The 144,179-nt window shown below is 40.3% G+C and overlaps 2 protein-coding genes across 11 annotated transcripts; one reads left to right on the top strand and one right to left on the bottom strand.

Annotated features, from left to right (window-relative positions):
• Positions 1 to 21,122: 21,122 nt before the first annotated feature.
• On the top strand, positions 21,123 to 37,668 carry SMNDC1 (survival motor neuron domain containing 1). Of its 7 annotated transcripts, XR_009212708.1 has the most exons (8): positions 21,126 to 21,414; positions 22,566 to 22,685; positions 27,222 to 27,364; positions 28,276 to 28,437; positions 30,603 to 30,756; positions 31,696 to 31,904; positions 35,644 to 35,715; positions 36,348 to 37,668. XR_009212708.1 is itself a non-coding variant. In XM_058436031.1 (6 exons), exons 2-6 carry the CDS (start codon positions 22,566 to 22,568, stop codon positions 35,650 to 35,652), a joined length of 588 nt encoding a protein of 195 aa, XP_058292014.1. In that variant the 5' UTR covers positions 21,123 to 21,414; the 3' UTR covers positions 35,653 to 37,668. The 7 variants fall into 7 exon arrangements, 4 of the variants coding, with proteins under 4 accessions (XP_058292014.1, XP_032033958.1, XP_032033966.1 ...); XR_009212709.1 differs by lacking the exon at positions 31,696 to 31,904 and having other exon boundaries at positions 21,123 to 21,414; XR_009212707.1 differs by having other exon boundaries at positions 35,644 to 37,668.
• A 2,221-nt stretch (positions 37,669 to 39,889) lies between these two features.
• Positions 39,890 to 118,479, bottom strand: MXI1 (MAX interactor 1, dimerization protein). 4 transcript variants are annotated; one of them, XM_032178094.2, is made up of 6 exons: positions 117,578 to 118,479; positions 97,414 to 97,546; positions 81,728 to 81,757; positions 47,532 to 47,646; positions 46,742 to 46,913; positions 39,890 to 41,690 (listed from the first exon to the last, which is right to left on the bottom strand). In XM_032178094.2, the coding sequence occupies exons 1-6, from the start codon at positions 117,849 to 117,851 to the stop codon at positions 41,527 to 41,529; spliced, it is 888 nt and encodes a 295-aa protein (XP_032033985.1). In that variant the 5' UTR covers positions 117,852 to 118,479; the 3' UTR covers positions 39,890 to 41,526. The 4 variants fall into 4 exon arrangements, with proteins under 4 accessions (XP_032033985.1, XP_032033993.1, XP_058292012.1 ...); XM_032178102.2 differs by lacking the exon at positions 117,578 to 118,479 and adding an exon at positions 99,032 to 99,754; XM_058436029.1 differs by lacking the exon at positions 117,578 to 118,479 and adding an exon at positions 98,350 to 98,398.
• Positions 118,480 to 144,179: the final 25,700 nt, after the last annotated feature.

Below are 144,179 nucleotides of genomic sequence, written 5' to 3' on the forward strand. Positions count from 1 at the left end.
TTCCCTGAAGCGACGGGGCTGTGTGGAGGAGTGACCCTCTGAACAGAACCTTTGAGAAAGGGAGGAAGAGTTAGAGGGGTTAGATGGGGTGGAGGGCAACTGTAGCATTCACTACGAATCATAACTAGCATTTGTCATGAAAGTCTACAGTTTAAAAAATATCTGTCTATATGTTAACTCGTTTAATCCTTCCAATGATGGTAAGCCAGTGGTTCTCATTTCAGCAGCAAGTCAGAGTCACCTATGGAGTGATTTTGATTCAGAAGGTCCGGAGTGGGGCCTGGACATTTGTAATTTATTTGTTGTTGTTGTTGTTGTTGCTGTTGCTGTTTGTGTTGGGGTCTGCTGTGTCACCCAGGCTGGAGTGCAGTGGTGTGAACACGGCTCACTGTAGCCTCAAACTCCTGGGCTCAAGCAATCCTCCCACCTCAGACTCCCGAGTAGCTGGGACCACAGGTGCATGCCACCATGCCTGGCTAATTTTTTTAATTTTTTATTTTATAGAGATGGGGTCTCACTATGTTGTCTAGGCTGGTTTTGAATTCCTGGGCTCAAGCAATCCTCCCACCTTGGCCTCCACTGGGATTACAGTGTGAGCCACTGCACCCAACCTAGACATTTGTAGTTCTTAAAAGCTATATGGGTAGTTCTGATGCCCAGCCTGCATTGCACACCCGGGCTGTGAGCTAAGCAGCTTATCCCACAGGTGTGCAAATAAGAATTCAGTAGAGTCCCTGCCTTGGAAAGTCTATACTGTATGTGTATGTTAAGAGATTTTTACATACAAGCCAGAGTTGTATGTAAAAGAGCTCCCCACAGGCCAGAATGTTGGTGAAGGTTACTGGGCAAGAGTGAGAATGAAGAAGACTTTTGTGTAGAGAAGCAAGGGCAATGATGTAGCCAGAAGGGTACAGCATGAGCTGGGGTAAAAACAGATGGAACACTCGTCAAATTCATGTGTCATCTTTATCAGAGGACAGGCTGATCTCTGTTTTTTGTCATATTAGTTTGTGGGAAGGGAAGTTTTCTTATCATGAGCCAATGACTGGAGAAACTGAGGTTTGTTTCCAGAACTCGGTGAATCAATGCTATCTGATATTCCTGATACTTTGCCGAAACTGTTCACAAAACTTCCTCTTTGAGCACAAAGGGGATTTTAAGAGGCAACATTGGGGCTTTCACATATTTATGTTTTTAAAATCAAATACACCGAGTGGAAAAACCCTATGAGATCACCTCTGTGCTCTAACCAAACTGTGCAAGGGCTATACAATCATCTTCTTAGAGAAGGAGGCATTTCAATTCCTTCTCAAAGCAAACAAAGATAAACATGATCAAATCCAACCAGGCTGCAAAAGTGATTAGGAGGAAGGCTGGAAACAACCTGGAGAATACAGAGGAAGTTTGTGAATTGGCTGGCAATTGGATTACATTTAAAAATTCAATTACTGACAGATTCAGAATAGCGTTTCCTTCGGTGAGTTTGTTAGCTACCAGGCAGATGCTTGGTTGTTTGCTGATAGCATAGAAAGTGAGTCATTCAGTGTTGGGCTGAGACAAATGTCACCCACTCACTTTGATGGATACACCCCAGGCATAGAAATATGTGGTCAATGGGAGTTCGAGACCAGCCTGACCAACATGGAGAAACCCTGTCTCTACTAAAAATACAAAATTAGCTGGGCATGGTGGCGCATGCCTGTAATCCCAGCTACCAGAAGGTTGAGGCAGGAGAATCACCTTAACCAGGGAGGCGGAGGTTGCAGTGAGCCGAGATCACGCCATTGCACTCCAGCCTGGGCAACCAGAGTGAAACTCCATCTCAAAAAAAAAAAAAAAGAAATATGTGGTCTGATTTTTTTGAGCTCTATCATTGCTCACGGTTCTTGACAACTTATTTTCCTTCTTTGACTTACCTTTGTTGATGCTACTTCTGCTACTTCTAAATCGCTTTTTAGTGAACCATGAAGGGGTCTCCCTCATGTGAAAGGAGTTTCTTGGGGGGTACAAAGAGAGTTGGCAACAGATGTTCAGTATATGGCTTGGGCTGGACATTGGAGGAATATTGCCTCTCCCAGGTCTCAGGACTCCCACCTATGTTATCTATTAAGTGGACTCAGGATAAGAATTCTGGGATAGTCAAGAGATAGCTACAGAAAGCACTAGTGTGGTAATTAGCTCCAGCAATGAAAATAAACAAAATATGTACAAATCTTTCAAGTATGGTCATAATATAATCTTTATAAGAGAAATGTTATCATCTGGGAGGATGATAGAAAAGAAAGAAAGGATGGAAAGAAAAGCAGCAGGTCACAGAGGAGGGGACTGGCATAGTGAACTGACTCACTAGGTCCCCAGGCCTATGCTCAACCAGCTCCAGAAGACAAGAGGCAAGAGCAGGAATGTGAGGGAGGGCAGGTGATGTGGCAGTGACGCAGCGGCAGAGAGGCCTCCTGACAGAGCTAAACCTGACTCATGCCCATTTGTCTGGGACAGCTATATCTTTCTGCAGGTCCCATGTTTCCTGGTTTAAGCTGGTCTGTAAGTTGAGTGAGAATCATTTTCCTGGGTGTCAACTCTGTGGCCTTCCCTTCAGAGTGGACATAAAATCAATAATGCTGATGAGCTGAAAATGATTGCAAACAAAAGACAATATTTTGGAGAAATTTGGGCTTTGTTTTGGCAAATGAGTTGCTTAACAGTTAGAAGGAAGAATCCTAGGGACATGAGTGATGGACATGAGTACTAGTCTACAAAAAGTGGTATAAAAAGCAAAGAAGGGTAGTCTCTCACCTACAGCAGAAAAGAGTCCAAAACAGTTTCATTGAAAAAGATCACTCTCCTAGTTTAAGCTTATTGCTGGTCTACTCATGTGCTAGTGACCAAAGTTACATGTGAATTGCTTAGCCTGATGCATCTCCTTGGTGGAAAAATAAGCCCAGTTACCTCACTGTCCCTTACCTAAGCATGTGTACAAAGTTCCTCTCCTTGGGCCTTTGTCTCAGGTTCTTTGCTGGTTTTCTCACCTGGATAATCTTATTTGGGGAGGTTTATCATGGCAAAAGAAGAACTTACTGCCTGAAAAACAGATAGGCTCCATATAGGGAATCAATTCAAACTCTGTTTCACTCAGCCATTTGCTCATTCAACAAACATTGAGCCCTAGCTATTTGCCATGTTCTGGAGATCTACAGATGAATAAGACCTGATGCTAAAGGAAAATCAATGGCAAGAGTACAATGGAACACCAGATATAATAGAGGTAAAGGAGCACAGATACCACAGCACTACGCAGGATGAGCAGGGGGCATCCAGTTCCACCTAGGGAAAGGGGTCAGGGACGTTTTCCAAGAGAAGATGACCCTTGAGTTGATGATTGAAGGATGAGTGCAGATTAGCCTGAGAAACAAGAGAATAAACTTCCACTAAAAAAGATCAACATTGGCAAACCACAGAGGTGTGACACTGTGGCTCATTTGGAGACCTCCAAGTGATTTGGCATAACTAAGGCTAGAGATGACATCGGGACCCAGATCTTGAAGCAATATGCTACGGTATAGAAATTCTGTTTCCAAAGGGTTGGAAAATTACTGGAAGATTTTAAACTGGAAAGTGACAAGGTCAAAATTAGGGCTTAAAATAACCATTCTGGCAGCAGAAAGAGAAGAGATCAGGATGACAATTTAGGAGGCTCCCAGGCTATAAATATGGAACTGTACTAAGACAGCAGCTGTGAGAAAGGAAAGAGGCTTGAGCTATGTAATGACATAGCAGATGGAGTTGGTGTCCCACTGAAGTAGAAAAGAAAGGAGAAGAACGAGTTCAGAGGGACTCCAGGGTTCTCTCTTGTAGAATGCAGCAGGTAGCATCATTTCCTGAAAAAGTAAATATAAGAAGAGGAGCAACTTCGGAGGGAAGAGGATAAATTCCATTTTGGACATGTGTGCAAAATGTCTGTGGCTTCTTTCACTTTTAGCAGTTTGAGTAAAATGTGCCAAAGTATGCTTTTCTTTGTATTTATCCTGCTTGGGGTTTACTAAGATTCTTGGATATGTAACTTTATGTCTTTCACCAAATTTGGAAAAACTTCAGCCGCTACTTTCTTATTTTTTCTTTTTTGACACAGTCTTGCTCTGTCATTCAGGCTGGAGTGTGATGGTGCAATCTCAGCTCACTGCAACCTCTGCCTCCCAGGTTCAAACGAATCTCTGGCCTCAGCCTCCTAAATAGCTGGGACTACTGGTGCATGCCATCACACCCAGCTAAATGTTGAATTTTTAATAGAGACGAGAGTTTTGCCATGTTGGCCAGACTGGTCTCAAACTCCTGGCCCCAAGTGATCCACACATCTCAGCCTTCCAAAGTGCTGAGATTACAGGCACGAGCCACCATACCTGGCCTATTTTCTTTTTTTGCTTGTTTGTTTGTTTTTTGAGAAAGGATCTTACTCTGTTGCCCATGCTGGAGTGCAGTGGCGTGATCATAACTCACTGTAGCCTCAACCTCCTGCTCAAGCGATCCTCTTGCCTCAGCCTCCTGAGTAGCTTAGACTACGGGTGTGCACCACCACAATTGGCTAACTTTTTAATTTTTATTTAATAGAGATGAGGTCTCTCTATGTTTACCAGGCTGGTTTTGAACTCCTGGGTTCAAGCAATCCTCCTGCCTTAGACTCCCAAAGTGTTGGGATTACAGGCATGAGCCACTGCACCCAATCTCAGCCACTATTTTCTAATACATTTTCTGTATTATTTTCTCTTCATTAAAGATTACAAGTGTGCCTATGTTAGAATTTTCTGTGTTGACCCAGAGGTCACTGAAGCTCTTAATTTTCCTTCAATCTTTTTTTTCTCTTTTATCTTCTCTTCTGATAATGTCTGTTGGTCTATCTTCAAGCTCACTGATTTTGAACTGCCATTTCTAATCTTCTGTCAAGTTCAGTGAGTGAATTTTTAATTTTAGATGTTGTATTTTTTACTTCTAGAATCTCATATTAGTTCATTTTTGTAGTTTCTGTCCCTCTGCTGAGGTTTCCTCTCTGTTCATTCATTATGAGCATATATTTGTTTATGTCCTTGAGCAGAGTTAAAATAGTTTACAATAGTTAAAATAATTGTATCCTCATTCAAACTTTTACATCATCTTAGATTCAATCTCTGTTGATTGCCTTTTCTTTTGAATATAGGCCACGTTTTTCTGTTTTCTTTGATTGTCCAGTAATTTTGGATTGTGACCTGTGCATGGTAAATTATACATTATAGAGACCATGGTTTCTGTTATGTTCCTCTGGAAAGCTTTTAATTTTTTGTTTTACAAAACAGCTAACTTGGCTGTACTAAAACTTCAAACTCTTTCTCTTGTACAATGGGCAAGAGTTAAAATGTCTGTTCAGTTCTTTTGTCATTAGCTAGGCTATTTGAGGTCTGCCTTTTATGTGTATAATTTGGAGGACAGTCAGAGATTTGGGGAAAGTTTATACACAGAATTTTGGCTTCTCTTCTGTGGCTCTCTCCTTTTTAGGATACCCACTACCACAACAATTTCCCAGTTGTTGAAATAGCTGTGATAACCTCAAAGTCTGACTTCTAATTCCTCAAAATTGTATATTTGTATCCAAATTCTAACTATCCCATCACAGAGCTGACTGAGGCCTGTCCTCAGGCAAAAATTCATTAGGGAAAAAAAAAAGCAAACTCATCTAGCACCCTTTCCTTCTTCCAATTGTAAATTATCCTCTGGTTTCTAGTTTGATCACTCTGTAATGACTTTAGGTCAATTTTTTTCCTCCAGAGTTTATAATTGTTATTTGCAGAAGGGCTGATCCAATATGAACTACCTGCTATTAACAGAGACGGAATTCCAGGTGTTTAAAAAATATTTATTGAATAGATTCAAGTACCCACTTTATAGCTACATGTTGATCACTGATAGACACCATATGCTTCATCTAGTACAAATTAACTAAACTCCTGATTCTCTCTCTCATTCCTACCTCCCGCCAACCTGATCCTCCCCAAGTCTGAATATATTTCCAACTGCCTTGACATTTCCACTTGAATAAATAATAGGCCTTTCAAATTCAGCATATTCAAAACGGGAACATGCCCACCTCAGGGTCTTTCCACTTGCTGTTCCCCCTGCATGGAATGATCTTCCACCATGTATCCACATGGTTCACAATTCTCACTCCCTTCAGGTCTCAGCCCCAAAGTCAACTTTTCAATGAGGCTTTCCTGACCATTTGCTATAAAACAAATACAACTCCTTCCCTTCTTTGCACTACCTATCTCCTTGCTCTCCTTTGCTTTTCCCCATAGCACTTATCTTCACGTAACTAGTATCTGCTTTTTAAATTGTTGCTGTCTGTCTCCCCTCACTACCATATAAGGTCCGCAAGAGCAGGGCTTTTTCACTGCTTTCTCCCAAACACTGAGCAAAGAGCATGGTATAGAGTAGGTGTTCAATAAATAGTTGTTAAATGAATGTTGAAACTACTTGAATCAAAGTGAGATGAAAACCTGGGTAAGGAAGAAACACTAATATTTACAAGCTATGTGGTAGAACAAGAGCCTACAAAGACAAAGAGTTCCATCAGCCAAAGCGTGAAAATCCAGGAGAGAATAATGTCACAGAAGCCACAAGAGGAGTTTTCTTTCCGCCCCCCGGCTTTTGTTGTTGTTGTTGTTGAGATAGAGTCTTGCTCTGTCGCCCAGGCTGAAGTGCAGAGGCGCAATCTCGGCTCACTGCAAGCTCCGCCTCCCAGGTTCATGCCAGCTCAGCCTCTGGAGTAGCTGGGACTACAGGTGCCTGCTACCACGCCCTGCTAATTTTTTGTATTTTTTTTAGTAGAGACGGGGTCTCACCGTGTTAGCCAGGATGGTCTCGATCTCCTGACCTCGCGATCCACCCGCCTCAGCTTCCCAAAGTACTGGGATTACAGGCGTGAGCCACCGCGCCTGGCCTCACAAGAGGAGTTTTCATAAGGAAGGTGTCAAATATTGCAAAGATCAAGTGAATGGCAGAGTGGCTCTCTGAGAGTTAGGAGGGCTTTGATGACTTTGTGTATGACAGTCATTTCAGTGATAGAGTAGAAGACTACAATGGGCTATGAAGTGGCAGCAAATAGAAACATAGGGTCAAAGGCTAGGAAAAGGGGCTAGAAGGGAAGCAAGGCTGAAGCTGCAGGAATGAGGGAATAATGAAAGGAAAGTTGGGGAGAGATAAGCTTAGCCCAGCTGGAGCTGTTTGCCTTGGACAAGAGCAAGGAGACTTCTCCCTTTGACTCTGAGATGCAAGAAAGGAGGGGAAGAAGGGTTTCTTTGATATAGAGTCAGGGCTGCTACATATGGTTATATTGGTCATGTCCTGTATGTGGATTCCTGGCTGAGAGGAGCATTCTGCTCTCCAACCTATAAGCCCTGATATGGAGCTGTGTCTACCTAAAGGAAGAGGCATCCTTACTCACGTAATATCTAAACATGTCTCTGTGGCATCACATTTGCTGAAGGGAGGGGGTACTTTTGAAATAAGAGGAGTTTTCCCTTATCCCCTTCGCAAGGCATGTGACAGGGCTGTGGCTTGCTTTTTTGGTGTCCTGCTGCTCAAATCGCTAGTGGGAACATGCAAACAGGCAGGTCATGGGGAGTGCTTTTGGGCTCCGACCCCATGGCAGCATCTAGGGTTAAGTGTGTACAGCTCCCAAAGCCCCAGTGGGCGTGTGTTACAGTGCACTCTTTCAGTTTTGCTATCTGCAGGTGGCTTGTGTTAATCAGCTCAATTAGACCCTCTGCCTTGTTGCAAAGTCAGAGGATTTCTGTATCCCGGGTTCTTGCCTTAGTGTATCAGAAAAATTGGGTCACATGTGGGCTTGGAGGATGGATGCAAGGTTTTTTATTGAGTGGTGGAAGTAGCACTCAGCGAGATGGATGGGGAGGCCAGGGGGCAGATGGTGTGGGAAAGCTGTTTTCCCCTGTCCCCTGTCTTCCGGTTGGCCAGACTCTTCCAACCGTCCCCGCCCAATGAATTCCACATTGTCCTGTCATCGATGGCCTGCCAGCGTCTGCTGGTGTCTGTTGGTGTGCTCCTCTTCTCCTCTGATCCTCTTGGCATCCAGCCGCTTGTGTGTGGGCCCGCTAGGATCTTCGGGTTTTTGTGGGCACATGATGCGGGGTGTGGCAGGCCAGGGTGGGCTTGGAAAATGCAACATTTGGGCAGGAAACCAGGAGTGCTTTTCCTCACTTAGCTCCTTGGGCTCAGGCCCGAGGGTGGAGCCCTCACCAGGGACCTCACCCTTCTCTACCCAGCACTTCCCTGCCCCCCTCTCAAATTGCCTTTTTCTAAGATTTACAAAAGTGGTGTTGTATTGAACTTATATATTTTTAAATAAATATGCCATGAGGACTCTTATGAAATCTTGATTTCTCTGCTTTGTAAACATACGACACATCATATATCGAAGAAATAAAATATTACAGACATAGTGAAAAGCTTTCTGTAGTACCCCAATGCCCCTCCTTCTTCCCCGGAGACAACCACTATCCTGAAGCTGGTATTTTTCATTTTCATGCATGGTCTTATACTCTGCTACCGATGTGTTCCCATAAACAATAGGAAGTATTTTTCCATGACTTTAAAATTTGTATAAATGGTCTCCAACTATACATATTATACTGAAATTTTCTTTCCTTTTTTTGTTGCTTAACATTTTTTTGAGATTTATCCATGTTGATATTTGTACCTCTAGTTCATTTGTCTTTTTTCATTTCATAAAATATTTATTCAATACTCCATTGAATAAATATACCACACTTTTCTCAGCATTTTCCTGTTGATGGGCATTCAGGTTTTGTTTTAAAGTTTTCATTTTTAAAATTAAAGCTGTAATCAGTTTTATGTGTCTCCTTATTACATATCCAAGAGCTTCTCTAAGAACAGAATTGCTGGCTACAGGAGTACCCACCTTACCCTTACTAGATAATGCCAAATTGGCCTCCACAGTGGGTATGACAATATGTAGTTCCACTAGTCGTGTATGAGTGTTACCATTTGCTGAGTGTTTTCTTTTCAGACTTTAACATTTTCTCCTACCTGAGGGGCTATAGTTTTTGTGGATATATCCCTGATTATTCATAAGTTTGAGTATTTTTCATATGTTATCAGCCATTTGGGGTTCTTTCTTTTGTAAATTGTTTGTTTAGATAACCTCCTACTTTCCTTCTTTCTTCTGCTTTTCATTTTTCCATTGGGTTATTTATCTATTTTCTAAATGATACATAGGGTTTTAAAAATTATTATTGTTATGGCTACTAATTCTTTATCACAAATAACTTCTCATGGTCTGCGGCTTTCTTTAACTTTTTAAGAATGTCTTTGCATACGTGATTTACATTTTAATATAGTCATATTTTTTCAATATTTTCAAGGATGAATAAAACCTAAAGGTGTATGTGCTGGAGGGGGAAGGTATCTTAGGAAATTCTTGCCAAATGATCTTTCTTTTCTCTGTAAAATGAAAGGGGAGGACAACTCTTAGATATAGCTGTAGAGTTCCTGAGATCCCACCCTCCATCGCCTTGCATTAACTGAGTCCACACCAAATGCCTAGACCTGGGAGTTGGCTGGGGTTGAAGGGAGGGGGATGAGGTAGGATTTCATACATGGAACCCTGCCTAACTAGAACTTACCATCAGAGGACTAATAAGCATTAGACTGTGTAGCTCTGAAATACTGCAGTAGAAACTTGAGGAAGGAGAGATTGGGATAGGATTGAGTAATTGTCTATGGACTGGATTCATCAGGGCAGACTGTATGTCAAATTTTATGACTTCCTGTACACTTAGGAATCACAGAGTCTTAGGCTGCAAAGAAATATAAGTAAGAGTATTCATGGATAATATCTTAGTTAATGAAAGGAGAAAAAGTATATTAAAGTATAATATATAAAATTATATTGAAATTATGCCTACAAAAGTTATCTTTACATTTATATTTTAAACCATTGTATTATGTATAGTATATATTATATTTATAATTATATATTTATATTTTATATTTAAAACCATTAAAATTTTTTAAATTGTGGGAAGTTTCATTAAAGAAAATTAATAGATAACTGGTGGTCAATTGACCATGGAAGGAAAATCTTCATCTATATCTTTCATATAAATATTTTATAAGCAGATTTAGATATAGTAGTTATAAAAGTAGTAACAATTTTGCATTTTGATTAAATATGTCTTAGGTTGAATTCATTAAATATTAACAGTATCAGAAGTGACTAATTCCATAAAACTAGGTATTTAACTTTATGAATGTGATGTGCACACAAACTAATTTGTCTAAGTGACCTTATTATGTAAAAGAATATGACATATGTCCAGGAAAAACTTGCTAACAACTGTTTTTAATTCCTACTGTTGGTTAAATGTCTTCATTTTTAAAAGTTTAAAACTACATTTAATAAAGTCTGAAATTATTTTTTAAAGATAATAAAGAAATGCATACAGTTAAAACATCTATCTCTTTATCTGTATTACATTTAAGTGTTATACCAATAAAAAATGTTTATGAGGTGATATCCTACATAAGGCAATGAGGTAAAGTAGGTTGGGAATAACTATTCTTGTAATTTTAGGTAAAATAAAAACAAATTTTAAATGTGGGGGGAAAATAAATATAAGTAAGGAAATGGAGGCCCACTGAAATTAAGGTCTCCCTGCAGAAGGTCTCACAGCTAGTGAGAGGCAGAATCCATACTAGAACTACAGATTCCCATCCAGGGTGCTGTCTCACCTGCTCATTAAGAATGTTGACACGGGGCTGAGCGCGGCGGCTCATGCCTGTAATCTCAGCAATTTGGGAGGCTGAATTGGGTGAATTGTTTGAGCTCAGGAGTCTCAAGACCAGCCTGGGCAACATGGCAAAACCCCATCTCCACCAAAAATACAAAAAATTAGCCAGGCACGATGGCACGCACCTGTGGTCCCAGCTACTCGGGAGGCTGAGGTGGGAGGATTGCTTGAGCCCTGGAGATGGAAGTTGCACTGAGCCATGATTGTGCCAATGCATTCCAGCCTGGGCAACAGAGTGAGACCTCATCTCAAAAAAAAAAAAAAAAGAGGGCTGGGCACGGTGGTTGACACCTGTAATGCCAGCACTTTGGGGGCCAAGGCGGGCAAATCACCTGCTGTCAGGGGTTCGAGACCAGCCTGACCAACATGGAGAAACCCCATCTCTACTAAAAATACAAAATTAGCCGGGCGTGGTGGCGCATGCCTGTAATCCCAGCTACCCAGGAGGCTAAGGCAGGAGAATTGCTTGAACCCAGGAGGCAGAGGTTGCGGTAAGCTGAGATTATGCCATTGCACTCCAGCCTGGGCAACAAGAGCAAAACGCTGTCTCAAAAAAAAAAAAAAAAAAAGAATGTTGACATATTTTCCTTTGATGGTAAAATAGTTTTGAGAGCGATGTGAAGAAAAAACTAGTCAAAACAGAACATCAACACCCCAAAAAGCCCATGACCATTAAAAGTGGCACAGAAACTGTTAGAAACAGCTATTATATTCACATCCATTTGTTTGTCTTATGAGGATATAGGGAAATATGTTATCTTCATTTTTTTTCCAGATAAGACACAAAGAACACGTTCAATACTTTCATAAGCCACAGGATCAATGGCCACATGTATCTATACATCATAGCTACTTTCTTGTCTCAGTTACATGAATATTGTTCTTCTACTGAAAGCCAGGTTAATTGGTTCTACTTCATGTTGCCTGTAGAGAAAGCATCAAACTTGGGCAGCCAGTAATGCTGAAAAAAATAGGCCAGAGCTATGTGATTAAATTGCTCATAACCAAGCTGCTATTACAGCTCTCATTTTTCATATCTATATCCTTACCAGCACACATGAATGTAAAAATCACTTTCAATTGCCTGTAAAAAACATGCTATCATTAGGATTAATCAAAAGTTCTTTCCATAATGAAAATGCCTAAAACATTCACTCCTTACTTTTTACTATAGTAATAAACGTATGAAGAAATTGATATCATGTGTCCAAATGTTAGAGAAATATTATAACACCAATTACAAGAAATCTTTAGAATATTTGCCAAAGTCAAATACAGTGTTCACTGATACCAAAAATATACTTTCTCTGTGTTATCGAGGAGATCAAATGTAGTCCAACTAAACAGTCATGTTATCAAGGAGGCTCATCGCGCCAGGTGTTGAAGATGCAAAGAACAGGATGTGACTACCCCCTACCCCCTTGGATATAATGTCTCAAGGCTCCCAGTTCTAAACCCAGTAGTCCAGGGTTCTCTTAACAAATATAAAAAGACTAAGGGAGCAGAAAAGAGAAGCAAGGAGCTCTACTCATGAAAGCTGGTGAGTTGTCACCAATGCCCATTAGAATTGGGTCTTTTGGTGGGGCGTGGTGGCTCATGCCCGTAATCCCAGCACTTTGGGAGGCTGAGGTCAGGAGTTTGAGACCAGCTTGGACAACATGGCGAAACGCCATCTCTACTAAAAACACACAAAAAAATATTAGCCAGACATGGTGGCGGGCACCTGTAGTCCCAGCTACTCAGGAAGCTGAGGCGGGAGAATCACTTGAACCCAGGAGGTGGAGATTTGGAGATTGCAGTGAGTTGAGATCCGGCCACTGCACTCCAGCCTGGGTGACAGAGTGAGACTCTGTACCAAAAACAAACAAAACAAAACAAAACAAAAACAAAAAAACTGGGTCTTTAAAGGCATTCTTCCAGGCAGAGAAGTGGGGAAAGGCATGTGAGGTAAAGCGGACACTTGGAGCAAAGGCAGTAATGCCTGAAAAGGCAGGGCAGGTTTACATATGGAGTGTGTGCCAGCGCTAAGGCTGTGACAGCATCACCAATGGCCTTATATGGTGGGCTAATAAAGGATTTCAATGAGTAGGTGTGGGCATGCTAAGATTGGTGTTTCCAGAAGATCAATCTGATAACCAAGAGTGGAGGATGCGTCTCAGGAATTCATTCATTCTTAGGCTATTGCATTAGATGAAGTGAGAAATGATGGCAGCCTGGTTTGCAACACAGGGGATAAAGGAAAGGGAATACATCCAAAAGACTTTCAGAGGGTCTTTAAAACTAGTTAAACGACCATAAGGGAGGAAAGTGATTTTTTCAGCTAAAACTAGAAAAAAAAATTAAGAAGAGCATCAGTGTCACAAAATACAATAAAAGCCAAGGTCAGGCAAAAATATCAATTTAAAATCTCCTTTCTAGCCAATCATACATTTACTACCTGCAAATAGGCTATTTTCAGAAAATATCATTTATTCTTCCTTTTCTTTCTCTTTTTATAAAACTCACTCTAATGACTTTTTGATGAAATGGAGTAAATCATCACCAATTGTGCAAAAATATTTTGGAGTATTCTGCAACAGAGGAAATGCTTAATCTTTGTACCTGAGATGCTTCTGCATAAGCAAACTCTCCTACAGCATAAAATATATATATATCAGAAATCAATTTGAAACAAACATATCATCTGCAGGAAGTGCTGAGGCATTTCTCCATTAGTTTTAATCCAAGGAAAACAAGATGAGAAGGTATGTTTCATGATCTCTAATATGGGTAGCTTTTGCAAGAGAAACAACGTCAGAGATACCAAAAATAGGGGTGATACTCAGAAAGTATGCCTTTTCCCTCTGTGTAGCAGATGTTATGGTATGCTTCCCAGATTCGCTCTTTAGGACTGAGGTACTCATCTTCCTAGCAGTTGGGAGTGCTAGTAGCTGACAGCTCTTAGCTGAATTGCTCTTAGCCCCTTTCACAGGGACAGCCCCCATCTATTGGCTGGTCAATTGATGATGGGTGAACATAAAGCCCTGGCCCCTTGACTTAAGGGACAGGGGTATCTCAGATACAGAAGGGCCATCCCAGTTCCAGAGCTTCTATAGGACTGATTAAGGTCCCTATTGCAAGCGCATAACAGTTCATCTTCTTCCTCTGTCCAGTCCTGCCCATCAGCCCTCACAGGTGATGTTCCCAAGGGCACTCTCCAAAACTTTACCTCTTGCACAGAAATCTTAGAGTCCTTTACCCATGAAACCCAATGTACAAAGCCAACCAGGACCACCAGGAGCCTTTCATGAGCAATAATTACAGACGATGAGGGTGTCACTACAAAAGTCCCTTGAACTTTTACAGGTCTTTAACAAAATGAGCCACACTTCCTACTTATGCTCTAAGACTAATAACACAGAGATGTAAACAGCATTACAAGTGGTCTATAAAGGGCTTTAGATATAGAAGAATTTATAAAGGAAGGAATCACAGCAAGGCCAAAGAAAAACATATATGTTAGAACCAAAATGGAAGTTGAGCACAGAAAACTTGCTGTTCTTCATCATTTGGATACTGTGAGCCATAGTTTTTTGGGGGTGTTTGTTTTTCCCTAACTCCTCTCTCCCCACCACGCTACCTGGCAATATTCCTTCGCTAAGGCTGGAGGAGGTGGGGGAGGGGGCGGAGAAATCAGACATCAAAAGATTCCTGTATCCTGACCGCCACCTAATGGAATCTTTGAGCATTAAGGTCTCCATTGCGTAGTTTTTTGGAGTTTTTCAACTGCTGACATATCAACAAAATGGCTAAATGTGACCATGTCAAATTACGCCCACTAGTTTTCATGGGGCAAAACTCTGGGATTCATTTTGGTTTTTGGAAAAAGTCAAGTTAACTGCCTTATTTTTTCCTGTCTACATTTGGGAATGTACATCCCCTGCCACTCATGGTTGTTCAGTTTAAGCGAACTTCATTAAAAGATTGCTCTATTATCCACTGTGCAATACAAATAATGTGGACTATTTCACCCCATTCCTCTTTTTTCTAAGATAAATGATCTGTAAGTGACATGAATATGGGGTGGGGAATATCCAGATGAGAAGGGCACTTTCAGGGGCTGTGATGCAAACGAATCCAATTAATTCCGAGTTTAAAAGACTGTCTTAAGACTGCTGCTGGAGCTGCTATACAAGAAAGTTAAACAGGGCCAAAATATGAAAAAAAAATTCCTATCACAACATCAGAGGGCAAGACCCACTGGACTCTCCTGCATGTGGGGAAGTCAAAGTAATTCTTTCACATTAATCATGCTTTCCTTCCTGCCCTTCAAAGAGCTCCTGGTGACTGCTACAGCCTCCACTGCCCACATCTTTCCTGCTAAACATTGACCCATCTGGCTTTCTATTGTCTTTTGTTTCTGACAATGCTTTTGTAATCCCCTGTATTACTTCTGAGCTTGTTAAGCTATTGCTAATGCCCAGAGTTCCCTGCAACTATCTTCTGCTCTTCCCCATCATCCCCAAACACACACATGTACACACCTCCCAAAACTATTCTAAAAGGCGTTTTAGCCAGTCTATCTATACTTTTCATTTTGAAAAATTTGAAACAATCACTTCTATAGGACACTTCTATAGTCAGTACAGGACATTCTCCTGAGAAGCCATAAAATACTTTCTACGTCTAATAAAATTAGCAATAGTTTAATATAATCTAATATTGAGTCCATATTTAAATTTTCCAGTGGTCCCTAAATATTTTTACAGCTTTATTTTTCGAAACCAAGATCAATCAAGATTTATGCATTGCACTTGTAACATCTGTTTACCTCTTAATCTAGAACAGTTGCCACCTTTTCAATGTCACTGACCTTTGGAAGAATTTAGGTGTTTTCTTATAGAATGTCCCATATTCTGGATGTAATTCTTTCCTCATGCTCAATTTACTTGTTCCTTTATGCCCCTATTTCTTGTATACTGGAAGTTGCGTCAATAAACTTGATTGTATTCAGGTTAAGCATTTTTGGCAACCTTCCTTCACAGGTAATGCTATTAGTGCTTCATGTTGCATCAAATCAAGAGGCATGTAAAATCAGGTTGTTCCACAATTAGCGGTGCTAAACTTGATCTCCGGGTTAAGTTGGTGACAGCTGAATTTCATCATAGTAAGGTATATTTCCCCTGGGTAATTATTGGATAGTCTGTGGGGATACTTTGTATGTATGTGTGATACTTTGACATTATGCCAACATCCTCCTTTTCCCCACCTCCTTTCACCAGATGGGTTTTAGCTTCTCTTGATGGTACTTGCCTGAATGATTGGGAATTGCAAATGGTGATTTTTCTGATTCTGTCATTTTATTTATATGAATTAGCTGGCATTCTTCTTTAAAGAGAAACTCCCTTCCCAAACTCTTTGAGTATCACTCTGGACTTAATAGATTTTTAAAATGTATTGAAGGCTTTGATGATCTATTAATTATTATTATTTTAGTGGCCAAATTGACTTATATTTGGCTAGTGGAGCCCACTTGAGCTGGGCTCTGTGGGCTTTTAACTTGACCTTATTCATTTTGGGGCACTTCCATGATTTCTGGTAAGGTATTTCAGGCTTAACTTTCTTTTTTTGTACTTTATGTGCCTAAAACCGTTAATTAGCCATTTCTCTAAGAAACATTGCTTCCTTTTAGTGGGGACTGGTATTTAGATATCAAGCTGTGGGCATTCTCTAGGGGGGTGACATTGCTTCTAAGAAATATACATATGAAAAATTATAATTCAATTTAACATTAGAGGTTTTAACATCAGTTTTTCCCACTATAAAAGGAAAGAAGTACAAATATAAAAGAGGGTGGATCTTCTTTTAAAAATACAAAAAGGATATTTGTATTTCTTTCCTCTTAGAGTTTCTACTAATAAATGTCTTGTTTGTTTTATAGTAGGCCTGAGTTTCAAAGTTACATTACCAGTACCACTACTGGCAATAAATCTGTGGTGTTTGAGGGCTTTTGCTTCTTTTCATTCTTTTTGCTCTCAGAATATAAACCACTGAGAATGTATGGTTGGAGTACTATTAAGCACCACTTCTAAATAAGTAGTAAAGAACTGCCATTTCAGAGCCAGGCGCAGTGGCTCACGCCTGTAATCCCAGCACTTTAGGAGGCCAAGGCAGGTGGATCAGAGGTCAGGAGTTTGAGACCAGCCTGGCTAGCATGGTGAAACCCTGTCTCTACTAAAAATACAAAACAAAATTAGCCGGGCATGGTGGCACATGCCTGTAGTCCCAGCTACTTGGGAGGCTGAGGCAGGAGAATTGTTTGAACCTGGCAGGCAGAGGTTGCAGTGAGCCAAGATTGCACCACTGCACTCCAGCCTGGGCGACAGAGCAAGACTCGTCTCAAAAAAAAAAAAAAAAAAGAACTGCCATTTCTGGCCAGGCACAGTGGCTCATGCCTGCAATCCTAGCACTTTGGGAGGCCAAAGGCCGGGGGGCGGTGGATCACCTGAGGTCAGGAGTTCGAGACCAGCCTGGCCAACATGGTGAAACTCCGTCTCTACTAAAAGTATAAAAATTAGCCAGGCATGGTGGCAAACGCCTGTAATCCCAGCTACTCAAGAGGCTGAGACAGGAGAATCACTTGAACCCAGGAGGTGGAGGTTGTAGTGAGCCAAGATTGTGCCACTGCATTCCAGCCTGGGCAACAGAGTGAGACTCCATCTCAAAAAAAAAAAAAAAAAAAAAAAAAAAAAAAGCCTGACATTTCTTACCCTGTAAAGCCTTAGACTATAATCTTTTTCAACCTGAAGAAATTCTTGTTTTCTGTTTTTAGTGGCGTATTTTTGTTTTTTAGTGGTACAGTCTTCTGTTCCTCAATGGTACGTGTAAAACACAGAATAATTGAAAACGCACATCCTAAGGCTAGCAGTGCAATACAAATTTAAGCAAACAATTCAGGATTTCTATGACTGATGAACATCTGAAGACTTGCGCTGACCAACACCCTTTTCAGGTTGTTTTCCATCAACTTTAAATGGATGATGCCACCTAAGCTTCATCCCAGGATATATGTGTTCCATGCACTGTATCCAAAAAACACTCAATAAGCACAAAAAGGCAAGTAGCTTGTCCTGCAGCAAATTATGCAAAGATTCAAATCACTTATTATGACTAAAAAAGAGAGCATAAAACAATTACTATGATTATGTACACAACTCTAATTCACCACCTTTGGCATTTTGTCAAGATAGAAAAAAACGTGGCCAAATCTGGGGCTACTTTTAGTCAGGAAGTGATACAATAAAAGCTGAGATAAAGAATGCAGTCTCTGACCCAGGGAGGTGGCTCACCCTGTAATCCCAGCACTTTTGGAGGACAAGGTGGGCAGATCACTTGAGCCCAGGAGTTTGAGACCAACCTGGGCAACATAGCGAAACTCTGTCTCTAGCAAAAAACAAATAATACAAAAATTAGCCGGGCATGGTGGCGTGTTCCTGTAGTCCCAGCTACTAGGGAGGTTGAGGCGGGAGGTTTGCTTGAGTCTGGGAGGCAGAGGTTGCGGTAAGCCGAGATTATACCACTACACTCCAGCCTGGGCAACAGAGTAAGACCCAGTCTCAAAAAAAAAAAAACAACCCACTTGACTAACATGTATTACTTTATTGCATATTCTTCTGCTCTACAGTGGGCTGGCACATTTCCAAAGAGCTATACTTAAAATTTTTTTTTTTTTAAATTTAGGCCAGGTGCTGTGGCTCAAGCCTGTAATCTCAGCACTTTGGGAGGCCGAGGCGGGCGGATTGCCTGAGGTCAGGAGTTCGAGACCAGTCTGGCCAACATGGTGAAACCCCATTTCTACTAAAAATACAAAAAAATTAGCCAGCCGTGGTGGCGCACATCTGTAATCCCAGCTACTTGGGAGGCTGAGGCAGGGGAATTGCTTGAACCGGGGAGGTGGAGGTTGCAGTGAGTTAAGATCACACCACTACACTCCACCCTGGGTGACAGAGCGAGAATCCATCTAAAAAAATTAATTTTTAAAAATTTGTGACAAGATCTCACTATGTTGCCCAGGCTGGAGTGCAGTGGCTATTCACAGGCACAGTCAGTGTGTGCTGCAGCCTCAAACTTCTGGACTCCCATCTCAGCCTTCCAAGTAGCTGGGTGCCATGGTGCCATACTTTAATTTTCTTTAGTAGAAAGTAAATAGCTGTATATTCTGATGACAATTTGGAGCCTTTAAATTTTATTTGCTGTCTTTCAATAAAATAAATACCACGTTTCAAAACTAAAGGTTTAAGATACTGCTCTTTTTTTGAATAAACATGACTAAGTTTGAACGCAAATGTTTTAAGAAAAATCAGACACTGAAAGTAAATTTTGACATTTCAAAGGAAATAGTAATTCAGAAAGCCTATTTGAAGTATTGCTCTTAGTTTTGTCTGCTCCAGTTTTGTCTGGAGCAACACCGCATACAGTTGTGAAAATTAAATGAACATGTGCAAAGTGCTTAGAATGGTCTCTGGCACATACAAACTGTTATTTCTTTGTGAAAATTAAAATTCAATATAGCTTTTCTTTATAAATGAATGTTGCATAGATAAAAACAATCCTGAAAACAAAATTATTAAGATGGTGTAGAAGTCTATAATGGAACTTATAATGAATATTTCCCTATTTCTGATCTATGCGGTTCAGGAAAAGTTCTCATTTAAGAGATTTTTACACAATAAGGTTGACTTTATATTCAAGGAAGTTCCACCTCGCATCGGTTCTTAAAACACACAATTACAATAACAGTAGTTCTCTAAAAGTACATTTTATTTTAAACGAATCTCTTCTTTATTTAAAAGCACATGCTTTCTGTTGTCTTCCCTCTTTAATTCTAGCTACACACTGCTGCCCTCTGCTGCAATTTCAATGTTTACAAGTTGACTGCCATCGCAATCACACTCACAAACCTGACCTAGTTTCCATCTATACAGGTTATCTGACTCACCATAAGGGTTATGTGTGTGTGTATGTAGAGAACAAAACGACAGGCTCCTTGAAAAGAAAAATAGGAACTAAAGATGTTGGCACAGCTCAAAAGCGCCCATCTGAGAAGTGGGCCTTTTTTTTTTTTTGAGACGGAGTTTCACTCTTGCTGCCCAGGCTGGAGGGCAATGGCGTGATCTCGGCTCACTGCAACCTCCGCCCCCCAGGTTCAAGCGATTCTCCTGCCTCAGCCACCCAAGCAGCTGGGATTACAGGCATGTGCCAACACGCCCGGCAATTTTTTTTTTTTTTTGTATTTTTAGTAGAGACGGGGTTTCTCCATGTGGTCAGGCTGGTCTCGAACTCCTGACCTCAGGTGATCCGCGAGAAGTGGGCCTTTTTATGGGTCCAGCAACAAACTCCCAGCCTCCCAGGAAAGGTCGCTTCCTGGCATCTATATAAAACTTTATGTCTCAGGCCCGTATTTTTAATTGAAATAAAATTATATAAATATGGTTTAAAAAAAAAAAGAAGAAAAGGAAAAAGGGTCAACAGCGAAGAGGGTAATCAATAAAACATTTGGCTTCCACTCCAAACCTCTGAACAGGTTTGTGTATCCGTCCAGAAAGCGTATATATTATTACAAACATACACAAGGGGCATTTCTTTTTGAACACAAATGTCAGTATTCCTACCACTCTTTACCATTCTAGACTAACTTGGACGTTGTTCCCTATCAGGCGAGATTAACCCAACTAACTTAATTAAAACCAAGTAGGTTTTAACAAAATAAATTTTAAAGAAATCAATCTCTTCTCCAATAGGTTATTTCTGTAACGATTTAATTAGCTTTCTGTTGCTACTAAGGCTTGTATCATATAAAGAAGTGGTTCTCAGGCTGGGCGCGGTGGCTCACGCCTGTAATCCTAGCATTTTGGGACGCCGATGCGGGAGGATAGTTTGAGCCCAGGAGTTGGAGACCAACCAGGGCAACATAAGGAGAGCCCCAGCGAACAGCCCCCCCCCCCCCCCCCCCCCCTCCCCCCCCCCCCCCCCCCACCGCCGCCGCCGCCGCCGCCGCCGCCGCCGCCGCCGCCCCCGAAAAGCAGTGGTTCTCAAACGTCAGCGGACATTGGTATCATCTGGTGGGCTTATTAAAACCGAGTCTCTAGATTCAGGAGGTCTGGGGTGGGGCTTGAGAATTTGCATTTCCAATAAATTCCAAGCCGGAACTCCAGAAAGATAACCTACATTACGCGCCGGGCGAAGCCCAGCTACGCCATTTCCTTCCTAAGCCCCGCCTACTTCGCGTCCCTAACAGCCAGGGACAGACTAGAGGGCGTGTGGAGTCACGTGAGTCGAGTGACCTCGCGCGAGAGTTTATATTTCTCGCGAGACTTCACCGTCTCTGTCTTTTCCTCCTTCTAGTGCCCGGCTTTCCTCCCCTCCCCCTCGCCGCCGACCGAGTTCTTCGTTTTCAGACCGAGTCGCCTTGTTGTCGTCGCGGTGATTTTCCTGCTACTGCTACTGCTGCTGCTGCCGCCGCCACTACCACTGGGCTCATTTGCCCCGACCCCTTCCCGCCGCCCCGCCCCCAGCCCCACACAAGGTAACAACCCCCCTGAGGGAGAAAGTGAGGCCTGGCCGGGCCCGGGTCCCTCCCGAGGTGAAGCGGAGGCCCAAGGCCGAGGAGCCCGCCTCGCTGGAGACGCCCAGGCGCTGGCCCTGGAGCCCGGAGCCACGGCCGTCTCAGCCAGAGCTGAGCTTCGGCGGTCCGGCCGGCGCTGGCCTCCGTGCGGCGGCGGCAAACACGGCCCGTAGGGAACCGGGTCGGGTGGGGCTGGGCGCCGCGCGGCTCCGTGTGGAGCCTGCCTGTTGGAGCGCGGCGGGGCTCCGGCGGCGGTCCTGGAGGTGGCGTGTGGATTTCCAGGTCCGAATGATCGAGTTGTGGCGGGCTTTGAGGTGCTGCGTGGCGGGGAGAGCAGCCTGGGTCGCTGTAACTCTTGGGGGGCCTTTCCAGGCTCCCACCCTTTGGTTGGACGGGAATTTTACGAAAGAAAAGGGTCCTCGGAAACCTCGTACATTTGCTTATAAACCATCAAAAAGGGTTAATTGGCATCTTATTTTCAGGAAAATGAGTGAGCTGTATCTGGCGAAAGGCGCATTCCTTAGAATGCCTAAATGGGAGAGTACCTGTGCTGTTGTTTTTGATGAAGATAATGCACCGATAAATAAGCGACTGGGCGAAAGATTTTTGTTCTGGAGAAGCAATTTTAAATACACTCTTAATTGAATAGTTCAAGTAAAGATAGTAGTTTGTGTAGTTAATTTAAAAACGCACTTGTTTGGCTTTGGAAGCATACTTTAGTGCTTAAAAATAAGTATTTGGATTGTTTTTGAAAGTTTCGACTTTTCCAACAGAATAGTGCTTTTTAAAAAGATAACATTGATTATTGAGCCGAACTCAGCACCTACCCTGTGGATGGGAGTTAAAAGAAAATGAGAAATTTTTTTGTATCTGTATGCTTTTTTAAAGTATGGAATGTATCTCAAGTTTATAATCCTCAGAATCTGTTGCTTTTAAGTTTGTGGTTTAGCTGAAGTCTAAACCGAGAGTAAAGGTAGTGGTGGTAAATTAAGCTGCAGTGTTAGAAGGAGGTGGAGGCAAAAACTGGTAATTCAGGCAGACAGGGAAGTTAGTTTTTTATGCCTTGATTTTTGGTTTTGTTTTCATGGTCTAACCCTTTTTATTTTTCCCAGATGTCAGAGGATTTAGCAAAGCAGCTAGCAAGCTACAAAGCTCAGCTCCAGCAAGTTGAAGCTGCATTATCTGGAAATGGAGAAAATGAAGATTTGCTAAAATTGAAGAAAGATTTACAAGTAAGTATGGGTAGACAATTGTAGTTTTTCTGTTTTTCAAATTATTGCTTGAATCTCTAAGTACCCAAAGTGCCTTTTGAGAGGTTACACCCCACCCTATGTATATATGTAAATTCTGAAGGTACTGTGGCTTATAGAAGTAGGGTTGCTTCCCCAGTTCTCAGGTTTCTATACATCAGAGTGAATGAAATATTGTTCTTTGTTATATAAATCTTGTGTGCTTACATAATTTTTAAAAACTAAAGTTGATAGAAATTTCCAAGTCTGTCAAATTTTCAAGACGAGAGGTACATGTAACTTCACAATGAAAAACGCTTTTAGTTTTTAAGACCTGACAAATGAAATTTAGTTCAAAAAGTAACAAAGATTGAAGGAGAAAAATAGAACCTTAAGATTCTTTTTAATACCACAAGATTCTTTGAAAATGCGTGCCTTTTTTTTTTCCCCAAAGCCTGGTGGGTTACATTTTGTTTTGAAAACACACCACAAAAATGCCTAAAGAGAGACAAGTGTTCTGTATAATTGTTACACAGATGTTCAGACTTAAGGCTAGGTTTTACGGTAAAGTTGTTGACACTTGTGGAAATTGAACTATGTGGTGAAAAGGAGATCTTTGTCATGGGAGAGTAATACTTTTGTTTCTCAGGACACCAGACTGATTCAGAAAAATGCCATATATAATTTGCAAATACATGGCTTTTAAGAGCTTCCTTTAAATTCTGAACCTGATTTTTAAAAAGTTTCAAGGGTGTTTTGATTAGAGATTGCTTTACCGATTGAGTACTAAACTCAAATCTGTATCCTGTCTAAAAATTCATTCCCTCCCTTTATTATCCCACTGCCCGTTAAAACTATTACTGTTTTAGGGATATCAAAACTGCAAACAAACTTAACTGAAGTAGGGTCCAGATTTGGGATTCTGGAACTGCTTATCTGGGCGTAATTAAGATGAGTTGAATACTTTCAAGTTCTAGATTTAGAATAAAATTGCAGTAGTATGTTATTTTTAAACACACACAAACTATCTGGGATAATTTCAATATGAACAAGACCCCTCTTCGATACGTAGGAGCCAGGCCTGTGGGCTTCAGGGTGCCAATCAATACGAAAAAGATGTTTTGGGTGCAATTTCTCCCACTCTCAGGCCCTTAAGTGAAAAATAACCCAATGGTTTGCCACCTGTCCATTTGATTTGCTCACATGTTGTGAGTATACATTTGAAGATGAGGCAACAGAGCCACACTGACCTCTTCTTACACTCTGTAAAGTGCTTTCTGTTTGCCCCAAAGAGAGATGCCTCGACTACCTTTACCAACTTAAGCAGTCCTTTTTTAGGAAAAGAAAACATTGAGTGCCAATGTTTTGTATATTGCTTCTTGGGCAGTGGGAGGAGGGGTATTTGTTAAACTGGTTGGGTTGGGGAAGTTGGGAGTGGAGTTAGAAATAGCATTATCATCAGGTCTTTTTAATATTTCTAGAATAATTCATCATTAGAGCCTGGGCAGAACTGCCTTACCCTGTCATGATCATCGTAGTAGAAAGTACTGTAGGGGGAAACCATTGTGATAAACATTGTAGTAAGCCCCTAAAAGGCTTGCCTGCGGGGGTTCAGTTAATAATGACCTGGAAATCATTTTTCTGTAAAGTATCCTCTTTTCTATAACCATTTAAGACAGCACTGTCCAGTAGAACTTTCTGTGATGATGGAAATGTTCTATATCTGCTATTCAGTACCATAGCCGCTAGCCACATTTGGTTGGATATTTGAAATACAGCTAGGTTTACTTAGGAGCTGAGTTTTTAATATAATTTAATTAGCCACACATGACTACCATATTGGATGGCAAGGATTTAGAAGTGCAAGTTCTAATACTTCAGATAGTAATAACAATGTTTTTCCTGACCAGTCTTGATCAGAGTTTCTTCCCATTTTATTCTATCATTAGAAATTTCATTTTGGTCACTAGATAAGGTCTGTTTTGAATTGAAAACTACTCAGAAATGGAAACCATCTTTTAAGATGAGGTAATACTCTGAAAAGTATTTGGCTATATGCTGCCACCCAATAATTGTTGTCTCCATTGAGACTACACTTACAGCTTCTATTCTGCTGTGGGGTTCCCCCCCTTATTCCCCTCTTTTTTCCTTCTCTGCCTTCTGGAATGTATCTCGCGCTATGGGTATTTAATTCAGCCTGTTATATTTGGTGAGAAGTCTGTTCAGACTGATTTTGTGGCTTCCTCATATTAATATTTTTTGACCATCATATGGTTTCTAATTTCTTGTCTTCCTCTATAGAATTAGATCCTTATCCTGGTTATTAATTTGTTTGTCCTTTGATTTATGACAAAATGCTTTTTCTGCATCTTTTCAATGACTTCATTTTGCCAGTAAGGTTTCCATGTTTATCTCTTTCATGTACTGTCTTTCATAGAGACTGAAGTTATTCAGCAGGCAGCAAAATAATCTGCTAAAGTCCTGCCTTTCTTTTTTCACTTGAAAAAGTGGGTGTAATAAAATCCAGGCTAGCTAGCTGACTAGCTCCCCGGGCAGTCTATGATAATCACAGATAGTCAATTTATCAGGCTGTTTTGCTGAATAAGCTGGTTCTAAAGGAGGCAGGGGTCAAGTCACTTGTCTCATATATTACAGTGGCTCTCTGCATCCCCGAAACGCCTTCCTTCAGTAAGCAGAGTGCTTGAGTGCACCCCATTTGACCTGCTGATATGTAGATCACAACACCTGATGCTTCCTGGAATTGCCGATTACTGTAACTGCTGCCCATCTGTCGATGAAGGAGCAGTTTCAGAACTCAGACTTGAGGGAGGAAAAGTAATTAATGGTATGTACCTTCAAGAACCCCCTCATACATAAAATAGTTTTTCTAATACTTTGGTCCATACGCACATGTGAAGAATAGAAATTTAGAAGGTTCTTCATAGTTCGTTGGGAGGGTTATGTAAAACCATGGCAAAGTTAAAGGACATTAGGAGTAAATGCTCTGGATTTTTTCTAAAAAAGGGTCATTTCAGCACAGGCCTCTGAATTCACTAATATGCACAGCTTTTCAGGACCCTTTTCTTTGATGAAATATGTTTCTTTAACAAAATATATTTGGAAAATAGCTCTGTCCTAAAGGAAATAGAGTTCTAAATTTGAAACCTACAAGTGCAGAATTCATGTCTGTGCTTAAGTTAAATGATCCCTAGGTGGATCTGGAAGTATTTAATGATAGAGATTTGTGTGGGCTCTTGAGTCAGGCTTACTGGATTACATTCCTTCCCCTAAAAGTGATTAAAAATAAGCCCAGATAATTTACTCTTCTTTAGTGTACTACTTGATCTAGTTATTTGGAAGGTTCTTTGCTTTATTTGCAAAGGACTGTCTAATTAAAAAGATCTAATTAATGGCTAGTTGGCAACCAATAAAACTTAGAGATATTATTCCTACTAAATTTTTAACTCAAACCTAAGTGTTCTATTTATTTATTTATAAAACCTTTCTTCAAGAGATTTAAGACTCAAATATTAGTTTTTTCGGAAATAGCCAGGAAGATTTAGAATCTCTAGGAGAGAGGTAATATTTAACTTTCTTGGCTACTGGAATCAAAATTACTATTATGAAACGTCAGTGGGAACTAGAAGAAACTCAGTACATAGTTTAACTTTGTTAGTTTTTCTCCCCAAGCATACAGTATGATGTTTTAAATGCCACAATGGGTGAACAGCTATGCAAGTTCTTAGATCAGATAAGATGCATAGTGTGGACCTTCATTAGAGTAAAAATACAGTAGACAGGTAGCAGAATCTGTCAGCTTGTACTATTCTCAATTTTTTAGCCATCCCGACACCAAACATCTTTGAATGAAGCCAATAAATGTAAGCCTGAATTAGAAAAAAATATTTGCCACACAGAAAGGCATTGCCTATGTGTATTACCTTTTTTCCCCCTTTTAAATGAAGCTGTGCTAATGTGCTTAACATTAAGGTATGGAACATTTAAAATCTAACCTGGTAATTTGCTTACCCAGATGGGGTGAGTTTTACAATAATTGAATAGGAAGACCACTGGTTTCTTTTACATTGCCTGTAGTATTTTAGTCGAGATATGTATAAGTAGGAACATTTTTGTTACTAATAAAGCTGCTTAAAGTGTTTTGGGATTGCTTGGCAATAAGAGTATCTAATTCAGTCCCTCATACTTGACTTTCTCATCTTTAGAGAGATCTATTCAGCTAAAATAGGCACTTAGAAATAATGCATGGTATAAGCTCAGGTCTTATATTTTCATTAGTATTTGTGGTTAAGTTGAAAGGCAACTATATGGGCTTAAGTCACAGCTCTACCACTTAACTCGCAGAAAATACTGTATCAGTTTCTACATGGGGATAATCACAGTGCTTGCTTAATAGTGTTATGAACTGCAAATGAAATATATGTAGAGTACTTAATGTACAGTATGAAAGCTGTCATCAAAAACAAAGTTGACAATGAGAATTATAAAAATAATATTGTAGTTTTTGTTTTTCTTTTTTAGGAAGTTATAGAACTAACCAAAGACCTTCTGTCAACTCAACCTTCTGAGACGCTTGCAAGTTCAGACAGTTTTGCTTCTACTCAACCTACTCATTCATGGAAAGTAGGAGACAAGTGTATGGCAATCTGGAGTGAAGATGGACAGTAAGTGTAGAAAAACTCTAACTATAACATGAAATAATAAAATACAATGGTAAGAAGTTTTTATTCAGTTTTAACTACCCTATTTTAATCTTGACTTCTATTAGGCAGTATGATTTATAGAGCCAATTTGATTCCTGGGTGGTTGCCATTAATACAGTTTAGTTTTAGTTTTAGATTAAGTTTCGGGGAGAAAAATGGCTGGGATTCTAGAGGAAAGAAAAACAGGACAATGAATGGGTGTTTTCTAAAATAATCTAAATTATTTTCTCAAATTGAAAATCGAGTGAATGGTTGGTTTTTCTGAGAATTCTATGAAGAGCATACACTGACATCATTCCTATAAGAAATATGTTTTCGCTGGGTGTGGTGGCTCATGCCTGTAATCTCAGCACTTTGGGAGGCTGAGGCGGGCAGATCGCTTGAGGTCAGGAGTTGGAGAGCAGCCTGACCAACATGGTGAAACCCTATCTCTACTAAAAATAGAAAAATCAGTCAGGTATGGTGGCGTGTGCCTGTAATCCCAGCTACTTGGGAGACTGAGGCATGAGAATTGTTTGAACCTGGGAGGCGGAGGTTGAAGTGAGCCGAGATTGCACTACTGCACTCCAGCCTGGGCAACAGTGAGACTGTCGCAAAAAAGAGAAGAAAAGAAACCTCTGTTCTCAAAGACATTAAAGCACGTTGAGTAGGTACATGTAAGAGACTTTACCAGCAATATTTTGATTAGGATGTCCTTTTTCGATAGCAGATAACTAACTTCAACCACTCTTGTATTCTCTTTGCTAGAACAACCATTTGATTATAGAAGTTTCATTATAGACACATGTAATAATTTTATCACTACAGTATAAGACTTGTAGGCTGAGTACTAAATCTTTACTCACCTGCTTACAGCCATGATATCTTTACAGGTGTTATGAAGCGGAGATTGAGGAGATAGATGAAGAAAATGGCACCGCTGCAATCACCTTTGCTGGTTATGGCAATGCTGAAGTGACTCCACTGTTGAACCTCAAGCCTGTAGAAGAAGGAAGGAAGGCAAAGGAGGACAGTGGCAACAAACCCATGTCAAAGTAAGTGACTTTGACTTTTCCATTTTAGGTGCAATCTTCTCCATTTGGATACTTGAAGTAGTCTGCAGAGAGAATCTATGCATAAGAAAGTTATAATACTGTTTTACTGTTGTTCTGAAGATTAGCAACAAAGGGTCAACATTATCTGTGTAAGTGTGCCTAAGTAAAGTGAAGATAATTTTGATTCCCATTTAGGCATTCAGTAAAAAGAAGATAACTATATACAATGAACATCTTCCCAGCATATTTTATAAGCCAGGTACTGGGGCTATACCACAGGAGACCACCTCAGGCCTTGTCCCAACTGAGTTTATATTTAGAGAAGAAAACTCGTCATTAATGGAGTGCTTTAACAATAGAGTGTAAACATTACAAAGGAGCTATAACAGGTACTGTAAGGGAACAAGAGGTACTCAGCCTCCACTTTTATTATTAGGGCAGATTTCTTTGAGAAAATGACATCTAAACTGAGATTTGAAAAGAATAAGAGCCAAGTACAAAGCTACAAGGCGGTATGATGTTGATCTGGGCTTGAATTCTTTGTTATTAATGAGCATTATGACCTTGGAGAAGCTATTTAACTCTGTTTCCTCATCTGTAAGATAGGGGCAGTATATTATTGGGTTGTGAGGATTCAAGTGATGTGTTAGTAAAGCTTATAATAGTTCTTTACATGTAGTAGGAGCTTAGTAAATTTTTTTTAAAGGGAGTGAGCACATAAAAGTAACAAATCCCTGTGGTAAAAACTTGGGGCTTGGAAGGTGGGTGGTCTGAGAAGATTAGAGAGGTAAAGTCCAGAACATAAAGAGCTTGTAAGCCACTGATAACATTTTAAGTAGAGGGGATATGATGTGATCACATTTGAGCTTTAGAATGATCACTGTCAGTAGGGAGAGGCAACTACTGCTGTGATCCAGGTATAAGATGATGGCCTGAACCCAGGGAGTAGCAATGGGAATGGGGAACTATGCTGTTTTGAAAAGTAAGAGGCAGAATTAACAATATTTTGGTGAACTTCTGCATATTTGCCACAACTTAGTCTTTTGATTTGTCAAAGAGTTTTCGAAATTTAAGTTGCTACATATTTATATTTGAATATGCAAAAATTATATATTAATGTAAGCATCCCAATAAAATAAAATTCTAGAACAGTGTATTTTTTTTTTATGTCTTTGTCATCTGTGTAAAAAGCCATAGCTTCATGGTGGTAATATGGTACCAGGGAGTCTAGATATTGCCCCTCTTAAAGATCTTTTTTTCATCCTTTTGGTGAGAAGTCAGTGTTAACTGATCAGAAATTATTGGGGGTTTTAGGCTCTGATCCTATTTAGAATCTTATTTAGAATGTTTTTGAAACCCGCAGGTGTTTTGTTTTGGTGAGAATTGTTAGCTATGATTTCCGTTTGTGCTGCTGCATTCTTCCAATGTAGGTAAAATATTTTATCTGCATTGAATCTCTTCATACATTTTTTCTAAATGCTGCACTTGTTAACTATGTCTATTTGGAAGTAGATGAAGGCTTAGATACCCATTAATACTGAAACTCAACTTATTCCTAAAACAACTGGCAACAGCTATACAAAAGTAAAATAGAAAGTCATAGTTGAGGCTGGGCATAGTGGCTCATGCCTGTAATCCCAACACTTTGGGAGGCCAAGGCAGGCATATCACTTGAGGCCAGGAGTTCAAGACCATTCTGGCCAACATGGCGAAACCCCGTCTCTACTAAAAATACAAAAGTTAGCTAGGCACGGTGGCACGTGCTTGTAGTCCCAGCTACTCAGGAGGGTGAGGCACAAGAATCTCTTGAACCCAGGAGGTGGAGGTTGCAGTGAGCCAAGATCGTGCCACTGTACTCCAACTCCAGTCTGGGCGACAGAAACAAGACTTTGTTGCAAAAAAAAAAAAAAAAGTCGAAATATTTACCCTATATGGGTAAATAGATTACAGTTATGTTTAAAAGCTTCGAAGGATGCTATTTTTTAAAAAAACATTTCTTAGTAATTCTGGGTGATTGGTACTGATTTTAATGAGTTAGTACTTTTTATTCATAGACCATTGTATATGTTTGGTTTTTTTTTTTTTTTTGCACTGCCGGTGTCTTCAAGGAAGTCATTCTTGTATAGTAAGTCTTAACAGTTGACATTTAACTTTTTTTCATGCAGAAAAGAAATGATTGCCCAGCAGCGTGAATATAAAAAGAAGAAAGCTTTGAAAAAAGCTCAGAGAATAAAAGAACTTGAGCAGGAAAGAGAGGACCAGAAAGTGAAATGGCAGCAATTCAACAACAGAGCCTATTCTAAAAACAAAAAAGGCCAGGTTGGTAGATCTTTTTATGACACTTTGTAAATTTGAGAAATGCAGCTGTCATTAAAATAACTTTAAAATGAAAAGAGATGTAGTTTTTTTGTAAAGTATGATTAACTCAGATTTAGTATTCAGAATCCTTGTTGATGCTCAATTTAACTTATCAAAAAATATTAGCCATTGTCTCTGCAATAAAAATATTACAAATGAGAGAATTTATATCAGGAATTATAAAAGGTCTATGTTCTTTTCCTTCTATAAACTAATATTTGAAAAAATAGTTGCTACTTAGAGGCAGTGTGCTTAACTCTACCTGCTTTGTTAACATGCCTTCATGCTGGGCATCACCAGTAGATTTTATTTAAAAGTGCATTCAGTTTCCCTTGATACACTTAGAAAGATAAGTGTGTGTTGGGTAGAAAATAACTGTAGCATTCATATAGGAAGTTGAGAATGAGGATAACCTGACTTTCACCCATGTATTACTCTTCACTGCCATCAAGGTAGCCCTTCCATTGATGGACATGGCTTCTGGAAAGAAGCACTTCCTTTCATAAAGATGTTTATTTTGTGACAAAGGCCAAGGGACTTCACAATTTAGCTATCATAACAGGCCCTGCAGTAAACTGCAATACAGCTAGAGCTTTAATCATGCTAAAATGGCTACTCACAGCTGAAGTTAGGATTTGAGTTTACAAAACTAAAATTTTGAGGTATCAGAAGGCAAGTGTTACGAGTATTAATAAATGTAGTGATATTTTCCACAACTTAGAGTAAATGGCTTCCAGCATGGGACCTCTTCTGTACCCATTTTTTAACACTAAACAAAGGCAATATGTTTTTCTTCTTTTAAACATTGAAACCAGAATATATTTTAACATTACTTAAAATTTGAAATTTTTTATTTTTTCCAACACTAATCAGGAATGATTTCTGTTTTCTTTCCCTTAGGTAAAGAGGAGTATTTTTGCTTCACCTGAGAGTGTGACTGGCAAAGTTGGAGTAGGAACTTGTGGAATTGCTGATAAACCTATGACACAATATCAAGATACCTCTAAATACAATGTCAGGCATTTGATGCCTCAATAATCAGAAAAACTGTTGGATTTCATCTCTGCAGGGCTTTACATTTACCTTTTTATCCTTATATTTTTCTAAAGGTAAATTATTTGTTAGATGAGTAAGCAAGATACCATTGTCGTCATTGGTTGACTTCAGTAGGATGAAACATGAAGAAATTGCATTTGATAACTGCTATTCGTTTAACTTTTCTCATTATCAGTACCACGGTTCCCTCAAAGTTTGTTGAATAAAGCAACTTTTGTAGATGCTGTTTCATACAGCGCTTAGATGAATTATTGATCTTCCTAATATCAGGCGCCTACTTAACCTATGGTATGTACTTTTTGTAAGTTGTAACTTGAAATTTGCAGATGCTTTGAACTTGACACATACTCTAGCAATTCATTGGAACACCAAGGCAAAAACACCAACCTGCTAAGAGATCTTTCCATCTTTATTTTCAACTTTAAAACTTAGCTGTTGTTCAGTTAAGCTTAAAGATAGGTTAATTTGTAAATGACAAAGTTTGTTTTGAGGTTTTTCCTCAATAACTTGTTTCCCAGGCCTATTAGGCCATCTCTGAAATTGATCTAGCTGTTTTATTTTTATGTACTCTTAGTTTTATGTAAGAAACCTTAGGATGAGCTCCCTTTTCTAAGGTGTTTTTGTTTTTTGTATGTTTGGTTTTTTCCTGGTTTTTGTTTTTTTTCCATTTACGGCAGTGGTACCATGTTTTGGATGTGTAATGTTTATATGGGAGAACAAAAAGCTGATGTATAGCCCTGTATACAGTGTAGATACTATTTTTGTAAAAACACAAGGCTAAATTAATGAACAAGAATACTGAATATTTCATCATTAAAAATTTCTTGTATTTCTTGTGCATTAATCTGACCATAATTTCCCTGTATATTATGTTCATTTAGCTGTTTGTAATTTTCATTAATTAGATCAAGTTGTCTGCATTTGTTGGTGTAAGTGAACATCACAGTTATCCTGAGTTGAGTTTAAGTCAAATACATGCATAGAAAAGGGTCTTCCTATTAATGGAAGAAGGTAATTTTTAGGATGTGTATTATTTCAGTTTTGTATGTTTAACTTTTATTAAATAAAGTGTTTTTAAAATCTCCAGGGTGTGTTAACAAAAGGTAAAGTCTTTAGCTGTCAGCACTTCAGAGTGATTAAAACTCCGGCCGGGCGCGGTGGCTCACGCCTGTAATTCCAGCACTTTGGGAGGCCAAGGCGGGCGGATCACAAGGTCAGGAGATCGAAACCATCCTGGCTAACACGGTGAAACCCTGCCTCTAGTAAAAACAAAAAATTAGCCGGGCGTGGTGGCGAGCGCCTGTAGTCCCAGCAACTCGGGAGGCTGAGGCAGGAGAATGGCGTGAACCCGGGAGGCAGAGCTTGCAGTGAGCCGAGATCGCGCCACTGCACTCCAGCCTGGGCGACAGAGCAAGACTCCGTCTCAAAAAAAAAAAAAAAAAAAAACCCTCTAAGTACTCGCACACAGCATTCATAGAAGAGAATATTGAGTGTGTGAGAGGTTTCAGTAAATCCTTAAGTATTCCTTCCATTAGAAGAAATTGGATCTTAAAGGGCAAACCAGGCATGTGTTTATAGGATGTCCTCATTTTAATGGGTGTTTGTAGATTTTTGGTGGAAGGGGAAAATAAGTTTTTATTTCATGAATTTCAATTTTTTTTTATAAATTGAAACTTAGGACAGTGGTAGGTAGAATTCTTCATCTCTCTCTTCCACACCCACCCCTCTCAACCCAGGAGGGTCACTGTTTTTCTTCATATAATTCGTGGCCACAGGGTAGGACACAAAGGACAGAAAGGCACAAACTGCAGTAGAAAAAGGTTTGTTGAAGCCTGTAAACTTCTAAATAAAATAAACCTCGTTATTGTAACATCTTAAGAGCTTATCAATAATCAAGAGTAGCCTTGATGGATTGCAAGAGAATCCTTTGAATTAAAAAGCACTGGGAAGAAATTTGGTGTCATTGTGTGACCCCAGAAAATGGTTGTTGAGATTACCTTGGTGGTGTTAGAATAGTAATTCACCTGATGTTTTTGTAGGCAGTCTTGTCCCTCTCTTGACCCTGGGGGCCTTAGTTTTCCCAGTGGACTTTGCAGTAGGAGAGAGAAAAAGAAAAGTGACCTTATTAAAAAAAATAATAAGTTTTGAAAATAGACCTTTAGAATGAAATCAGCAACCTTTGTGTCAGAGATCTAGATGTGGCCGTTTGGAAAAATCTTAGTGTCAGGATGATGTTTGTGTCTCTGAACTAAGAGGCAGGACTCTTAGGGAGACTACTTGTCACAGTGTGATACTGAATTTGAGAAGATGCTCAGTGAGAAGCATGATACCCACAGTATTTTACAGTTGAAGGTGGTTAAGCTCTCTATATTCTGAAACAAAACAAAATAAAAACCTTGACCTTAAAAAGCTTTGTTAGAAAATTTAATGTAGAGTTTTCCCCATTAAGAAAGGAGACTTGAAGCTTTGAAACTGACAGACTGAAATGTTAAATACTGAGTTATGGGCCTCTAAGTAGAAATGGTTGCGTGTAACTTACCAAAGCTTGACATTTGACTGTTGTTACCATTTCAAGGAAAGAACAGTCCTAACCTCCCGAAAATAAAATGTTCAGTTTTAGTAGTAATCACAGTTTACAAGTGCTATTTTAATTAACATGTAGGGAGGCCACAGAGCATACTGGAAAACAGCAAGGACTCTAGAACCAGACTAGTGTTTGTTTATTACCATTTATTACCTGTGTATTCCTCTGATTCATTTTTCTCAGCTGTAGAATGGAAAAATCTGTTTCAGTTTTAAGGATTGAATTCAAATGTGTAAATAGCTTAAGAGTATCCGGCATAAGCACTATAGAAGTGTCTGCTATTACTCTGCAGAGTGGCAGTGGTGAATTATCTGATATTTTTTCCTTAACTTGAATAGCAATCCACATTACAATGGATAACAATACCCATTGTTTATGATTTGAGGCATCCAATTATAACTGTATTATTGAAGTGTTACCACATTACCAAGGTTGTAGGGTATATTTAGTATTCCTAGTTAAAGGTTTGAACTAATTTGTATAGTAGGGCATGTTAATGGGAAGGGGGTGAAGGTTATAATAAAAGTCACCCCTAATGCTTGTTTAAAATTAAAGAGGAGTCTATGGGTCTGGGACCAACCTTAGACTTATCCAGGCCAAGGTATGTTGTTTGACGAACACCGCAGGTGATCCTGTTGTGCATCCCCGTCTAAGAACTGTTTTGTTAACTATAAAAGTTTGACTTTTGAAATGAAGAAAAATTACCTTTTAGCCTAATCATGAAGACTAGGCGTCAAACCAAAACAAGATGATTCAGTTATTGTAGCAACACATTTTTTTAAAAAAATTGCTTGTTGTCACAATGAAGGGTGTGTATCTGTTTCCAGTATGCAATTCTAATGCCGAATGTCTGCCTTAAAAATAGCAAAGGAGACCATCAGGTTAACATAAAGGAAAATTGTAGTTTTGTGACTCATGTGTCTGTAGATTTTAATTTTATAATTACAATTTTTATAAGATAAAAACTACCAGTTGTAAATTCAACCAAAAAAAAATATTTAAAGCTTTGATTTAGCTTTTTGCTTTAACTTGGGTAGTAATTGAAATATAAAGGAAGAAAATCTATTAAAACCAATGAGGTTTTATATTTGTTAAAATCTTGATTCAATAAATATCAGCTGAATTAAGTATGGTACTACGAAGCAATCAATTAGTATAAATGGCAATTTACAAATTCAACAGTAAGTGTAAACATTCTTTGTATCTAGGATTTTTGAGTTGCAAGTTAAACTGAATTTTTACTGCAGTGGAGAGGAGGAGCATAGCAGGCAAAATAACAGGTAATACTGTATTTTAAACAAACAGAAAAACCCAAGTAATTGGCACCCTTTATCTGATCATCTTTTAAAAGGCCTATATATGTGTATAGTTATGTTCTTAAGAAACCTCTTAAGAGGTTCAGAAATCAATTTTATAGATGGAACATTTTAATAATTTGTTTTGGCCTAGCCAAAAGTAAGTAAAATAAAACAAAATGGTGTTAGATTATGTATGTATATAAAGGTTGTTCTTTTGTGGCCTTGATTGGGGTAAAGCAGAACTGAGAATAATAGGGGTTTGTGGTAGTCGACAGCTGAACTAGCTAAAAATACGAAGTTTTGGATATTTAATTAATCTTTCAGTTCCCAGGCAATAAAAACTGGAAACTTAGTTCCACCACACACCTTACCAGTTCATTTAAAACCAGTATAGTCACTGGAATTATTTAAACTGTAATTTGTTTCTCCACTTAGTCTTTTTTAAGAATACAGCTGAAAGAGCCATGGTGATAATTATTAGGAGAGAAGGTTGGCATTTTGTTTGAAGAGCTACTTTCTCAACTTGGGGCTGAAAGTTATCGTTGTTATTTTGCTGGCTCAGGATTTCCCTTTCTTGGTAAAACTGATGTGCTTTTGTTTTTTCCCCTTTCAAGCCCTGTACTTACTTTAGCAAGATGCAGTGAATTTCTGACCAGAGAAACAAAGAATTCAGGCTTGGAGGAAACACTTGACTCCATATCCTGGGAAACTAGAGTTGAAGCCTGAGATCTGAAGCTAGGCTAGTAATCACTTTAATAGATGGTAACTGTCCAAATGTTCATTGCTCAGAAGTAGCAGGAAGGAGTAAGTATCCCTTTAATTCTTTTGCCTGGAGTTTTTCCCTCCAAAATCACCCTCAGGTTTAGTTGACCTAGCTTTCTTTCTAAGTGTGATGAAGCTACTAACTTAGAAATGACTGATCTTAAATGTATACTCTTCTTGTGATTTTAGAGGTACTTTTATAGGTTTTGTTATATTTTTACAGTGCTATTCTGTGCCCTGGTATGAGCATCTGAAATAAATATCTCAATTATTACCCTACCAGTAAAGATTTTTAAAGCATTCCCCAAGGCAAAGGAGCTATGAGCTTGAGGATATGGAAGAAATGCCAAAACTACAGTAAGTTAGTTGGCAGTATCTTAAAAGAACTTCATTTAAAGCCATTTTCTCTAATTTATGACTGTATAGAAAGGTAAAACAGAACAGGAAGTGAAGTTTTCAGCCAGTACATTTATTTTGAACTATGCTGCCTATTTAAAACAATCTGACATATTCCACAAGAAAACCAGTTTCCTATTAGATCTGATACATAGGAAAGGAGATAGCTGCTGATTCTCTTTTCTTGGCACAGTCAGCACTAAATACTAACCTAGGGCATGTTATTATCAGTGTATAATATGTTCAACTTGAGATTAGTCCTTTTTCTTTTTTTTAGAAAGACCAGATAATCACTAAAACTGATGCTACATTAATCTTATAAAGCCTTTATTTAAGAAATTCTATAGGAGGCTGGGTGTGGTGGCTCACACCTGTAATCTCAGCACTTTGGGAGGCCAAGGTGGGCAGATCACATAAGGCCAGGAGTTCGAGACCAGCCTGGCCAACATGGTCAAATGCCCTCTCTACTAAAAAATACAAAAATTAGCCAGGTGTGGTGGCACATGCCATAGTCCCAGCTACTCAGGAGGCTGAGGCAGGAGAATTGCTTGAACCCAAAAGGTGGAGGTTGCAGTGAGCCAAGGTCACACCACTGCACTATACAGCCTGGATGACAGAAATTCTATAGGAAATAAAAAATGACTTCTTTATTAAAGTATTACCAGCCATGGAATTTTGTTTAAGTGAACCAATATTTAGAAACAGTCTTTTTCTGTAAGATCTGGAGTCAAAGTGACTAAAATTCAGGATTAAGGATGCATTAGAAGGTTGCGTACATCAGAGAAACTAGAGAAACACACCCCTTTTAATTTCCTTAGTACTACATCTTCCTAGATGGCAGTCGGGGAGTGGGGTGGTAGTTTATATATATCTGCTTAAATCCTTATAACCCTTCAAGGTAGAGGTAGTACTTATAATAATAGCTTTTCAGGAGGAAAAGGGCTCCATGAAGAAATTAAGTAACTAGGGTCAGCAATGTTGGAACTCGGATTAAAGTGTAATTTTTTTTTTTTTTTTTTTGAGACGGAGTCTCGCTCTGTCGCCCAGGCTGGAGTGCAGTGGCGCAATCTCGGCTTACTGCAAGCTCCGCCTCCCGGGTTCACGCCATTCTCCTGCCTCAGCCTCTCCGACTAGCTGGGACTACAGGCACCTGCCGCCACGCCCAGCTAATTTTGTTTTTGTATTTTTAGTAGAGACGGGGTTTCACCGTGGTCTCAATCTCCTGACCTCGTGATCCGCCCGCCTCGGCCTCCCAAAGTGTTGGGATTACAAGCGTGAGCCACCACGCCCGGCCTAAAGTGTAATTAAAACACTTGCTTTTCCCACATTTTACTGTTCTGGGTTAACTGCTGGGAACCTGATTTTGGTCAGGAACTTTGCCTCAATAATCCTCCTCTTAAAATTCCTTCATAACGCTAAAAGCAGTCATTGTCGGGGAGATTAGAAAGGCATTTCTACAGGAGTTCTCATATCTATTCTAACCAGAAACTTGAGTTGCAGTGACTTCAGAATCCTTTAGTTATAATGCGCTACAGTAGGTTTTACCTGTACCTTTTTGAGACAGAGTCTCGCTCTGTTGCCCAGGCTGGAGTGCAGTGGCTCAATCTCAGCTCACTGCAGCCTCCGCCTCCCAGGTTCAAGATTCTCCTGCCTCAACCTCCTGAGTAGCTGGGACTACAGGTGCATGCCACCATGCCCAGCTAATTTTTCGTTTTTTTGTTTTTTCTTTTTTTTAGTGGATAACAGAATTTCATCATGTTGGCCAGGGTGGTTTCAAACCCCTGACCTCAAGTATCTGCCCACCTCTGCCTTCCAAAGTGCTGGGATTACAGGTGTGAGCCATTGCGCCTGGCCTACCTGTACCTTTTAATGTCACTCAGGTGTTTTATAAATAGGGTACCCTAAATAAGGTTAGTGGAACTTCCAGACTTGTTTGCAATTTGAATAATAGTGTAGCTAAAGGGATGCTCCCAAAAGTTATTTAGAGAACAGATCATGAGAATGGCTTTGTGTCCTACCTGAGGTAGTTAAGATTATTATTAATGTGGCACATTAAACCACATGCAGTTAGGTTATATGGAGTTACCAGTCAGGCTCCTATTTAAATTGCAGAACAGGAATGGTAATTACAATTCAAACTGCCATTTCATTTGGCATTGATACTGATTTGGTATCAACAGACATTTAGGAGATAGTTACCTCTTAAGGTGTGGATACCCATTCATGTTTTTGCCTTCATAAAGAAGGATGGTACAAAAAGGTATTCTTCGTTCAGTTTTTATTTATTTCTTCCAATTAACTTTTGTGTCTTCAAAATTGATTTGTCTTTTAAAAAATACTTCTTACTCATCATACAATCTACACCACCCCAAGGAAAACAAACCCAGGGAAGGGTAATTTAGGGGGCAGTTAAAATGTGCACTATAGGTTTATAACAAATGCTTTCCAGCCCATAATCCTATACATATACAACAAAATGGCGGCACCTCAAGTTCATCTGAATGACGGCCCAAATAATGCAAGCGAAGGCCGTGAGAATAACAAAACAGAAGCTTAGTCACTGGCTTCATTCACTTTCCATGGTAGCATAGTCTTCAAACTGTCTCACACTTGATCAAGAGTAAGCAAACATAGAGACAACATCTTGACTCAGCCAGTAGTAATTATAAATGAAACCAGAAATAATTTACCTGGGCCACAAAAATGAATTGTTTTGTCATGTTTTTCATTAAGTCCCTAGCACCTGAAACGTAGCAAGTTCTGATACTGGGCTTCTAAAGGCATGCAGTTTTTCACTCACATCTATTTCAAAGAATTTCTTCCAACTGAAACATAGCACAATCAAGGAAAAACTTCTGGAGGCAAAGGAAGAGCACAAGAACAAGTGTATGTTGAGGCGTAATGTATGACCAAGATGGTACACTATATATAGAAGCAGTGAATGCTGTTAAAAGTGTCACTCACAAAGGGATAGTCTAACATTAACACACAACTCAACTGCACTGCTAAATATGGTTGTCTTTATTTTCTTTTTCCTTGCCCAGCCCTATCTAAACATAAAATAAAACTACAGGACTGAAATTAACAATCCATTAAAATCAGCAATAAGTTATGAAAATCATAAAGCTTTTTTTTTTTTTTTAAAGTAATTAAGGGTAGTTAAATTATTTAAAGTATACAAAGTCCAAACAGCCAGGGGTAAGGTCTCCAAGAGGCCTTCCCAGGGTAAGGGAGAGGGCCACAGGGGAACCTTGGAGTTTGAAAGACAAAGGGAACACATGACATCAAAGTGCAGGCTAGAAATTTCACTTAGAAGAAAATAACATTACTGAAAATATTCGTAAGAGTAACAATAGCACCTGCACAGTGGGACTGTGAGGAAGAGAGAGACTGCCTGTAGGAAAATGGAAGCAAATCTTTACATTAAAATGAGACAAGTGCTGAACTTAACTATGTTAACTATGATAGTGTGTCTACTATAGATATCAGATGGTTAAAAGCTGGTAAAAGGTAATGATTCTAAGAACAAAAATAGCATTGACCCTTTTTCTACCTAGCCCAGACCTCATTCATTTTGTGCACTATAAAGAGTGAGGTGTGAGGTGTTTTATCATTATCAAATGCTGCATCAAAATAGATGATTTTTTTCCCCATGTGTTTTTCCACTATAAAAGACATCTATTTTTTTTTATGGATAAGCTTTAAAAAGATGTCATTTTGGTTTTCAACACATATAAACAGTTATCAAAATCTGAAATAAAAATGCTGCTGTGGCTCAGACCTTGGCCTGCTAATCTGCGTGCACAACTCTTCTGACCCACGCAGACGCAGAGGCACGTGGAGCTTTTTCCTTCTGGCCCCCCAATCCATACTCATAGGCCTTGTAGGATAGAGGCTGTCATGCATGGACTGCTCCCATGTGGCCTAAGGGCATCAGGATGGAGAGCTGGCAGTTGGGTGCCCTAGTGCTAACAATGCAGGATAAGGTTAGCTTGCTTAGCATGGAATCCAACAGAAAGCTGAGCTGCATGATGATCCCTTTCAAAAGGCTTCATGGGAGTCTCTCCTTTGCAGAGCATGAAATGAGCTTTTTTAAAAAAAATAATAATAAAGGATTGATCATCCACAGGCTTCATGATAAACTGTCCCAGGCTGAGTTTTAATAGCTCATTAGCTATCCAAGATTAATACCTGATTTTCTTGTCTTTTCATTTGAATAGTTTTTATTTTGCTTTTAGGACCATAAAGCTCAGGAAGGGTTCATAACCCCATCCTTAAATATGTCTACTAAATGTAGTATGAGCAAACTAGAAAAGAGAAAGAGGATGACATCTCCAATGTCCTCTTTTCAATCAACTCAAATCAAGAAAATTTTACACAAGTTTTCTGCTGCCATTAAAAATTGTGATTTTTCCAATATGAATATTCTGAGTATTTGTTCTCCTTGGGAGGCTCCGCCCCACTTTTTGCTAAGTATTTGCTTAAATACAGGTCCTCTGACCCTTTTGTTCAAGTATAGTTTTGTTTTGTTTAGTTTTAAAGAGGAGACTGCATCATGAACCCAATTTAAGAGATTGTTTGTATTGAATTGGCCCAGTGAATATTTTGCCCTGCACTGTTATGTCATGCTGGGTTCTATGAAGTGAATGAAAGTTTGACACTGGCACTGGAGTAACCCTCGTCACTCCCAATACTCGGCAGGCTGCTGTGGTCATCAATGTCACTGATGCTGGTGGTACTTATATTGTCCACTTCTCCATGGGAGAACTCTGTGCTTTCAACATCCACTTCAATCTCCTCTGCCAAAGGAAAAAAAAAAAAAAAAGAACATTAATTATCGAGTATAGCGCACGTTCAAAAACTAACAGCATGAGGAAAAGAGGTATAAGAAATGTTATACAACAAGCTTATTATCAGTGATTTCTGGAGAACAGAGGAACAAGGTGAAGAGACAGGAATATTTTTTGCCAAGGGGAATGTCTGATATACAGTGGTGGTCTTAATTTAGGCAGCAAATTTCCTAAATCCTTTGACGCCAGTCCGTCTGGACCTCCCTAAAGCACTTGGCGTATTTGGGAATTAGTACTTAATATTAAAAGGTCCCAACCCCCAAGTGGTTTAAAAACATCTGTTTTGCATTAAACCACAAACTAATTCTCAGTTCTGTTTATTAATCAGGGTCGCCTTAAAGGGTGGGCAGGAGCACAAATTTAATATAGGCAAACTAGAAAATTTACCCATCCAGGCCTTTGGTGGTGCCATTCTACAGATAGTTCAACAGACTTCTAGGATTCATCGTAAAGATCTTCAACTAGTCAGTCAAACAAGTCATCATAAAGTAGAGTTTGAGGTATATGTCTTAGATTTAATTTTCTTGCATCAAATATAGCTTGAAATAAGGGCCTGAGACTTAAAAGTCTTCAGATGATAGTGAGATCCATTTTGGTGGTAGTATACAGACTTAAAAGCCAAACATTTAAAAAAAAAACACAAATACATATTTGACTCAGCTATCAATAGATAATGTTGCTGGACGCAGTGGCTCATGTCTGTAATCCCAGCACTTTGGGAGGCTAAGGCAGGAAGATCACTTGAGCGCAGGAGTTTGAGACAAGCCTGGGTAACAAAGTGAAACTCCATTTCTACCCAGAAAAAAAAAAAAAAAAAAAAACCCACAAAAATTAGCTGGGTATAGTGGGTGATCCAGTAGTCCCAGCTACTCAGGAGGCCAAGGTTGGGAGGATCACTCTTGAGCCCAGGAGGTTGAGGCTGCAGTGTGCCAAGGTCTCACCACTGCACTTCAGCCTGTGTGACAGAGCGAGACCCTGTCTCTTAAAAATAAAAGAAAATCTTAATTGTTAAATAGTAGATATTCAATCATTAATAATATCCATAAAGCAATACACATGTTAAAAACAAAAAGGAGTTTAAAAGTTGTTTTCTCCCATCAGAACTAGAGTGAAACCCAGGATTTTTCAGTTACCTTAAAACGAATTCAAAGCCTTATGTTTCACATTTGGCACTGACTTTTTAAGGGTTCACACTAATCACAACTGCTTTAAAAAAGTGGATTCAGCCGGGTGCGGCCATTACTTTGGGAGGCTGAGGCAGGTGGATCACGAGGTCAGGAGTTCAAGACCAGCCTGACCAATATGGTGAAACCCCGTGTCTACTAAAAATACAAAAATTAGCTGGGCATGGTGGCGCGCGCCTATAGTCGCAGCTACTTGGGAGGCTGACGCAGCAGAAACACTTGAACTCAGGAGGCGGAGGCTGCAGCGAGCCAAGATCGCGCCACTGCACTCCAGCCTAGGTGACAGAGCGAGACACTCTCAAAAAAAAAAAAAAAAAAAAAAAAAAGGATTCTTGTGAGGCCAAAAGGACAGGGTGAAGCTATTTCCAGGAATATACTTTACGAAAAGGCTTGTTGCTTCAAAAGTTTTAGAGATTCTAGAGATGTTTTTAAAATGTAGGCAGCTGTCCAAATAATCTATGAATTCATATATTGGCTCTATATCCGTATTGCTTCAGAAGCCATTGTTTCCCAGCACCACTGAACACTCATCCAACCTACAACTAGAAGATAATAACAAGACACACTATCCAAAAGAGCATGCTGAACTCAGTCAAAACAAAGTAAAATGATGGCCAACACAGTGGCTCACACCTGTAATCCCAGCACTTTGGGACGCCAAGGCAGGGGGATTGCTTGAACCCAGGAGTTTGAGACCACTTGGGCAACAAGGCCCATCTCTATTTTAATAAAATTTAAAAATAGGTTTAAAAAAATTTTTTTAAAAACCCAAAAAAAACAAAGTAAAATGAGAAACTGCTTTAGCCAAGTGTACCACAGATGTTAACTAAAAGCCCCTATAACACTACAAAAAGGAGGTTGCCAGCTCAGGATAAGGATGGTACTTGGTAAGGTACCACTGAAGTAAGGTACACTGGGAACACTAAAAAAAAATGAGAGCTATAGTGATGAAAATACACCCTCCTCTCTGAAATCTGGAGGTAGTTGGGGTGGGTACAAGGAGGAGGTAACAGGAAGGACAGCTAAAACCTAAAGACCTAAGAAGAGGTTTCCACTAGTTAGCAACAGAGGAAAGACTGGGACACCAAGGTCTGGGTTATTTCTGCTATACCTAATTCAGGGTTATTTCTGCTATATTTCACTGTTACTGATAAATGTAGCATGTCCTTCAGGTTCTTGCTACTGCCTCTGGTAGACTTTTCTTGAAAAAGTGCCACACAAAAATAAACTTTTACATAGAAAAATAAGAAAACAGAAAAACAAGAACTCCTAGGGTTGTGTTAAAAAGGATGAAAAAACTATTTGAAAGGCTCCTACTCACCAAATCTGGGACAGTTTGGGCATTCAAAAGAATTTAAAAGGATGACTGCAATGGATTGGAACACATTCAGTACAGCAACACATGAGTTCATGATATAATCAAAAAACTAAAACCAAAACTTGTTACTTCTGGAAGCTGCTATGGTACCAACTCTGTTTGGGAAACTGATAAAGCAAAAAACAAGACCAAGCATTTATCCCACCTTCCCTGTATGAACTTTATTTCAGGATAACCGAAAAGTTGATGAGAAAATGTTTATAGGATAAAAACAGGCCGGGCGCGGTGGCTCACGCTTGTAATCCCAGCACTTTGGGAGGCCGAGGCAGGCGGATCACGAGGTCAGGAGATCGAGACCACGGTGAAACCCCGTCTCTACTAAAAATACAAAAAAATTAGCCGGGCGTGGTGGCGGGCGCCTGTAGTCCCAGCTACTCGGAGAGGCTGAGGCAGGAGAATGGCGTGAACCCGGGAGGCGGAGCTTGCAGTGAGCCGAGATCGCGCCACTGCACTCCAGCCTGGGCGACAGACGAGACTCCGTCTCAAAAAAAAAAAAAAAAAAAACAAAAAAAAAACAAAAAACAGTTAATAAATACAAGAGGAATGACACAATTAGAAAATCACTATTTTATGACACCCAGTGAAATAAGGGCAATAATTGCTAAAACTGTTGAGTTAAAGGCTGATAACATTTATATAAATGTATTAAAATGACCTTACCTGAACCTACTGATTAATATTAAAAGTGCGACAACAACTAGACAGAACACTGACATAACAGGAAGTACAAAGCACCACCTATGAAGTATTCTGCATCTACCAACCAGTTTACAGTCAATATAAAGGACATAACATGTTAAATGACACCATGAGGATTCAACCAGCCAAATCTAGGATGTGGGAAATTCTGCAAGAAAAATGACTCAGTCTCTTGATGTTTAAAAAAATACGTACATATATACATATACACACACAGATCTATACCTATATATTCCTTCATGTTTTCTCTGCCAAAGAAGTCTTTTTGAGATGTTATGTAGAAACCAGTTTTTGTTTCTACCAAAATGGTGTAGGAGGAAGAAAAAAGATTATTATAGATTAATATCTTAAAAGACACATCAAACAAATGCAATGTGGCCTTTGGATCCTGATTTAAACATACCAATGGTAAAATGCCATTTTTGAGACAACTGGAGAAAATGTATCACAGACTGGGTATTAGATGATATTAAATAAGATTATCTGATTTTATTAATTTTGTGGGGTATTATAATAGCATTATAATTACATTTTTTAAAATCCTATTTATTCAAGATACATACTAAAGTATTTAGGGGCAAAATGATGTTATGTGGGATTTGAGTTAAAGCATTCCAGAAAAAATATTGAGGGTGAGGGTAGTGAAGAGCAGATGAAACAAGTTGACTGCTATTCAAACTGAATGGTGGGTATACAGGAGTTCATTATTCTAAGTATGTTTGAAAATTTCCACTTAAAAAAGGCAAAAACAAAAAACAAAATCAGAGTCCTAAAAACAAACAAACAAACTCTGTCACTTGTCTCATGTTTTAGAATCCCAAAGAGCTCATGAGCAATTTTCTCCAAATGTAAGACTTCAAATCACCAGTGTTCACCTCTGGGATCTTTTAATGTGATATGAAGCCTGATGTGGTGGAAGCTTTGGGAAGAATGATCAGTAAAATTCAAACCATCCTTTTTTGGTTGACTTCTGTTCTTTAACTGTGTCAAAGACAAATATTCTAGGATAGATGGAAAGAGAAATAAAGGGTGTTGTACTTTAAAATCTACATATAAAAATTCACATCACCAGTAATAAAAACTTCGACATCATGTATCTTCCTGACACAATGGATTGAAAAGGGCACAACATCATTTCTTTCTTTTTTTTTTTTTTTTTTTGAGATGGAACCTCACTCTGTTGCCCAGGCTGGAGTGCAGTGGCATGATCTCAGCTTACTGCAAGCTCCACCTCCCGGGTTCACGCCATTCTCCTGCCTCAGCCTCCCGAATAGCTAGGACTACAGGCGCCCGCCACCACGCCCGTCTAAGTTTTTGTATTTTTGGTAGAGACGGGATTTTACCGTGTTAGCCAGGATGGCCTCGATCTCCTGACCTTGTGATCCGCCCGCCTCGGCCTACCAAAGTGCTGGGATTACAGGCGTGAGCCACCGGGCACAACATCATTTCTGTGATATTTCTTAACCCAACTGTATACCCTCAATCTAATCATTTGAAAACATCAGACAAACCTAAATTGAGGGACATTATATAATTTATAATATAAATATATATTTTTTTTTTCAAGAAAAAAAGTTTTATAGTCCACACTGGCACTGCTAGACAATATTACGATTGCATAAAACCTACAATGTTACACTGCTGGCTAGAAAGCAAATACGGTGCCTCCCAACTTACCCTCCCTAAATCCAGATACAGAGATGTTTAGTATTTCATTAGAGAAGAGGCAAGCTGCCTACCTCGCTCTGAATCAGAACGATCTGAAGAAATAGTTGATCCAATGCTGTCCATTCGTATTCGTTCCATCTCCTGAGGACCCTGCAGCTGTTCCAGTCGCCACTTTAAAAATCTCTGTTCTCGTTCCAAATTCTCGAGCTGGTGCTGGCTTTTTCTTTCAGCTTCTTCAAGTTTCTGAAATGATGAAATGATTTTTCCATTTGTGTATAGTCCAATACAAACAATAAAACTGATTCCTTCTTTAGCAGAGAAAACACGAATGAATATACATGTGTGAGTGTGTATAAAATATATAAATATATTTTTAAAGCCTCCAAAATGAGAATGCATATAAATACATATTTTTAAAAATAAAAAATAGTTTTGTTTTTACTTTTGTGTGTATGTAATGAATGCTATGTTACTTGAACAAGATGGACTTCTAAAAGTCTGTAATCTCCACGGAGAAACTTCCTCTAGTGTGGTATTTGATGGAAAAATACTGAAGGACACAGCCAAATGAAGTCATCTCCACCAGAGGGCACAACTGCCTTCCTTCTGAGTATGAAGAGGGTAATTGTTATTTTCCTAGTGTTCTCAGCTCTTCAAATGGCCACGCTGTCAAAACAATTTAGTTTAATCAGGTTATGTTGTTCCCATCAGATTAGCTGATAAGTTTTTAGAAAGACTTCTCTTGAGGTCAGTTCTTAAGGAGGGCATGGTGAACTAGCTGATGTATATGAATAGGAATCAGTGCCAATAATTAAACCAGAACCGAGTGAATTGTGCAAATCTGAAAGTAAAAATTCTCACCTTGATGTGTGCTTTGGCTTTGTTGAGCAAACCAAGTGTTGTGTGCCTGGTGCAGTCTGGTCCTAGTGGAATCAGAACTTTCAAGCGTTCTAAACAAAGGCGCAGATGAGCTCGTCTAAGAAAGACAAAAAGTCAAATCAGCACAGTCTGGATATTTCACTAGAAATATCATAAAACCTATTTTAAGATAAACAATAATTTGCATTTATTCAGCCTATAGGATAGATATTACACCCCTAATTCTCCGCTGTCAAAGAATGTAGGGGTGGCTGCATTTCAGTCTCTGCTATTTCTGTTGTACTCTTTAGACAACACTCACTTTAGATTATTATCCCCAATGGTAATCTCTGTCAAGATGGTTTATTTTTTAACTCACCCCATAAACTGTCTCAACCGTATTAATATGGAAGTGTGAAAACATACCAGGACAATTGTTTTTGATCTTGAATAACTAAAACCACAGGCGAGAGGAGAGGTTTTCAGCTGTGGTACCCCAAGGGAGTATAAAATGCTCACAAGTTTCTATTTCCCCCCTCCCACCTTTTACTCACTTGCACATGTGTGTGGCCCACACACACACACACACACCCTACCTCTACAACTGTAGCCATCCTACAGTGTGTTACATGTTGTTATATATTAGTTTGAACCATATGAAATTTCTGATATTCAACTGCTTTTCACTTATAATTTTGATTTCTTATACTCCAATACAACAGAAACAGCAAAATTCTGTGAACAGCTAGGGTAGGGTTAGACAAAATATATGCCCTGTGGTCAATTCTAGCCACAGAAATAACCCATAAAATAATTCCCTGCTTCCTATCTAAGTGTGCCAGCTCATTAGCTTAATTTTTATTTCTTTTTCTCTCTTCCTCTCTCTGTCTCTCTCACTACCTGCCTCCAATCCACAAGGACAACAGGTGACAAAAATCACTTACTGAAAGTCTTTGCATTCTCTAATCTACCCGTCCTGGGGGAAAGTCGAGGGAACTTTCTCCTAGAAATGCTAGCAGAGAACCTCATAGATTTACCTTCCCTGTGCCCTAAAAGAACTATGATCATGGTGATGAGAGAGTTCTGAGTATTTAACTTCATCCTAAAACAATACTGGTCCACATCTTTGGTCCTGTGTTTCATAAGGGGTAAGGTAATTCAGCAGTTAACAGCATATCTGAAAAGAAAATCCACAAATATGTTCACAGTTTACCCCTAGTCCTTAAAGACCTATAATTGAACTTTTGGTAACTGTCTTAACTGCGTCAAGAACAAAACACACACCCTCCATTCTCTTCTGAAAGAAGACTAAAATGGTTTTGCTAATTCACACACAAAACTATGCGCTTTCTCTTTCTTAATAGACACGAAATAATGTCAAGTGAAATTCTCAAAGGCTAGCAATTTGAAAAGAGAGGTAGGAGAAGGCAATAAGCAGCCAATTATGTCATGACAAGCAAGGATGATTAAGGGTAGTGAAGTCAGAGGTTTGGCTGATGAATTAAGATTCTTTTAGCACCTACTAACCTAACTATAGTTAAAGGTCTGACAGTATTTCCATTTCAAATTTCTTTATTGAGTTCAGTACCTCAAGTCTAATAATTGGGTCCAGGCTGAAACCTGACGTAACTGGTGTGGATAAAGGAATCCCTAAATTAAAGGTATATCAATGGATTCTCCTTAATGATATTTAACAACTTCAAAGTCACTTTCCTCCCCTGCTATACTACCCAAATGCATAGAACCTTTAACACAATTTTCATTTTTAACTGGAAAATTTCTTAGGTGAGGATTCTCATGTGACCACAGTGCTCTTGCTCAGCAGACCAAAAAAAAGCAAACAAACAGCAACAACAACAAAACACCAGAGTAAAAAGTGCCTTTAAACTCTTCATTAAGATTATTATGGCATATGATAACAACTGCACTCATATAATATGACTGGAGCGTGGAAACAAAGACTGGCAGCTATACTAATAGACATTCCTGCTTTAAATTAAGTCTTCTAAAAAACTCAACAAAGCAACTAGTAAAGTTAACAAGCACATTACCGCAAGAATACCTTGTCAATTTTGTTCAAATTAACTCCAAAACTTCAGTATATGTAAGAATTATCTTTTATTTTTTAGTTTTTAAGAAACTTAAAATGGGCTGGGCATGGTGGCGCATGCCTATAATCCCAGCACTTTGGGAGGCCAAGGTGGGCAGACTGTTTGAAGCCAAGAGTTCGAGACCAGCCTGGCCAACACAGCAAAACCTCATCTCTACTAAAAATATAAAAGTTAGCTGCGCATGGTGGTGCATGCCTGTAATCCCAGCTACTTGGGAGGCTGAGGCACAACAATAGTTTGAACCCAGCAGGTGGAGGTTGCAGTGAGCCGAGATGGCACCACTGCATTCTACCTGGGCCACAGAGTGAAACTCTGCCTCAGGAAGAAAAAAAAAAAAAAAAAGAAAGAAAGGAAAATCAAAATGATTCCGTAAACTTTCACATCAAGGAAAAGAAAGGTGGGTCTATTTTCCATTTTGTGATACTTGCTAAAACCTAGAATGAAAGTAACTAACATATTAAAATTCTTTCTCTCTTTAATCATTCCATGTATTACATGGATTTTACATATTCAGCACTGTTCCAGACACTTGCTTGAGAAGGAAAAGTAAAAAAAAAAAAAAAAAAAAATGTTAACTTTAAGAATTTACACTCAAGACTACAGAAACATACTGTTTTGTTTCATTTGGTCCATACTGAATGAGTCATACAGATATCAAGGACAACAGAATCTGAATAAATGGAGAGATTGTAATCAGAGGAGGTAGACTTGTAAAAGAGGTTGAAATCTGACTTTGGACTTGAAGAATATTGAATTTGTATATGAAAAAGTGAGGATTTGCTAGGTAATTTTAAAAGTAAACGACCTAAATTTATGGATTGGGACCAAGTTTAAACATAAAATCGAAAGAATCTGAATAAATGGAGAGATTGTAACTGGAGGAGGTAGACCTGTAAAAGAGGTTCAAATTTGACTTTGGACTTGAATAATATAGAATTTGTGTATGAAAAAGCGAGGATTTTCTAGGTAATTTAAAAAGTAAAGGACCTAAATTTATAGACTGGGACCAAGTTTAAACATAAAATTTTAAATGCCTTATTTTCTCTCCTTCAAGGGAAAACAACTGAGCTGGAATTCTATAAGGAAATAATCAGCTAGTTTCAGCTGTCTGAGGATCTGCAATGCACTGGCAAATCAGGAGGTACCCAGACCAAACTTTGAAAAATGCCTAAATGAACAGGGAAGGCAGAATGCTCTAAAAGATATTTTTTATTAGCCACTACTGAACACTTATTGTCAAATAATTATTCATCTGTTCTGAGATACAGCTTACACCAAGAAAATATACCCTGAGCTATCTCGCAAAGGCCAGTGATGCCATTCTTCATATTTTTTAAATACAGTCCTCCAAAATCGATATTAATATGAAAGATGAACAGTGAATTATTTCCTCTGCTCTTGTGGAGAGAGGTGTACCTGTGGAAGATAAATGTCATTTCCTTAAGTTTTTGTATTTAAATGAAACAGGCATTTGGAGAGTAGAATAACAAATGGTTAATGGCAGTTGAAGAACAGCAGCTGACCAAGAGGGAGAGTCCCATCCAAATAATGCACACAGGTACCACATGTCCTTAGATGCCACTTAGGTAAATGTACCCTTCCAAGAGCAATGGATGTCCTGTAACTGTAAACTGCAAAGAGTTAAATCAAAAAAATCCATTCTCCTCAATGTGTAAGTTTTTTTTCTCTCCTACAAATTCTTAGAACAGCAATTGTATGGCAAAATTATTCTTCCTTTTCAATGATGCTGCTCTCCACCCTTTCCCCCGTAAGTCTCCCTGTTGGTAACCAGATTGCAAGCTTAACCACCAGTGACCTAGAAAGGCATATCTTTTGATGCCATCTGGTCCCTTCTTTTCTTGCCTTCATTCTCATGTGACTGGTAGCTCAAGAGCCTCCTGTTTGAGGTTGCCAAATCATGGGTGCTGTAAGACTTCGGGGGAAGGAAAAAGGACAAGCAATAGAAGAAAAAAGCTTGGTTTGATTTGAAAATCTTTATTCACAGGCTGGGTGCGGTAGCTCATGCCTGTAATCCCAGCACTTTGGGAGGCCGAGGTGGGCGGATCTTCTGAGGTCAGGAGTTCCAGACCAGTCTGGCCAACATGGTGAAACCCTGTCTCTACTAAAAATACAAAACTTAGCCAGGCATGGTGGTCCATGCCTTTAATCCCAGCTACTCGGGAGGGTGAGGCAGGAGAATCGCTTGAACCCTGGAGGCAGAGGTTGCAGTGAGCTGAGATCACGCCATTGCACTCCAGCCTGGGTGACAGAGCGAGACTCCACCAAAAAAAAAAAAAAAAAATCCTTATTCACTGAGGAAAAAAACTGCAAGTATCATATGATGATGTTTTTCAAGTCTCCAAGGGAGAGAAGAGCTGACATAGAGAATAACGATTCATGAAAAGCATGGTCCTGCACCTCTAGTAAAAGAAGGGAAAGAAGGTTGGGGAAAGTTAAGGCTGCTGTTCTGAATATTATGATGAACACTAGACAAACAGCAAGTAGAAAAAACCTGGTACTGAAACATTTATAGAACTAGACTTAATGGAAACTGATTTTTAAAAATTTAGCTCCTTGGTGGACATTTACTTTACTTTTATTTAACACATACTTTTTTAAAAACACATGAACAGCTAATAAAAACTGTAGAGCTGAAACCTCTCCTATTTTAGCATGAGTTATAGTAAAACAAAGTTAGAATTAGGTACTGCAGCAGGAAGTGCCCTGTGAGAAAACTGGAGTTCCCTTGCTGAGAGGGACGGGGTTAGAGAATGAAGAGTTCCCAAAGTACTTTTATTTTTAAAGACACTTTGAGTTCTGTTTTAAAATGAGATTTTAAAGTGGGTTTTGCCCAGGGGAAAAGGTAATTCCCAGCCACTAACCTTGTTAGAGAGAAGAGTCCTATCAAAATTAACCACACCTTCAAAAAGGGCAAGCCCCTTGTGGGATAAAGAACAATTAGAGTCTGTTTGGCTTTTATTTTGGTAGATTGGAATCATTTTTCCCTGAAGGAACCAATGCTCCTTTTGATTTCAAACTCTGTAACCTCTACTGCCAAACTGATGTACCACAGAACATGAAGGGAAATGATTTTGGTATAAAATGGCCTCTACTAGTAGCTGTGCTATTTTAAAGCACAGGTATATCAACTATAATAGGAAGCGCACACTGTTGTGGGAAGAGAGAGGAAAGAATACCCTTTCAGAAACAAACTCCGAGTATCATTTGATGATGTTTTTCAAGTAGTCTTTCAAAACTCTAATGCCCCTGTCCAACAATAATAAATCTAACCCCCGCCTGGCCCCACAAACAATCCACTGGCTGATGCCTTTGGAGGCATGGTCCTTCACTGGAACCTGCTTGTCTTTCATTCTTCCACTATAGGATACCTAGACTTTACCAGGTAACTAAATCAAAATGGAAAGCAAGTCAAGTGATGGAGACAGTGCTTATATTTTCCTCTCTGCTGAATGTTACATAATGAACAATGAGTCCTCCCATGAGCCACATTCTTCAAAACTGCAGTGGCTTGTGGCCAGGTTTCTCAACTCCCGACACACACTCCTGCACGTGACAGCAGCTAGCTACTTTTCCTACACATTCTATATACCAAAGTGTCTCTAAAACTTAATGGGTTGAGAATCTTCTGAAAACCCAAATTTACCCCCCAAAAAACCCTGCCTGCCTGTTTTCCTAATGAAAAATGACATTAAAAATGGATCCTGATATATCAAAAGCATATTGCGGTTCATGAGTTTTATTTACTAAAACATGTATGATCATATTCTGCTGTTCAGCTTATTCGGTTCATGAAATAAGAAAGCTAAACAAAGGCCAGGCGCGGTGGCTCATGCCTGTAATCTCAGCACTTTGGGAGGTTGAGGCGGGCGGATCATGAGGTCAGGAGATTGAGACCATCCTGGCTAACACGGTGAAACCCCGTCTCTACTAAAAACACAAAAAATTAGCCGGGCGTGGTGGCACGCGCCTATAGTCCCAGCTACTTGGGAGGCTGAAGCAGGAGAGTCACTTGAACCTGGGAGGCGGAGGTTGCAGTGAACCAAGATCGCATCACTGCACTCGAGCCAGGGTTACAGAGAGACTCCATCTCACAAAAAAAAAAAAAAGCTAAACAAGCTATTTCTACAAAATGGCATTTGACAATCGTATGTTTCACCTACAACTCATATATTCTCTACTTCACAGAAAATAAACAGACTATTAACTCCCAGGTAGTAACGTGGCAAGTGGCAGGTCCCTAGTGTCAGATCTGATTGTGGTAGTCATGGGACTCAATGATGACAGAAATAAAAACTTAGGAAAATAGCTGGGACTCTCTTCTCATTTTTCAAAAAGAAGCAGCTTTCACTTAAATAGTCTTCTTAATTGGTATCTTATAAAATAATCAAATAGAAATATTACACGTGGTATAATAAAGTTACAAATTCTACAAATTACATATAATATATAATAATATAAATTATTCTGTCACATTGTCAGCCTCAGCATGAAAGGGCTTATCTGTATACAGATAAGAATTAAAATGGTTGAGATGCATGTTACTTATTCTTGGGAGACTTTTTAAAACCACTTTCTTTCAATAAAATATAAATAGTTCTTAGCATAGGCTATATATACCTCTAGAGGTATTCAATACTGAACCAGAGGATATTTGAAGCCACAGGGTTATACTATCCTTTCCAGAAGTCATAATTTTTTCAAAAATTTGGAAGAAAAACATTCTATATAAAAACAAACACAGATAATGCAAAATGTGTTTTTAAAAGAAGACTTCAAATTTCATATTATTTCAGACAGGTTGAGTATTCCTTATGTGAAATGCTTAGGACCAGAAGTGTTTTGGATTTCTCATTATTTCAGATTTTGGACTATTTGCATTATACTCAGCTGAGCATCCCAAATCCCAAAATCCTAAATCTGATATGTTCCAATGAGCATTTCTGTTGAGAGTCATGCTGATACTCAAAATGTTTCAGATTTTGGAGCATTTCAGATTTCTGGACTTGGGATGCTCAACCTGTACTACATCCCAGGACCTCCAGGAATCTATGTTCAAACTGCTAGAGCAAATCCCTACACATCACTATGGACTTTGGAACATCATTTTTGACTCATGGCTGGGATTATGTCTCTCAAAGGTTTGGAGAGGGAAAAAGAAGGGACAGGGGAGAAGGGAGAGAAGATATGGAAGAGAGAGGAAAGGGAGATGTAAATTAATGATGACAAAATAGTCACATATTCTTTCTCAAACTACAAAGATACCACATAGGCTGAAATGTTATTTAGTCTTTACAATTCAGAAATATGAAGAACATGAAGTGCCACTCAGTCAATGACAATTATCATCAGTAAACAATAGTGCCTTATTATACCACTGAGCTAAATGCTATAACAATTTTTCAAGTTGTCAGGAGTATAATCTTTACCTGTTTGAAGACTATAATTTAGTCCTCTGCCTACCACCTTTCCAGCCTCAATTCCCATAACTCATACCCTTGCAAACCTCTTCCATAATCAAATGTGCTTTTATACTTGCCAGTATCTCTACCTGGAATGCCATTCTCTCCAAATGTCCACCCGGTGGCCATCTAACTCATTTTCAGGCCATGGCCAAACAATTTCTTCCACAAGAGCATCCTTGCTGTACTCCTTCCTCAGATAATATTTGATTTCATACTAATCACACTGTATTTCAATTGAGACTGAATCCATACTTTTAGTCATTTCTGTTTTTCAAATAAACAGAATGACTGGCACACAGTGGGGAGGAGAGATGTAATACTTCTAGTGGATGTTTCTGGGACTCTCTAACTCACCAAAGTTGAGGTAACAATCAATACTAGGACCTCCAAACAGTATAATCAGATGCCAGGCCAGCATTTGTGAGACATCTACTTATGAATGCCAGAACTCTTAACCTTTTTTTTTTCTGGTGCAGCTGAAGTCACCAGCAAATGTTAATAAGGTGCATACCACCAAAGATGTCTACATGTAGAGTAACCAACAGTCTCCAACCTAACTCTTGATAAGAGTCAACACTTTTTTTTTTTTTTTTTTTTTTTTTTTGAGACGTAGTTTCACTCTGTTGCCCAAGCTAGAGTGCAGTGGCTTGATCTCGGCTCACTGCAACCTCCGCCTCCCAGGCTCAAGCAATTCTCCCGCCTCAGCCTCCTGAGTAGCTGGGATTACAGGCACGTGCCGCCAAGCCCAGCTAATTTTTTTTTTTATTTTACTAGAGACGGGGTTTCACCATATTGCCTAGGGTGGTTTCAGACTCCTGAGCTCAGGCAATCCGCCCACCTCGGCCTCCCAAAGTGCTAGGATTACAGGCATGAGCCACCACAACTGGCCAACACCTTTTTTAATAGTGAAGCGAAGGGTTTAAGAACTGCAGCTTTTACAACAGAATGACTTTATCAAAGTATTTACAGTGACAGGGGCCTAGGACTAGGAAAACAAAAGAAACAGCTAAGAAAACCAAGGTATGAGAAGGGAAAGTCTAAAAAGCAATATTCCACAATGCAAAGAAGAAAAAAATTAAATCAACAGTTCTTAATCCCATGTGATAAATGAGAAACTAGTGTATGCACAGGCTTACAAGATCCATGGACTGCTTGCTAAGTTGAAGACTATAGTGCAGAACATATAAACAACTATTTTTTTAAATTATCCTGCATTCATGACTAAGGAAGACTTCATTTTTGACAGCCTCATTTGAAAAAAAATAATAATAATTAAATCTTGTTCCAGAGGCATTTGTTCTTCACTGGAACTCCCACAAGGAACCCAATCTCCAAAGTGATTTAACAGAAATTGCTCACTTGACATCCATTCTGTGCTAAATTTAGTTTCTATGCATACTTCCCCTCTCTTATCTGTTTATAAGGATTTAGTTAAAAAGAAAAACTTGATCATTCATTCACCATATTTCTTCTTTGGTCACACAATAACTTTCTGTATTCCAAGTTTCAAAGTCTGGGAAATAGGGCTACATCACTGGAGAAAACAGTGGCAATTTGTTCTAAATACAAAATAGCTTATTTTCCTTTGGCAACTTTCCAGGGGTCTGGGTAGAGGGAAGGGATACTCCTCTCTAGAGAGATCAGGCTCTGAACCTGGACTACTGTCAAAACTTAGCCATCGATGGGAGAGAATATTTTTTTAATTATCTTTCACATCAATTGGAAACTGATTAAAGATTTTTGCCTTATTAACAGTTTTTCTACTCTTTGGCCTTTTGTTGGTGTTCATCTCTATTCTGGCAGCCCCCATTGGCTGATTTAATGGTACCAAGGGGCTGAGAAGTGTTGCTGTCCAAAAGAAAAAGCATTCTCTCACAGGGACTGGGAAGCCAATCTGCAATCACAACAGTAGCTACTTGTTAACTTTCTATTTGAAACACAGTGATGTCAATAGTATTGTACCCTGCCAGCCACCATGGGGTAAAGTACATTTTGAAACCAAAACAAACTTCCTACGTGCTGGCAAGTGAGATCTGAGACAGTGATAATGTTCTATAAGACACTGACCTAATTTTATATACGAAATCCAAGAATTAAGTCTACTCTTCTACAAAAGTTTAAGTCTAACTCTCACAGCTCTATTCCCACCCAGAGCCCAGTATAATTGCTTTATTATATCAAATTATTGTCCAGGATGGAAGAGGGAAATGACGAAATACTGTTACTGATCTCGAATTAAAATGGCGATCTCACATAGCACAAAACGGCACATTTAAAGAATGCTTTGTAATATTGCTGTTCATCTAGAAGCATAAAATGAAAATAGCAAAGCACCTTTAAAAGTGGCCCTACTAATAAGATGTGAGTTGTATAATGGCTCATTTTAAGGGGATATATTCATGTAGGAGGAAAGACATTTTATTAAATGGAACAGGAACAATCTGGCCCAAGAATTAATTCATCCCTGGAAGGCGAATATTCATAATTTGTACTGAATATGAGTAACCTGAAATAGAGAGCTAAACGATTAAAAGTGGTAACCATGCTTACTACTGGCAGATGGCAAATGGTTTGGCATTGCTGGACATCTGCCAATCCAGTCAGGCCAGCCAGGAATTATTTTTAAAGTCCCATTTTAGAACAATTTTCCCAAAATCAAAATGCAGTTTGTTTTTTGGTGAGGAGGAGATAAAATTTGTGGTAGAAAAAGGGTAACAAAGAGGAATTGTCGGCCAATGTGTATGTGTATGTGTTGTTGTTGTTGTTGTTAATAACTGAGGCATTTACAGGCCATTTGCAACCTCTGGAAAAATAAAATTCATAGAATTTAAAATATGCCATAGTCCCTGATAATAATAGAGAATCAATGTTTTGGTATGTCTTTTTATTTCTAAATTACTTAACTGTTTTGACCTCTCTTTCATTGTACTGTATCACTTTTTTTTTTTTTCCTGACCACAAAGGGCCCAACTGAAGAGCAGTTTTTGAGAGTAACTTTTGGAGGCAGCCTAGCATAACACAACACCTGGCACCAATCCTGGGCATGCTCTCCTCTGATAAGGCAGAAATTTTCTCAGTGTTATAGTAGGGCACTTACAGATTAGCACTTTTAGGCAGATAGAAAGTGAACATGCCTTAAGAACTACTTTATTTTTTAAAACCCTTCTGAAAAGGGAAAGGTGTTTGATAGATTAACAACAATTACAATTATCTCCTCTTTATCAAGTGAAAGACTGGGTTCAAGTTATATCTGGGTTGCAACATTACACTATGTGACTTGCTTCTATTTATATTTGTCTAAATCTTAGTTTGACTCTCCTCTAGAAAAGCCCAGGAAAAGATTAAATAAGAGAGGAATCAAAGCTCTAGTATTTATTTCATATGATTCTAGCCTCAGCTCAATACCAATACAGTTTTCTAAGGACTGCTACAAAAGTGTTATTACTTTCATTTCATCAATAGCTCAGGAAAACAGCCATGAAAAATCTATACAGTTCCAGGGATTTGAGAAAAGAAGGAAGAGACAGGCGGAGGGGAACATGTTTTATTTTATTACCATTGCCAGTCAATATTTTAGTTGCTCATCAGGCAGGTTGTGTGGCTCTCCTGCCTAAGAATATTCCAACAGCAAGAACATATTGACCACTACTCCAACTAAAGAAGCCAGTAGAGTATGGAGGTTAAATTTTCCAATCTTGGCTACATTTCCTTTCAGATACCGCAGGATGAAGGTTCTAAAACATCTTTCAGGATCACCAACAACTGTTATCTCACAGAACAAAAGGCACATGAAGGATACTTTGACATTTTGGAAAATAAGACCCAACATATATTCTGTATTGTCTTCTAAAAATATCAATATTTCTTGAACATTGCAAACCAGGAAACCCATGTTCCCTCATTCATCTGACCCAATATATCCTAGCAGTAAATTCCAATTGTTTTCAAGGAAGTTCTAAGGGCCCCTATCACCAAATTGCTTAAGAAAAATTCCTTTCCATTATAAAAATAGCAGTGTTGAAAAGTTAATCAGCTCTATCTAAACTGTGTTATGTTTACAAATGTTTTAACTGCAAAGATGGGATTTCTAATCAAAAAAAGAACCTTATTTAGAAAAGAGTGATTTTTTTCACAGCTTTGTCCAATACAAGCTGTTCTGTAAAGGAATAATTGTGAATCAGGCTGGAATAAAGTGAATCAAGATGGAAAAAGCCTACAAACATTACAATTCTAAAGAAAAATGACATAGTTGGTTGCATCAATGGTCCAAATTCCAAAGAGTTCACTTTTGACAATGACACCAACAGATGGCTCAGAAAAAACTATGATGGCTGTCCTCCATGACAGTAACCAATATATTACATAAACATACCCCTAACATCTCCTTACTAAAGCCCAATAGCAATATTTTATCAAAGAACTGATCTAAACTTGGCTTGATTTTATTTCTATTTTTTATTAGGGTAGTAAGTCCCCATATAGTTACCACATATTGTATTAAGACTGTCTTTTTTAATTTGAGAATTCCTCTTTTAAGATTCAAAGGGAATAGACACCCTCATTTTAGTCATTATAATTTTTGATGAAGAAATCTAAGTGTACCTTTTCCTAATTTCCAAGTTTCTCCCTTATCTTAATTGAGCCATTACACTTCAACATTAGAAAGCCTGTATCTTTCTCATTTGATTTTAGATTTTAAAGGGTCAGCTTTACTCTAGTTACTTCAGGATAAAAGTATCAGAAAATAAAGCGTTTTATGAAACATAGATTTTTCTGTAATGGCATAAAACCCCCTATCAACCTTAGTTTTTAGGGAAGCTCATAAGAGATAGGTTATAGGTTAAAATTTTTAAAAATCAATAATCACAGGTTGATGCACTAACGCAGGCAGGAAGTTTTAAAAGGCACAAGATTTCCCACGTAAATATCTTGCTTAGGGTTCTCTATTAAAGGATGAGAAGCACTCAGATAAAATATAATGTACAAGGTGAAATACATGATCTTAAAAGTTAGTAGGCTCTTCATCATATAGGGCCTACTAGAATAAAGTTGACATCTTCAGTAGTACTCCAAAACAGAATGACCTCTAAGAAATTATGGAGGGCTAAGGAATTGGATGTTCAGGTATCTTCATTTACTCAAAGGTAATGATAGATTGATCTGTCCCAGTTGAGGCTTTTGGTTGTTTTCACAAGACATTTGGGCATTCACCAACACTGCCACCACAAAAAGAGGGAGAACCATTGTAGCCACTCCTTCATAGAAAACACAGCCATTAAAAATGACACTGTATTAGGCCAGGCACAGTGGCTCACACCTGTAATCCCAGCACTTTGGGAGGCCGAGGTGGGCGGATCACGAGGTCAGGAGTTCGAGACCAGCCTGGCCAGCATGGTGAAACCCCATCTCTACTAAAAATACAAAAAAATTAGCTGGGCATGGTGGCACATGCCCTTAATCCCAGCTACTCAGGAGGCTGAAGCAGGAGAATTGCTTGAACCCGGGAGGCAGAAGTTGCAGTGAGCCAAGATCATGCCACTGCACTCCAGCCTGGGCAACAGAGCAAGACTCCATCTCAAAAAAAAAAAAAGACACTGTATTTTAGCTGTCATCAGAGACATACCAGGAAGGCGACCATAAATTAATAAGAAGGTTGTATCACATTCTCCAAATGTACTCTCAGGCCTATATCTATCTTATCCATGCTGAAAAGCTGCAAGTTCACTTTCACCCCAGAGTAAGTGACAACTATAATGATTAAAAGAGCAAAAGAGACTCAGATGTAGTATTTCTCCTGAAAGCCCTTTTAAACATACTGAAAACATGATAAAAACCAATTATGGCAAACTCCAAGAGAGAACCAAGCAGAGGAATAACCACTTGTGTCTAAGCAGTTCATATTAGCTTCAGCCCATGATAACCCCCTGCTATGAGTTTACCTCAACTCCCATCTCAAACACATAAAACTTAGCACTTAATTATATGCTGCTTATAGGAGCTTAGAATATCTTTTGTCTTCTACCTAGACTATAAGCCTCCAGATCAGGGCTCAGGACTTCTACTTCTTTTATCCTATTCCCATTACCTAGCACACAGTCAATGTCTAATAAGTGCTTGTCAGTTGATTTGTAATTATCTTTAGAAGTCCTCTGTCAGTGTCAGGAACTATACCACTTCAAATGAACTCCCATTTCCACCAAAAATTTCAAATCAGAAAACATCATCTTGGGGTATATAAGACTGTTAAGAGACATTAGCATAATTACCCATTACTTGCAAGTCACCCTAGATTGATAATCAAAGGAAGTTCAAAACAAATCCTAAATTTTTAAGATCAAGTAATCAAGGAAGTTTGAAACAAACCCTAAATCTAAAGTTTTAACGTATTTCCTTGTTATCTCATCTAAAAGTGCAAAGGGTGAGGAAGGGAAGAGAGTCAGAGAGAGGAGCCAAATTGTACTTTATTGAAAATAGTAAAACTGTTGCTAAAAGATAAACAATTCTTAACTATTATTTATGCCTAACCAATGTTGGGCCTGTACTAGCATCTAACTCCTCCATACTCAGAGCTCTACTAAAACCTTCACCTGTCAAGAAAGATGTGTCCATGTTGCAAATTGAAGGTGCCAAACTCAAACATATGTCTGAGCTCCAGCTTTTCCATATCTGAACTAAAAAATCCTAAATAGAAGTAGAATACAGTTCTGTATACCATTTCTAGAAAACATTTCTCCATCAAGGACCACCATTTGAAAAAAACAAATTTTTAACATAAAGCACTAACCAGCACTAGCCTCAAGCTAATGTTTAAAAATCAATTTTTTCTATTACATTCAACTAATACTAAACTAAAACATTGTTGACTACCATTTTAAATGAATGGAATTTTATTATGGCAAATTGTAAAGCCAGTTAAAATCTAGAAAATAATACGATAAAGTTAACAGGAATTTGCCTGAGTAAATTAATCTACATAAGAAATCTTCATCTGGATGAAATTTAAAACTTTATGATCTCAAGAATATTTAAAAATCAATTACTAGGACGGGCGTGGTGGCTCATCCCAGCACTTTGGGAGGCCGAGGCAGGCGGATCACGAGGTCAGGAGTTTGAGACCAGCCTGGCCAACATGGTGAAACCCCACCTCTATGAAAAATATAAAAATTAGCTGGGCATGGTGGCGGGTGCCTGTAATTCCAGCAACTCGGGAGGCTGAGGCAAGAGAATCATTTAAACCCAGGAGGCGGAAGTTGCAGTGAGCCAAGATCATGCCATTGCACTCCAGCCTGGTGACAGAGCGAGACTCCATCTCAAAAAAAAAAAAAAAAAAAAAAATCAATTACTACTATATTTCCTTCTAAGCACAGCAAATCAGAATGTGCTAAACAAAACTATTTTCAAAATTTCTAATACAATGCCCAATACAGCGGGAATAAGTTTTGGTATACCATATTTGAAACTCACTAAAATAGTTATAAATTACTTTCTTTTTAATAACCTCTTATCTCTAATTGCTTCAGCCTTCAAATGAATCAAACTCAGAACTCACATATATTTAACTCGTATACCTTTGTGGAAAAAAAGATGTGTATATGTATCTCTCTCATACACACACACACACACACACACACACTTTTAAATTACGGTAACAGAAAAATGGCTCCAGATGAACCCAATGGCCACTTCAATAATAATCTCTGTAGCTAGCAGTATGTATGGAAATTTAGAACATCCTGAGATATTTTCCTAAAGCTATTAATTCTAAACTAAGAGAGACATTGGCTTTCCAAAAAGGAATGGGTCTTCCTAAGGCTCTGTCCAAGATCACTGTTCCAGCAGATCATGGAAACTTCCATGAAAGATTCTATTTCTGTAAATAATTCTACAGACCTTACATGATGTCAAATTAAATAGTTGTGAAAAGAAACAAAAAATTCAGAAGGAAAACAGGATTAACACAACTGCAGATGAAAATCATAGAAAAGAGTATATCTCAAAAAGCAAGCTGAAATCTACAAAGATGCCATATCAAATTATAGAGCTATTTAGACAGAACAGGGTAACAACACCTCAAGGGCCAGATACTTGCATAAATTCCAAAAATTCTGAGGAAAGGTTTTCATAACAAAAAAGATCTGTCACAGCTTCTATGCTAATTATAGTAAACTTGAAGTCACAATGAAGTTTATTGGTCTGCTGTACCAATTCAAATACAGAAAAAAAAATGTACTTTCCTCTGTAAAACCATTGCACTCAAGAGGCATTTTCTCATGGTACAACTTTAGCAAAGAGGTCCCATTATGAAGCACAATCACCACATATTTCCTAAGTGGGTCATATTACCTAGAATATTATATGGGGACAAACTGTTCTCTTTGAAGCAGGAGTGGAGAACAAAACTATTTTCCTTGGAAAGGGAATGTATTTGCAGGGTAGCAAATATCTCACTATGTGCCTTCCTAAAATATTTTCTATCTTGACATGGCAGGTTTTACCAGCAAAGACAAAAACAAAAAAAAAACTCAGCTATTTATATGACTTGGCCAAAGTCAACTTTTTTCTCTTAATCTAACGAAAGGTGCAGAGCCTGCTACAGAAATGTTCCTTACTAATTCACCTTAAGTACTAAGTGCAAGGCACTGTATGAGATACAAAGACAAGCAAGTTACAGTTTCTGCCTTCATGGAATATATATGCTCTAGCAAGAATATAAATGATCTAGAAAGGGCGGAAATAACAGTATAAAGTAGTATGGGTTAAAATTCATACAAGTGACACAAACAGGGAATCTGAGATAGGAATTTAGAGAGATCAGTTTGGATAATCAGGAAACGCTTTGTGAAAAATTATGTATCTTGGCTGTGCACCTTGAAGGTAGTGTAAAAAACTCTGGTCTGCGAATCAGAAAACCTAGTTTCTCATCCTGACTTTGTCATTAACCAGACTGGTAGAGCATATTACTTAGAGGGACTTAGATTTTCAGTACTCTACTAGATGATCTTCTAAGGTCTCTCCCACCTTTATTATCTGTGGAAATGTATGAATCGAATACACCTATTGCCTTTTTTAAAATCTTACTTTAAAGTACTGTAAACTAAGTGGCTCAAAAAAAATCTTTTTTTAAGTTCACAAATTAATGCACTCTTACTACAGAAACTATGACAATAAAATCAACATGATCGTTTCCCCTTGAATCTCACTCCTTTCCCCAGAAGTAACGAAAGTGTATCCGTTTGACATCTCTTCTGAGGTGTGCCTTTTCGATGCATTTACATACACATACATGTACATAGAGAAATACAATCATCCCTCAGTATCAATGGGGGATACCAAAATCCCCAAATGCTGAAGTCCCTGATATAAAATGGTGTAATATTTGCATATGACCTATGTACATCCTCCTCTATACCTTAAATCATCTCTAGATTACTTATAATACTTACTACAATGTGAATACCATGTAAATAGTTGTTATATTGTATTGTTTAGGGAATAAGGACATAGGGAAAAAGTCTGTATATGTTTAGCATAGATGCAATTTTCCCCCCAAATATTTTCAATCCATAGTCGTTTGAATCCATGGATGTGGAGTTCACAAATACAAGAACCAACTGTATGTGATTTTGCTTTGTTATTTTTTAACATAAATGAGATCATATTGAAATGCTATTTTGCAATTTGCTTATTTTCATTTAATATGTCTTGGAAATCTCTCCACATACACATATACACATCTACATCATTCTTTTTACTTGCTACATGGTATGGATGTATCATCATTTATTTAGTCATTCCCCTGTTAACAGAAATTCATGTTACTTCTAATTTTTGTTATTATAAACACTTTTGTTATTCTTGTTCATGCCTATCTGTGCATGAGTAGAAGTTCAAAAGGCAGGGGAGTATATAGTCAATCTGAGCTGAAGTTATAAAGGTAGAAAATATAGGAGAAGATGAAAAAGCTCAGACCAGGCATCCATATTTTCAGCAAAGGGGAGAAATGAAGAGTCACAACAGTACACTGGAAATACCTTTAGACTAGGAGATGGGAGATATGGGTCCTAGCCATTGATTCAAAAACTAGATCTAAGAGTAAAAAGTGGGATTGGGTACTTGAAATAGCAGAAATTTTTAGTCTAGAAGAAATCTTAAAGATCATTCATCTCTATCACGTAATTTTAGAGGAACTAAACTACAATATGATTTGATGACCTCTAGAGCTTTGGCTTTTGCCTTGCACTCTCTTGGAGGGGCAAAAAAAAAAAAAAATGGTTTGAATAGTAATTATGATAAATGCTATAGAGGGACAATGAGAAGTGAAAATGGCCAATCCATAGAAGGCTGCAATTAAAACACAGCGTAACTATCTAGTGGACCCAGTCAGCACAGCTCTGATTTCCAACGCTTAGCAACTCTGCAAGCAAAAAAAATAAACAGTAGACATGTCCTAGAATTAGGAATGGGGCTTGGCAGATTATCAAAACAGTGAGGACATTATTTAAAAGCTACTTTTATTGTCTAAATGGTTAGGAAGAAAGATTCCAACATACTGACCTGTAGCTACTTTCTCTTCGGATTGTTTATAGACAAATATTTTAGATGAGCTAAGCTGTGCTCCTTGTTTTGTGTAAGAGCAGTGTGCTCTTTCCTCCTGGTATATGGCTCACTCCATCCAGTGATCACTGGAGCCTATTAAAGTGACTGATGAGATACAACAATATAATACAGTTACAACCACAAAACCAGATTTCTGGACCCTGAGCAAATATAAACTTGTCAGAGAATACAAAAAAGTGGCCAGAAGTTATAGCACAATAACGTTTACCAAATAACTATATTTCCTTAGAAGTCAGTGGTAAGTAGTTTTCCAAAAGGGACAGGGTCCTGAATGTTCCTGAGCATTTAAATTTCAGAATTTGTATCTGTATCTATCCATATGAGTGTGTGTATGTGTACATACAACTTTGAGGAATGTTTGTAGTATACACACAAATATATGTTTCTTAGGGCAAATTCTAGTCTTATATAAATATTTACTACTTATCAAAGTACTTCATTATAAATTAAAACCTTATTATAGCTACAGTACCATGTATTATAATAATCTTTAGATATTTACAAAGTACCAAATTTTAAATGAAGTGAGATTCTAAGCTGATTTTTCCTGCTGGTCTTTCATTTCATGTGTGTGTGTGTGTCTCAAGTGTTATATATATGTGTATATGTGTGGGCATATACACACACACACACACACACACAACCTGTATCAAGGAAAATGCTTCAGAAACAGCAGTGTAACAACTAAGTTTCTAATATGCCAATAATTACTTAACTCAAAAATTCACAAAACTGTACAAAACCTTACATGTAGGCAGGGATTTCAAAGATCATCTAGAGCTCCTCCTTTAATAGCCAAGAAACGCAAGACCCCAAGAAGTTGTTTAACTTATACAACATTCACAACCTATCAGTAGTAGAGATGAAAGGAAAAATTATGTCTTCTGACTTCTGGTATGATACTCATGTCAATGCATTACATATCTCCCAAGGGCCATCTGTGTTGGATTCTGGGTTTCATTTTTGACAATTTGGCTCCAAAATCATGTTTAGTATTAAAACCTATCTTTCTCCATTGGCTTTTCCCAACAAAACAAGGAAGTCATTTTCTTATGAGTTAAGTTCCAACTTTTCTTGATTTAGAAGATGTGAGTATAAGCAGTATGTCATGTGTTTGTCATAGCGCTGATTATTTTCCAAACGAAGTTGTCTTAAAGAACTGGTTAGCTAGTAATCAGATTAGGAAATTCTGTTGTCATTACTGAATCCTAGTTTAGACCTAAAGTTTTTCACTAGTAACACTTATGGGACTTTCAATGTCATGGCATTGACATTATTTACTAGAATAAGTAGGAAAAGATAAGCAAGCAGTAAAGAATTACCCTCTTCCTCAAAACAGCTAAAATATATCAAAAAATCTGAATCTCTTCATTTTTAGAATATAAATGCAACACACTAACAAAGTCTCTCATCCAATAAAAAGAGAGATTTCTTACTGATTTTCCTCTTGACATGCTTTAATTGCCAAAATTTGTACCAGAATAGAAATTATCTTTAAATGAAGAAGATTCTAGTTTAAGAAAAAGTATTTGAATTGTGCTTACTATTCAACTTTCAATATTTATCACAGCATTTACAATGGACAAATTCCTTTACAATATGCAGCAAAAGAATTTAGCAAAATAATATATTGCCTTAAAGTCTAGTAGGATTCTCCTGTGTAATTATTACAAGCATCAGTACTAAAGGTATAGTCAATTTATGAATCAAACACATTCCTCAAAGCTGCATATAAATGTTTATATTGCATCATCTAAAATATCTCAAGAAAATCTATTAATTAAACTCTTCCTGTTGTTTTTTTTAATTACAAATTCATAGTTTGAGAAGAATTTTTTTTTTTTTTTTTTTTTTTTTTTTTTTTTTTTTTTTTTTTTTGAGACGGAGTCTCGCTTATTGCCCAGGCTGGAGTGCAGTGGCACGATCTTGGCTCACTGCAAACTCCGCCTCCTGGGTTCACGCCATTCTCCTGCCTCAGCCTCCTGAGTAGCTGGGACTACAGGCACCCGCCACTGTGCCCAGCTAATTTTTTGTATTTTTAGTAGAGACGGGGTTTCACTGTGTTAGCCAGGATGGTCTCGATCTCCTGACCTCGTGATCCACCCGCCTCGGCCTCCCAAAGTGCTGGGATTACAGGCGTGAGCCACCGTGCCCAGCCCGAGAAGAACTGTTTTCTTAAACAAGTTACAGCTTAAGTTAGGCACTCTGCAATCACTTGCATAAAAAGCTACCACAACTTCGCTATAATACACCATGTCAATTATTCAATGTCTGACTTATTTATTTCTATATAAAATTTTAGAAGCTGAATTTCAAGTTATAATACTTCTGATTTTTTTTTAAGATCTCATGATCTCATTTCTTCCCACATTATCAGTTGTAGAATTGCTTTAAATTTTAATAATTGGATAGCTGAAGTACTAAGAACACTTGGTTCCTACAATTCAGTCTTTGTCTCCGAATGAGACTCTGTCACCTTGCTGTATATGTAACCTAGGTCAGGGAGAAGAAAGCTTAGTCTTAATGAACTATTTCTAACAAAGGTCGGTATAGAAACTGTGAATCTATCTAGACACAACTGCAATGACTTCATTGTATAGACTGCATTTTAGATGTGCAATTTTATCCTGGCTACATTTCCTCTATTTTATCTCTAAAACCTGCACATTACTTCATCTTTATCTCATATAGCATTCAATTCTACCTCTAACAGGTGCCTATCTCTGCCCTCTGACAACTATTTTTAGTTGGTCTACAGTTATCAGTATTCCTATCCCTATAGAAATGACAGTTAAAATATTTATTTACTTGCATACAAAAAGAAATACATGGATTATATATCTCTCTGATAAATGATACTATTCTTCATACTGTTTGATAATGTTAATTTACATATTTATCTGGTTCCTAAGAAAATTCAAGTAAATGAGTACCCCCTACTTTCTAAGAGTTTCATAAGAAAATTCAATGAAATGAGTGGCCCCTACTTTCCAAGACATAGTTACTTTTTAAGTGTTCTACAGTAACCCTCTATAATTCAGCCCTGCAACTGGACTCCTACTGTCTAAAAAAGTACAAAGAATTATCTTCTTCAGGACTTTTGCAATAATTAAAAGTATGGGTGTCAGTTTTCTACCTTTAGGCTAAAAAAGGGAAGTAACCACCATTTTTATTTGCCAGAAATAAAATCCAGAAAACTGGATCAGTAGCTACTTCCTGATCACTGGACAATGTTATTTTTCCTTTCCTCCACAACTATACTTCTTAATTTTGTTGTTCAAGGCATAACAAATATAATCGTTATATTCTGTTACATCTTAAATGAAATTTATAAAACTAGTAAATTCTTTCAATATCTAGTCTTAATTTTGTTAGATTTCATTGTTAATTAGAAATCCTTAAAACCTATACCTCCCCCTCATCTTTTTTTTTCCAGAGGGTTTGTTTTTGTTTGTTTTTTAAACACCTATTATGCCATGAATTCACAGGGAATAGGTTCCAGCAGCTCAGGCATCTTTCCACTGGTTCTTATAAAGTACGCTTCTCTGGATGGAGCAGGCTGGTGCTTCAGCTGAACCCAGAAACCTTTCTCTTTGGCTTATTTTTCTGATCATTTTCCTTCATGCATTTCATGAAGTTACCTCAGTTCTTAGAGTGCTTAAAAAATATGCTCAATACACATGTTAATTCTCTTGGCAAGAATCTTGCCCTTCGCAGTGGCTCATGCCTGTAATCCCAGCACTCTGGGAGGCCAAGGCAGGTGGATCACCTCAGGTCAGGAGTTTGAGACCAGTTTGGCCTACATGGCAAAATCTCATCTCTACTAAAAATAGAAAAAAATTGCCAGGTGTGGTGGTGGGTGCCTGTAATCCCAGCTACTTGGGAGGTTGAAGTAGGAGAATCACTTGAACCTGGGAGACGAAGGTTGCAGTGAGCCAAGATCGCGCCACTGCACTCCAGCCAGGGCAACAGAGCGAGACTCCGTCTCAAAAAAAAAAAAAAAAAAACTTGCCCTTAACTTGTTTGTGTACAACAATGCTAACAGCATGCTCGCAGTCTTCCAATTTTGCCATGGTAACATTTGTGGACATTTCTTTTTGAACAGTACCCATTCCTTTGATGTCTACAATATCACCTTTCTTGTAGAATCGCATGTCTGTGGCCAAAGGAACAATTCCATGTTTTCTAAGAAACCCAGAGAACATATATCAGGAGTCTTTCTTCTTTCCCTTTATGTTTGTTGTTTTGGTAAATTACTGGAAGATGGTAGTTCCAGCTGAAAGAAAGGTATTTTCTTTTCATATGCTAAATAGAGCCTAATCTTTCTCCATTATTAAATACTTATACCACATTACATACTGGCACCACATAATATATTGAAAACTTACCTGTGGTTAATTACATGTCTTAAGTAATTGCAAAGTGTTGAGCCATCTGTGCAGTGCCATCAGCTGATGATGACATTATCAGTTTTTAAGTGCCAAACTGCAAACTCAGTGGACTTTTCAAGACCTTTCTCCGATCAGTGGTAACTGGTATGAAGAATGGATGACTACAAGGTTGGTGAGCAACCCTAAATGGTCATCTTAGTAACTGTGAAGTGGTATCTTATAGTTTTGATTCACATTTCCCTAATGACTACTGATGTTAAGGATTTCACATGTATATTGGCCATTTTTTTTTTTTTTTTTTGAGACAGAGTCTCACTTTATTGCCCAGGTTGGAGTGCAGTGGCACAATGTCAGCTCACTGCAACCTCTGCTGCCCTGCTCCAAGTGATTCTCCTGTCTCAGCCTCCCGAGTAGCTGGGATTACAGGCATGTGCCACCACACCTGGCTAATTTTGTATTTTTAGTAGCGATGGGGTTTCTCCATGTTAGTCAGGCTGGTCTCAAACTCCCGACCTCAGGTGATCTGCCCACCTCAGCCTCCCAAAGTGCTGGGATTATAGGCATGAGCCACCACGCCTCAGCTCACTTTGATAAATTCTAATGTGTCTATTTTTTTCTTTTGTTGGTTGTGTTTTTGGTGTCATATGTAAGAAACCAATGCCTAATGCAACATCACAAAGATTTACACTTACGTTTTATTGTTTTAGCTCTTAAATTCAGGTCTATGATCCATTTTGAGTTTTGTGTATGGTGTGAGGTAGGGATCCAAACTCATTATTTTGTATGTAGGTATCCAGTTGTGTCAGCTCTATTTGTTGAAAATGCATTACATTGTCTTGTGATCCTTGTTAAAAATTAGTTGACCATAAATGTGAGAAAGTCTTTCTACACGCTCAACTCTATTCCACTAATCAGTAAGTCTATTCTTTGGTCAGTTCCATACTGCCTTGATTACTGTAGTTTTATAGTGAGATTTGAAATCAGGAAATGCAAGCTCTCCGACTTTATTCTTTTCAAGATTGTTTCAGTTATTCTGGGTACCTTGCATTTTCATATGAATTATATAATCAGCTGTCAATTTCTGCAAAAAAAAGGAAGCTGGAACTTTCATAGGGCTTGCACTGAATCTATAGATCAATTTGGAGAGTACGGCCATCTTAACAATATTAAGTCTTCCAATCCATGAGCACAGAATATCTTTTCATCTATTTAGGTCTTCCTTAATTTATTTCAAAAGTATTTTGTATTAATGGTTTTCGGTGTACAAAGCTTTCGTCTTCTTGGTTACATTTATTCCTAGGTATTTTATTCTCTTAGATGCCATTGTACATGTAATTATTTTCATCTTATTTTGCCCAATCCATCAGAAGATTCACTATCTATGGCAGATACAGCCTTATGAAATGTACTTCTGAAATAATAAGACTTGAAAGTTGAAATCACACCTTGGTCCAATGGACTGCAGAATGGATGTTGTGTTAGCATACATGAAAATAACATTAATATCCTTGTACATCTCCATCAGAGCTCTTGGGTAACCAGGTGTATTGTCAATGAGCAGTAATTTTTTTAAAAAAATTTCTGAGTAGTATGTCTCAACAGTAGGCGTCAAATAGTAAACTATGCTATAAACAATGTGCTGTCATTCAGGCTTTATTGTTCCATTTACAGAGCATAGGCAGAGGAGATTTAGCCTCATTCTTAAGGGCCTAGAATTTTCAGAATGGTAAATGAGCACAGGCTTCAACTTCAAGTCACCAGCTGCATCAGCCCATCAGCCCCTATCAAGACAGCCCAGCCTTTGAAGCTTTGAAGCCAGGCATTGACTTCTCTTCTGTATGACTTCTGCTCTAGCTATGAAAGTCCTAGATGGCATCTTCTTCCAATAGATGGTGGTTTCGTCTACTTTGAAAATCTGTTGCCACCTTCATTGATTATTTTAGCTAGATTTTCTCAATAATTTGCTACAGCTTCCACCTTAGCACCTGCTGCTTCACTTTGTACCTTTGTTATGGAGATGACTTCTTTTCTTAAACCTCATGAACCAAACTCTGCTAGCTTCCAACTTTTCTTCTGCAGCTTCCTCCCCTCTTAGCCTTCATAGAATTGAATAGAGTTAGGGCCTTGCTCTGGATTAGGCTTTGGCTTAAGAGAATGTTCTGGCTGTTTCTATCCAGACTACTAAAAGTTTCTCCATATCACCCATAAGGCTGTTTGACTTTCATATTTGGATGTTCACCAGAGTAGCACTTTTAATTCCTTTTAAGAAATTTTCCTTTGCATTCACAAATTGGCTACCTGGCAGAAGAGATCTAGCTTTCAGTCTATCCTGGTTTTTGACATGCCTTCCTCACTAAGCTTAACCATTTCTAGCTTTAAATTTAAAGTGAAATACATGTGACTCTTCGTTTCACTTGAACACTTAGTGGCCATTGTAGGGTTATTAATTGGCCTAATTTCAATATAGCTGTGTCTCAGGGACAATAAGAGGGAGAGAGATGGGGCAACAGTCTGGTCAGTGAAGCCATCAGAACACACACAACATTTATTAAGTCTGCATCTTATATGGGCATGGTTTGTGACACCCTAAAACAATTACAATAATAACATTGAAGATTACAGATCCACAGATCATCATAACATATAAAATTGTAATAAAGCTTAAAATATTGCAAGAATTACCAAAATACAACACAGAAACATGAAGTGAACATATGCTGTTAGAAATTGACCTGCTTGACACAAACCTTCAATTGCTAAAAAATGCAGTATCTGCAAAGTGCAACAAACTGTACATAAGATTATGATATCTGCAAACAGAAATGGTTTTACTTCTTTCTTTCCAATCTGGATGCCTTTTATTTATTTATTTTTTTCTTATCTAACTGCCCTGGATAGAATCTCCAGTACAATGTTGAGTATAAGTCATGAAAGTTGACATCCTTATTTCCGATCTTAGGGAGAAAGGATTCAGTTTTTCACCATTACAAGTGCCATAAGCTGTGGGTTTGTCATTAATGCTGTTTATCAGGTTGAGAAAGTTACTCTAAGGTATTTTCATATTGAGACATACTAATACCCTTTGCATCTTAGTAAAAACCAAGGCTAAAATGGGATTTTGACTAAACTTTCCAAAATTACAGGACCCAATCTAAAACTGTAGACTTTTAATCCAGCTGAAGTTATAGGTTAATTTCAAACCTACAATAAAAGTTTGACTTCCCTAACCCTGCAACCTGACTTTAATGCAAGCAAATACCCTTTAGGTACTATTAGTTGAGGTAAGAGTTTTAAAGAAAGTTCTGTCAAACCCATGTTGTTTCTTTCCTACTAACAAGTGTACATTTTTTTTCTAGAATGTGCACACTGTGTAAAAAAAAGTATGCCCTTTTTAAACAAATATCTTAAAAGCACACAAAATAGGCAGTGAAAACCATTTCAGATATGCTCTTCCTGCCAAGGAATCCTAAATTAGTCTGATGATGTACCAAGAGAAAACACTGCCTAACCCTCAGTCATAAAGATTTACTCTTACGTTTTGTTCTAAGATAAGGCAGACCAAAACCATCACGCTCTCAAAACATCCATGTAAAATGGGGACACGATAGGCAGTATAGAAAAAAAAATGCATTCATTATCGTGTCCAAACAATTGGAATAAACAGAACTAATCCATCAAAAATTCTAACATGAAAGATTTGAAATTTTTTACAGGATTCTTGTCTACAAGTATAAATAAATCTTTTCCTTGTAAAAATGCTTACCATTTTCAAGTCATGAGATGAGAAAGGAATAAAGATCCCACAAGTACAGCATAAACTTCATCAGATAAAGTGTTCTCCTTTATAAAATTACCTATCCTTATCTTAGTGCACTGTATGATATCCTAAAGGACTAAATGAGTCCATATGCTTCTAAAAAAGTACGATAAACTCCGGCATGGTAAAAATCCTTTAAGCTGTTCTTACTTATCAAGTTTTCTCATATAATTTATTTACATTTTAAGAATTCATTTTCTATTTGCCTATTACAAAATTATTTTATTACGTCAACTGAACTCTCAAAAGTATGTATCTTCATCACCTTTCACTGAAGTCATTATAATGTGAAAATGTTGATTATAAATCTACTATCACATATCATTTTTTCATTCAATGAATTTTTACTAAATGACTGCTATGTGCTAGGGTAAATAAGACAAAGTCCTGCCTTCCTGAAACTTATATTTTAGTGTAAGAAGTCAGACAGCATAAATGAATAAATAACTCAGACAGATATAAATGTTAAGGAGACATAAAAAGTAATGTGACAGAGTGTGACCAGGAGGTGATTATTGCTCTCTAAGCAAATGACCTGAGAGTTGAGAACTAAATAATGATGAAGAACCAGAGCAGGGCTTTCCAAGCAGAAGAAACAGCAAGTGCAAAGGCCTTAAGATGGAAATGATCATGCTGTGTTTAAAGAAAAGAAAGGAAGCAATGTCAGAAGAGCTACAGAAGGGATAGAGTGGTGCATTTTGTAGGCCACAGATTTTATCTAATTGTAGTGAGAAGCTAATGGAAGACTGTAAACAGAGAAATGACTCAATTTGATATATTCTTTGAGAAGATCACTTTTTTTTCCTTGCTGCAGTAGGCACTGAGAGAAGATAACTTTTGCAGCTATGTGAAGAAATAAAGTAGTACCAATTAACAGAAAATACTTTTTACTTATAGTGTTTCTTAGACCTTTGTCTTCCTTTCTGTTCCCAATTCTATCACCTGAGTGCTGACTCATATCTTTTTACTAAATGGACTACTTCAAAAAGCATCCAAACTGGTCTCCCTGCTTCTATAGCTAGATTGTACTTTTTTAAATGCTTTGTACATGCCTATCTCTTTGCTTCAAAAGCCTCAAAAATTCACCACTGCCAATAAAAGAAAATCCAAATTCCTTGGCATTCAGTAACATTCCACAGTCTAATTCCAAACCACCTTTTCAGCCTCATCTTCCACTACTAATCTGACAAGACTCTGCTATTTAACTCAATATGGTCTACTCACTCCTTCCTGAACACAGCTTATGATGCTACATTCCTGCTTCCACGGCTCTTCTCACACTGACTCCTTTCCTTACTCTTTTCTTATATTCAAATTATCTCTCTTCTTCACAGCTCAGTATACATTCTCCTTAACTACCCAGAGTAGTAGGTTTTGACTATGACCCACAGTATTTTATATCATAATCCAGTATACACAGGTTTCATAATTCCATATTAACTTTACTTCATGCAGTGTACTTTGGTATTTTTTTCAATTTCTTTTTCAAAATGATTCACTAAATGATCACATAGACCACTAGTGAGTTTCATTTTTCAGTATGAAAAACACTATTAGTGTACCTTTCTAGACATTTACTGGTAACTTAACTAGATCATGATACTGAAAGGTGAAATATAAATACCAAACTATAATGACCTTAACCTTAACTAGAATAGAATAGGGTATCTTATACTTCATTTGATCTATCATGATGCCACACACACAGTATTTATTAATTGTTGCTGAAGAGAAAGATTGATATTAACCGTAACTCTCATATTCATGATCAAAAAGGATCATGATTAGAACTGTTTTGTGTTCGTATCCATCTTGTTTCAAATTGTAGCTATGATGATAAAATGTCCAGTTTTTGACACTTTGACTCAAACTTTCTGCCCTTCCACCTTACAGAATTATGTAATAGCCTTGCACAGTGGAGGAACACAGTAAGAACTCTATAAATGCTAATTTCCATTTTTCCCTCAGAGGTATGTGAAAGTCCTTATATGGAGAACACCTATTACTACTCACTAGACAGCTCTTTTTTTTTTTTTTTTTTTAACAAATACTTAGTCACTTCTCCTCTGCCTAGGAAGACATTATTAGTCCAGTGTCCTCTTTTGGCCCTTCTAGCTTTGCTGAAGTTGTAATAAGGGTAAGCCTTTTGTTTTGATGGAATAACAGCTATTTAAGGTTAAATGGCCACTCCTGCAGTCAGGACTAAGGTTCTTGACCATCAGAGTCCTGTTAAAGTTGGGTTTTTTTTGGTTTTTTGTTTTTTTTTTTTTTTTTTTTTTTTGACAAAGTCTTGCTCTGTTGCCGAGGCTGGAATGCAGTGGCGTGATCTTGGCTCACTGCAACCTCTACCTCCCAGGTTCAAGCAATTCTTGTGCCTCAGCCTCCCAAGAAGTTGGGATTACAAGGATGCACTACCATGCCTGGCTAATTTTTGTATTTTTAGAAGAGATGGGGTTTCACCATGTTGGCCCTGCTAGTCTCAAACTCCTGGCCTCAAGCAATCCGCCTGCCTCAGCCTCCCAAAAGTGCTGGGATTATAGGCATGAGCCACCATGTCTGGCCAAAGTTGTTGATTCTTTCTAAAACAGCATCAGCAATTTTAATTAAGAAAATGAAAAAACAATAAGGCAATCTAAAATCTGTACTGATACTGAATTGTGTCTTCTCTGGCAAAGGACCCAACCTGTAAGATAAGCCAATGGGCAAAGTAATATCTTAATTCTTCAATCTCAAAGTCTCATTAAGTTTACCATGAGATGATTCACATAGGTTCCTGAGGAATGCAGAACATCTGAAGTATTTTGCTTCCCCTCCATCTCCTAGGCCTATTATGACCTGTTGTGGGCCTACGGGGACAGGGTTGGTACATAGGTAACAAATGCTCTGAACCATCTAGAGCAGACTCAGTATAACCAACAAGGATTTGGGCAGAAACCAGCTCCCAAGACCTATCCAAGAAAAAAATCTGAATTTCTCTATCAGTCCTGAAACTACCTAGAGCTCCCTAATGGGCTATAGGAATCCTGGGGTAATTGTGGATCACAACCAACTTCTCTGGGCCTGCCAAAACCCAAATCTCCACCATTAGGCTTCCCTCCGAGATCTGGTAGTATGAACCTTAACATTTGCTGGCTATTATCTCCTTAAGGCCAGACCCCGGGGGCTTCAACAATCTTACGGCTTTGTTTGAGATAGCTATCTGGAATTACTTAGCCATTCACCAGCAATTTAAAATCACCTACTCCAAATCTCACTGCATTTGCTCCAATAAAAAACACTAACTCAGAGAAGCTTATATCCAAGATTTCAGAACGACGCTAAAAAGGAAAAAAGCAATTTCTGACATGAATATGTTATATAAAGTGGCAAATTTTAAAGAATATTAATTACTTCAGGAATGTCTTTTCAGAATGAAGACAAAACTAATCTTTTGATAGTTACTATCTTCATACAACATCACACTCAAAGGCAGATCAAAGGTAAAGCCAAAATTCTATTTATTTTAAAGATGCCAAAGCTAGGTTAACTCTTCTTTGTTTAACACGTCAAATAAAAATGATGCCTTGGTAAAAAGGACTGTTAAACAGAACTGGATGGGGGCCTTAAAATGTAAAAACAATATAGGCTTAAATTTTAAAAATATTCCTGTGCCACCTTCTTGCTAAACCACCTCCCCTATCCTATGTCTACCAGTATTTTTGTTTTTTGCCAGACCACCACTGGTAACTTCCCAGAAGTGGGGTACAGATTATTACTCTAAATTCGAGTTTTATTTTTGTTGATAAAAATCCCTTTTAAAACAAATATATCTTGAAAAAGTTAATTCTGTATCATCTTTCAATGAAGCCTCAGGGAATACAGAGAGGAAAGGAGGAAAAAGAGTTAAGAGAGAGTGGAAGAAATAATTTGAGAAATAAACAATGTCTATTAGTCCTTTGGGCTAATAAAGAATATCTATTAGCACTTCCAAAGCTATTAGAAGACGATAAGGAAATCATGCCTTAAGTGAAGTAAGGTAGGGTGAGAAACCAGTCTGAAAGTCTTATATCTAAGTAAATAAAATAGGAACAAATGACTTTTATTGGAGATTACACACAGCCCAGGTAATAAAACCACATGTGTTATACCTGTGCCACAGCTGGATGCTAGATTAAACAACTTATATGGCATACCAAAGTAATACTATGGGTGATGCACACATCTTCTGTGAGGATTTTTAAAAAGGTTATCAATGAGTCAGAAATAATCTGCAAAATGCATTCAACAAAACTGAATCAAAGATTTTTTTTTATACTTTAAGTTTTAGGGTACATGTGCACAACGTGCAGGTTAGTTGCATATGTATACATGTGCCATGTTGGTGTGCTGCACCCATTAATTCTTCATTTAACATTAGGTATATCTCCTAATGCTATCCCTCCCCCCTCCCCCCACCCTACAAGCCCCAGTGTGTGATGTTCCCCTTCCTGTGTCCATGTGTTCTCATTGTTCAATTCCCACCTATGAGTGAGAACATGCGGTGTTTGGTTTTTTGTCCTTGTGATAGTTTGCTGAGAATGATGGTTTCCAGCTTCATCCATGTCCCTACAAAAGACATGAACTCATCATTTTTTATGGCTGCATAGTATTCCATGGTGTATATGTGCCACATTTTCTTAATCCAGTCTATCATTGTTGGACGTTTGGCTTGGTTCCAAGTCTTTGCTATTGTGAATAGTGCCACAATAAACATACGTGTGCATGTGTCTTTATAGCAGCATGATTTATAATCCTTTGGATATATACCCAGTAATGGGATTGCTGGGTCAAATGATATTTCTAGTTCTAGATCCCTGAGGAATCGCCACACTGACTTCCACAATGGTTGAAGTAGTTTACAGTCCCACCAACCATGTAAAAGTGTTCTTATTTCTCCACATCCTCTCCAGCACCTGTTGTTTCCTGACTTTTTAATGATGGCCATTCTAACTGGTGTGAGATGGTATCTCACCGTGGTTTTGATTTGCATTTCTCTGATGGCTAGCCATATGTAGAAAGCTGAAACTGGATCCCTTCCTTACACCTTATATAAAAATTAATTCAAGATGGATTAAAGACTTAAATGTTAGACCTAAAACCATAAAAACCCTAGAAGAAAACCTAGGCAATACCATTCAGGACACAGGCATGGGCAAGGACTTCATGTCTAAAACACCAAAACCAATGGCAACAAAAGCCAAAATTGATAAATGGGATCTAATTAAACTAAAGAGCTTCTGCACAGCAGAAGAAACTACCATCAGAGTGAACAGGCAATGGGAGAAAATTTTTGCAATCTACTCATCTGACAAAGGGCTAATATCCAGAATCTACAATGTACTCAAACAAATTTACAAGAAAAAAACAAACAACCCCATCAAAAAGTGGGCAAAGGATATGAACAGACACTTCTCTAAAGAAGACATTTATGCAGCCAAAAGACACACGAAAAAATGCTCGTCACCACTGAATCAAAGATTTTTAAAGCTCCATTCCAAATAGTTACTAAAAAGAGTCTCTACTCCAGTGTTAATGGTTTTCACCAGGTTTCCCATGAGGGTCTCCCAAGGACCACATTCAAATGAAATAACTATAAAAGCCACATGTTTATCAGTATTTAATCCATGGGCCCAAAACATACTCTATGATCTAATTTAGAGTAAACTTCAATTTAAGGTTTTATTTTTAGGATCCTCAGAACTTTCATTTCTTAGTCTTTTTTGTTATGTTTAAAATAGCCAGATATGTCCTCCCTTTATCCATCCAGATCTTTAATAAATCAGAAATAAAAGGCAGAAAAGAGATTCTTTAAAACGAAGGAGTTTCTACCAGTAACTACCAAAATGTCTTTGACTAGACCACTCAACTTTGAGCTCCAGTTTTATCCTTCACTCAATATTAGAGCCATTGTCTCCTATACATGCCTCAAATGCTAGGCACTGAGGATACAAAATTGAACAAAACAGTATCTTTGCATTTGGGGCATAGTCATTTGGCAGAAAGAACATATGAACAAATAATTACAATGCTACCTATTCAGCCTTACAATAAGAGACAACAACACAGCATTGTGCAAAGTAGTAAAAGCCACTGAGTCTGCCTGAAAGACTATGCTAAGCCTTTTCAAGGGGATTTGACATTTAAACTTACTTGCAATGTGGCAGTTGGGCTAGCCAATCTATTTTTTGTTAAAGGGAGGACAAAAAGTTGAAGGTCATGAGATCTTATTTGTCAAAAACAGCTGGTACATATGATTTCAGTTTGTTATTAATCTAATCTCTCTCATTTTTTTTAAGACAGGGTCTCACTCTCTGTCACACAGGTTGGAGTGCAGTGGCATGATCATGGCTCACTGCAACCTTCAACTCCTGGGCTCAAGTGATCCTCTTGTCTTAGCCTCCTGAGTAGCTGGGACTGCATGCCACCACACCAGCTAATTTATTTTTATTTTTTTTGTAGAGATGGAGGGCGTCTCACTTTGCTGCCCAGGCTGGTCTCGAACTCTTTGCTTCAAGCGATCCTCCCACCTGGGCCTTCCAAAGTTTTGGGATTACAAGCATGAGCCACCATGTCTGGCTGCTATTAATCTAATCTCTACACCAAAAAGAAAGTATTTTACTCTTAAAATTCTTATGTTCTCTTCCAAATTTGTCCTCTTCTTCTATTTCTTTTCTCAATTAACAGTAATACCATCTAAGACTCAACTATCCATAGCTAACTAATCACCAATTTCTATTGACTCCATTCCATACTCTTTACATTGTCTACTTCTATCTCAATGGCCACCATCATCTCTTACCTAGATTACTGCAATAGCCTTCAAAAGCATCTTTATGCCTCTGGTATCCCTTCTCCCAACCAACCAATTCTTCAAACTGTAGCCAAAATGATATTTCCAAGACACAGGCTGATCATATGATAACCCACCTTAAAATTATTTAACTGCTCCCTATGGGTCTCAGGAAGTCTAAACTCTTCGGCATGGTAGACAAGACTCTTCAACACCTGGCATGCTTTACCTCATGTTACAATCTTTTATAGTCATACTGAACCTTTTGCAGTTTCCTCAGTATACACTGCTCACTCACCATCCTCTGCAGAACTTTCCAAGACTCCCTTCAAAAAGGATTCGGGTGACCTTCCAAAATATCTTTCAGTACCCTCTAGTACCTTCTGCTTCTCCATTACCATACTTACCACATTATATAATACTTTAATTACCTGTCTTTCCCTTACAAAGTTCTGAATTCCTTAAGGACAAAAACTATCGTATATATTCTTGTATTTCCTATATAAAGCATTCTGCCTGCCTGGCACTGACATACAGCTCATGTTTGATAAATAGTTGTTGAATGCATGAATAAATGAATGAATGAATGAACAAATTACAAAGAAAGAAAAATTCAATGCCCTCCAATTTGTAATGTTTATTACCTACTCTTTAGAAATCCTACCCTTTAGCAAAACTACATTTAAACCACGAGCTTGTAACAATTAACTCATTTTCAGAGACAGAAATAAAGGTTATACCTAAAACTCAAATTCGAATAAGCTTTAAAAATGTATTTACGTCTTCTAGCTGCTATAAGCTTACTATTTAAGTCATTTCTTGGAGAAAATACATATATATCAGACTCACAATAGGCTATACATCTGAAAAGTAAAATTACAACTACATATGCACTATTACATTATTTTCACAGGTAAAATGGTGAGCTTGCTTTTAAACATAAGTGAAAGCTGCACCTCATCACTGACTCACCGATTCTTTTCCAGCTCATTGTGTGTAGATCTAAAAGAAAAAAAAAAAAAGCATTAGCCATGCTTTGTTGCTAAAGCTATAGAAAGACAGATTAGTTACTGCTATGCTACAGATCCAGTGAATTTATTTAACAATGCAATACATGGTCAGACTTCTACAAGCTCACTCATCGAGAGGAATTAGTCTACATTCATTAGGATTGTTTATTCAAATATAGTATTTTCAGTTAACAACTCTAAATATTCTGAAACTGGAGTTTCATTGTTATTTTAATAAAAGTAATACTAGCACATGTTCTCCCTACTTCTAGCATCCTAGATTTTGTTGATGTGCAGATGTTATATAAGAAATTTTAAACATAATCCTGTTTTTATTTAAAAAGGAAAAAAAAAGTGGGTGTACTTCCATGTCCTCCTCTATCTCCATCTACCCACTTCGAAACAGAGAAAAAAAAGTTTTGGCTAGCATAGAAGCTGAAAAAGGCTTGCCTTACTGCTGAGTGATACAGGCAAATCCAAGTCTTCCCACCTTATTTTGTGAAACGAAAACAAGAAAAAGTTATATATGAAAGAAAAATATATTAGTATAAAGAAAAAATATATTAATAAAATCAAGAAACATGTTTTACAAGACTGGATAATTCGAAATTTTAGCAATGGTTATTGTTTAGTTTTGGTGACTTTTTCATTTTGTTTCTCATTATTTGTTTTAAATGATACCATCTATTGAACAAGCACAGCATCTCGGGAACAGTGGGATAAGCAGTTAATATATCTTATTTTAACCCTAAAACAACCTTTGTTTTATAAACAAGAATACTGAAGCTCAGAGCAGTCAAGAAATATACTCCTATCCCAAGAGTATAAAGTGGCAGCCATGATTTAAATCCAGGTCTATCTTAACAATCCCCAAATCTTAACCATTCAGTGAGAAGCAATACTGAATAGAGGTTAAGGGCACAGACTCGAAGGCCAAACTGCCTGAGTCCAAATACTGCATGGCCTCAGTAAAGTCCCTTCATTTCTCTGTGCTCGGTTTCCTCATCTATGAAATAGGAAAAATAACAGTATTTGCCTCATATGATTGTTATAAGGACTAACAGGTTTAGGCTAAATAGCAAAATATAATGAACTCTAAAGTTAGCTACTATTAGAATTGTTATACTAGTTCCCTAGAATTAACATGTGTTACTTTTGCAATAACTTAACATTAACAACAACAATTTTATGAAGAAGAAATTAAATTTCTGTCACTAGAACTAAAACTTTAATCATTTTGTAGATTCTGGCTAATGTCAAATGCTTAAAGAATATTGATGGCTTTAACCTGATTATTTCAATGTATATTTAATAATCAGATTCTCAAACCCTAAGAGTGCTTTTGCTGGTCTCATAACTTTGTGTAAATTTTACCCACTGTCTTAGCTCAAGGGCCAAAAGACTTCTTTGAGTTACTGTCTCCTATTCACCTTTTGCTTCACAAGTAATTTCATCAAGTCCAAGAGACATGAAATGAAAAAGACTGATATTCATTTAAAAATATTATCTTAACAAAAGGACTTCTCCTTTGAGGGAAGTAAATAGAGTCTTAGGATGTTTCAAGAATTCAGATAGAAGAAACTATAAAAGCATAGTCAGAAATGCTAGTTTAATAGAGACTCGGAGCTCAAAATTCAATAAATTATAACCACAGTGTGCCTTTATCACCATGAAAGTGTTTATTTAAAATTTTGTTAATCTTTGTTTGAATTAAATGTTAAAGTAAATCAGTCAAGTTAGAAGAGGGAAAAGGCCTATTTAAAGAGGTTTAGAAGAAAAAATATAATTCAAGATTTGAATAAATAATAGTAAGATTCCCCACCCCCACTGGTGAGCAAATTTTGGTTTAATTGCCTCTCTCTGAGAAGAAAACTAAAAACAAAACAAAAAGACAATACACATATAAAATACTACAGTAAGTAATAAATGGAAACATTGTATTTAGAGAAGAGTAGACTATTTGCCATAAACTTATTCTAAACAGCCATAAACTTATTCTAAACAGTCTGGCAATCCCACTGACAGCCATCAGTGCAAGAGATAATATACTCAACAATAACCAATTGTTGAATTCCAATATTATATTGAGTCTATTATCAAAGCTAGCTCCAAAAGATCATAATCTGACCCACTGCTGTGAACAAAATTAAAACAGCAGGTTCTTCCTGCCTGTCAAACAGACATTTATTATCTTTTTTTTTAAAGAAAATGATAGCTAAGATTATGAACCTTTTCACCAAACCAGGAAATGCATGCCACATTTAATTATACCACCAGCAAAATTTAGCAAGATTTTCAAATAACGAGAAGCAAAAATGATCATAAATATACAAATCATTACCATGTTGCCATGTTCTTCCAATTTTTTTTACAAAAGCATCAGTAGTGTTTACTCCTATTTTGATGGGTTTTTACCTGTAATATCAAGTCAACAAATACTGAGTACCTTCAGTGTTCAAGGCTGTCTTACACTACAGGAAATCAAAGACAGTCTCCATTAGGTAAATTATGTTTAGTAATAATTATAACTGAAGGCAAAATAAATATACAAAAAAAGGTACAAAGTATTGTGGGAGCTCAAAAGAGACAGTTTACTTCCAAGTGGCACCGTAAGAAAAACTTTAGAAGAGGGTGGCATTTGGTCTATGGCTTAAATGATAAGTACATTTGCTACTAGTAGAGTCTGAAACTGTTAAGGAGATGCCACTCCAAGTGGAAGGGATAAGATAAGCAAACAAGTCGAGTTGTGAAGTCCAAAGCAAAACCAGCAAACAACACAGAGAGATCATAAAGACCCATGGTGTTAGAGAAAGAAATCCCTGAATCTAAATATTAACTCTGTCACTCACACTAGCTGTGTAACTTTGGGACAAATTATTTAACCTCTCTGGTTTACAGTTTCCTCATCTGTAAAACTGGAGTATTACACATGCCTTGGCCAGGTTACTGTGAGAATTAGAGAAACATGTAAAAACATCTAGCTCCTAATAAATATTTAATAGATGCTAGCTACTGTTAGTATTTTTATTACTTTTTTAAAAGACTAAAATTATGCTACCCAAAACGTTATTAACTATACTACATGGGACAACAAATTGATAGGTTCTCAATAACACTTTGAATTAGACTGAGAATAAGCAAACAACAACCATAATGATGGAAAGAGAAACTGAAAGAAAAGATAGGTGACTGAAGCTACTTGATCATTTAGTCAACTATGAGGACAGTACAAGGTTTAGGAGTATATTACAGAGAGAGATGCCTAATTATATGTACACAGAGAAAGTAATCCAAACAGTACAGGCAATAAACAAGTAATTAAATGTATCACACACTAGCACATTCAGAAACAACCCCTTTGCTTCTCTGAGCTATGTGTCCAACCAAGTCCTTCCAATAATGTTCCACTGAAATATTCAATTATGATAAATTCCCTGTGTAAGCCTGAGATGTTCTGACTAACTCATCTAATTAGCCCACTTTTCTTCTCCCAATAAAATGCACCTCTGAGAGCAAATACTAATGAATTGTATCTTCCTTTCAAACACCCTTACCCTGAATGCTTAACAACTTCCAATGACAGAGAAAAAGACATTTCTATCATTTTATCATTGAATCACAGGTAATCTTTTTCACAAACAGCATCCCTTTAAGAGAGGCATCCTAATGTATTCCCTATTCGAATGGGAGTCATTATCTATGAAATGTGACTACCTTAACCAGATATGTGACTTTTCATTGACTACAACACAGCTCCAATACATAAACTTGTGGTTATTTAGGGTGTAGTTTGGGGGCAGTCAAAGAAATGAACCATAGAATTGAAACTATACGAAATGGTACAGTTTGGCTCAAGAGTAGTACCATCGTGGAAAGAAAATAAAAATCCCCACTCCAGAATTTCAATACTCTCTTCTAGCAAAAAAAAAAAGACCTCTAATTTTGCTGAATTAATGAGCCAACCCCTACTTTGTTAACATTTTCATTTAACTTATTTTCTAATCCTAAAGTGCCTCACAGATGTTGCCCTCCACACAATGAAAAGAGCACATTCTACGAAGCTAAATTCTAACTGGTATCCTAAAGCTTACAATTCTTACACATATACGTAGAGCGCAAGAAAAACAGAAAATTTTAGCTATAATAGAGCAGGTATCTCTCAAGGATATACCAAAGGAGTTGAGATTGAAAATATACTGGGATTAGTGAAACAGTAAAACTTCTATTTATTATTACTGTTCTTTTAAGATGGTAGTTTTGTGCGTGTTTCCATCAAAAAGTACATCTCATTTTTAAAAACCATTAAAAACAGTAAAATTTGAATACTATAAACTTTTAGAAAAAATGCCTCATAAGAAATGTATTGCTTCTTTCTTAACAATGACAAAACCAACCACAATAACTAAGCCCACAAACAGCAAGTATCTAAACACGATGCACAACAATAACTATAATCAATGACCTTTTTCCTTAAAACTTACATATCAAAGCTGGATATATGTATACTTTATGACTAAGTATTTCCACTTACAGGCATATACCAAGCCAATATATGTTTACATGTTCACCAAAGGACATACAAAAGAATGCTTGTATAGAACTATTCATACTGGCCCCAAACTGGAAACATTCATCAATAGTAGAATGGATAAATAGTGAAATATTCACACAATGTAATATTACACAGCAATGAGAATAAACTAACTACAACTATTGTGCAATAACATGGATTAATCTACACAATTTCAACATAATTTTGAATGAAAAAAGCCAAACACACACAAAAAGTACACACTACATAACTCCATTCACATAAAGTTCAAAACTGGCAAAACTAAATTATGGCATAAAAAGTTGGAATTAAAAAAAAAAGTTGGAATTGCAGTTACCTTGTGGAAGGGGTAACAGTGACTGGAAAAGTCAGGAGGGGGCTTCTAAGATTTGTAGTATTTCTTTGCTTTTGTAAAAATTCATTGAGCTGTACACAGGATTTGTATGCTTTTTTGTATGCACATTTTACTTTGGTAAACAGGAAAAAATTTCTTTAATAGCATACAAACTGAATTCTTTAAAAATCAATTCTTACTTCAAATATAGCAAACACCCTAATGTAAGTCCTTGACAAATATTTTGGCATACTACATAAATATCTCAAAGAAATGTGCTTTGTAAAGGATGATTTTTAACAAATCTAAACGTACTGAAATCATACAAAGTTCTCCAATCACAATGAAATTTAATTAGAAATCAGCAACAGTAAGCTAATTAGAAAAATCCCAATATTTGGAACATAAATCACAGCTCAAAGAACAAATTGCAGAGAAATTAGAAAATATTCTGAACTTAATGACACAACATATCAAAAGTTGTTGAATGTAGCTAAAGCAGTCCTTAAACACAACTGTTTAGCTTTAAATCCTTCTGTTGGGAGGGTAGTGTCCAAAATCAATGATTCAAGATTCCACCTTAAGAAAGTAGAAAAAGGAACAAATTAAACTGAAAGAAGTTGAGCAATGGTTCTCAACTGTAAGCAATTTTGCCCACCAAGACATCTGACAATGTCTGGAGATATTCTGGTTATCACAACCAGGAGGAGGCTACTGGCATTTTGTGAGGAGATGCTAGGGATGCTGCTAAACATCCTATGATGCACAAAACAGAATTATCTGACCCCAAATGTCAAGACTGCTAACATTGAGAAACTGAAGTAGAGAAATATAATAAAAACTAAGGACAGGAATGAAAGACATAGAAAATGAGAAATAGTGAATATCAGTAAAATTGAAAGCTGACTTTAAAAAATCAATACATTGATAAACTACCTCTAAGGCTGAAGAAGAATAAAAGACAAAAATTACGATACAAGAACAGTATCAAGAGTGTGCATCATTACAGATTCTACACACATCATACATTAAAAGAATAAGAGATTATTATTAACAACTTTATGCCAATAATTGTCCACATCATCTAAATTTGATAACTTAGATGATATGAACAAATTTCTTGAAAGATACAAATGATCAAAACTGACTCAAGAAGAAACAGAAACTCTGAATTGCCTTTCATCTATTAAAGAGATTAAAATCATAATTTAAAAAAAAAAACCTTCCCACAAAGAAAACTCCAGGCCTGTAAGTTCTTCATTAGCAAATTTTACCAGGCATTTAAGGAATAAATAAAACCAATCCTACATAAAATCTTTGAAAAAATAGAGAGGGAACACTTTCCAAATCATTTTATGAGACCAGTATTAGCCTGATACCAAAACCTGACAAATTACATAGAAAACAAACAAAACAAAGACATCTCTCATGAACACAGACACAAAACTTCTAACAAAATATTGCCAAATTGAACCCAATTAATATACAGAAAGTACCCTAGTTCCTGGGACAGAGCTTCTAAAACCTTGAAATTTTCTGAGTAATTAGGAGTGTCTTCATTATTCATGGTGGGTCTTTGGACCACACCTGAGTTTATGCCAAGGAGAGATAACTCAGGATAGGGGCTGGTCACGTCAGAAAGACCAACCATGTGATTAGAGGGTTGGGGCTTTGAGTCACTGACTCTGGCCCAACACAGGGGAGAGAAGTACTGGGAACTCGCAACCATATAACCAATGATTCAATCAATCATGCTTATGTAATAATATCCCAATAAAAACTCTGGAACCTGAAACTTGGGTGAGTTTCATGGTTGGTAAACACATAAATGTGCCAGGAGGGTAATGCATCCTGATTCCATGGAAAAAGCACAGAAGCTCTGTGGTCAGGTTCCTCCCAGACCTCACTCTCTGTGTCTCTGCATTTGGCTGGTCCTGATCTGTATCATTTATAATAAAACTTGCAATTATAAGCATAGCAGCTGGACATCATTGTGCATGCCTGTACTCTTAGCTACTTGAGAGGGTGAGGCAGAAGGACTGCCTTGAGCCCAGGAGTTTGAGGTTGCAGTGAGCTTTGATCTCACCACTGCACCCTACTCTGGGTGACAGTTGAGACCCTGTCTCTAAAAACAGACAAAGTATAGCACTTTCCTGAGTTATAAGTAGTTCCAGCAAATTATCAAACCTGAAGGGGCTGTAGGAACCTCTGAATTTGCAGCCAGTTGGTCAGATGTGAGAGTGGCCTGAGGACTCCTACACTTATGGCTGGCATCTGTAGCGAGGGCAGACATGTTGGGGACTAAATCCTTAAACCTGTGAAGTTTGTTTTAGCTCTGCGTTATTAGTATCAGTACTGCAACAGTACAAAATACAACATGAATAAGTAGGATTTATTTCAGGAATGTAGGTTTAAGACTCAAAAATCCATCAATGTAATCCTCCATATTAACAGAGTAAAAAAGAAAATGACAGTATCACCTCAATAGATGTAGAAAAAGCATTTAATAAAATTTACCATCTATTCATGATAAAAACTCATAGCAAATAAGGGAAGAAAGGAATTCACTCAACCTAAAAGGCATCTAAGAAAAACTATAGTCACACTCAATGGTCAAAGAATGCATTTTTTCATAAGATCAGGAACAGGGCAAGAATGTCCACTCTCATCACTTCTATCTAGCACTGTACTACAGGTTCTAGTCAGTGAAATAAAACAAGAAAAGGAAATACACAGAAGGAAATGGAAGAAATAAAAATGTCTTTACTTGCAAACAACACCACTGTCTATTTAGAAAATCCTAAGGAATGTACAGACTATTAACAATTAAGTTTAGCGAAGTCAGTTCACAAAACCAAAATGCCAAATTTAACTGCTATTTAAAATAGCATCAAAGAATACTTAAGGAAAAATTTAATAAAGTATGTGTATGACCCATACTCTGAAAACCTAAAAAATACTAAAATTTGAAAACATCTAAATAATAGACATACCATGTCTATTAATTCATGTTAATGAATTAGAAGATTCAATAGTTAAGACATGTTGGGTTTCCCCAAATTAATTTATAGATCCAGTGCAATCCCAGTAAAAATTCCAGCAGGCTCTGTTGTAGAAATTGAAAAACTGATTCTAAAATTTATGTAAAAATGCAGGCCATGTGCAGTGGCTCACGCCTGTAATCCCAACACTTTGGAAGGTACAGGTGGGAGGATTGCATGAGCCCAGGAGTTCAAGACCAGCCTGGGCAACATGGTGAAAGCCTATCTCTAAAAAAAATATAAAACTTAGCGGAGTGTGGGAGCGCACACCTGTAGTCCCAGCTCCTCACTCAGGAGGCTGCGATGGGAGAATCACCTGAGCCCGAGAAGGTTAAAGCTGAGGTGGGCCATGATCATGCCACTGCACTCCAGCCTGGGTGAAAGAGTGAAACCCTGTCTCAAAAAAATAATTAAAATAAAAATGAAAAAGACCTAGAATAGCCAAAGGAACTTTTGAAAAAGAAGAACCAAGTTAGAATACATTCATTACCTGATTTCATAACTTTTTGAAAAACTATAATAATTAAGGCATTAGAATAAGGATGAATATTTAGATCAAAGGATCAGAACAGAAAATTCAGAAATAAGGCTCACAAGTCTGTGGTCAACTGATTTTTACAAAGGTGCCAAGGCCATTTAATGAATAAAGTATAGTCTTTTCAACAAATGATGCTGGAACAACTGGATGTCCATTTGCAAAAAAAAAAAAAAAAAAAAAAAATGAACTTCAACCTTTACTTCACACCCTCTACAAAAATTAACTCTAAATGAATTTTAAATCTAAATGTAAAACCTAATATTATAAACTGCTAGAAGAAAATAGAGAAAAAAAAATTTTTTGAGATGGAGTCTCACTCTGCTGCCCAGGCTGGAGTGCAGTAGCATGACCTCAACTCACTGTAGACTCCACTATCCGGGTTCAAGTGATTCTCCTGCTTCAGCCTCCCAAATAGCTGGGATTGCCGGCATGTGCCACCATGCCTGGCTAATTTTTGTGTTTTAGTAGAGATGGGCTTCACCATTTTGGTCAGGCTGGTCTCGAACTCCTGACCTCATGATCCGCCTGCCTCGTCCTCTCAAAAGTGTTGGGAATACGGGCGTAAGCCACCATACCCGGCCAATAGCGCTTATTTATTTATTTATTTATCTGAGACAGAGTCTTGCTCTGTCGCCCAGGCTGGAGTGCAGTGGCGAAATCTCGGCTCACTGCAAGCTCCGCCTCTTGGGTTCACTCCATTCTCCTGCCTCAGCCTCCCTAGTAGCTGGGACTACAGGCACCCGCCACCACGCCTGGCTAATTTTTTTGTATTTTTAGTAGAGACTGGGTTTCACCATGTCAGCCAGGATGGTCTCAATCTCCTGACCTCATGATCTGCCGGCCTCAGCCTCCCAAAGTGCTGGGATTACAGGTGTAAGCCACTGTGCCCGGCCGAGCTTATTTTTTTAAACTAATAAACCTCGTCATGAAACTGAGGCAATAATTTACCATAAAGTACTCAGAGATGAGAGTAAAATATCAATGTTTTTCTGTAGGTGATTAATAATAAACAGTACTACAAAGTGTGTAATTTGGAAACATCATTCCGTTGGAGAATATTTGCTCTCATGTACTTTTTAAAAATCTTCATTTCTGGCATATTAATCTGCTGTTAGTCAAAGAGTATGACAGTCAAATTCTCATCTTCTATAGCCAGAAAAGCTTCTCATTTAGAAATATGAAAGCAAACAACAGAAGAAGCTGCGAAATTATCGGAAGTGGTAGTCTCTAGGAAGCAGAAATTGGATGGAGAGAGGTGGGGCATGAGGATGTTATTTTCCTTTATAAGCTATTTAGTATTAATTAACTTTTTAAACTATATACATATATTACTTTCGCAAAATGTTAAGAATTTCAAATAACTAGTTCACCTGGTAGCAGCAGAAATTAAGAAGCATCTTATACATTCTAAAGTTAAATATTATTTGTAAAATAATACTTCTTAGGTAAGGGAGCAACACTAGAAACTACAGAGAATTTTGAAGGTTAAAATAATTGCTCTTAAACATATTCTCAAAGTTAAAAAAGACATTAAGATAAACCACTAATTATCTAGATTACTTCATTTGTTAACAACAAATTCTATTACAGAGCAATATTCTAAAAAACCTTTAAAAGTACAGAAAATATCAGCAATTTCCTAACTCATCTGACTTCCAAAGGTAATCATTTTAAGAAAGAGTCAGGCATGAAATAAACATTCAGTAAATAATTGTTGGGGGTAAAATGAGTGGTACCATAGATATAGAACACCTGCATCTATGGGGAGGAGCTGAGTATATTAATAATAATATAAAAGTTAGGAGCAACTTTAAAAAAATAGGCTTGATATTATGGGTAATGCTGTTAATTATGGTACCATTGACTGTGTTTTAAAATATAGGAAGCCGAAATGAAAAAACAATCTAACAAAAAATGCATGTTTATATTTCATCAGCACTATAAAATCACACTAAAAATGGGACCTGGAAATACACTCTGTCAAAGCATACCATCAAACCTCTTTGATTAGATTAGTATCTAGAAAACTGTCCTTACTGAAGAAATGACAAAGAATCATGCTATATTCAAAAGGAGGCAATGTTCTTTCATTTGTAAGAGAAATCTAGAAGAGAAAGCTTTCTTCCAGTCAACAGTACTGCCTGATTACAACGATGCATATATTGCTTAAAATCCAGCTTGACAATAAAGTCAACCATCGTCTACAGCTGAAAGGCTTAAGCAATCACTATCTCTAAGCCACATGTGCTTTAATCATAAAATGAGTGATAATATTTTGTCTTCATAAATCAGAGAATTGTAATGAAGAACTCCCTTTCTACATTTTGTGATCTTCTACATCATATATTCAATATTTTGACAAAAATGCCTTTCATCCACTAGGAACAGAAACAGCTGTCCTACTGACTTACAAGGCATGATCATACAAGTTTCCTTCAACACTTCCATAGAGGAATATAACCTTAAGAAACCCAGCAATAGCAAACTTACACTTCAAGGAAGCATTTAAAGGAAAGCCTGAGTTTTTTTAGTATAAGACATATAAGTAATTCTTGGGAGTTTTTCATTTAAGTCAATTTTGGTAGAAGACAGACTATCAGAAAACACATTTCACTGGATGTGTTAATCATTCAAAATGCAGAAAATACTTCAGAATAATAACAACATCATTAAGAGTTTAACTGCTATTACTAATCTACATTTTTGTCCTGAAACTTTGGGAGTTTTCTATGGGACAAAGACCCAGAAATTATTTTTTAATATAAAAAATTTTGAAAAACACAGAATAGAAGAAAAAAATTACACAAAAATAAAAATAAGGCTTCATTCAATTCTTCTGTGAACAAATAGGTTCACGCAGAATAAAGAGAAGATAAAGCATCTCAAATTACTACTGGAAAAAATCCTTTGTAACTATCTTAGGAAAATAACTCACCACCATCCCTCTCCCCAGAAAAACTAAAAATCCATGAAGATAGCCGAAAAGGATGCAAAGCTAAAAAATGACAATACAATAATTTCATCTAAAATAAGACTAAAGCATTTCTTTATTCTATAGTTTAAGAAAAATTAAACAAAAGCCTTACAAGCAACAGAAAAGTTGTTTTTTAGTGTCCTCAATCTTAGAAGGTAGAACTGAAATACTGCTTTTATGAGATTCTTTAGTATCCATAGGATACTAAAGAGAATATATCTACTTGAAATTAAAGCATAAATTGGCTATTTACTACTTCCCAGATTACCTTAAAACAATGCAATTACTATGTTTGTGTCACAGGCTCATATGAATATTTATTGGCAATATTTGACAGACTTCTGGTTCTTTCAATATGCAAGTTTTGATATTATTTTATTTTCACAACACAGGATGACACTGAATGTTCTTCAAAATTAAGTGTGGCATTCTGTAGACTACTTGTTTAAAAGAATTGACAGTTTAGAGATTTTTATTCTTTAAATACTACATACTGTTTTCCCAAATGTATCACTAACATCCCTTGGAACACAAAGTAATTAGAGTTTGCCAAAGCAGGGGTTCTATCACCCTTCCTTCCAGTCTAATATGGTACTCAGCACAAAAAAGAAACTCAATTTAAGACACTCTGCTTGGAGTTTGAAAACCTTTCATTCTTTAAGAAACACATACTATGTACGGGGCACTGTGATAAGTACTAGGGATAAATGTTTAAGCAGAAGAGACTCAATCCCTGCCCGCCTCACAGGGTTTTTAATCCAGTGAATAGGACACAAATTTAAGAAACAACTGGATAACTGTATTTCTACAAATGTGATGAACACTATGAAGGAAAAATAGGGGTGCCATGAAGTATGTGAAGACCTGATCTATTACGGCAGATGAGGAAACATTCCTGAGGAACATATTGAGCTGAAGGAAGTGTGTTATTCAACAGAGATAACAAAGGGGAAGGGAAAGGAAAATGATTCCCCGCAGGGAACAGAAAGTATGCAAAGATCTTGAGGTAGAAGAAAACATGCACTGAAGGAATCGAAAGAAGGCTGACCAATATAATTCATAAGAACTGGCCAGGTGCGGTGGCTCACACCTGTAATCCCAGCACTCTGGGAGGCCAAGCCGGGTGTATCATGAGGTCAGGAGATTGAGACCATGCTGGCTAACAAAGTGAAACCCTGTCTCTACTAAAAATACAAAAACTTAGGCCGGGCGTGGTGGCTCACACTTGTAATCCCAAGTATGAGCAATTATCCTATCTCAGCCTCCCAAGTAGTAGAGATTACAGGCACACACCACCATGCCCGGCTAATTTTTGTATTTTTAGTACAGACAGGGTTTCATCATGTTGGCCAGGCTGGTCTCGAACTCCTGACCTCAGGTGATCCACCTATCTCAGCCTCCCAAAGTGCTGGAATTACAGGCATGAGCCACTGCACCCTGCCTAAAGTAACATTTTATCAGGCATATCATATATTACCTGAGAATATCAGGGGTAAAATAATCACCATTATATCTTAAAGATGCTACGATGTCAGAGAAACAAATGTCATTTTACAACATACATCAGTGTTCAAGATGTACAGTAGTAACAGCTACTTCCACACTAGTAGCTTTTTGATCAGGAAAAAATAAGACATATATACTTATGAACTCTATTCCTTTCCTTGTTTCAGATGATGAACACATGGAAATTTCTGTAAGTCTTCTAACTTTCTGCTTTATGTAACCAGTATAATAAAATCTCATTAAAAATCCAACAGTAAACTTAAGAAGAAGCCTACAGTGTCCTCTTTCAAATGGACCAACACTATTGTCCAAATACCCCAGTATTGGAATTTCTACCTCAGTTCTCCTTACTTCCATGAAGCAGGCATTTTAAATAAGTGGCAAAGGGGAAATAATTTCCAGTGTTTCATTTTAACATACTAGTTCTCTCTCATAAGCCCCAGCCCAAACCCCACACATTGGTGGATCTTGAGATAATATATTCTAAAATCTATTTATTTCTCTCTCTCTCTCTCTCTTTCTTGCTACTTATATTCCCATAAAAAAGTACCTTCTTCTGTTTTAGGTGGTCTAATGTACACATATTCTCCTTTGGGCACTATCAGAACAATATGGCATGCTTGCAGTTTTACAAATTTTCCGACATGCTATGCTAAAACACAGTAATTAGCACTGTGGTCCCACACATAATATTAGAATCCTAACAGAAACACTAGCATGAAAGAGAAACATCACTTAGCCCAAACCCCAAGCTGAGCAAAGTGTAAGTCAACAGATGACTAAGAGTTTCTTATTAATGACCGGTAACATAATTGATAAAACTTAGGAATGTGCATCTTATTTATGCCTCTATAATCCTTGAGTTCCTAAAAATGTCACATCTGCAATGATGGGAGACATACTAAATTACTAATACAGTAACCAATCTCTAAAACTGTCAATAAATCAGAGTCACAGAAGTTCAGGAGAACAAGGGACCTTGGTGAGACTCTAACACATCTCATGTTACAGATGAACATAGTAAGGGATGGGAAATGTACTGAAATTATATACCTAATTTCTAGAAAATAGGAAAGGCTTAAATACTTGCAGCATGACAGAACCCAGGTCTGGTTTCCTATGTGTACTCTTCCTATGTCTCCAAGTTGAAAAAAAAAAAAAAGTTTTTTAATCTATGTGGATTGAAAGATACATAAATTCCTGAATAGGTCTTAATTCTTGATAGCTTAAACATTGAAACTGTAAGGGCAAGCAAATGTACATTTTTTAAAATGCTGTATATCATACTACATATTTCATCTCAAATAGACCATACTACAACAAAATCTCTAGACCCACACACAACACAGATAGTACATCAAGCTTATGGTTAATTATTTTTATAACTTAAGAAATTAAGTTTAAAAACTATATAGTAGTCTTAATGAAAAGAGCTAAAAAAAGGAAACATGCAGCTCTACAGAGAAGTCAAAGGAGAAAAGTGAATCCTAGTTTTTCCTTGGTGATGTCTGAAATACAGAGTGGGATGATCTAACCTCATGAGTTCCAGCTGTTATCTATAGAAGCCTCAGGCTTTCTGCATCAAGAGCTCCATTCTGTCCCAATCTGCTGTCCCAAATGACTAACCAACCACCTGACTGAAGCTCCCCAAAGGCTTCAGGGAAATCTGGTTACCCAGGGATTGCTCTGTCCTCCCCAAAATGAATGTTTATTATATTCTCTAGACAAAGCTCTGGGAAACAGAAATAAAGGTCTCATTTAATTCCCCTTATCAATGGAAAAGGCAGCCATCTGTTAATCTTCTGTTAAGAAAGGCCTGTTGAAAACTTCATATGAGATGAATCCTAGGAATTTACTGGCTCCCTAGAATAAAAACACCGAAGATAGCCACATACTACTCAAAGTTTTCAAAAATGGAAGTTAACTACATCTTAGTACATCTATATTTTTCTCTTTTTGAGACAAAGTTTCACTATGTCATCTAGGCTGGTCTTGAACTTCTAAGCTCAAGCAATCCTCCCACCTCAGCCTCCCAAAGTGCTGGAATTACAGGCGTGAGCCACCAGGCCTGGCCTTTCCAAGTACATCTAGAAAAGTATATTTTAAGAGATCTATTCTGCTTGAAAGATAAGCAGATTTTTTTTTCATTTTTGCTTTAAGAGCCCACCAACCAATCCGATCTTATCATTTAAAGAGGCAAAACTTTCACAGCACGGCTTTCCCTTTTCTCCTTAAACAAATAACCACATCCACTCACTACCAATTCTACCTAAATATTTTTATTCCTTTAACAAACCCTTGATTCTGCTTTATACCCTGCCAGATCTATTTCTGATTTTTTTTTTTAATCTTCTTGGACTGTCCTAAACTTGGCCAGAATATTGAAAGCCAGCCCACAATTACTTTTAGCAGGTGGCTGCATGCATGGACACATGCTGCCAAGTCTCTCAACTTACTGTCCTCTCAGTCATAGCCATTTTAATAATTCCAGCAAGAACTTCTCTGGTTGTCTTTCCAGATTCTACTCCTTCCCTTCCATGCAAAACCAGGTTATGATTTCTAGACTTCATTATTTTAAAAGGGCCAAATCCCCAGGGTAGTGGTAAAGGAACCCATCAAGTGCTGCTCCTTCAGACTTGGGATTACAGGAGAAATGTGCTCCTCCCCTCTAGTTCCCTCTTCTAAGCGTTCCCAGCTTGCTACCTGTTGGCAGTGCTGGTGTTGCTGCTCCCGCTGCTGTGTTTCTGTGCCCGGCTCAACCTCCGTGGGGGCTTTGAATGCTGTAGTCGGGGGCTCGGCATGGACGGGAATGAAGAGGCGTAGCCATGTTCACACTCTGAAGAGAGCAAGAAAAAAAGATATGTTAAGAAGAATGTACCCAAATCCATTGAACCACAAATCCGAGGTCTTTGCAGTAACAGGTTTTTGAAAGCAGGAAAAGAGTAAAATGTTTCCACTCTTTTTGGTTAGAAGATTAATGTTCCTCGCCTGGACATCAATCCTGTGACACCCCACTAGCTGGAAGGTGTTTTGATACCTCCTCTAAACCAAAGAGTTTATCCCCCCCTTTCCAAAATCCTTCTCTCCCAAGAATTTTTTTTTTTTTAGATTTCAGATGCTTTACAACAAAAATTTTTTGACCAGTTACCATTCGCCTCATTGATTTCGCTTGCCTCAAAAATTCCCCTTTACTTTCAACTCTATCTGTTCTAAAGAGTCTCTTTAAGCCCAATGTTTTTGTATACTTCGAACAAGTCTTAGACATTTTCTCTCTTGACACCACAATCTCCGAGTTCCTGCTCTTTCTGCCCCATCTCTACAGCCCCTTGGGCTGCCACCGCTAAAGGGACCCCATCTCATCACCCCGCAGGTATTCAGAGGCCCCTCTCCACCGGCTTTCCCCCGCTCAGTGTTCTCCCAGTCTCCTCTCTTCCCCAGACCCCCCCAGCATCCGCGTTCCCCCTTCCTCCTACCTCCTAGCACCCTCTCCCGCTCCGGGGCCCTCCTGGCTTCTCCACGGTCACCCTCTCTCCATCCCCGGACCGCCCTCTCTCCAACCTCCCTCCACCCGTCTCCTTCCCGCTCCCCGCACGCCCACAGCCCCACCCTCCGTGCGCGACCTCGCACCTCCCCCAGCACCTGCGCGACCTCTCACACACGCCTCCACTCACGATCTCAGCACACACTTCCCCACACGCACCTCACGCGCGCGAGCCTCCCACGCACGCGCGCCCCTCCCACACGCGCACGCCCTTCCCGCACACGCCCCTCCCTCCGCGCACCCCCCACACACGCGCGACCCCCCGCACACGCGCGTGCCCCTCTCCTCACACGCCCCTCCCCTAACGTGCGCACCCCTGGCCTCACACACACGCATGGCCCTCCCCTCACACGCCCCTCCCCACACGCGTACGCTCCTCCCCTCACACATGCACGCCCCTCCCCTCACATGCTAGCACCCCTTCCCTCACACGCCCCCCCCACACGCGCGCTCCCCTCCCCTCCCCTCACATGCCCCTCCCCTCCCCTCACACATCCCTCCCCTAACATTCACGCACTCCTCTCCACACATGCGCACGCCCCTCCCCTCACACGCGCGCTCCCTTCCCCACATGCCCCTCCCCTCACGCGCGCGCTCCTCCCTTACACGCCCCCCTTACACGCGCGCTCCCCTCCTCACACGCCCCACCCCTCACACGCGCGCTCCCCCAACCTCACGCGCGCGCACCTCACACGCGTGCCCTCCTCCCTTACCGGCCGCACCGCACTCCAGAAAAAGATTACTAGCGCTCGGGCTCACGCAGCGGCGCCCAGCCATTACCTCGCTCCCGGCGCTCCAAAAACTCGGCAGCCTCCAGCAGACGCTGCACGTTGATCATCCTCACCCGCTCCATGGGCACCGCGGGTGGCGACCGGCGCCTCTCCGCACTCCCTTCCCGGGCCGACAGGAGGCGCCGCAGGCGGCTACGACCAGGCGCCGTCCCGGAACATGTGCGACAGGCGGGCGGGCCAGCCCGGCCGCGGCTCGGCGCGCTCTCCGCCGCCCCAGCCGCGCCAGCCGCGCCCGCCGTGCCGCCGGCAGCCCGCGCGTGGTTTGTTTACCTCTCCCCGCGAGCACGGGGGAGGGGCGGGAGCAGCGCCGCGGCCCGCCCCCTCCCGCCCCTGCCTCTGCCCCCTGGGAAATGTAGTCCCGCACCCGCCAGCGGCTGCCGGGAATCGTAGTGCGCACGCCGTTTCAGGGCGCCTGCGTTCCGCACGATTTGCAAAGGTCGTCGGAAGGTGTAGTCCCGGTGGGTTTCCTTTCCTGTCTCCAGGGAAGACTAAGAAGTTGCGGGACTTTGCTTCTGGGAGGGAAGAATTTTTTTTTCCCCCGCTCCAGACACGATGTGGAATGGGAAGGATTTGAGCGAGCTAGGAGTCTACTCCCGGGGAAACTTGTTTCTCAGCGACTCCCTGCGGTTGCCCAGGGGCTGAGACATTCTTTATTCGAAGTATCATGTTCCAGTCCTCTATCTCCTACTTTCTCATGTAACTTATGTGCCTCAGTTTCCTCATCTGCAAAATGAGAAGAGTGACACACCTGCACCAACAGCGCACACAGAAACTGGAAAAGCTAAAATTGCTGTTCAAAAACGAGGGATGATTTCATCAGAGAGGGTTTCCGTGAAGCCCTCTTCCACCTCAGCTTCCACACAGACAAGTAGTTACTTTTTTCTTTAATCTTACTTTTTAAAACTTTCTCCTCCCTCAGTCCCTCACTAGTGCTTTTAGACGCCAGAAAATTCTCCCTGGTGCTGAACAGAGTTTGGTTCAAATCCTGACTCTGCTACTTACACTGACTATGTGAACTCTTCCAGCCTCATTTTCCTTATGTTATAAAATGGATATGATCATATCCACGGCCTTGAGGGCGTGCCATGTGCCAGGCACTGTACTAGACTTAGTCTGCATAGTAAGAGAGAAACAGGGCAGACCTGCTCACGAGGTTCGTGTATTCAGCAGGGCTTTTTGCGAAGATTAAATGCAATAATTCCAGCACTTAGTATATACTAGGCACTCAGTAAATAGAAGCGATGATGATGTTTTCTCTTATGCTCTCCTCTGTAGCTAAAAAGGGAGTTAGCTAAAGAGAGCAGAGACCACATTAAAAGACTACCACTGGCCGGGCATGGTGGCTCACGCCTGTAATCCCAGCACTTTGGGAGGCTGAGGTGGGCGGATCACCTGAGGTCAGGAGTTCGAGACCAGCTTTGACAACATGGTGAAACCCTTTCTCTACTAAAAATACAAAAATTAGCCGGGCGTGGTGGGGGGTGCCTGTAATCCAAGCTACTGGGGAGGCTGAGGCAGGAGAATCGCTTGAACCCGGCAGGCAGAGGTTGCAGTGAGCCGAGATCACGCCACTGCACTCCAGCCTCCAGCCTGGGCAACAGAGCAAGACTCAGTCTCAAAAAAAAAAAAAAAAGCCATTGACTGCTCTCATGGCCACTCTCTTTCTAAGTCCTCCATCTAAAAAATCCTCAAAGTCTAGACCAGGGTTTCTCAGCTTTAGCATCACTGACATTTTGATCTGGGTAATTCCTCCTTGGAGCAGGAGCTCTGTTCCGTGCTTTGCAGGATGTTTAGGAGCATCCCTGGCCTCTACCCACTAGATGCCAGTAGCACACCACCACCCCTCAGGTGTGACAACCAAAAATGCCTCTAGACATTGCCAAATGTCTCCTGGGGCACAAAATCCCTCCCCTGTCCCCTAGTTGGGAACAAGGGATCTAGGGAGAGGAAGAACAAGAGGATCATACTTGCTGAATGCTCTAGGAGCAAGCTGGGAACCGTGCAAACATACCCATAACTTTTTTCCACCCCAATTATATTAACCTGCTGCTTGACATCATATCCAAAATAACAGGAAGCTCCTGGTGACGGGGGAGTTTCCCCCTCCCGTGGTCATTCCATTGGCTCCTGCAGAAAATACCATCTTGAGATGGAAATCTTACCCTCTTAAAAATGTTATCAGCTTCATGCTGCATTTTAACATACCTTTCCCTCATACCTTTTGTTTTCTTACCTTTCCCTCATACCTTTTGTTTTCTTTTTTCTTTTTTTTTTTTTGGTAAAGTGAACAAAATCTCCAGTGAGGTCACAAGCTGCAAAATTCTGCCAGTCCTTTTAAATATTACACTTGGCACCACATTTCAGACCAAATAGATGTTCCATCAAATGCAAGCAGACCCAAAATGAGAGGTGTTCGCAAGCCACAGAAGAACTTTTTTTTTTTTTTTTTTTTTGTAAAGGCTTTCAAAAAGGGACTGTTTTTTTTAGCTGTGTGACTAGGTTGTTTCGGATCTGGACTTTCCCATTGGGTGTTGGTAGCAACCACCCTCCACCCTCAACAAGGGCCATGTTGGGTAGGGGTGGGACTGGATTATTTTAAAGAAAATACCATTCATTTAGAACATCTGTTAGTTGAGGATATAATTTTTTGTTTGTTTGTTTTGTCTTTTTTGAGACAGAGTCTCACTCTGTCACCCCCGCTGGAGTGCAGTGGCACGATCTCGGCTCATTGCAACCTCCACCTCCCGGGTTTAAGCGATTCTCCTGACACAGCCTCCCAAGTAGCCGGGGTTACAGGCGCCTGCCACTACGCCCAGCTAATTTTTTGTATTTTCGTAGAGACAGGGTTTCACCATGTTGGCCACGCTGGTCTCAAACTCCTGACCTCATGATTCGCCCACCTCAGCCTCCCAAAGTGCGCCTGGCCAGGACAAATACAACTCTGCTTTTCCCAATAGGAGGTAAACTTGTGTGACAAGCAATCAAGAGAAGTAGTACAAACTGAAAATATACATGAATTCAAGATGGCTTTAATTCCAGAGGTCACAGAACCATAGCTGGTTAGGAAGAGACGGCTAGATGTAAGAGGCCTGGGGCCTATGCATGGCCTTCCACAGTTGACCTCCAGCTGAACTAACCTAGAGCCCTTCTTCTAGAGCCATGGCCAAGAGGGAGATGAGGACATGGAAAGTAGAGCGAGACTCACCAAAAGGCCACCTGCATTGAAGAAGGGGAGAGATGATGATCATGGTGGGCAGTATTAAGGGCTCGTTCATGTACAGAAATCTCCAGCCTTTTCTAATAGCAATGGAGGTGCCACTTCCTTCTCCCTGCTCTGGCTGCCTCCTGGAGTCCTTCCTTGGACATCAGCTATAGGGGCCTCTCCAGCACAAAGCTTAGGGCTCTATCCACAGGAAAGTAATACTACCCACAAAACCATCCCTCAGCAACAGTCTCAGCCCGGAGGAGTCCAGAGGCAGCCATAGCCTTTCTTTTGCTCCCATGAACTAGTTTGCACTACAAATGCAGATGGGGAAACAGGAAAAGCAAGGCTTCCAAAGTCTACTGACATAAGAACCTGGAATCCTACCCATAGTCTCTGTTCTGTCCTCTCCCTAAGGTATATCTCTTTCTCAAGGGAGTCATTTGAAAATGGAAAAAGTCCCCCAGAATCCCCCAGGCCTATAACGATCACAGCCACGGATGGGGACAATCTGCCTTCTGAACGAAGCAGGCAAAGCCCTCAATTCTTAAGGGTCCTTTCTCAGCACAGTTTACTTAGTGACAATTTCCAAGTGATTTATTGAAGATTCATAAACAATGGAGGCTGATGTGTTGCATCTTTTCTACAGGGAGGAGAGATGGGGAGAGAGGAAAGGGCCATGAGGTTAAGTTACAAGTCCAAAGTCACTGTGTTGATGACACCTTGCACTTAGTAGAACTTCCCTGAAACTGCAAAGTGTTTACTGAGTAGGGCACTGTTTTCTGCAATTATCTTTAAGGATGGGCGTTTTCAAATAATCAACACTGGGGACATGGGAAGGTGAACTCCAAGCTCTTAAATGAGAACCGTAACAGTTTTTTTTTTTCCATCCCCCACCCCAAAATGACTACTGCAGCCTCCTCCCCTCCTCTTCCCCCAGAGCCCAGAAACGTGAAGAACAGCAGAAAACCTTTCCCTCGCCCAGTGAGTCAGCCTTGCCTAAGTTCATGCGTAAGCTCTCCTCAAGTCAGCGGCAGCTCAAAGCTGCGGGTCTGTGTGCAGCCGAGATAAATTTGGGTCTAGAAGGGATGACGTAATGCTAAACCCGAGAGGTAGCTGCCGCCTCCCAGGGCTCCTGTCGCCAGGGCTTCCGGCTGACATCCCAGCCACACGGAAACGCACCAAGCAACTCAGGTGCTGCCCAAGCTGGGGAGAAAGGGAAAGGACATGGGGTGGGGGGAACGCCAGGGGGAGGCAGTGTTTATCTGAGACTGCTGAATCTGGAAGTTTGTTGTTTTTTAACTCCAGTTTTACTGGTGAGATCAGACCACTGGCAAAGGCTCAAACAGCTGCACTTGACTTCCATCCTGACCCATCTCTTCCCTCTTAGAAAAGGGCTTCTTACATTTTATTAAATGGCCCTTATTACAGCAGCCTATTTCAGTGATTATAATGGATGTGTTAATCTCTCAAATGTCCTTTTCCTTCTTTTTTGCGTGAACTTGGATCCAAGAAGACATCTGCATTGCAGGACTCAATTAACATGCACATCTAAGTGGCTTGCTTACTTTGGAGCACCCCACTTGGGGTGACACCAGGGTGCTACTGATAAGGTATTTGGGAGGATTTTGCTAGGGCCATGCCAAGTGAATATTTCCCCAAATAACATTTCAAGGTTTATGTCATAGAAGTTTGTGTCATTAAGCTTGTTTCTCAATACAGTCCCCATTTTTCAGTTGAGAAAGTTGAGGCTCAGAGAGGTATGGTAACTTGCCCAAGGCCAACAGCTGTCTATCAAACTGATGGAATAAAGGTTAGAACTCAGGCTTTTTAAACCCGTGGGGCCCAATCCTTTAAATATCAAGACTAAGTTACATTCCCAAAGGATCCGAATGCTGTTTTTTTCTGTTCGTGGTTCATTCTTCCCCAAGGAAAGGTTGCCATCAGAGTCAACTCCTTCATCCTTCATTCCTGGTGATGACCGCAAGCCTTGGGCCCAATCTCACCCTTCCACTATAATTAAAAGACCACCACAGGAAACAATCTTTGTTGTGTCGAAGCAGTTTTCTTCATTAGAAATGCCTCCCAAATACTTTTCAACATTTGTTAGTGTAATCACATTTTATTCTTTAATTTGCGCCTGTAAACATTTATGCTAGTAGATTTTGTGACTTTCAGCAATATCTGGCAAATAACCTGGTCAGCCACAGCGTGTTATTCTTTTGAAGCACTGTTCAGTTCCAAGAGTTGATATTTTTGTTTAGGATTTCTGCATCTATAATTGAAAGCAAAAGTAAACCGTATTTTTTGGTGTGTTTACTAGATGTTGGTATTGCAATAGTCTGTTCTTTCAAAGTTAGATGTAACTTGTTTTTAAAGCAAAAAAAAAAAAAAAAAAGACTGCCAGAGGCCTTCTGCTGCTAAGAGGATGCCCCACATTCTTGCCAAAGCCCTGGGTAACCCTCCCTCCCCTGCCAGGAGCTGGCCTCGAGTTGCCCTGCCCCCACCCCTTGGCATCACCACCCTTTTCCAGGCAGCAGAAACTTGTGGAGGTCACGCTTAGGTCCAGCCAGGCCCTGAACACTATACCACACAACCAGCTCCTGCCGCCTCGTATCTGAGTTCTCTCAGCCTCAGATGCAGCACTTATAATAAAAATACCATTCTCTTGCCGGTCCAAGGCATAGCTGATCTCACCAGCTCTTCCAGCAATAGTGTTTTGATTTGAGGAAGCTGGGATTGTCCCTAGATCCTAGAACGATATGCATCCATTTGCCTACTAGCTGCCACATAACTAGGGCCAACATGCACGGTGCTGCTCCTCCAGTCAGTTCATTGAATCCTCAGCACACCTCTGAGATTCCTATTTTACAGATAAGGCCCAGAAAGGTTAGGTGATTTGCCCAAGGTCACACAGGCTATGAACAGATTGGAACTTGAATTTTCTGACCCTTGGACCCTACAGCATACATCACGTTATGTTCAATCGCGTAAGGTCAAACGAAATTAGTTAAAGCAATGGTCTCAACCAAGGGCAATTCCGTCACACTAGGAGGCGTCAGAAACATTGTAGGAGTGTCTTTTTTATTGTCACAATGACTAGGGAGGGTTCCAGTGGCATTTAGTGGGTGGGAACCAAGGATGTTAAATCCTGCCATATTCCAAACTAATCTGTACAAGAACTGTCACACCAACAGCTCCTGTGTTGAGAAACACTAGGTCAGAAAGATAAAGACAGAAAACTAATCATTTATTCAATAAATATTCCTTAAGCATCTGTTATGTGCCAGGCACTACGCTAGATGCCAAAGATAAAATAATGAACAAAACTACGTATGGTCCCTGTCCTCTATGTGCTTATATTCTAGCCCTCCAGACTGATGATAAGCAAGTCGAGTAAGTGTAAATTGTGATGAGCAGGATACGGGATAAATGATAAAAGTGGGGTAAGTTTAGGTGGCTGGCTGAGGAGTCCTGGGATGACCACAAAGACTGTTTAGGACATCTTCTCAAACTTTAAGGAGCACACAGATCACCTAGGTATTGTGGCAAATGCAGATTCTGCTGCAGCAGACCTGGAGTCTCATTTCTGACAAGCTCCCGGGGGGTACCAAGGCTCTCCCTCCTCCAATCACATTCACTCTGAACGGCAATGATGAAGGCCATGACAAGGAGTTTGGATTTTATTTTAAGTGAGGCAGGAAAGAAACTATTGAAGGGCTTTTAAAAAGTGAGTAATAGGAACCCAGTTATATTTTGGGTTTTTTGTTTTTGTTTTTGTTTTTTGAGACGGAGTCTCTCTCTGTCTCCGAGGCTGGAGTGCAGTGGCACGACCTTGGCTCACTGCAACCTCCGCCTCTCGGGTTCAAGCAATTCTCCTGCCTCAGCCTCCCAAGTAGCTGGGATTACAGGCACCCACCACCATGCTCGGCTAATTTTTGTACTTTTAGTAGAGACGGGGTTTCACCATATTGGCCAGGCTGGTCTCGAACTCCTGACCTCAGGTGACCCACCCACTTCGGCCTCCCAAAGTGCTGGGATTACAGGCATGAGCCACAGCGCCCAGCCAAACCCAGTTATATTTAAGATCCCTTGTTTCCTAGCTCTGGATCAGCGAGAGGAAGAGGTTGGCCTATGTCATCATCTGACCGGAACCAGCTGGCCCACACTGTCACGGTGGCAGCGAGGACCTAATGCTCATCTCTGCAGCTCACACTTGCCTCTCTCCTCTGGCTTCCCTGGCAGAAGCCCTTGGCTCCATGTATAGGCCAGCCCAGTTGCCCTACAAGCTCGGGCGCCTCCAGGAAGCCTAATACAGCCTGACAGGGTGTGGATTCACACCCTGACACCCTAGTATGCAGAACCACAGGAGACCTACTGGTTGGGTGAGTTCCCCAGGGGGTGCTGGGGCAAGGTGCTACTGCAGGTGTAAACAGTGAAACCCTAGACCATCTCTGTCTAGAGAAAGGAGCCTTTTGGCTCCACTATCAACGCCCAAAGGGCGCTGGAGGTTCTGACAGCCCACTCTCTACCCTAGCAAGAGTGGGGAGAAAAGTCCCCAGGGGGGCACCCCAGAAGTCGCTCCAGGGAGGCATCCTCAAGGGAACCCTCAGCCTAACTTAAAACATTCCAGATTCCAATTCTTTTCTTTTTCTTTTTTTTTTTTTTTTTTTTTTTTTTTTTTTTTTTTTTTTTTTTTTTTTGAGACAGAGTCTGGCTCTGTCACCCAGGCTGGAGTGCAGTGGCGGGATCTCGGCTCACTGCAAGCTCCGCCTCCCGGGTTCACGCCATTCTCCTGCCTCAGCCTCCTGAGTAGCTAGGACTACAGGCGCCTGCCAACACGCCCGGCTAATTTTTTGTATTTTTAGTAGAGATGGGGGTTTCAGCATGTTAGCCAGGATGGTCTCGATCTCCTGACCTCGTGATCCGCCCGCCTTGGCCTCCCAAAGTGCTGGGATTACAGGCGTGAGCCACCGTGCCCGGCCTCCAGATTCCAATTCTTGCCTCTTGCACATTTCTTACTCCCCAGGGCTTTTCCCAGAGCCCTAAGGTCCCTATAGGAAGAAAGAAAAATCTGGGGTTTTAGTCTCTACTCCACTATTTATTAGCCTGTAGCCTTGGGAAAGTTAGACTTGCTAAAGCTAAGGCTTTCCTTATCTACAACATGAGGGTTATTATAGCACCTGCATAGTAGATGTTTGTGAGAATTTAATATAAAGCACGTAGCATTGTACTGGCCCATAGTAAATGCTCAATAATAGGAGGCCATTATTACCATTCCTTTGGAAAACAGAGAAGACACTGCACTTGTCAGCAGCTCTCTTGGGGACAGGTTATCACAGTCCCAGAAGACAGGCAAGAATTGTTGACTGATTTCTATTTGTCTATCATTTGAACTAGAAGATAGACCTGGAACTGGAGATCATACATGCTTCACTTTGGAATCACCAAGCACAGAGCTTGGCTCCCTGGCAGATTTTAGAAATTATTTGTTGAACTTAGCTCAGTTTTACAACTGGTAGAAAAAAATGAAAGAAAGTTGTATGCAAGGCACACACAGTCTTGGGAGCCAAGAAATATGGCAGGACGGTCAGGCTGTGGTGGAGGTAAGAGGGAGATAACACAGGGGCACCATAAGGTAGTTCTGGGCCCCTGTAGAAATAAAAACAAAGTCCACACCAGCTCTCACTTGCCCAGAACAGCCCTGGGCATGTCCTCCACTTTAATACAATCGCCTTCCTACTCCCAAATCATCTTTATTCAAGTATCCTTGCTAATGGCAATAAAGACACAGAAAAAGAAATTTCAAATAGTAGGTAATCCAAATCCCCTTTAATTGGCTTCAGTTTGAATTTCTCAATCTCCCTCTCCCTCAGGACAGTGTGTTTATCTTTCTAATTTTGCTGTGTCTAAATTTCCTTACAGACACTGGAGTTGGATATTGGAGGTCTGTGGCAAAGTGCATGTTGTACAGGAGAGTGGACTTGGGAGGAATGCTGGTGTGGACAATCTTCCAAGTGCAGAAGGCCCCTATCTATAAAGAACTGAGAGTGGAATGTATTTATTTACAAGGTTGCTTACACAGTTTCCTAAGCTCAGGCAGTGAAAGAAAAAAAAATCTGTAGAAATTACAAGGACAAACCCAAAAACACAAAGGATTGTAGGCTGGGCACGGTGGCTCATGCCTGTAATCCCAGCACTTTTGGAGGCTGAGGTGGGTGGATAGCTTGAGCCCAGGAGTTCGAGACCAGCCTAGGCAACATAGCAAAACCTTGTATCTACAGAAAATACAAAAAGTCAGAGGGGCAAGGTGGCACACACCTATAGTCCCAGCTACTCGGGAGACTGAGGCAGGAGGATCACTTGAGCCCAGGAGGTAGAGGTTGCAGTGAGCTGAGATTGTGCCACTGTACTCCAGCCTGGGTAACAGAGCAAGACCCTGTTTCCAAAAAAAAAAATTTTAAACATTTTAAACATAGATAGGGGAGACAGGGAGGGAAGAAACTACTCCTTTTGGAAGCCCAGGCTAAATTTTTATTCTGTCTATAATGATAGCTATAACCACCAAAGACAAAAAACCTCAAGTCAAATGCCATCCTGCATTGTTGGGGTTCACTTTAAGACAAGTGGGCCAGGCACGGTGGTTCAAGCCTGTAATCCCAGCACTTTGGGAGGCCAAGGCGGGCGGATCACGAGGTCAGGAGATCGAGACCATCCTGGCCAACACAGTGAAACCCCGTCTCTACTAAAAATACAAAAAATTAGCCGGGCATGTTGGCGGGCGCCTGTAGTCCCAGCTACTCGGGAGGCTGAGGCAGGAGAAGGGCGTGAACCCGGGAGGCAGAGCTTGCAGTGAGCCGAGATCGCGCCACTGCACTCCAGCCTGGGGGACAGAGCAAGACTCCGTCTCAAAAAAAAAAAAAAAGACAAGTGAAGCTCTAAAACCTGGCAGTAGAATAGTACACTCCATGAAGACAGGAACTCTACCTCTAAAACCTGGCACTGGAATAATACGGAATAATACACTCCATGAGGGCAGGGACTCTACCTCCAAGACCTAGCACAGTGCCTCCCATTAAGCAAGCATGTACTCCTTATGTACTGGTTTAATTAATGAATGAACACAAATTTAAGGAGAATGGCTCACAACATAATTCCACATCTTACCAAAATAGTTGCCACGAGGGCTTTTCAAGAGAGTTTCTCTAAATTTTTTTGAAAAAGGATTCTGTTTACATATATTCCCTGGAGTGTACTGCTCAAAGCAAGGGTCACCTGAACTTTCAAAACATTTCATAAGCAAGGGGCTCAGCACACTTCTGCCGAGATGAGGAAGCAAAGAAGGAGCCTCCTGCTCAGCATGATGATGGCAAATGCCCATTATTTTTGACCACAAAGATCAAGTCAGCTGTTGACAGCTTTAACACCTCTAGCCAGGCCACTCGGGTACAATGACATCAGAGACAATTGCTTCCTTTAAGTTAGAAGAGCCAGAGAGCAGGTGTCTGTCCCTGGGACAGGGAATTGAAGCCTCTCCCATTCCCTTCCATCCTCCCTCCCTCTCTTTTTTTCTCTCTCTCCCCACTGTGAGCCTAGAGCTCCACCTCCAAAAGGATCCCCCAAGACTTGAATTCCTCCTCCTCAGTCGAGGCTTGGAATAGCCATCTCATCACTGCCACCACCTTCTAGCTCCTCCCTCCTCCCAGCCCCCAAATGTAAAAGAGTATTTTTCTAAGTATGGCAAATTGAAATTAGCTTCATTTTGAAAGACTATTGAGAATGTTGCAATGACCTTTGCAATAACCGGACACACCCTGGGATCAGTAAACCAGGTTTGAAAATTGCTGACTTTATGAGCACTGGACCTGTGAAACAAATGCCCAGGTTGGGACTCTACCTGGAACCCATTCTCATATCAGGTGGGAGGGAACACAGCCCAGAAGGATCTGGTTCTGCCTCTTCTGTGTCATCTTGGGCAAGCCAGTGTCCCTCTCTGGGTCTCAGACCGCATGACTGTACAGATGATGGATGCTCTGTGACCTCTGGGGCTCCTTCGGGCCCTGATGCTCTGTGCTAATACCTGCCTCCTTTAAAAACAAAACTCAGATCCAGCGTGGTGGCTCACGCCTGTAATCCTAGCACTTTGGGAGACCAGGGTGGGCGGATCACAAGGTCAGGAGTTCAAGACCAGCCTAGCTAGCATGGTGAAAACCCGTCTCTACTAAAAATACAAAAATTAGCCAGGCATGGTGACAACCACCTGTAGTCCCAGCTACTTGGGAGGCTGAGGCAGGAGAATCACTTGAACCCAGGAGGCGGAGGTTGCAGTGAGCCGTGATTGTGCCAGTGCACTCCAGCCTGGGCAACAGAGTGAGACTCCATCTCAAAAAAAAAAAAAAAAAACTGAAGTGGAGCAGAAAGAAAAATGGGAAGGGAGAAGGATGGTTCAGGAGGCCATATTACTATAAAGCTCCCCCATTTCTGCCTGCTGAAAATTGCTTTCCTCATTCTGCAGGAATACTCCCATTTCTTGCTGGGTTGCTACTTTTTTTATTTCTTTTTCTTTCTCTTCTTTAAAAAAAAAAAACAACTCAAAAGCCACAAAACTACAATTCATCTCCCCAAAACAAGACATTTGGAAGCCAGAGCTGTCAGGGGTTAGGTGTGTCAGGCCTGACATACTGGTGGTATCTAAGTGAAGACCAAGCCAGGGCAAGCATGTGCTTCTCCTCCAGAAACCCAGTTTAAATCAATATTTATCTAACTGTATTTATAGAAAGTGGTGGTGGTAGGGAGGAGAGGGTGGGGTAGGGAGGCAGGGGGATCTAAAACAGAACAAGCCACAATGACTGATGCAAATCTTTGTGGCCAATTTGCTTCTGCAGGGCTGGGTTTTTTTTTTTTTTTTTTTTTTTTTTTTTCAAAAGGCAAAAGACCCGGCTTTTGATGAACCTGCTGTTGGCCCCAGTACCATAGCAACAGCCCCAAGTCCTCTAATATGCCCAGAGGACAGACTTGGGAAAGGCAGCAGGAGGGGGGTGGTGTTTCCTAGGAGCCCTAAACTTGAGTTAAGGCCAGGAGAGTTGAACAACTCTGAAAGACAAAAAAAAAGCCTCTCTGGTTGGCTCTTCTGTCTCCAGCCTCACTTCGAAAGCTTTTCTAAGCAAGGTGTGTGCAGGAAGACCTTGGACAATAAACAAGGTGTTTCAAATACCAGCTCTGCTTCAGGTTCCTGGGTGACCTTGAGTAAGTCATTTCACCTCTCTGGACTTCATTCCTTGGCTGTAAAATGAGTACATGTGTATATGGTTAAGAGCACAGGCTCTGGAATCAGAGGCCTAAGTTCAAAACTCAGCTCTGCCACTTACTAGCTATATGTCCTTTGGGCAAATTACCTGGCATCCCTGCTCCTCAGTTCCCTCCTCCGTAAAAGGGGGTAATAAAATTGCATCCATCAGAAGGTTGTTGTGAAGATCAGGGGAGATAATTAATGCATAGCCCCATACTTGGAATATAGTCAGTGTTCAATAAATTGTAGCCATTATTGATATTATGCCATACAATTAGTTGCTGCTGCTGCATGCTGGCACCCTCTTCATTTTCCTCAGTTTCACCTCTAGACTTTTGCCCAGGCATCCCCAGATGAATCCCCATTTCTGGATGTGTCAGTGGGAGACTGTTTTGATCAGAGACGAGAGATGGATGAGCAGGTACTGTTTTGCCTTGGTAGCTAATGGAACCTTCTTTTTGCTCCCAAACCAGGAATGGCTCAATTCAGCTTCTCTAACTTCCAAGGCCCTGTCGCCTTTCCCTGGATCCCCTTTCCAGGGCACACAGTCCTTGGGAGCTCTGTGACTCTTAAAGCCGTAACAATATCCTCCAAAAATCCTTCTTCTGGTATTTACCAGTCAGCAGAGATCATATTTAAAACTGGAAAAAATAAGTTGAATCTGGGGAACATAATTTGGGATGCAGAGGATAGGGCCCGATGTAAGAATGCTCTTCATATAACTCCACTAAAGACAAATACCCTACTCCACCCCCACCATATTTCAACCTACAGAGTTTTCAGAAAGAAGCATCTGCACATAGTAGACGTTCAATGTACATTTGAAGAATGTATGAATTCATAAGACTGTTGCCATGCAAAAATGTGACCAGCTTGAACATTAGTTGCCATCAAAGCCCTCAATTTCAGCAGAATTCACTCTAGTCTCCTTCTTTCTTATTTGTTCTCAGGGTCACAGCTGTTCACAGGATGCAGTCTCAGCTCTTCAGGTCTGAACTATCATCTTCTTACAGGGATTGGTCTCACCACCCAAGGGAGTTGGAGATCAGTATTTCTGACTCTTCTTCAAATCTTCAGAAAGGCTGTCATGTGTCCCCTGGCCTCCAAACCTGATCCTCGTGCCATAGCTAGTAAATGACAAATCTAACCAATGAAAACATTTACATTAAGGATCTACTACTGTATGCCCAGTGGTGTGCTATATGCAATGGGTAACATGCATTGAATACTGTAAGTGATCTTTTCTCTTAAGTTACTAATAATCTCCTTGTAAAGGTAAAGCTAACACACAGGAAGCAAGTAGAGAAGTGCGTGGTACTGATTATCAACGCTCAGAGAAGTTGCTGTTTATTGAGCACCTATTACATTTCAGGTACGTTAAATATTTAAGGGCAGTGCCTCATTGAGTTGTTTGACAATCATGAGGGTCATACTATTGTTATCCCCATTTTGCAAAAAGGAAATGGAACCTCAGGCTAAGTAAGTTGTGTCCAAAGTCACAAAGCCAGTAAGCAGTAGAGTAGCAAGCTGGGCCCTGCTCCATGTGACTGCAAAGGTTTCATTCTCTCAAGTACAATGACTTAAGAAATAGAACCAAATGGGCTGAAATAGCTAGGGGAAGCTTCCTGGAGGAGGTGGGAACTGACCTAAGTCTTGAAGAGAAGGTAGGATACGGATATCCCTAGGGGAGTAAGAGAATGAAGGCATTCTAGACAGTGGAAGAGTCTAAGTCGAGCACAGAGGTTCGACTGTGACGCCTGCTTGCTGGTGGATCTGCTGCACGGACACAGAGGTTTCAGGGCAAGGCAGAGGAGATTAAGTCAGGAAGGCAGGGTGGGGCCAAATGACACCACACAACAGCAGCTTCCCCTACCAGGAGGAAGAGGCTGTTTCTTGGGCTGTCCATGCCCCTAGGAAAGCACCCCACCCTCAAACCCAGGTGATCCATTCCAAGGAGCCTTATGGCTTTCTACTCTCATCTGATCGTCCTTCCCTATCTTAAGTGTTGCCTCCAAAGCAACCTCCCCCAGACACTAGGAAGCCCATTTCTCTCCTCCAGACCTTAGCTGCTCTCACAGCTTCTTTCACTTACCTGCCAGTCAGCTCTTAAGCACATAACATCCCTTTATGGATCTCTTCTTCTCTTTTAGTTTTAACCTTTTCCAAAATCTTTTTCTACTTATTAGTCAGTCCTTAATTCCCACCCTTCCACTGGACTCAAAATGCATATAGGTGATGATGTCAGAGATTATTTACATATAATTTCTGAATTTGTGGTAATAGGATCACAGCCTTCATGATTAATATTTCTGGAGGCCTTCAATTTGTGATCCGTAGAGATTCACATCAGTTGGAATTTGGGGAGAATGTACTTGCCTTTCCTAGGGAATCCCCCCTGCCTTGCACACAGCAGACAGTCAACAATGGGTGACTTAATTTGAACCCCTCCTCCAAGAAAACTCAACCTCTCCACTGGAAATAATTCAGCAATGTGGCCACAACTTGGTGAACACTACCAGTACGGAAACCTCAACAAGGGAACGAAAAGCAGTTCTGGCTACGATGGAAAATAAGGCAAGCTCCTGCCAAGTAAGTACTTTGCAAACAGCAGTAAAAATGGAACGTGTTAACTCGTGACCAGGGTCCACCGTGCATCTCAGAAAGGTCTCACCGAACCCGAAATGGAGAATCGGGGCCCGACACTCATCTCCGGAGAGAAGAGCGTCCCTTTAAGAAGAAACTGGACCAGCTGGCCGCACTACAGCTCCCAGAGATTTCCTGGCTTGCATCCTGGCTCCACCGCCCCAGCCTCCGGCCTCAGCAACGCGTGACGTCAGAAGAGGCTGGAGCAGTCGATTGGCTGAACGACGCAGCTAGGTCAAGTCCAGTCGAAGGAAAGAAGTTTGTCTCCATGTGGAAACCATGTGTCTCCAGCTGGGAGGGGGAGGAGGAGAAGGCGGAGAAACCGAGATCAAGTGATTATAGGGGAACTCGCTGAAATGAAGGCGGGGAGGTTGTGCACCTGAGTCGGCCAGCGATGCCCTTTTGCAGTAGGGAGCTAAAAAAAAAAAAAGTACACAACAAACTACCCCACCCCACCCCCAATATTAATAACTAAAAAGCTAGGGTCCTTGCTTCCTTCCAGAAACCAGGGACCCGGTAGATGCTGGAATCCTATCGGAACGCCCAGATCCCTGTCCCTCCCCCAACGACTGAATGATGTAAGCGTTTCGGAAAGCAGAGCTCTGGAGCAAAACAAGCCCCGCGCGCGCGGAGCGACCCGCAGTGCCCGAGCCGGGCGCACGCACGACCCGCCCCCCGACTCGCGTTATTGCTGTGCACACGCGGATTGCCGTGACGCGCGGGCATTGTGTGCAGCGAGCAGAAAACAACGACGAGCGCCGCCAGCGCGAAGAAGCGCCCCCCTTAAAACGAGGGAGATGTAGGGCCCGCCGTTTTCCGTACCCAGAGACCTAGACCGGGCAGGAGGAGGGGAGGAGAGGGGGTGGGATAAAGTGGCCCCCGTGAGCCGCTTCTCTTTGCAAGGGGGATAACAGAGGGCCTGGCGGATGGTCGCACGGAGTTTGCCGGAGGTCACCCCAGCCTGTTCGAGCTGTTGGGGACGGGGCGAGGGCCTGGAGCGGGATCTCTGCAGCCAAACTGGGCACAGCGCGGCGCCCCAAGCTCTCGGGGAAATCTGGGGGCCGTTGGCATCACGTCATTTAGAGCCAAACAGCAGCGGCGAAAAGAGGCAAGAGAGCTAAAAATACTCCCGCCGGGAGCCGGCCGGAGGAGGGGGGCTGCGGGGCCGAGGGACTTATTACGCACATGAAGTTGACTTAGACTTGGGTGCTACGGTTCCAAACCCCTTTCGGGGACTGGCAGATTTGCAGGGCGGACGCCTCGGGCGATGGGCTGGGAGGAAGCCCCTCGGTTTCACCAGCCTCTGGAGCCCGGTTACGCCGCCACGGGCCCGCCCCGCGCGGGGCAGCCCAAGCCCGGCGCGCCTGGCTCTCTGCTTACGTGACTGGTGGCCACGCCGGAGCCCCGGCACGGGGTAAACAACGAGGTGGCGGCGGCCAGGGCGGCGGGGTGGGGGGTGGGGCGGGGGGAGGTCTCCGATTGTCTGCGGGTGCGAAGTGGGGGGCGGGACGCTGAGGAATCTCCGACCGCCTCCACCATACACCTCGCTGGTGAGGGGGGTGCTGGGGTACGAGGGCAAGCCAGGTTCGCCACACACTGCCAAGGTGCCCCCATGGGGTGTACCCCTAGTCAGAGCCAGCGCCACGGGACAGACTCCAGAGAACTGGGAGCCAGGGATGGGGGTAGCTAAAGAAATCGCGCCCCTCCCCCCTGCAACAAAAGCAAACACACCAAACAAAACCACGTCTTCACCCACCTCCCCACCAGCTCTGGCTTTTCAGAAACTACCTTCCAGACAAATGCACACATAGCTTCCCCCCCCCCCCCCCCCCCCCGACCAGCATGAATAACTGCGAAGCGATTCGGCTGCATAGCCTGCGATGCGCCTCTCTCGCAACACAGGCACTCCGGGAAAACAGGCGAGAAGAGAAAGAAAAGAACGCACCACCAACCTCACAACACAAATCCTTGTTTTGGCCTTACAGCGTCTGCACAATTGCGCTGCCAACACACGGTTACTTTAACCCTGAAGACCTGGGGTGTCGGTCAGCAATGGTGTTTTTGTGTCTGAGGGTTGTGTTGGGTGGGGGGAAGGTTGCAAGATCTGACACGTTGCAATCGGGACCTTCTTTCTTTCTCTCTCACACACACACGCACACGCACACACACACACACGCGCCTCATTGATCTTCCTACTTGTTCGGACACATTAAACATCCCGGTTTCCCCCTATCTGTCGGTCTGTCTGCCTAGTTCCCTTCCTCCTTTTCACAGCTATTATTCGGAGGACCGTGCTGGATACGCTGCACACGCGTGCCCCCGTTAGGGCGCTGAGTCGACTGCCTGGGGAAGGCTGGGGGACCTGGCTGGTAGTGGCAAAAATGAAACAAATAAATACAAAAAAGAGGCCAGGCCAGGGTGGGGTTCCCAGCACACCCCCACCCACGCACTACTCTCCACGTGAATCTGGGGGTGGGAGGGTGGGGGGGAGGTAGAAATCGACCAGGAAGGCGTTTGCCTTCCTTGCCCTGCGCGCTCACTCAGGAGCCGTCTCCCGGAAAATAAATAAAAAGCACACAACAGCCCACACCTTCTTCCCCAACTATTGTTTCTCCAAGATCCCAAAGTTTCCTTCTAGCCGCGTCCCCACGGCCAAGTTTCCCGGGCTCAGGACGGCGTGTCCGGGGCGAGCGGCTGGCGTTGCTTGGCCCCGCCGGCCTCCTTCTTTGGGGGGGCGGCGGTGGCACCCCAGGACAACGGAGGTGCAGGGGGACTGTGTCCGTAGACGTGATGGCCTGAGCCCAGTCCTGCTGCGAGAGGGAAGGAAAAAGGCGAAGTAGGAGGGAGAGAGAGACAGAGCCGAGCCCACGCCGTGGAGAGCTGTTTGGTTGTTATTGTTGTAGTGTGTGTCTGTGTGTTTTCTTTCTGGAACCTCTGAGCTCTGCCTATGGTTTCCAACTTTCGGCTTCTAATCCGCACCCCACCCAGGAACGAGCGACAGAAAAACAACACTTGTCTGCCTGAGAAGGATCCGGAAAAAAAAAAAAAAGGGGGAAGAAAGGCGACCTCAAAGAGATGAGCTCTCGGCTCAGTTGTCAGCAAACAACAACACTCCCCCGCTCCTCCGCTGGACCATCCTCCCAGCCACAGCCCGCCGGAGACGGACAGACCGACGCACCGACAGGCCCCTCTCTCCCCCTCGCCCGTCTTTGTTACATCTTTAGCAGCTTTGTGCGTGCGTGTCCTTTCTCCGGTGTCATCGGCTTTACCGCCAAGGGCTGGATGTGTATGTTGGCGGCGGGGGGGGGGGGGGGACGGGCCGAGCTCGCGACAGGGGTCGCCTAAGTGGTCGAGAAAGAAAGAACCGGGCGCCAAGGAAGAGCAGGGGCCCCCAAACTTACTTTTGTTTTCTTTCTCGATCTGCTCCAGGTAGCTGGCGGCCTCGAGCAGAATCTGCACGTTCTGCAGAAAAGTGTTGATGTGCTTCTCCATCGAGTTCTCGCTGGTGTTGAAAATGTCCGAGAAGGGGCACCTGGGCTTGGCCCCCGCGGGCTCCTCGGGCAGGGCCGGGGGCTGGGGCGCGGTCGCGGCGGGGGGCACAGCCGGGGGCGCGGCGGGGGCCAGCCCCCCGCCCTCGCAGCGCGCCTCCTTGCGCGGCCGCCCGCGTTTGCCCATGGAGGAACGGGGGTCCGCCAAGCTCGTCCTCTAACGGGGCTGCGCGGCCCGGCCGAGCTCCGGGCCCCCAGGGAAACCCGGCCGGCTGGAGCGGAGAAGGCGCCGGGGCGAGGAGCCGGCCTGACTTCCCAAGCCTCGCTGCCTGCAGTTGTGTGTGTGAGTGTATGGGAGTGTGTGTCGGTCTCGCTGTGGGTCTGTGTGTATGGGAGATTGAATGAACCTACAGGACAGACGGAGGCACTCTGGCGCCTGGGTCCTAGTGCGAGCCTGTCGCCATCGGACCGGTCAAAATAAAAGGTGGAGACTAGCGAGGCAGGGACCGCCCCTGCCCGTCCCCGCAGCCTTCCCTGCCTCTCCCAAGACTTACCACAGAGTAGAACACTGTGTTTTAACCGGAATGGAAAACAATACCGGATGTCTCTGGGTGCACCTACATAAAAACAAACTACTTTTTTCACAGAAAAATAATGCCTCAAAAAGTGTCCAGCACAATGCCTGGCACATAGTTAGGTCCCCATACATGGTGGCTGCTATGACTTAAAAATAAATAAATAAAAGCCCCCCCAATCCAAATGGGAAGAAGGGAACCAGTGTGTAACCAGAAGATCCCACCAACCCCAACACAAACACTCCTACTCACAGACACACATACATACGTAATCACGCACACACTTGCAGGCACCTGTGTGTGCCTTCACACAGCCAAATGAAATCCCAGGCCGTCCAAATCCGAGTTACAGATTTACTCACGCCTTTCTCCCTTCAAATGCAAAGTTATTTTCCAGAAGTGGGAGGAGATGTCAGCATCCCTCTCCACACTCCTCTCCCCAGCCTTGGTTCAGCTGTGCAAATCTCACACCAGGATGCCTCCACACCTGGCTCCCTTTAATTTGAGAGGCAGAAGTGGCGGCTCAGGAACCGCCCCCCTCCCCAGCTGAATTCCACCTTTTGCCTCTGAAGACCCCTACCCCAGCTGACATTGTTTCACTACCACCGCTGTCAGCAATCATGGATGCTTTCCAGCCCTGGGAAGTACTGGAGGCGTCAGGGGATAATTGAAGGCTGCTCTAGAGTGCCATAGGAAAGGGTTCAAATCCCAGCTCTGCTGCATACAGACTGTGAGCTTGGACAAGTCCCTTAACCTCTCTTGGCCTAAGTTTCCACATCATTGAAATGTCTGATAAGATGCTTGTGTATTAAATTGTATCTGACTTAGCACACTCTGGCCCGTAGTAAGATCTTTTTCTTCCAATCCAGACCCAGGCAAGAGCCTGAGTCCCCTATTCTGATGTAACTTGTATCTAAGAAAGGAACAAGATGTAGTGAACAAGACTCTTCTGCACTTCCTTGGACAATATCTCTATGACAAGCCCATCTAAATATGGTTACTTTGCAAGGTCACCTGGAGTTTTCCTCCAGGGGAACCATTTATATAGAGGACAAAGACAATGCTGCCCCCTGGAGGTGTGCAATGCAGCCACCCTACTCAGAGGCAGCTTCATACACATTGTCATAAAAACTCTTGATGGCCGGGCGCAGTGGCTCATGCCTGTAATCCCAGCACTTTGGGAGGCCAAAGCAGGCGGATCACCAGAGGTTGGGAGTTCACGACCAGCCTGACCAACATGGAGAAACCCTGTCTCTACTAAAAATACAAAATTAGCCAGGTGTGGTGGCGCATGCCTGTAATCCCAGCTACTCGGGAGGCTGAGGCAGGAGAATCTCGAACCCAGGAGGCTGAGGTTGCAGTGAGCCGAGATTGCGCCATTGCACTCCAGCCTGGGCAACAGGAGCGAAACTCCGTCTCAAAAGAAAAGAAAGAAAGAAAAAAAACTCTTACAGGTTATGGAAACTTTTTTTTTAAAAAAAGGAAAATACATTTCTTTGTGAAATACTCTGTATAAAACTTATAGAATATGTATACATGCACGGCCCCTCCCGGAACCTTCAAGAAAGCCTTTGTGCACTTTTAAAAACATAATAACATGCTGCCGATATGAGAGGAACAATTAGCAATTGTCATTTTAAAGCCAACGTATTCCCATTTTGGACCATAATATAATTACACCACACATACTCTTTGCTCATTTTCCATCTTGTGACAAATTTTGCCTGGGTGATCGCTGCATCCTTTAGCTACAATAGAGTAGAACCTTCTAAGTGCTGGAGATAAAAGTTTATCTTCCATCGGCTGGGCGCGGTGGCTCATGCCTGTAATCCCAGCACTTTGGGAGGCTGAGGTGGGCAGATCACAAGGTCAGAAGATCGAGACCATCTTGGCTAACACGGTGAAACCCCATCTCTACTAAAAAAATAGAAAAATTAGCCAGGCCTGGTGGCGGGCACCTGTAATCCCAGCTACTCAGGAGGCTGAGGCAGGAGAAGGGCGTGAACCCGGGAGGCGGAGCTTGCAGTGAGCAGAGATAGCGCCACTGCACTCCAGCCTGGGCGACAGAGCCAGACTCCGTCTCAAAAAAAAAAAAAAAAAAAGTTTATCTTCCATTATTAGAACAATTGCTGACTTTTTTGCTTCTGTGAGAACCACAACCTGAGTTATTCGTCTTGAAATGCCTGTAAACATCTAAAAATGTTAGGAAGTCCTCATGTATGCACAGTTTCAAACAAGCTTTCTCCAATGCCATTTTGCAAAAACTGGCCCTTGTGTGAAACAGCCGTGATCTCTCTTGCCCCAAATGAAAGACGATACTGAGACAATGAACCAGCTAAGCCCAGAGAAAATCTTGCTTTCTCTTTAATTGCCCAGTGGTGGCATGGGTCAGATGTATAGGACTGCAACATACATACACCACCAAGACAGGCACACGCGTGCGTGAGTGCCATGGTGGGGGAAGGGTGTTTTGTAATTATTTATTTATCCCTGTTCCATCTCTCATAGGTCTGCAAGTTTCAGAAAGCCCAGTGGGAATCTTCAAGCTGGGCCACGGATCTGACCAAAGCCAAAATAAAAAATGGCTTGAAGAAAATCTACAAAAAAGTGCTGATTTGCACTATTCCCACAGTCGGCCACAGCCCCCACCATCATTCCCATGGAAAACACCATGGCTGGTGCCAAATCAAGTTTTCCCCCCATCATAGGGGCATTGTTTTTTGTTATTATGTGAGTTCTTAGCATCAGACAATGGCACCACAAGAGACACAGTGGAAGCAGGAGAAATGCCTTTTTGTTTCACAAAGTCTGTGTTACTGTGCCCCCAGAGTCTCGAATATAGTTTAGTTGCATAAATTCATTTTGGTAACACGTATGTGGAACGACGAATGTGCCAAGCTAAAGCCTGAAGCCCCCTCCTTATTTGTTTTCAGAGCCCATCAAGTGTTAAATCATATTAACATCCCATTGCTCTCTCCCTTCTCCCCCTCCGTTCCCCAATTAACAGATTTCTCTAATAAAGTTGGCCCCAACAGAAAGAGTGGTGTTTCAGGGGTTATATCACAGGACAGGCATCCAGGATGCTGGGTTACAAGCTCAGCTCCATTCCTGATTAGATTTGCTTCCCAGGAGGAGCCATTCAAACCCTTTGCAACTCCCCTTTCTTTGGGGTTTTGATTCCAGAAGTAAACAGGCCCCTTTGGAAATGCTGAGAATTTCTGCATAGAACAGGTAGGGGTGTGAATACAGCCATTCTGATGAGAACACGTGAACTCTTTGAAAGAAAAGCAGAAATGCCCAATGAAGTCAGCTAGAATGCTCTCTGAGGGCCCGGGATATCTTGGGTGCCCAGTCGGCCTGGGTCCTGCTTTCCTAACATTCTGTTCGTTTGTTTGTTTGGCTTATTTGCTTGTTTGGCAATACCTTTCCATGGACCTTGTTTGTATATTAAAGCAAGATTGTTCTTTCTTTTATTTGCCCCTTTCCCCCAAGACATTCTATACTCTTACATCAAAGGAGTTGTTTGGCCTATAATTATGTGTTTATGTACACAGAGGCTGGTTAATTACTGAGAAGAGGATGGATGTGTTGCCATCGAAACCTCCCCACCTTGCATTGGGATGGGATGCTCTTCCCTCTGTCATGGACCATTTTGGCTCTCTTGGGTTCCTTAGCCTTCCTCTTCCTGCCTCATCTATTCCCGGCTCACCAGCCTTTTCTGCCTAAATCCATCACTCCTCCACCCTCTATTTTTCCTTGGACCTTGCCAAAATGTCCTAGTCAGGTTCTTTCTTGCTCTTTGCCCTGTGGTCTTTGTACTCAGACTTGGCAAACACCATGAAGAGCTCTTCTGTCCCCTCCCTTGTCACTTGAGTCCTAATTCTCAGAGCTTTCCCAGCCACAGTTTTCCTGGGTACCTTTCCCTTTTGGAAAGGCATCATCCGGCAGTGAGATGAGGAACTGGCTCACAGCTCCTTCTCCTTGGGGGCCTGACTCTTGCTTTCACTTGTTAGAAAGGAGTGGCCCCGTAGAAAGCCCAAGAATAGAGGGTTAGGAACTGTAAGACACAAGCAGAATGGTAGGAACAAGGAGAACTATGAGACTCTGCCTCTCCCATGGCCTAAAAGTGCTGACCAGGCCTCCTGTAACCACTCTCCATACCCCTACCACCACCCACACACTCACCAGTGGGTATAGACATGGGCAGGGGATAAGTAGCCTCTGCCCTACAGTGGAGTTCACTGGGTGTCGCCTGCTCCTGGAGGCATTATCTCAGCTCTGCTGGACTCTGCCCTCCTTTCTTCCAGAACTGTGAGTCTGGCGGCCTCTTCCTGGTTCAGCAGACTCCTGGGCTTCTCCTATCCAACACCCAGTACTTAGAGGGCTCATTAGACTATGAGCTCATCAAGGGCAGGAAGCAAGCCTTGCTCCTCCTAGCATCCCCAGGCCCTGGCACCTAGCACATGCATGGCATAATACTGGGGCTTAGGTCACGAGTCAAAGGCATGAATGCCCTTCCCTGCCTGGTCAGAGTCTCGGTGCTGGCCGTTCATGGCTTCTTGTTCCAGTGGTGAGAAGAGGCATTTGATGCTGTCTGCAAAACTATTCCTGAGTCACTCACATTAAAGTTTAAATATCTAAATGCTGTCTCCGTGGAGAAGCCAGAAACCCATTGAGCCAGATGGTTGAGGTTCCATTACAAAAAACTGCAGAGACTCAGCTGCCCTTTCCCCTGTCCTTACTGCTGGTGACAGATCTGGTGACAAGATGGGTCTCCTGTGTTATAAGATGCCTCTAATGGAGAATTTTCAGAAATCACCAGGCGGTGAAGGCAGTGGCCTGAGACTAAATTAGAAGTCAGATGGAGCTTTTCTCACATCTCCCCCATTCTAGAGTGTCTTCTCAGTCTTTCAGGCCCCAGTTCTTTAACATCTCCGTATTTTTTAATTAATTCAGCAAAAGTTTCTAAATTTACGTACATTAAAGTGGCAGGTATCAGTGACTAACTAGCTTAAATATGACTTTCCCTGGAGGCATTTGGAATTAAAGATGACCAGTGCCTTAAGCTTTAAGGAATAAAATTCTAATGGTAAAATATTAGGCATCAAGAGGTGAAAGGGCAAGGTAGTTTGCAAGTGGCAAAGGGTTTTCCTCCTGATTATCAGCTAGCTGAACTTGTATAAGTCACTTAACCTCTCAGATAATCCGTGTTATCATTGACGAAGTGGGAAGAACAATGCTTGCCTTGCTGAAGGGGTATATATGAAGAAACTTTTGAAACTGTAAAGAGTAGCGTGCGTGGCTGGGTGCGATGGCTCATGCCTGTTATCCCAGCACTTTGGGAGGCTGAGGCGGGCGGATCACAAGGTCAGTGGTTTGAGACCAGCCTGGCCAAGATGGTGAAACCCCATCTCTACTAAAAACACAAAAAAATTAGCCAGGCATAGTGGCGCACGCCTATAATCCCAGCTACTCGGGAGGCTGAGGCAGGAGAATTGCTTGAACTCGGGAGGCGGAGCTTGCAGTGAGCCGAGATCACGTCACTGCACTCCAGCCTGGGCGACAGAGCGAGACTCCATCTGAAAAAACAAAAAACAATGGTGTGCATGTCAGGATAGAATCAGGCTACAAGAGTCCTGGAAGATTTTTAGGGAAAAGAAAAACAAAAATGACAAGAAGATGGGAGAAGAAATTAGAAGATCGGGGCTTTGGGCCAACTCTTCTACTGAACTACTGTGTAATTTTGAATAAACAATGTTGTCATCTGGTGCCTTGGTGTCCTCGCTGATGAAGGAAGTATTCCATTGCCACAGAGTCTACCTCTCTCCACCATTCCAGAAAGCTTCATTAATTCATCTCTCTTATGTTCATGAATCGCAGACTGGGATGTCACTGCCCAGAAGTATTTGGAACAGCATGGGAGAACTATTGTGACCACATCGAGCTGGTAAAATTCTAGCCCAAGGCAAAAAGATTGGCATTGTAGGTCAGCCAGTCAGCCTCATCTCTGGGAAAGACTGCTTCCCATTGGTTCTTTCTTGGAAAGAAAAAAAAAAGAAAGAAAAGTTGAAGAAGCCTCATTCCTAGTCTAGGGGCCTAGGAAATTAGAAGTCAGATGGCCCCCTAGACTGAATAATCTGGAAGACAGCCTCCCACCCAACATTGGGGGATATACAAAATCTGCTGCTTCTAGTTCCTGACCTTCTGCCTGGACACCTGCCTACCACCCACCCTGTCCTCACCTCTGGAGTCTATTTTCTCTTTCTCTTTTTTCTATCTCTCCTACCTGTAGCCTATAAGTTGTCCCTCTCCCTTTCCTTATCCAAAGCACAGTTCTCATGGGTGAAAAAGTTGATGAGCACTGAAGTGGGTATATTTATCAGGGATAACAGATCCAGGAGCACATACTCTACATACACGTTAATTCATTCCATCAGAGGATGTTAAGGGTCTCATGTGTGCCAGGCTTGTTCTAGGTGCAGGGACACAGCAGTGAGCAAACAGCCAAAACCTTCCACCCTCACAGGACTTATTTCATACCCAGGCATACACATACAGATGTATATACAAAAACAGGCCCCTTAACTGCTGTGTCTTTCAGACAATGAAATGTAAACTCAAATTAGGGCCTGAGTAGCAGGATTTATACAGAAAGACAACTATATCCTCTTCATACACTGCAGAAATAGTCATAAAAGTGAGGAATAGTTTGCTTTCATGTTTTCCTTTTCTTTCTCCTTGCTTATACTGGAAATTAACTTTTGTTTGTATACAGCTGACCCTTTGCATGTTACAACAGTACCAAGGCCAGGCACGGTGGCTCAAGCCTGTAATCGCAGCACTTTGGGAGGCTGAGGCAGGAGAATCACCTGAGGTCAGGAGTTCGAGACCAGCCTGGCCAATATGGTGAAACCCCATTTCTACTAAAAATACAAAATCAGCCAGTCATGGTGGTGCATGCCTGCAATCCCAGCTACTCGGGAGGCTGAGGCGGAGGTTGCAGTGAGCCAAGATCATGCCATTGCACTCCAGCATGGGTGACAAGAGTGAAACTCTATCTCAAACAAAACAAAACAAAACAGTATCAAGACACACTATATCATGTATTAGAATAATTTAAAATTTTTCATGTCATTCTAATTCAGAGTTCTGAAGATCTCACAGATATGTGTGCCTTGCCAAAGAGTCACGTCAAAACAACTATCTGAAATTATAACCTACCTGGAAAAGTCAGAAACATAATCAGAGGCTATTTCCATATAACTACACCCTAAAAACACCCGTCCCAGACAGGCAGGCACATGAGAATAACATGTTGGCATACAGTTGCAAGAACCTGCTCTAGGCTTTCGATACTTATTGCATCATTGTGAAAGTAAAATTTAGTAGAAAATACCAAACAGGGAGACTAGAATGGGGAAATTCTTCTCCATTTCCTGTGTCACGTCTCACAGTCTTCAAAGATTTAGGCTCTATCAAATCCTAGACTAAACTGGTGTTAAAGAAAAGGTCTTCTCTTGGTAGCTTTATTCTTGAATTCTTTGGACATGGACACTTTTGAGTGCATTATAAATATGGGTAATGTGGTCCCATATTGTCTTAGAGATGCTGTCATTGTAAGAGCTAATATTTATAGCATGCTTAGTACAGGCACATCTCATTGTATTGTGCTTTGCTTTATTGCATTCCCAAGACGCTGCATTTTTCACAAATTGAAAATGTGTGCCAGTCCTGCATTGAGCAAGTCTATTGGCACCACTTTTCCAACAGCATGTGCTCGCTTTGTGTTACATTTTGGTAATTCTCAAAATATTTCAAACTTTCAAATAATTATTATATCTGTTATGGTGATCTGTGGTCAGTGATCTTTGATTTTACTATTGTAATTTTTGGGGCACCAAGAACCACACCCACAAAAGATGACAAACTTAATCAATAAATGTTGTGTGTGTTCTGACTGCTCCACGGACCAGCTATTCCCCCATTTCTTTGCTTCTTCTGGGGCCTCCCTATTACCTGAGACACGACAATATTAAAATTAGACCAATTAATAACCCTACAATGGCAAGTAAGTGTTCAAGTTAAAGGAAGAGTCACATGTATCTCACTTTAAATTAAAAGCTAGAAATGATTAACCTTAGTGACAAAGCCTACACAGGTTGAAAGCTAGGCCTCTTGCACCAGTTAGCCAAGTTGTAAATGCAAATGAAAAGTTATTGAAGGAAATTAAAGGTGCTACTCCAGTGAACATGTGAATAATAAGAAAGTGAAACAGCTTTATGGGTGCTATGGAGAAAGTTTTTAGTGGTCTGGATAGAAGATCAAACCAGCCAGAACATTTCCTTAAGCCAAAGCCTAATCCAGAGCAAAGCAGCCCTAACTCTATTCGATTCTATAAAGGCTAACAGGAGTGACGAAGCTGCAGAAGAAAAGTTGGAAGCTAGCAGAGACTGGTTCATGAATTTAAGGAAAGAAGCCATCTCCGTAATAACATAGCTATCTCCATAACACGTAGAAGCTGCAGCAAGTTATTGAGAAGATCCAGTTAAAATAATGGATAAAGGTGGCTACATGAAACAACAGATTTTCAATGTGGATGAAACAGCCATCTATTTTTTTTTTTTTTTTTTGAGACGGAGTTTTGCTGTCGCCCAGGCTGGAGTGCAGTGGCGCAATCTCGGCTCACTGCAAGCTCCGCCTCCCGGGTTCACGCCATTCTCCTGCCTCAGACTTTCCAAGTAGCTGGGACTATAGGCGCCCCGCCACCACGCCCGGCTAATTTTTTTGTATTTTTAGTAGAGACGGGGTTTCACCGTGGTCTCGATCTCCTGACCTCGTGATCCGCCCTCCTCGGCCTCCCAAAGTGCTGGGATTACAAGTGTGAGCCACCGCGCCCAGCCGAAACAGCCATCTATTGGAAGAAGATGCCATCTAGGACTCTCATAGTTAAATAAGTCATAGAGAGAACAAGTCAATACCTGGCTTCAAAGCTTCAAAGGCCGGGCTAACTGTCTCGATAGAGGCTGATGAACTAGTGCAGCTGGTGACTTTAAGTTGAATCCAGTGCTCATTTACTATTCTGAAAATTCTAGGGACCTTAAGAATTATGCTAGATCTCTATGCCTGTGCTCTATAAATGAAACAATAAAGCCTGGATAACAGCACATCTGTTTACTGAATATTTTTAAGCCCACTGTTGAGACCTATTGCTCGGGAAAAAAAAAGATTCCTTTCAAAATATTGCTGCTCATTGACAATACACCTGGTTATCCAAGAGCTCTGATGGAGATGTACAAGGAGATTAATCTTATTTTCATGCCTGCTAATACAACATCTACTCTTCAGCTCATGGATCAAGGAGTAATTTCAACTTTCAAATCATTATTTCAGAAATTAATTCATAATCCTGTATCTGCCACTGATCATGATTCTTCTGATGGATCTGGGCAAAGTAAATTGAAAACCTACTGTAAAGGATTCACCATTCTAGACTCCATTAAGAGTATTTATGATTCATAAAAAGAGGTCAAAATATCAACATGAACAGGAGTTTGGAAGAAGTTTATTCTAATCCTCATGAATGACTTTGAGGGGTTCAAGACTTCAGTGAAGGAAGTAACTGTAGATGTGGTGGAAATAGCGAAGGAACTAGAATTAGAAGTGGAGCCTGCAGATGTGACTGAATTGCTGCAATCTCCTGATCAAACTTGAACAGATGAGGAGTTGCTTCTTCTGGATGAGCAAAGAAAGTGGTTTCTTGAGAGTGAAACTACTGCTGGTGAAGATGCTGTGAACAATGATTAAATGACAATAAAGAATTTAGAATATTACATAAACTTAGTTGAAAACGCCATGTCAGGGTTTAAGAGGATTGACTCCAATTTTGAAAGAAGTTCTACTGTGGGTAAAGTGCAATCAAACAGCATCACATACAACAGAAAAATATTTTGTGAAAAGAAGAGTCAGTCAATGCAACAAACTTTGTTGTTGTCTTATTTTAAGGAATTACCACAGCCACTCCACCCTGATCAGTCAGCAACCACCAACGTCGAGGCAAGAACCTCCACCAGCAGAAAGATTATGACTCCCTGAAGGCTTAGATGATTGTTAGAATTTTTTAGCAATAAAGCTTATTTCTTTTTTATTTATTTTATTTTATTTTATTTTATTTTATTTTATTTTATTTTATTTTTGAGGCAGAATCTCATTCTATTGCCCAGGCTGGAGTGCAGGGTCATGATCTCACTGCAACCTCCTCCTCCTGCTGGGTTTAAGTGATTCTCCTGCCTCACCCTCACGAGTAGCTGGGACTACAGGTGTACACCACCAAGCCTGGCTAATTCTTGTATTTTTAGTAAAAACGGGACTTTGCCATGTTGGCCAGGCTGGTCTTGAACTCTTGACCTCAGGTGATCCGCCCACGTCGACCTCCTAAAGTGCTGGGATTACAGGCGTGAGCCACTGTGCCTGGCCACAATGAAGTATTTTTAATTAAGGTTTGTGCATTTATTTTTTAGACATAATGCTATTGTACACTTAATAAAATACAGTATAATGTAAACATAACTTCTATTTACACTAGGAAACCAAAAAATTCATGTAAGCGGCTTTATTGTGATATTTGTTTTATGAAGGTGGTCTGGAACCAAAACCCCAAAACTGCAGCATCTCTAAGGTGTGCTGGTGTTCCAGCACCCATACTCCATGCAGTTTCATTTCACCCTCATAATCGCTCCATGACCTATTATCATCATTCCCATTTTACAGATGAAGACATGGAGACTGCAGAAAAATAAATACCATGACCCAGATGGCATAGCTAGTAAGTGGTAGAGCTGGAGCTCTTCTGGGTCTCCAGCCTGAAATGGCAAGACATTCCTTCTTGCTGTTTACAATGCATGTATCTTCATTCAGTTCTGTCCAGGCACCTGTTGGTTGGGTATAAGTGTATGCAATCTTACTAATTGGGTTTATGTGCATAAAAGGGTACTTGTTCTAATCTAATCCTCATTAGATTGTAGATTAAAATTTCTAGTAAAGGAAACTCGGATTCTCCCTTCCCAGTTTGTGAGTTCTTCTAGAGCATCCACAGCATTCCCTGTATGGCCTAGCAAGCATCATGCACAGAGTAGCTACCCAATAAGCATTGTTCAATTACTGAGAACTCCACACAGGACCAGCCCAGGCAGTAGGCAGCACCTCCAGTTATTTATCAGACATTACCAACCTCCCATGAGCACCCACGGTGACCTCTCACGGTGTCTGTCTTCCCCTTCACATGATCAGCCCCACTGCTGAGTTCGAGGGCAGACACTAGGCCATTATCCACAGAAGACCGTAAGAAAATGCATGCATTTGCTGCCCGGGCCAGAGGTTGTGAAGCGGAGAGTAAGGCATAAGTGCGTTTGCAAGGACTGTGGATTGCATATGGCAGATTCTCAGCCTGTGCCTGTACATCTGAATCACTTGGGGATAGGATTGTCAAATTTTTCTAGTGAAAATACAGGATGCCCAGTTAATTTAAATCTGTGATAAACAACAAATCATGTTTTAGTATAAATATGGCCCATGTAATATTTGTGACATATCTATGCTAAAAATTACTCATTGTCATTTGAAATTGAAATTTAGCTGAGCATCCTATGTATTATCTGGCAACCTTAATTGGGAAACAACTGAAAATAATTAAATCAGAATCTCTTGAAATGTGGTCCAGATACTAATAATTTTAAAAGGCTTCCTAGGTTATTCTAGTGGGCAGCTGTGCTTGGGAGTCACTGATAGAAGGGAGCTAAAATCTTGGAGATCATAGGAGGGAAAATGGGGTTTGGCCCAGAGTGGGCAACCCCTAACTAGGAAAGGAATGGAGACATGTGACAAAAGTCACCTACCCAACGTTCTGCCTTCAGGGAGCTCTACTGGGCCACATCCCAGAGACCAAGTCAGCCACAGTCAGAGTGGAGCTGGACTGTGCAGCCATCGTGTTTTCAAGGTCATATCAGCATGCCCAGCACCATCTCTAGGGAGTTCAGTGTCCTCCAGAGACATCAACCTTCCCACTAACCACCTCCATCCAGAAACAGCAAAGCCAGTATATGTCAAATTTCATTTCCTTTGTGTATGTGAGTTAAGCAGCCACCCAAATTTCTCCTGTGACTTGGGGAGCTCAGAGTGAAGTCCATCTTCAGAAGTCACACAACACAGGGTCCAAAGCTTGAAGTTTGGAGCCAGACAGAGATAGATGCAAATTCTATTTCTGTCAATTACTTTGGTGGTATATAAGCTTGAGCAAGTTACATAACCCCTTTGAGCCTCAGTTTTTCATCTGCAAAATGGGAATGATAATTATACTTGCCTCACAAGATTATCATGAGAATCAAATGAGATAATGCCTGTAAAATGCCTACTTAGCCCAGTGTCTGGCATGGACAAAGCACTCAGTAAGTAGTTGTTATTATTTTATTGCTGTTATCTTTCCCAGAGGTCCCCTACAGATCCTTCCTCTCCCAACGTCTGGCAGCAGCAGGAGAGCAGGGGCCATTGGTACTGCAGGTGGGAGTGCAGTACTATAAAACCTGGAGCTCCTCAAGGAGTCCCTCTGCTGAACAGAATGTAGGCTCAGAACCCCCTGTTCCCATCTTTCAGCTTTTAAAGGAAAGACATAGGCCAAGCCTGTTAAGACAGTATTACTCTTTAAAAAAAAAAAAAAAATTTGAGACAGGGTCTTACTCTGTTGCCCAGGCTGGAATGCAATGGCACAATTATAGTTCACTGCAGCCTCAAACTCCAGGGCTCAAGTAATCCTCCTGCCTCAGCCTCCTAAGTAGCTGGAACTACAGATGCAAGCCACCACTCTTCCTGGATACACACACACACACACACACACACACACACACACACACGTATTTATTTATTTATTTATTGTAGAGACAGGGTCTCACTATGTTGTTGCCCAGGCTGGTCTCAAATTCCTGGGCTCAAGCAATCCTCCTTCCTCATCCTCCTAAGGTGGTGGGATTATAAGCTTAAGCCACCGTGCCTAGCCAAAATAGCATTACTCATAGCATAAAGAAAAGGGCTGGGGTGGATAAAAGGGACCTGACTCCCTGATTTCCAGCTGTGACTTTGCCAATAACTTGTCATGACCTTAGGCAGGTCATTGCATCACTTATGGTTCAGTCTTTTCATCTGTTTAATGAGTATGGGCCAGACGATCACTTCCATCCATAATACTCCTTGATAAGCTCCCTTATAGAAATTCTTGCCTTGACTTTACAGCCACCTTCCCCAGATAATTAATATTCTTTCCCTACCTATTCCCAGGGTCGCAAAGAGGAGAACTGGGGCTCACGCAGAGTGGAGAGCTTTCAAAGTTGTGGGTTTCCTGCCTTTTCTTCAGGTACATCTATACATCTGTTTCACTAAAAAGTACAACATATGATCTTTTTTTTTTTTTTTTTTTTTTTGAGACAGAGTCTTGCTCTGTGGCCCAGGCTGGAATGCAGTGGCACAATCTCGGCTCACTGCAAGCTCCGCCTCCCGGGTTCACACCATTCTCCTGCCTCAGCCTCCTCAGTAGCTGGGATTACAGGGGCCCGCCACCATGCCCGGCTAATTTTTTTGTATTTTTTAGTAGAGACAGGGTTTCACTGTGTTAGCCAGGTTGGTCTCAATCTTCTGACCTCGTGATCCGCCCACCTCGGCCTCCCAGAGTGCTGGGATTACAGGCGTGAGCCACTGTGACTGGCCAAAAGTACAACATATGATCTTTAAGTTCTGTTTTCCCTTCAAAGAATGGAGGGAAACTTCTTTGCTCATTCTATCTTTTGCCCATCTTTAAGATGAGTCCAAACTCACCCAGCACTGACCATTGCCAAAGTCCAGAGTACAAATAGAACTGAAATGCAAAAGGACTATTTTGAGGGTGTCATTCACCCTCCCCACTCACTGGAGCACCCTGAATGCACTTGTTCTTTTTCTCTTAGGTAATCCTTTCCTAATCCTTTTTCAAATTTCACCTGCCGTTGAGAGTCCACTGTTGTCATTTTTGAAGGACAAACCTGTTTTTCAAGTGATAATTGCATTGGCCATCTGTCTCCATTAACCATCCCCCACCCCATCCTCTTTCTCCAAATCCCCAAATAACTAAATAATAGTGAAATAAAAGACAATATGTTATCTGGTTGAAACACACAGCATTTTGTCCATGTTTGTTCAATATCAGGATGAACCTAAGAACAAACATGGCACCAACAGAAAAGTTCTCTGGGTTTCCAGAAGTTTTCCTGCCACTGGGTTCAGAGCTGGATAAATAGCTGCCTCTCACCTCTAATGAAGAGAATCATTTTATTAGTGTGGATCCTAAGGAGAGATTTTGTTGCCTTTTTTTTTACAAGGCTATATAACTGGCTAACATTCGTGCTTATGGGTATTCTGAGAAAAAGCCTGTCTCCATTAGGATTTGAGATAAAGTCTTAACCAAAGTGGGCATGAACTCCTTTTGAAGCTGTACAGGAAATCTCTTGGAAACACAGTTAAAAAGACTCTAGTTCAAAGGAAACTTCTTTATTAATAATATTCAGAGATTTGTTTCTGATTTGACTTTGGTCACTTGCCTTGCTGAAAGAAACATAATAGGAATTTAGGCCACATCTCCAGGAGATCAAATCTAAAAACTGGGATGTGGGCTGCAGATACTTAATTTGGGGACATCACCAGCCACCAGTTGGAGTTTTGACGTGGTAAAGCAAGACCCAACAGCTGGGCATTTTGGTGTTTTTAGGACAGCCATTCAGAGTGTAAAACTATCTTCCCTCTTTGAACTGTGGAGATTTAACATCCTTTGATGGGGTTAATTTTACTGTGATAACAGATTTACCCAGAAAGGATACTTGAATAACTCAGGCCTGATTAGCTCTCTGGAAAGATGGGCCCAAAATATCTCATGGAGACGTTCTATTAGCAAAGGATTTTGATCGCTTAAAAATGTTGATGAGTTATGCTGAAAGTTGGAATGATACTGAAATTTTAGTGGGTTTTTGCTTTGGTTAAGAAGTGTAAGTAAAAACGGGGCAGAAAGAATTTCTACTTTCAAAAAGAAGAGGTAGACATACTTTTCTCTATTCCTCCTAAGCACAACCCTAAACCTTAGACATTATATATAAAACAAGCATAAGACAACTCTAAAAGGTGGAGAGAGAAAGGAAGACTGCCCAGAGATCTCAGAAGCCTAGGAACAACACAGTGATTAATTCTCTGGGTTTTATTTTTGCCTCATATGTTCCAGGCTTGGAGCTGAAGAAGCCAGTAACCTGGACACACCAAAAAGTGCAGAGGCAAAAACAGTCTCAACAAAAGGCTATTCTCTCTAGCCAAAGGACCAGGAAAGGGACAGCCTAGCAAGACAAAAACTTTTAGATAATAACCACTCTACTGCAGCCAAGTACTACAGAGAAATTGTGACCCCACCCACACTCTCAACCAGAAAAGGCCAAGTGGGGAGCCTCAACTTTCACCCTAGCCAGGCTGTAACACGCCTTCCCAACTCCTCCCACCAGAATGATGTCAGAGAAGGCAGAATAGGGGGCCATGACCTTCAATCTTACCAGCTGGTAATAAGGGCCCTCCCCACTGTGGTTAGTGGAGACCACAGAGGTGCTCCCATTCCTGCACAATTTAACAAAGCGCCCCCTCCAGGGTCCATGGAGACCAACTAGGGAACTTGGACTTCTATCTCCACCTAGCAGTAACAAGGCAGTGCCTTTTCTTCCCCCGCCATGGTGGTGTTAGAGAAAGCCACATGAAACAGAATGTCTAAATAAAATGCAGAGCCTTATAACAAAACAGGAAAATTTCCAGGTTTCAAAAAAAAAATCATTCATCATTCTAAGAACCAGCAAGATCTCGAACCAAATAAAAAAGACAATTGAAAGGTAATGGGAGCAGGAGGGAGAATTGAGGAGATGTTGGCTAAAGGATAAAATTTCTGTTAGGGCTGGGCATAGTGGCTCACCTCTGTAATCCCAGCATTTTGGGAGGCCAAGGCGGGCAGATCACCTTAGGTCAGGAGTTCGAGACTAGCCTGGACAACATAGTGAAACCCTGTCTCTATCAAAAATACAAGAATTAGCAGGGCATAGTGGTGCACACCTGTAATCCCAGCTACTCAGGAGGCTGAGGCACGAGAATCGCTTGAACCAAGGAGGCGGAGGTTGCAGTGAGCCAAAATCGTACCACTGCACTCCAACCTGGGCAACAGGGCAAGACTCTGTCTCAAAAAACAAAAATTTCAGTTAGACAGGAAGAATAAATTCAACAAATCGATTTACAACATGGTGCTTATAGTTAATAGCAATGTACTGTATACTTGAAAATTGCTAAGAGTAGATTTTATGTGCTCTCACCACAAAAGATGATAAATATATGAGGTAATGAATATGTTAGTTCACTTGATTTAGTCATTCCACAATGTATACACATTGTGTATATACACATATATACAGAACAATATATTGCACATTATAAATGTATACAACTTGTGTTTGTCAATTTTAAAAATAATTAAAAAAATAGATGACAATGCTTAGATGAAAGAGAAATAGCTACTATAAAATGCTTCAATGAATAATTACAAACATACTTGAAATATATGAATAAATAGACAGTCTCAGCAAAGAAAAGAAGATATAAAAAAGAACCAAAAGGAAATTGTAGAACTAAAAAGTACAATAACAAAAGTAAAAAGTTCAGTAGATAGGTTTAACAGCAGAATGGAGGAGACAGAAGAAAGAAAAATGGAGCTGGAAAATAGAACAATGAAATTATTTAACTGAACAATTGAGAGAAAAATAGACTGAAAAAAATGAGCAGAGCCTTATGGAACTATAACAAATGATTTAATATTCCTATCGCTGGAGTTCCTGAATGAGAGGAGAAAGACAGCAAGGCTGGAAAAGTATTTGAAGAAATAATGATTGAGAACTTCCCAAATTTGTCAAGAGATGTAAACCTGCAGATTCAAGTAGCTTAGTGAACCCGAAACAGGGTTAATCCAAAAAAATTCATTCCAAGATACACCATAATTAAACTAAGCTTCTGATTCCAAGATAACCACAAACTAAGCTTCTGAAAACTAATGACAAACTCTTGAAAGTAACTAGAGAAAAATTATACTTTACCTGTAGGGAAAAACAATTCAAATGAGAGTATGTTTCTCATCAAAAACCATGGAGGCCAGAAGGAAGTGGCACAATCTTTTTCAAGTGCTGAAAGAGCTGTCACTTGAGAATCCTATGCCTACTGAAAATATCCTTCAGGGATGAAGGGAGTATCAAGACATCTCAGATGAGGAAAGCTAAGACAATTTGTCACCAGCAGACATACCCTAAACGAATGGCTTAAAAAGTTCTCTAAACAAGAAAGTAAATAATTTTTTTTAAAAAAGGAACTTTGAAATATCAGGAAGAAAGAACATGGTAAGTGAAAATATATGTAGATATATTAGGCTTTCCTTCTCCTCTTGAATTTTTAAAATTATATTTTGATGGTGAAAGAAAATAAAACTGACATTGCTCTAAATGTATGTAGAGGAAATAGTTAAGATAATTATATCACAGGATATATAATTCTCTTAACTATATGGTATATATGGAAGATGGCAAAGAATGGAGGAGGATAAAGATAAGTAAAGAGAGGTAAGGGTACTATGCTTCATATGAACTGGTAAAGTGATGATATAAGTAGACTGTAATAAGACTCCATAAAAAGCTACACAAAGAGATATTCTCAAAAATACTATAGAGAAAGCAAAATAAAATTCTAAAAAATGAAAAACAAACAGAAAACAGAACAAACAAAAAATAAAATGGCAGAGTTAAGTCTAACACATCATGAATTACATTAGATATAAATTGTATAACACACCAATTAAAAGATAGAGATTGACAGAATGGATTTACAAACATGACCAAACTTGCTGTCTACAAGAAACACTTCAGGCTGGGCGTGGTGGCTCATGCCTGTAATCCTAGCACTTTAAGAGGCCTAAGCAGGCCAATTGCTTGAGCTCAGGAGTTTGAGATCAGCCTGGGCAACATGGTGAAACCCAGTCTCTACAAAAAGTACAAAAATTAGGTGGCATATGCCTGTAGTCCCAGCTACTCAGGAGGCTGAGGTAGAAGAATTGCTTGAACCTGGAAGGTGGAGGCTGCAGTGAGCTGAGCTCATGCCACTGCACTCCATCCTCAGTGACAGAGTGAAACCCTGGCTCAAAAAAAACAAAAAACAAACCACCTCACTTCAAATGTAACACTATAAGCAGGTTGACAGTAAAAAGATGAAAACAGATATATCATGCAAGTATTAATCAATGAAAAGCAGATACAGCTATTTGAATATCAGATAAAGTATACTTCAGAGGATAAAAAACACGAGAGACAGAGCAGAATATAATAATAAAGGAGTCCATACAAAAGGAAGACATGTCAGTCCTAAATGTACATGCACCAAACAACAGAGCTGCAAAATACATAAAGCTAAAACTGAAAAGAAATATAGATAAATTCAATATTATACTTGTAGATCTCAGTAATCTTATCTCAATAATTGATGGAACAGCTAGACAGAAAATCAGTAAGGATATATAGAATTCAGTAGCATCTTCAACAAACACGATCTAATTAACATTTATTAAACACTCTACCCAACTCTAGCAGGATACACATTATTTTCAAGTGGCCATGAGAGATACCAAGATAGATTATATTCTGGGCTGCAAAAAAGTTCAACAAATACAAAATAATAAAATCCTACAAAGTGCATTCTTCAACTGTCATAGAATAAAACTAGAAATTAATAATAGATAACAGGAAAATCTTCAAACATTTGCAAACTAAACAACGCACCTCCATATAATCCATGGATCAAAGAGGAAGAAACAAGGGAAATTTAAAAATACATTGAACTGAATGAAAACTCAAATGTAATATATCAAAATCTGTGAGGAGAAGCTAAAACAGTACTGAAGGAATTTTATAGCTCTAAATGAATACATTAGGAAAGAGGAAAGTCTGAAATCAACAAGCTCTCACTTCACAAACCTAGAAAAAGAAGAACAAAATAACCCAAAGCAAGCAGTAAGAAGAAAATAATAAAGGGTAGAAATAAACAAAATTTAGAATACAAAATATACAGAAAATCTACAAAATAAAGAGTTGTTTCTTTGAAAAAATCAGTAAAATTGACAAATTTTTTCTTCAGAGAAATGCTTAGGTACAAAACAACAAACAGTTCTGGACTAGTATGGTGAATATGACACAATGCTGATGAAAGATATCAAATGTAATCTAAATAAATGAGAAATATACCATGTTAATGGATTGGAAGACTCAACATAGTAAAAATGTCAATTCTTCCTAAAATGAGACTCATATTTAATGCATTTCCTATCAAAATCCTGGAGAGCTTTTTTGCAGATATAAACAAAATTATTCTAAAATTTATATGGAAAGGTAAATGAATTAGAATAGCTAAAACAATTTTGAATTAAAAAGTATAAAGTGGTAGGTATCAATCTACTTGATTTCAAACCAGATTTTAAGACTTTGTGTGTGTGTGTGTATATATATATATATATATATATATATATATATAGTCATGTGTCACTTAACAACAGAAATACTTTCTGAGAAATGAGTCATAAGGCAATTTCATAATAGTGTGAACATCATAGAGTGCACGTACACAATCCTAGATATTACAGCCTACTACACACCTAGGCTATAGGGTACAGCCTATTGCTCCTAGGCTATAAACCTGTACAGACTGTTACTGTACTGAATGTTGTAGGTAATTGTAACATAATAGTAAATATTTGTGTATCTAAACATAGAAAAGTTACTGTAAAAACTCAGTATTATAATTTTATGGCACCACCATCATATATGCAGTCCATGGTTGACCAAAATGTTATATGGTACATGATATATAGACACACATATACACATGCATACTGGAACCAGTAGCCACCACCTATGTTTCACATTCACAGCTCTCCTGCACAACAACAGTTTTGGTTTCCTTTGTTATATATAGTAAATCTTGAAAATCTTGGCCGGGCGCGGTGGCTCATGCCTGTAATCCCAGAACTTTGGGAGGCCGAGGCGGGCAGATCACGAGGTCAGGAGATCCAGACCATCCTGGCTAACACGGTGAAACCCCGTCTCTACTAAAAATACAAAAAATTGGCCGGGCGTGGTGGTGGGCGCCTGTAGTCCCAGCTTCTCAGGAGGCTGAGGCAGGAGAATGGCCTAAACCCAAGAGGCGGAGCTTGCAGTGAGCCGAGATCGGGCCACTGCACTCTAGCCTGGGCGACGGAGCGAGACTCTGTCTCAAAAAAAAAAAAAAGACAGAAAGAAAGAAAGAAAAAAAGAAAATCTTGAAAATTGGCCAGGCGCAGCAGCTCATGCCTATAATCCCAGCACTTTGGGAGGCTGAGCCCGGCAGATCACTTGCCCTCAGGAGTTGCAGAGCAGCCTAGCCGACAGGGTAAAATCTTGTCTCTACTAAAAATACAAAAATTAGCCGAAGGTGGTAGCACGTGCCTGTAGTCCCAGCTTCTTGGGCGGCTGAAGCAGGAGAATCGCTTGAACCCGGAAGGCAGAGGTTGCCGTGAGCCGAGATTGCACCACTTCACTCCAGCCTGGGCAACAGAGTGAGACTCTGTCTCCAAAAAAAAAAAAAAAAAAAGGAAAGAAAATCAAGTAGATTTATGCACACACACAGAGTAATCAAAACTGTGTGGTATTGGCATATGAACAGACATGTAGATTAATAAGACAGTAAAGAATCTAGAAATAGACCAACAAATATGCTCAACTGATTTTTGACAAAGGTGGAAATGCAATTCAATGGAGGAAAGATAGACTTTTCTTTAAAACTTCTTTATATATACAGAAATTCTAGTGGTTCTCTAAAAGTATAAAAATACTTTTTAAAATGAAACTGGCCATCCCAGGATAGCTTTTTCAATAAATGGTGCTGGAGCAATTGGGCATTATAGGAAAAAAATTTTAAAAAAAGAGAGAACCTCAGCTTAAGTCTCATACGTTTTATAAAAATTAACTCAAATGGATCACTCGCTTACAGGTAAAACATAAAAATATAAAACTTCTAGAAACAAACATATGAGAAAACTTTTAGGATCTAGGGCTAGGCAAAGAGTTCATAAACGACATAAAAAGCATGATTCCTAAAAGGAAAAACTGATAAATTGAGTTCCATCAAAATTAAAAGTATTTCCTGTATGAAAGATCCTGCTAAGGGCCGGGCGCGGTGGCTCACGCTTGTAATCCCAGCACTTTGGGAGGCCGAGGCAGGCGGATCACGAGGTCAGGAGATTGAGACCACGGTGAAACCCCGTCTCTACTAAAAATACAAAAAATTAGCCGGGCGTGGTGGCGGGCGCCTGTAGGCCCAGCTACTCCGAGAGGCTGAGGCAGGAGAATGGCGTGAACCCAACCCAGGAGGCGGAGCTTGCAGTGAGCCGAGATTGCGCCACTGCACTCCAGCCTGGGCGACAGAGGATGAAAAACCAGTACAGATGGAGAAAATTTCAAAACGTATCTGACAATATGTCAAGTATACATATTATAAAATCTAAAAGCAAACAATCCAACTAGCATATAGGCAAAAGATGTGAAGAAACATTTCACAAAAAAAGGTATACAGATGGCAAATAAACACATGAAAAGATTTTCAACACAAATTAAAACCACAGTGAGATAGCCATCATATGCCTATCAAAATAGCGAAAATAAAACAAAGTGACATCAAATGCTGATGAGGATGTGGGGAAATGGAATCCTTCATACACTGCTGGTAGGAATGTAAAATGGTACAGTCACTTGGTAAAACAGTTTGGCAGTTCCTTTTTTTTTTGAGACGGAGTCTGGCTCTGTTGCCCAGGCCAGTGTGCAGTAGCACGGTTGGTTCACTGCAAGCTCCACCTCCTGGGTTCACGCCATTCTCCTGCCTCAGCCTCCCGAGTAGCTGGGACTACAGGCCCCCGCCACCACGCCCGGCTAATTTTTTTTTTTTTTTTTTTTTGTATTTTTAGTAGAGACGGGGTTTCACTATGTTAGCCAGGATGGTCTTGATCTCCTGACCTCGTGATCCACCCACCTGGGCCTCCCAAAGTGCTGGGATTACAGGCATGAGCCACCGCACCTGGCCGGCAGTTTTTTTAAAAACTAAATATCCAACAATCACATGACCTGTCAATTGTAGTTTTTGCCATTTGACCAAGAGGAAGAAAAACTTGTGTTCATACCAAAATCTGTAAATGAACGTTTACAGTGGCTTTATCTGTAATCGCCAAAAACTGGAAACAACCCAGATGTCCTTCAATAGGTGAGTGGTTAAACGAACTGGTACATCCATACCGTGAGATACTAGTCAGCACTAAAAAGGAATGAAATACTGAAACAAACAACCTTTTGGATGAATCTCAAAGGAATTGCACTGGAAAGAAAAAGCTAATCCCAAAAGGTTACACACTACATGATTCCATTTCTATATAATCAGAAATACCATCTGACTCAGCAATCCCATTACAGGGTATATACCCAAAGGCTTATAAACCATTCTACTATAAAGACACATGCACACGTATGTTTATTGCAGCACTATTTACGATAGCCAAGACTTAGAACCAACCCAAATGCCCATCAGTGATAGACTGGCTCAATAAAATGTGGCACATACACACCCTGAAATACTATGCAGCCATAAAACAGAATGAGTTCATGTCCATTGCAGGGACATGGATGAAGCTGAAAGCCAGCATTCTCAGGAAACTAACACAGGAACAGAAAACCAAACACCGCATGTTCTCACGCAAAAGTGGGACTTGAACAATGAGAACACATGGACACAGGGAGGGGAACAACACATATTGGGGCCTGTCAGGGGTGGGGGGCAAGGGGAGGGAGAGCATTAGGACAAATACATAATGCATGCTGGGTTTAAAACCTAGATGATGGGTTGATAGGTGCAGCAAACCACCATGGCACATGTATACCTATGTAACAAACCTGCACGTTCTGCACCTGTATCTCAGAAATTAAAGTGAAAAAAAAAAAGAAAAGAAATGATAAAATTATAGAGATTAAGAACAGATTAGTGGCTGTCAGGCATTAAAGAGGGGATGGATGCAGAAGAGAAGAAGTACGTATGGCTATAGAAGGTCAACATGAGGAATCCTTGTGATGGAAATATTCTGTATCTTAACTGTATGAAGTGTCAATATCCTGGTTGTGGCATTGTATGATAACTTTGCAGGATTAGAGAACTGGGTAAAGGGTAGAAAAGATCTACAATTATATCAAAATAAAAAGATTACTTAAAAATAGGGCAATAAATAAAAAGAAAGAAGGAATCAGAATTATCCTTGGAAGATATAACTACGTCCTCCATTCATAGGTGCTGAATATATATATATATGTGTCAAAATATACCTTATTCCACTTCAACATGGGTAGCCTCTTGCCCAAAAACAAGCTACAGTTATCTTACTGTGTTATAAATTTTTAAAAAGAAAAAAATACATTAGCGTTGTATAGAATTCCTCTAACACAAATGTTTGGTATACTATACTTATTCGGTATAAGTTTCTTATATTCTAATAGTTATCACTGTATGTTTAATTTAGTTTTTATTTACTTATTTTTATATTTACTTATATTCACCTTAACGGCATTTTCATAAAATATTGGCTGCAGCTAAAACACACACACACACACACACACACACACACACACACACACGAGGCAGGAGCTCACTTTTCTGCGCACTGTTGTCTTGGGTTGAAGTTCTCTCTTTCATGTGTACTGGGGCCTGGAGCTATATCCTCCCTGGTTCCCATTCACATTTTTCCGGTGCAGCAGTGGTTTTGGTTTCCCTTGTTTTTTTCTCTTTTCCAGTCCTAACCAAAAATGAGGTGGCCACGTGGCAGAGACCCAGTGTCTGCTCAGAAACAGAATCTAGCACATGGTACTTGTCTGCACCATCACCCCAAGGAGATGTGACCACGGAAAAGAAGGCCTGGCAATTGGTGGCATGTGTCTAAGAGAGTCTCTGGAAATGTCAGGGGCATCGGTCCCTGAGGAGCTGCAGATGAGATTCTGAGGCAACTGGAGTTTAGTGCTCTCTCCACTCCCCTCCCCTCCCTTTCAAGTCTCATAGAACTCTAGCCATCTAGATTTCCATTCGTCTTAAAAAAAAAAAGACTTAAAAAATTTCAAAATAAGTAAATAATCATTACAGAAATACAAAGATGAAAAAATTAGATAATAGGCCGGGTGCAGTGGCTCACACTTGTAATCTCAGCGCTTTGGGAGGCCGAGGCAGGTGGATCACCTGGGGTCAGGAGTTCAAGACCAGCCTGGCCAACACGGCAAAACCCCATCTCTACTAAAAATACAAAAAATTAGCCGGGCGTGGTGGCAGACGCCTGTAATCCCAGTTACTCGGGAGGCTGAGACAGGAGAATCACTTGAACCGGGGAGGCAGAGGTTGCAGTGAGCCAAGATGGTGCCACTGCACTCCAGCCTGGGCAAGAAGGCAAGACTCCATCTCAAAAAAAAAAAAAAAAAGAAAGAAAGAAAAAAGATGATAAAAATTATCAAAATCCCAGTTGCTAGTGATAACATTTTTGGTGGACATATACACAAAAACACCTATTTTTCCCCTTAGACTCCTTGGTTTGTACCTCCCCCAGCCTTCTGGGTAAAGTAAAAACATGTTATGTGAAAAAGCTATATTGCCATAATACAAAAACATTCTGCATAAGGCCCCGTATTACATGTTCCCCTAGCAAAGTCCTCTGTAAAAAAATGCTCTCCCTACCTACACAGAGTGCATGTATGTATATTTTTTTCTTGAAAATTATATACCATACAGACAGTTTTGTAACCTCTTTTTTTTTCCACTCAATAATGAATCTTGAACATCTTTCCAGGTCAATAAGTATGCTTTTATGATATCTTAATGGCTGCCCAATATTCCATTGTATGGCTGCACCATAATTAATTTAACTAGTCTCCCAATGGTAGACAATTAAATTGTTTCCAAATATTTTTTACTGCTGTAAACAATGTTCCAATAAATATTCTATAGCAAAATCTTTGCCCTCATCCTTAATTATTTCCTTAGGAAACCTTCCTGGAAGAGAATAGCTGGATAGACATTTGTACATTGTTGAGGTTAGAGAAAGGTTTTATCCAATTGTCCTGGAGTTTATTTGCTCCCATCAGCTGTGTGTGAAGATGTCCACTTCCTATCCCTTCTCCCCAACACACACAGTGTCTTCATCACTTGAGTGTCATTCTAATTTTCAAGAAGCTGCCAACTAATTTGTGATTTGCTCTTAACATATGCATAAAGGTTTATGCTGATGACTCTCCCATGGCAATTGGCACTTTATTTTTAATTTTTTTTATTTTTTATTTTTTGAGACCGAGTCTTGCTCTATTGTCCAGGCTGGAGTACGGTGGCATGATCTTGGCTCACTGCAATCTCTGCCTCCTGGGTTCAAGCAATTCTCGTGCCTCAGCCTTCCGAGGAGCTGGGATTACAGGCGCCCACCACCATAACCGCCTAACTTTTGTATTTTTAGTAGAGATGATTTCACCATATTGGCCAGGCTGGTCTCAAACTCCTGACCTCAAATGATCCACCTGCCTTGGCCTCCCAAAGTGTTGGGATTACAGGCGTGAGCTACCATGCCTGGCCAGCAATTGGCACTTTAAACATGGGTGTCTGAGAAGGGTCGTGTGGCCCCTTTAGTGGATCATCCCTCTGTAACATCTGCATCTGGCACTAAGAGATTGGGTGTCCCTCAACCACCACTGCCTCAGTAGACGATGATTTGCAGGGAGTACTTT

The sequence above is a fragment of the Hylobates moloch genome, unplaced genomic scaffold, assembly GCF_009828535.3.
Source record: "Hylobates moloch isolate HMO894 unplaced genomic scaffold, HMol_V3 SCAFFOLD_3, whole genome shotgun sequence".
NCBI classification, from domain to species: domain Eukaryota; kingdom Metazoa; phylum Chordata; class Mammalia; order Primates; family Hylobatidae; genus Hylobates; species Hylobates moloch.

Excerpts from the sequence above, each read along its gene's own strand:
- SMNDC1 (XM_032178067.2), top strand. The coding sequence starts at position 22,566 with ATGTCAGAGGATTTAGCAAAGCAGCTAGCAAGCTACAAAGCTCAGCTC. Across the intron at positions 27,365-28,275 it reads ATCTGGAGTGAAGATGGACA|GTGTTATGAAGCGGAGATTG; the intron begins GTAAGTGTAGAA and ends ATATCTTTACAG. Across the intron at positions 30,757-31,695 it reads CTAAAAACAAAAAAGGCCAG|GTAAAGAGGAGTATTTTTGC; the intron begins GTTGGTAGATCT and ends TCTTTCCCTTAG.
- MXI1 (XM_032178094.2), bottom strand. The coding sequence starts at position 117,851 with ATGGGCAAACGCGGGCGGCCGCGCAAGGAGGCGCGCTGCGAGGGCGGG. Across the intron at positions 81,758-97,413 it reads AACACCAGCACTGCCAACAG|ATCTACACACAATGAGCTGG; the intron begins GTAGCAAGCTGG and ends TTTTTCTTTTAG. Across the intron at positions 47,647-81,727 it reads AATGAGCTGGAAAAGAATCG|ACGAGCTCATCTGCGCCTTT; the intron begins GTGAGTCAGTGA and ends TGTCTTTCTTAG.